This window comes from Bemisia tabaci, chromosome 1 (assembly GCF_918797505.1).
Source record: "Bemisia tabaci chromosome 1, PGI_BMITA_v3".
Taxonomy (NCBI): Eukaryota; Metazoa; Arthropoda; class Insecta; order Hemiptera; family Aleyrodidae; genus Bemisia; species Bemisia tabaci.
The window spans coordinates 90625395-90745876 of NC_092793.1; the positions used below are offsets into that span (position 1 = coordinate 90625395).

The 120482-nt window shown below is 39.2% G+C and overlaps 4 protein-coding genes and 1 long non-coding RNA gene across 6 annotated transcripts; 3 read left to right on the forward strand and 2 right to left on the reverse strand.

The window, feature by feature from the left end:
• Positions 1–1581: 1581 nt before the first annotated feature.
• On the reverse strand, positions 1582–5136 carry LOC109040447 (proteasome assembly chaperone 2). 2 transcript variants are annotated; one of them, XM_019056399.2, is made up of 2 exons: positions 5005–5136; positions 1582–3010 (listed from the first exon to the last, which is right to left on the reverse strand). In XM_019056399.2, exon 2 carries the CDS (start codon positions 2985–2987, stop codon positions 2235–2237), a length of 753 nt encoding a protein of 250 aa, XP_018911944.1. In that variant the 5' UTR covers positions 2988–3010; positions 5005–5136; the 3' UTR covers positions 1582–2234. The 2 variants fall into 2 exon arrangements, with proteins under 2 accessions (XP_018911944.1, XP_072162590.1); XM_072306489.1 differs by having other exon boundaries at positions 4872–5011.
• Positions 5137–11186: 6050 nt separating this feature from the next.
• On the forward strand, positions 11187–25997 carry LOC109040431 (uncharacterized). The gene is made up of 3 exons (XM_072306477.1): positions 11187–11729; positions 12353–13096; positions 16709–25997. Exons 2-3 carry the CDS (start codon positions 12426–12428, stop codon positions 17343–17345), a joined length of 1308 nt encoding a protein of 435 aa, XP_072162578.1. The 5' UTR covers positions 11187–11729; positions 12353–12425; the 3' UTR covers positions 17346–25997.
• A 341-nt stretch (positions 25998–26338) lies between these two features.
• On the reverse strand, positions 26339–41917 carry LOC109040433 (E3 SUMO-protein ligase ZBED1). The gene is made up of 4 exons (XM_019056377.2): positions 36980–41917; positions 31002–31098; positions 29581–29589; positions 26339–29303 (listed from the first exon to the last, which is right to left on the reverse strand). Exons 1-4 carry the CDS (start codon positions 37376–37378, stop codon positions 28147–28149), a joined length of 1662 nt encoding a protein of 553 aa, XP_018911922.2. The 5' UTR covers positions 37379–41917; the 3' UTR covers positions 26339–28146.
• Positions 41918–43296: 1379 nt separating this feature from the next.
• Positions 43297–111234, forward strand: LOC109040434 (beta-catenin-like protein 1). The gene is given in 12 exon segments (XM_019056379.2): positions 43297–43525; positions 52800–53042; positions 66539–66645; positions 79276–79447; positions 80713–80854; positions 80857–80871; positions 81382–81605; positions 95419–95567; positions 100814–100995; positions 103009–103190; positions 104295–104490; positions 110226–111234. Coding segments are annotated over 12 exon segments (1731 nt in total). The 5' UTR covers positions 43297–43495; the 3' UTR covers positions 110315–111234.
• On the forward strand, positions 61312–65528 carry LOC140226060 (uncharacterized). Its single transcript, XR_011900883.1, has 2 exons — positions 61312–63655; positions 64941–65528. It is a non-coding gene; the product is annotated as an uncharacterized lncRNA (long non-coding RNA).
• Positions 111235–120482: the final 9248 nt, after the last annotated feature.

A 120482-nucleotide genomic window follows, 5' to 3' on the forward strand; every position in this document is an offset into this window, starting at 1 on the left:
GGTGTTCAACCGGTACGGCTGTGGCTGTGTGTTCAACCAAAATTTGAGAAAAAAAATTCAAAATTATGTTTTTGCCGTTTTACTCAACTTCCTGCGTATTTCTAAAGTTCCCTTTGACAGTTTACCACGTGCGTATAGAGAGACTTAAGGAGATTCCTAAGTTTCTAGGGTTTAATCCTGAATTCTGAGTGTTAAATGAAATTTCCTCATGAAAGAAATCTTTCACAAAAATTCTTAACTCTGCGCCGGATACATCAATAGGCCTGTTGTAAACTTTTGCTAGAGCAAAAATAAGAGATGTTGCTTCAAGAAATTGGCTCAAAAACCACGGTGAGTGCATTGGCAAGGTTTGAAGTGCACTCGTAACTTCAAAATCTGTGTTTTGCTTTTCTTTTTAATGCGAATTTTTTTCTTACTAGGTATACTAGAAACCTCAAATATACCTCATTTTAATTTAGGACCAGTTTGTATTGATGAGGATAATTCAGGTTCTGTTGCCATTGGTAAACTTGGCAATTTGACAAAACATTCTATACACATTGAAATCAATTACCATTTTGTACATGGAAGTTATGCTAACGGGATAATTGATATTGTTAAAATTGATTCAGAACATAATTGCATCGGTATTCTCACAAAATCGCTGGTAATAGTGAAATTTTGTAAACTCAGACTTTTGAATATTCTTTAAATTTTGTTTGACTCACCTCCTATTGGCATTAAATTTTGTATTTTTCTTCTTTAGGGCCGGTTCTATCACCTCTGGTAAGATGCTACATACCTAACCATAGAATAAGCGTGTATTCTCTTTTCAAACGAGAACCTGTTCTATCACCTCTTATCTGTCAATTTGTCCTCTGATTAGAATTGTGCTATTGTTTTGAATAATATAGGAATGAAATGCCACCCAAATGCCACCAATAAAAGGCGCATTACCTCTATAATTTCAATTTCCTCCATGCATGCAAAAATCAGTTGTAAACTAGCTACGCCAGATGCCGCGATATGCCCTTAACAATGTTTGAGAAGAATAAAGGAAAAACAAGGAATTGCTGAAGGAACGTTTTCCGTGGAAGGCAATATTAACCAATCAGAGACCAGGATTTAAATTTATCCCTCTAAGCATTAGACAGGAGGTCCGGGTCATTGACGTATAATACAATCTGGGCCGCACATTAGGAAATTTCGGCGAGACGATAGGCACCCCGGATTGCAATGCATACCGAGACAATGGAAATGCCAGTCTTGCCTATGCCGCGTAAATCCGGCTGTATCAACTAAGCTGAAGGCGTGTCTTTACCCTAATTTACCCCCCTACCTGGCTCACCTCCCCCGACTAAAGTCGGACCTAGTGCGCAGTCTAGATTGTGTTGTAAGTCAATGGTCAGAGTACTTGTCAGATATTTTCAAATTTTTCCAATTCAGCTTTTCCAAAGCTAAAGACCAGAAGTTTGTGGTGACAAGAGGTGATGAAACGCTACTTTCGCGTTATCCTCTTGTCAAATGTAACCAGCAGTTTGACTAGAGGTGATGGAACTAGAACTTAAGGAAAGCCGGGAGCAGAAAGATAGGGTGAAAAACTTTAAAGTGTTAAGAAATTTTATTAAATTTTTGTTTCACTTTCCCTCTTCAAAAAATAAGCTAAACGTAGCACACTAACATTACCTCCGTAATTAAACTTGGCGAGTATTGCAATTTAAATTGTTTTCCGCATTTCTGTGCGTTTTATGCTTCTTTTTAGAATTTAAATAACTAAAATCTTGTATTCCTCATACATTTGTAAATTGAAAAAAAAAAAAAAACACAGAGGAATGTTGTATTGGTACTATCATTGCATATTGTGTAAGGTTAGTAGGTACCATATTTTTGTACCGTCGTTGTTCTCTGTGTATTAGATCCGCCAAGTCATGTCGCTGTCGTGAAAAGCGGGGAGCAAAGAATAAAATGGGATTTCCATTCCAATAAGTCGTTTGTCTATTTCAACGGTTATGCAATTTCAGTAATGCTTACGCTAGTGAATGAGATGCAAAGGATGAATTTTCTGAAGGAAATGATGCAGTTTTACACACATTAAATAGTCTCGAGTAGTGTCATGGATGGGGCGCAATGCGCTAAAAGGAGAATACTCTGCAGTATCAAGAATTTCTTTCTTTTCAACATTTATTACTTTAAAAAGAAAATATATTTTGACAGTTTCTTGATACTCAAGAGATTTCTCTTAGCCATGAAAATTACTAGTAAATTTCCTGTGGACCAGAATTTCCGAACAAAAATTTCCAGGAAGGTGGTGTTTTCAAATTGTCATTGTGTTCTCTTCTGGGATAGATGTGTAGCCACGAATCAAGAAAGGAAATGAGATCTAATGCATCTGGAATGTTGTCACCATCAGAGCAAAATTTGAGTAAGATCAAACAAGGCATTTCTTTACTCTGACATATTTTAAATACTTTCGAAACAAAACCAGCTCCACTGAGACAGATGGAGTTTTTTTTTTCATCATACTGCTCTAAAAGTTTCCATGTAAGCTCATCGAATTCCGATTTATAGTTTTTCGACATGACTGGACAGGCAACATAACGCACTTGACTATCAGTTAGCTGAGCATCAAGTCTATTTTGGGCATAAGAACTGGAAAGAATTATAATTTGTTTAACATTGTGATTTTTAAAGAAATCTATTGCTGAATTCAAAAATTCTGTCTCACTATTTTTAACGATAGCAGATCTGATTTGAAAAAACACTAATTTCAGGGACTCTACTGCAAAAATTTCTGCAGCCAAACCAAGTGTCGAAGAGTTTTCATCGAAAGGGTTCTGGCCAATGACTGGAAGTACTCCTCTATGCCAAAACTGATAGATCTTTGTTGCATTAAAATGATGAATTGAGCAATCTATAGCTAGCTGACCCGTATTTCCTACAGAAATTGATGGTACAATCAGGGTGAAGTCTTCCAGATTAATATTTTTTCTCAAGTCCTTGACTAGCATTCTGACTTGATTCAAAGCCTCTCCTGTGGGTGAGAGAAACAAAAATTAAATTTCTGGGAAACAAAGATGAACAATAGATCGGAAAAAGGACACAAAGCGACTTGACCCAACCTTTCAAGAGGGACAATAGACTGAGCAGTGCTGAAAGAGTGCTATATGTATAGACTTAAAATAAATCTTGGTAGTGCATCTTAGGAGTATGCAAGATACTCAAAAAAAGGTTTTGTTGAAACTTACATGGACAGCACAGAAAAAATTAATCCAATCAAGGATCTATAACTCCGCGTAAGGGTGAGCTATTTCCGGAGCTGAGTTTGGGTTTTTCCTGCCGGGTGCCAACAAATTTTACAGTCCCTCCCTTCTTAGTTATACACTTGAATAATAAAGAAATATAATGTTGAATCCAACAACAAGAAGTTGCGGGCGTATGGCGGGTCCTTTAACGGGGTGGCCGGTACCCAAGTAGAAATCCTACTCATATCACTAGAATATTCTACTCATAAGAGTAGAAAAGTTCAACTCATATGAGTTAAATTTTTTTCATTTTTCAGAAGTGATGTTTTTGACCAGGAGACACCGACATAACTTGTAAATTTGAAAAATAAGAACATTTTGATCTTCTAATTCTTTTGATGCCGTGACCAGTTTCTGAGATATCGGACACGGTAGATTCAACGCTGAACTCATGTGAGTTGTAATCTCTAGTCATATTGCTCATATGAGTTGGAATCTCTAGTCATATGAGTCGGCGAAAAGTGAACAGAGAAATTCTGCTCATATGAGTTAAATTCTATTCATATGAGTTGAAATTCTATTCATATGAATTGAAATTCTATTCATATGACTTTGATTTTCTACTCATTTGTACTCACCATTTTTAGCAGGACCTAACCTTCTACGAGCCATTGTTTTTGAACAATTGGCATTTGAAGTTGGCGATAAGGAGTCAAAGAGATCCCTCGTTTCTGCATTGAAGTACGGTTGGCTGTGTGTATCAATAAAGAAATCAGGAAAACCCCAACGCCAAGTGACTGTCATATTTTGAATTTTACACCGCACGCCTTTTGGCTTGACGATCCAAATCAGATTACTTCTCTCTCCCACTGTCTCCCTTACTTCTCACTAACTGAGGGTTTCCTTGTTTCTATCAACCACGTTCTTCAGTGCTGGAAGAAAGAGAGGTCTTCTTGACTCTTCATTGCCTCGCTGCTTCCTTGCATTGGAGAAATTATAGGAACTTCAAGTGCTGATTGTGCAAAAACGGTGGCTTATCTCTAGAGGTGGTGCAATGACTGCAATGATGGCTTTGGAGCAGCATCCATGGACGAGTTGAATGCAATATGCAATAAAAAAATGAGAAATCGATCATGGTACACTTTTCCATTAGGAGTGTGTAGGGTCCTCTGGATGACATCCTGGATCAACATCAATCTGTGACAGCTCTGCAGCCAAAAACAGGACGGACATTCTTTCAAATTGATCAAGGGCCACAATTGAGGCACTGGATGCGAAAAGGGCACTTCTTGGTTGCAGTGTTCCAGTCTCCAATAATATTTCATTCATTGTAAGAAAAGCAAATGCATCCATTTCACTGACAATTTTACTGAATATTTCTTAGGATTCTACAATTTTCTATGGAAAGAATTCTGGAAAATCACCCATTAAAGTCTTCTCCAAGGAATTAATTAGAACCAGAGATTCTGTAACACTGCAATTGAGAAGTGCTCTTTATGCATCTAGTGCCTCAATTTCTAATTACTCCAAAAATAATCGAGAAATAGTTCCTGAAATTCTGGCAGAGTTTAGGGCTGTTGCTATCATCTGGTTTGACGACCGACTGGCAGCATCCAGAGGAAGAGGAAAAGTGCTGAAGAAACATCTTACCGAAAAAGAAGTATTAACAATTGTAAACAATGGAACAATGCCCGCGTTTTGAATAATCAGCAAAAACACGCACGGAAATCACGGATAGGTTAGGAATTTCATCAAAACAATGGGCATGCATGAAATAGAGTACCTGTATAGGGAGAGTAGCGACAGATCGGTTCATGGAGGGCTTAGGGCCCAAAAGTGCAGCCACCCTTCTGAGCAACTTCTAAAGCCCTTTCCACACGTTGCAAGTTTTGCTGCAAGTGAGCCGAAAGTGGGAGTCATCACTCATCACGTGTACTATCGATTTTCGTTTTGGATTATTTTGTACTTTTCAGAATTCGGATTAATTGTGTACTTTCGCCGAATTTTGTGTACTCTGTGTACAATTTTTTTCAAAATTAGGAAATAATCTCGAGTTTTCAATTTTTTTCTCTCAAAGTTATAGATTTTTGTTCCTTGCCGTTTAGTTGGCTGCAAGCTTTCACTCAGGGCTGCCAGAACGTGTACTTTCGGTACACACGTGTACTATCGATTTTCGTTTTGGATTATTTTGTACTTTTCAGAATTCGGATTAATTGTGTACTTTCGCCGAATTTTATGGGCCGCCGTATGGGTAAAAATGCGACAACATTCAACAAGACTGAGAAAATATTTTCTCTCTGAGAATTTTTTTTTCCCCCAACGAGAAACTTTTTTTCTTGAGAATTTATTTTTTTTTGCCGCGAGAATTTTTTTTATTGAGGCAATATTTTTTGCCTTGATAATTTTTCTTCCGAGTTTAGAGAGAAATTATGCACTCAAGCCACCGTCACTACGTTGCCAGCCTGTACTAAAAAGCTGCTAAAAAGAAATAGGCGACTTTCTTGAAATGGATAGTACACCGGAAAGACATTGCATCACGTAGACCGTGCGTTCGGCTCGGTTTAGCCATGGTTTAGCACTGGCGGAGCGAGGCAAGTCTCCAGGAGCCCCATGATATGTGATTGGCTTACTTTTTGCATAATTTTACTCATTTTTGCGAAAGAACGCTCATTTATGTACATTCTTGGCCATCTTGGTTAGAATGAAATCTGTAGGCTGGCAGTGAAATTTCGTGTGTTAGAAGTTGCTCAGAAGGGTGGCTGCACTTTTGGGCCCTAAGCCTAAGCTCAGACGCTATTAGTGCAACGTCACAGGAAAGCGATATCTATCGATTTTTTCACATTGGTAGCATTGAAAGAGGTTATGCCAATGTTATTGTTTGGATCCAATTCGATATAATGGAGAATCCCTATGATGACGTCGCCACTAATAGCGTCTATACTCTCGCCTCTCGCCTCTCGCTATAAAGGTACTCTACTATGACCATTCCAAAAACGTTGCTGCCTCCTAATTGTACAGTCGGGCAACGCAGGAACGGAGGCGTGAATTTATATTCATTTTTTTTCTCTCTCCGCGACGAAAAAAATTGTCGGCGCAGAAAGTATTATCTCGTTAAAGTAAATATTCTCCCGAGGGTAGCAAAATTATTATCTCGCGAAGATAAAAAAATTCTCAAGCAAGAATATTTTCTCGTTGGGGGAAAAAAAATTCTCGGAGAGAAAATATTTTCTCGGTCTTGTTGAAATGTTGTCGCATTTTTACCCATACGGCGGCCCATAAATTTTGTGTACTCTGTGTACAATTTTTTTCAAAATTAGGAAATAATCTCGAGTTTTCAAAGAATTTTTAAAATTTCCCGCCGAATTAGTGGCGCAAATAATTTATTAGGCTAAAATTCCCGCAGAAATCCCTCTCTGTTATTCAATGGTTGATTCTACCTAATTCTACTCAATCGTGGGATCAAATTGTAGACTTCCAAGTACTTTTGGCGTGCTTTTGTGTATATTTGAAAAAAATGTGTACTATTTGTGTACTTTCTTTCTCGCGGATTATTTTGTACTTTCCCCCAAAATTTCGGATTATTTTGTACTTTGGACTCAAATTCTGTGCACTTTCTCAAGTCCCGTTTCTGGCAGCCCTGTCTGCCATCCTCTGGAGGATTGCTCTGTGTTTGGTTTTCTCCCGGTCGTGTAGTGTGGTTAGTGGAGTTTTTTTATTCGTTTTCGCATGCGTTTCGCAATTTTCAGTCATTAAAATGTCTTTCATCGATAGGAACAAGAACGTGAAGAGAACGGTCCTACTTAAAATTATGCCCAAGCCGGGTAAATCATGCAGGGAGTTGCTAGCAGGTAGAGCTGTGTGCACGATGACAAATCCACGAGGGTAGTGGTTCAGCCCAAAAAAGTTATTTCTGAACCTATGAACAATACTTCACCTACCCAAAATAATCATAATATGTTCGGTTGGAATTTCTTTCATGGTTGGAAATAACAAAAAACAATCAACACATAACCTTCAATATTCACGTGCACTTCCAGAATTTTAAAAAACCAAACAAGTTAAGTCACTGTTGTCAGGGTTGTATAAATATGTTCACTAACCCATTTGAACTCTTATGAAAAATTTGTATTGGGCCTCTGGCTCGGCAACAATGCTAGGCCCTGCCGATTTAATCGTGTAACTGCTGTTTAAAGTGACTTTGAAGGTCACCGCTCAACAACGCATCGGTGACTCCCACATTAAGCCAATATTAAGGTCCACTTTTACCGTGTATGTGGGGCTTAATAACTTTATTCGCGGAGGCATCGGTGAAGGCCTGATGGACTTTCGGAGTTTCAGATCTGTCGCTACTCTCCCTATACAGGTACTTTAGAAGGGCCGTTTGTAAAAAAACTTGCGCACAACTCTGACCGCGGAGCATCAGTGCATCGTTCGCATCGGTTTCACCGGTGCAACAATTCGGTGCCACCAGCCTTCCCCGGCTTTTGATTGGCTCGCAATTTTCCTCAATTTTCTTTAGTTTGAAAGAAAATTTCTCGTGGAAGCCTCTCTGAAGTGTTTCTCAAAGCGACTACAAAGCTATTGATATATTACACCGTTGCCTACGAGAATGGAGAGGCCGTAACTAGTCAGTTCTGTGACGTCAAGCTAGTAGATATTTACCGAAAACAACAAGCATCTCCGGGTCATCAGTGCATCGATGAGTGAGGCAGTCGCTGCGTGGACCAATCAGAGTCGCTCTCGATCGGCCGAAGTTGCGCGAGCGGCCCGTTTGAATCTGAGTGGAGTAACGATTTTCGGTATTACGCATTCATTTCCTCGATATTTAGACAATGTCACAAATGAACTAGTTAGTTTTCTAAAGTGAAATTTCATCCTCTTTCTAAACGGTTCTTATGAAATTTTGCGTCAGATCAACCCTGAAAGAGATATCGGCGAGAAATCATCGCGCGGCAAGCGTTCTCCCATAAGAACGCGTGTTAAACCGCGGCCGAGTTTCATCTACTAGTGTGACGTCACAGAATCGTAGTTACGGCCTCTCCATTCTCGTAGGCAACGATTACACCTACCATGTTTCTGTTTTTTTACTTTCAATTTGAATCAAGTCTCAAAAAAAAGCTGTACCTAACCTAACCTCAACCATGGGTGTTCATTTTCATTGCAAAGAGAAAACATTGCAAATAGCCACCAGCAGTTCTCGATCTGAAATTTGACTAACTTTCAATTTAAAATCATCTTTTGTGACCTAAAATGGTTTTTTGTCTTTCAATCAGTGTCGTCTTAATACCTTTTCACTTCAGTTTCTAAAGTTTATGGCGTTTCTTCATTGTTCCTTTTGCTCTTAATGGTTGAAGCTGAAGCCAAGTAGCTCGTCGGTTTGATCTGCTTTTTTTCCTCGAAGAGGATTTAATTGTGCCTCTCCTTCAAGTCTCAGCTTTAGCAGTGTTACTTTTTCATCATAAACAATTACTTTGGTAATAATCAAAAGTTTACATTTCAGTTCTGTATCTACTAGTGTCTGCATCAGGAATCGTTTTCCGAGAGCAGCATCTCATGACTGCAGCATACAGATGGAAATTAAGCTTGTTTCCTGGTTTTACTTAAACAACTTGTGCTCTAAATTTATCGTTAAAGTGACAAATGGTGTGTATTACTGTACCCGAAAGCCTAGCGCAGAAACTTTGAGCACCTGTCTCAGTGTGAGCGGTCCTTTGTTGCGGTCAAAGCTGCTCATTGATGACAGTTTCTCAAAGGAAAAGTCTTCAGGCCTTTATAGACGATCAAATTCGAACCAATTCCGATCAAAGTAGACATGCTGATGACTGGTGGTCACCATCTACCATCAAATTTGACGGCCGCACTTTTTGATCAAAGTGAGATCAGACAGGATGCCATCATTCATCATTTCCTGACAGGAAACGTTTCTGTCAAGTTTTCATTTTAAAATTAAGCAAATTTATGAATTTCAGACTGATGACTCCGACACTTTGATGCTACTTTGATCGGAATTGGTTCGGGAATTTGATCGTCTATAGAGGCCTTTCGATGTGTAATATATCAATAGCTTTGTAGTCGCTTTGAGAAACACTTCAGAGAGGCTTCCACGAGAAATTTTCTTTCAAACTAAAGAAAATTGAGGAAAATTGCGAGCCAATCAAAAGCCGGGGAAGGCTGGTGGCACCGATGTGTTGCACCGGTTGCACCGATGTGTTGCACCGGTGAAACCGATGCGAACGATGCACTGATGCTCCGCGGTCAGAGTTGTGCGCAAGTTTTTTTACAAACGGCCCTTCTTAGTGTTTCGTGTTTTCTTATTTTCTTCTTAATTTCATTTAGGAAAAAAATCTGAGCTCTGATTGGCTCCTGACATCAACGATCGTCGGCATCACTCAGCACTGATCAATTCGTTTGATGAATGACATTCGATCGCGAAAATTCGCTTTTTATTACAGGTACTCTAGAGCCCTTTCCACACGTTGCAAGTTTTGCTGCAAGTGAGCCGAAAGTGGGAGTCATCACTCATCGATGATCGTGAAATTTGCGTCCCGCCCGCAAATTTCACGATCATCGATGAGTGATGACTCCCACTTTCGGCTCACTTGCAGCAGAACTTGCAACGTGTGGAAAGGGCTTACTCCGGACTATGTCGCCGTTCGTTTGTTTACATTAGGAGCGAGTTTGACACCGATGACAGACTTTGGTTTTTGATGAAAATTTGGTCTGGAATATCTGGATTGGCCTAGAGTACCTGTATAGCGAGAGTATGGACAGATCGCTTCATGGAGGGCTTAGGGCCCAAAAGTGCAGCCACCCTTCTAACCAACTTCTAACGCACAAAATTTCACTGCCAGTCTGCAGGTTCCAATTCTAACCAAGATGGCCAAGAATGTACATAAATGAGCGTTCTTCCGCAAAATTGAGTAAATTTATGCAAAAACTGAGTCAAACACGTGCTTAATAAACGACGGTTCGTAACAATAGTATTAGTAAACAGAGATGGAAAATTTCATGAAATTTATTCGAGTGAAATTTCACGCGTGAAATTTCATGAAATTTCATGAAATTTCACGAAATTTCATGAAATTTATTGAAACTTTTGAGGATACATTCAAGAGGCCAAGAAACGCCTAGAAACGGTGATTCTCGATATTGAGATTTTTCAGCCCCCCTGACCTAACCTAACCTCACCACCCACTCTTCCAGCAGCTCAGTTTTTTATCACGAAGATTTCGGTGTCATGTCAGATGTCACTTATCGACGGTGAAACTACCAAACCACGTATCTCGGTTTGCGACGTCGCAGACTTCCTGTCATACTTTATTTTTTAAATGAAAATCTACTTAACATCCAGTCTCGAAAATTTCTGTGATTTTTCCTCTTCGTGAGGAGAAAATTCTGTGAAAATTTTAAGGAATGATATTGATTTGTTCTCCTTCAAAAAAATAAAATGTGAGCGTAGATTTTAAACACCGCAAACGAGATACGTGGTTTGGTAGTTTCACCGTCGTTATGTAAGTCATGGGTCCTTAATTTTCGTAAGTAATGCATCATTGACACTTGAGTGCCTCCGCTCCACCACAAGAACAATTTCCTCCACGCATCGGCATGAAAATACTAGTTTTTTTATGAGGGGGGGGGGGGACTTTTATTTGAGAAACGTTGGAGAAATTGATGCTAAAAATTGTAATGCTAAAAAACGGCACTTTTAGTGGTATATTTCTGAACCAACTTAATGTCCTACATATTTAACAATTATACTATAAAGATTATTCTCAGCAGTGCCAAACTGCCAACATATATATTTTAGAGTCAGAAATCTCAGTTTCAAAAATGGATAAGTACTAAAGTAAAACGTTTCTAAAAGGGTGTGATGTTCTTATAATCTTGTCCACGGCCACGCGATTTGCTGGGTACATGTCTGTTTACATTTGGTTTGGAGGTTAGGTTAGGGCTAACTTTCTCTAAAACCCCCTTGTGCCCCTCCTTTGGGTGTAGCATCTCATTAGTGGGCCATATTCTGCTGCATCAGCAGGAGGATCATCTGAACCGTTTCCGAGGCTTAGTAACAATATTTCTTTGAAAAATCAACAAATTTCAATTTTTTTGAAATTTATTCGGGCCTTGTGAAATTTCATGAAATTTCACGTGAAATTTCATGAAATTTCAAAACGTGAAATTTCACTTTCCATCTCTGTTAGTAAATCGTTCTGAATAATTGAAATTCATAGGTTGGCTGCATTTCTGGGCCCTAACTTTATCCGCAGAAGCATCGGTGAAGGCCTGATGGATTTTCGGAGTTTCACATATGTCCATACTCTCGCTATACAGGTACTCTAGATTGGCCAAACGCAAAAACCTCCAGTCAGTTTATTAGTTTATTTACATTTGAGAATCTTGCATTTGATTTTGATTATTTTCCTTTTTCAGTTTTTACATATCAGTATTTTCTTGTTTCCTGATTTCATTATTCTATCCATGGATTTCGCCTTCGATTTTTTCTGATATGAGGTAAGTCTTGGTATTTCTAAGTATTTATGTGAACTTGTGAATCCAAGCCATCTGCATCTCTTGTGTTATCTGTAACTAAGTAATGTATACTGTTTTCTGCAATTATTTTCAAAATTTGATTTGATTTATCCCTGTCTTACTTTAGCTCTAGTCATTAATAACTTTGAATCCGCTGAAGTCAATATGTTAGTAAGTAAATTATATGATTTCATCTTTTATGCATGTCATGACTGATAGTTCGTTAACGGACAGTAAAGAGCTGGTTGATGCTGCTCGAATTGTTGTTAATATTTTTCATATTTCTGAGCTCCCAAGGTACTAATTACTACTGAACAATAAAATATGCCCCATCTATGGTTAGAAAACAAAATGCGCTCTCATGGGTTAACGCAGTGAGCGGGTGCAAAGGCCTATCCCTCAAGGATGGTATTATTCGAATGCGGACACCACCACTAAGCTGCCACCAGGACCTTTTATTGAAGTAGAATATTGGAAGGACAAAGTACCCTCTTACAACATTGTCTGTGACTGATTGTCAATCGTAATTATCCGTGAAAAACATTGTACTCCCCAACCTAACTATCGCCTGGAAGTTGAATTAATTGACCATTCTTTTGTTTCAGGAAATCAATTGAGTATTTCAAATTGCAGGCTACTTGCACCCTTTCTTCAAGTAACTAACTGCAGATAAGAACAATGGAATTTCTGGAAAGTACATTCAGAAACTTTGTATTGGTAGGAAATTGCATTCAGCAAGGCAATGCTGATTTTCTAGCTTTGCTGGCTCCAAACCTTGCTCATTATTACTCGACATTCGTCCGTATCAAAGACTTTTTCATTGATGATGAAAATGTGAGTGAAATTCTACTTTCTGTTTTAAATCTCTTTCGCCATCAGTTGTATCGATGTGATAGTCTTCTAATGCAAGCAACTTGCACTAGCCGTGTTGAGTCAAGATTACCAGTTGTAAGAGAACAGCATGTGGGTCAACCTCGTCTAGACATTCCTGTGGACCAAGTTGTAACACTCCACCGTTGCGGCTTAACCTGGCCGAAAATTGCCAAAGCTCTGAATATTTCTCGGCAGTCTCTATGGAACTTTAGACGTCTGAACAATGTACATGATGCTAGAGCTTACAGCAACATTAGTGATGAAGAGCTGTCCAATATGATTTCCAGCATCAAACAGGAACATCCATCAATGGGTTATAGATACATATGGGCCAGTTTGAAAGCTCGGCAGATTTTTGTCACATGGGAGCGTCTCATTTCTTCTGTCCGATTGATTGATCCTATCGGAATACTCAATCGATGCCGCAGAAGGCTAAGAAGAAGACAATACTGGGTGAAAGGTGCAAACTACATGTGGTATGTATTACTTACTTTTATGGCCTGCCACCTAAGCAGTTCACCATCGAAAGTCTATTATATAGGTTATGTAATGAATCAGTTCTGGGTGGGAGAGAAAAGGACGCTTATTGACACGGGTCTATTTTTGCCTACCTCCCTCGTACTGGATTGATTTTTGGATATTTTGTGGCTTAATGCATGCAAAAGGCGAAAAGCAGCATGACTTGTCCTATTCTGTGTTGTATCAGTGGTAAAGATTTGTTGCCCAAACAACTGGCAAGCTGATTTTAATTAAAAAATTAAATGTAAAAGTGTCAAATGTTAAATGTGAAGTGTGGCAGTTGAAGAAGCGCACCCAAGAAATGCTCAAAGCGACAGAGATGGATTTCTGGCGAAGATCGGCTGGAATCTCGAGAAGAGAACGCGTCAGAAATGAACAGGTCCGAGAGATAATGGGCGTTGAGGGACGATTGTGCATGATATCATGACCAAGCAATTGGTATGGTATGGGCATGTGCAGAGAATGGCTGATACCAGGTTGCCGAAGTAGGTGTTGGAGTGGGTCCCCCCAGGTAGGCGACGGAGAGGGCGTCCAGCCAAACGGTGGGTAGAGGGCATCCGTGAAGAGATGGAGAGATGCCAGCTTCCGGAGGATCTCTACCATGACAGATTCCTGTGGCGGGTAGGCGTCGCAGAGCGCCCTAGTGCGCCGTAAAAGCGGCTCATACATACATATCCAGGCTGTAAATCAACTCATTAACTATCAAACAAGATTCCTTTTTGAACTCATTTAGCCTATAATTTGTTGATTGACAGCTTTTTTTACGAGACCAGTTGCTCCAAAGTCCTGTTAAATTTCAGAAATTTTTAAGTACGAAAAAGGAAAAGGAAAAAGAAAATTTTAGATGCCAAACTTCCGAGATTGCCACAAACCTATGCTTCTAGTTTTAAAGCTCTCTTTTTCCCTTCATTTTCCCTGAAAAAAGAATTCAAGAAACCTTATGTGATCCAGGTGTTTTATTTGCTAAGTTGGCACCACCCACAAACTGGGAGGCAAATTCTTTGGCAGTGGCGTAAATAAAGTATTCACTATGATGTTAAACCAAAACCAAAGCTAAAGTCTGAAACCATGTAACTCAATTCCGACGTCGCAAAATTTCCGCCGACAATTTATTTTCTTACAGTAAATCCGTTGTACAGATTTGCATAAACATTTTACTAAATTTTCTCAAAAGCATGAAGAAAAAGCTGGGAAATTTTCTGACAAATTCAAGCAACGATTTTCCTGTTCAAAAGTAAAATCTTAGCAAACGTTTTGTAACGTCGCAATTAAGTCACGTAGTTTCAGACTTTAACCATCGAAAAAAAATTGGCCTCCGGCCAATCTATGCGCGGCGCTTCGCGCCGGCATTTGGGGGGCTTCGCCCCCCCCCCATCCGCTTAGCGGATTGGTGCGGGGACCGCACGGGACTTTCTCGCTCGAGCCGCCGCTTCGCGCCGGCATAGACACTTTTACTGGAATATTTAGAAAAATACTGCCAATTTTACAAAATCATAAAGTTTGATTGGAATTTTGATCACAGGATAATAGTTATGAAATTTTTATTCAAACCACTGAACTTTATTGTAAATGTCTTCGCGATATGTGATGAATTCATATATTCGGACTCGACTTGTTGATTTTATGAGGCATCTTCAATTAAATATGTAATTGATTAACAAAGTCTTCTGTCAAAGATGGCGATCCGTAAAAATGTTAGCTTTTCTACGATTCATTAGGATCCATTAGATTCATTGACATCATACTTCAGATACGATTTTATATTATAATCTCTCCTTAAGCACGGTCAAAAGCCATCAAATATCTACTTGAATGGGTAGAATGACTATTCGATGTTCAAATAGTCTTAAAACTAAACGGTTTTCGCTTAGCATCTCCCAAATTTTAAATTTGGCGGGCGAATCTACCTGCTGGAAGGTTCATCACACGCCCGCCAGGAGCGCCATCTCCTTACCGCGTATCCCTGTAATTCAAAGCGAAAACAATAGAGAGCGCTGAGAGCGCCATCTCCTTGCTGCTGTCGACAAACGTCAACATACCTCGGATTCTAACAATTTATAACCTCTTTATTACATAGAGAAAAAAAAGGAGGTGTTTGCATTTCGGGCATCTTGGAATTTTTGATGACTTGATGACGTAGGTGGGTGCAGTGTGAAGGGGACGTTCCTGTAGCTGTACCCACCTACGTCATCAAGTCATCAAAATACTCCAAGATGCCCGAAATGCAAACACCTCCTTTTTTTTCTCTATGCCTTTATTAAGTAACAAGCATTTAATCAGTCACATTTGTGCCGTATTATTATATTATATTTGTGCTTAGTACCTCGTAAAAAGGAACCGCGAAAGATGGAATCTGCCGGGATTCTAAATTCATTAACAACAAACATATTAGTATTTAATAAAGATGTGTCAGTTCTTGCGTCAGCTTGATGACTCATAGTAACTATATATTGTATATTGTAAGTACCTACCTAATTAGTTGTCTAATTTTGCTTGGCGTATACCTACGGAGTAATTTTGGAAATAGTATATGATGCATTATATAATGCATTTGAATTCCTAGGTTTCACCTGACTCAAAGCGTTTGCTGCTATTATCTAGAAGCGTTCCGACTCATTTATCAGAGAATTGAGCGTTTCCTATCGGCCCCTCTGCAATTATGAGATTAGTCCAAGAATCCTTTAGGAACTTAAATTAATGACTCAGATGGTGCTTTTGAGCCAACTTTCAAAGAATTAAAGGCATTTTTTCAAAATCTACAGTCCATGAGCTCTCCGTGTGACCGAAGTGCTCTCCTCGCTATATGATGCGTAACCCTTCAATTTTTAGTTTAGTCCAAAGACCTCATAGGAACTTACATTATTGAACCAGATGGTGCTCTTATGCCAACTTTCGAAGAAATGAAAGGCATTTTTTTCAAATTTACAGTCTTTGAAAATGAGTTGTTTGTGTGATGTCGCGGAGCAAAGTGCCCTACTTTTGGGCCTCGTAATCCCTTGAATTTTGAGTTTAGTCCAAAGATCTTTTAGGAACTTAAATTAATGACCCAGGTGATGTGCTTGATGCCCACTTTTAAAGAATTAAAAGGCATTTTTCAAAATTTACGGTCCCTCAAAATGAGCTTTCCGTGTGATTTTGCTGAAAATGGACCTTTAACCCAATTTGACCCTAGCCCCCCCAAATTTTAGCGTACCCCAAAATCGTTGGACGTGCATAAGGAGACCATAAATATGGTGTTCTGTGAGAATTTTGAATGAAATCGAACAGATAGATTCTGAGATATCGCTGTAGACAGATTTGGGGGACGTCGGACGGACGGACACACATTTTTTCAAGTATGGTTATTTTGACTCCTGGGACCTTAAAACGTCTAGAAATGATGAAATTTCAACTTTTTTTTTTTTTTTTTCTTGGAGGATGACAATACTTCCTCTCTACCCTAGGGGAGCGAGAAAGTAAAAATTGTCTCTGAACTGATAAAACTTCTAATACCATACTTACCCCTTTCTCCGAAAAAAAAAAACTATTTTGTTGTGACACTGTTCTACAAGAATTTGCTTAATTTTCAGGCACTTGGATGGTAACGAGAAACTCGTCAATTGGAACCTGTACGTACATGGATGCACTAATGGGTTCAGCCGTCGAATCATTTATCTTCGGCTTGCCACAACAAAAAAAGCTGAAACAGTTTTAGATATATTTACTCAAGGAGTGGATAAAAATGGGTTGCCTATGCGAGTGCGTGGGGATTGGGGTACAGAAAATGCCGAAGTGATTAATTTCATGGAATCACGACGCAGCAACATTGATTCACCGTTTATTCAAGGTAGAAGTGTGCATAATACAAGAATAAAAAGATTGTGGGCAGAGGTTAACTTAATTGTGACCTCAAAATTTCGACAGATCTTTTATTACCTTGAAGATAACAATTTTTTACACCAGTCGTCTGTTCTAGACTTGTTGTGTTTAATTTACGTGTACTTTTTTAGGATACAGCAGAGTCTTAACAATTTGACAAATTCCTGGAATAATCATGGATTAAGAACAGAACGGTATGTAAGTCCTAATGAGTTATGGCTTACAAGTTTGCTCCAACTACATTCTGAAAGAGATTTATTTTCTCTGGAAATGCTGCCAGAATCCTTAGATTTAAATGAAACAGTAGCACCAACTAATTTTCAAATGAGAGCTTTGCTAATTTTTTAGGCGCCACTTTTGGCCGTTGCCCCTTATTTTTGATTGAATTTAACTTAGAGGGCATGGTAAAGCTGGAACACGGGACAGTGCATCTTCGAACCTGCATTGAAGATACAAATTACATGAACTTCACAATAAACCTACGATTGTACAAAAATCAGTGGATCAAGAGCGAGATCTGAAACTAACCTTTAACTGCTATCTCCCTCTCTGCTTGCCAATTTTCGGAAGAGAACTGGTCGTACGTTCCTGCTGCACTAAAAATATGAGAGTCTGCTAGCGCTTGCGTTGCTGCCAGACAATTAGTGGCTTCCATGACAGATTGTATCTCCGCTTTGACATTGGCATTATGAACATCATTTATGGTCAAAGGTGTATTCTCGTCGAATTTTTCCAGAATGAGAGAAACTAAATTTGGGGTTAAAAATACAGGATAGGGACCATTATGAAGAATGGAAAGTACCATTATTTCGCCCATGTCTTCATAAAAACCAGATTGTATCCCTGCAAACCTATATCTCAAAGATTTGTTGTAAGGGTCACCTTCCAAAAAGGTAGATTCCTGCATACCTTGAAATGCTATAGAAAACATATCTTTCAACGGTCCATTTCCCATACCGCGTTCGTTATGAAACTTCACGTGTAGAGATGAAGCAGGGCCGATTCTTTTGAGGTCCGACCGCAGCTGAGCCAGAACTGATTCTCCAGAACCACGCAGAATAGTGATCCTTGTTATTTCCGATGTCTTGATTTTAGAGGTACAGGAACGGATTACTTCTTCAATTGACGGTTTCTTCATTCCAGCAGATGTGATTGATTTTACATCAACAAGTTTATGTGTGATACCAAACTCATCAGTAAAATACCAGGTTCCATCTGGATCTGAAGGAGCCTTCATAACTTTTGGTTGACAGTGACCAGAATTAGATGAGGAAGAGGCTCTTGGTAAAAATATATCTGACTCTGATGAATCTGAACTATCTTCAAGCTTCAGGGTTTTTTTGAAATCTTGATTTGAATTTGACAGTCGAGATTTCTTGGGCGAAAATGAATCAGAATCAGAACTTTCAAGATTTATGACTTCTTTAGAAACTTTATTTGATGTTCTGGGCTTCTTAGTTAAAATTACATCCGAATTAGAGGACTCAGAATTTTCAGGATCTGGGATTTTCTTGGATCCTTGATTTGACGTTGTGCGGTTTTTACAAAGTAAGGTATCAGAGTCTGAATCTGAAGAGTTTAAATCATCTACTGACTTTTGAGAGAGAATTCGAGCATACATTACTGTCTTGGTGTACATATTTTTGAAAACGATTTCACCTGTAAGTTCTAAGCCCGGCTCAAGGTCTATCTTGACTGAATCTCCATATTCATCCTGTAGTATTTCCACTTCTTCATCTTCCTTAATATGCTGTTTAAAGACTTTCTTAATTTTGTCTTTGATTTCTATTTCACTTGATTTTTTTTTTAAAAACGATCGTGTCACAGATTCGCTTGCTCTCCCTGTATGCTTTTAATTGTTTGGCATCAGGTACTTTACAACAATGATTGTCTACTAGAATTATTTTTCTGGTGAAGTCTGGATACTGCTCCTTGCTGCAAGTTTTCCGTTTGGTGAAACGCTGTTGAGAAAATAAACTATTTGCAGAGACAGGTGGAGTTGAACTGTTTCCACCTATGGACGGCCTGAAAAGGGAACGGGAAGATATGATATTCTTCCTGTCATAAGCAGGTACAGTTGCAGCATCAATTTGAGGAGTACTATTGTTTCTAGGAGTTGTTGTTGCGCTAGTATCTCTTAAGAGGGCTTCAACTGCATCTGGGTCTTCGGATAGACGTTTGAAAAGTCCTTTTAACTGCTCGGCACTGAATGACTTTCTGAAAAAAATATTAAAAAACATTAGGTGATTCATTGAATCTGAGAATGGAAGTTTATAGAATTTCTGCATATAGTTAAAACTCAAAAAAATAAATAAATAAATAAATGAGTACATCTATTTCTGAAGAGGAGCTGTCCATTGAATGAACAAGTAAAACCTAAATTCTTAGTTCATCGCTTTTGTGCCCTCCCAACTTTTAGCGCGGTAAATTAATTCTTTGCAGTAACTGCACTAATGGGTCAGTTTCACAAGTAACAAATCCTGTTTTGGGAAAAGTAGGGTTGTAGAATAGAGAATTAAAAATAAATGAGCCGAAGCGTAAAATCATACGAGTTGTTACCGAGAAACTGCAGAAATAAGATTCTGTAAAATGACATCCATGTCCGAGAGCACGGCTGAGTGTGTTGTTGTGCCTGAGTGTGAGTGATGTCACTGTATCTATGGTATGGATGACAACATCTTGAGGAATCTAATTCCTGCAGTTTTTTGGAAACTACGTAAGGTACCATTTTGTGCGTCGGCTCATTAATCTTTAATGGCCCACACGATAACTCAACGTTTCTAAAAACAGGATTTGTCACCTGTGCAACTGACCAATGCACATAATAATTGTACACGATTTAATGAATGAAATTATAGTGATATGAAAGCACAAATTGAAAGAGTTACGCAAAGAAAATAGATAAACTTGAAACCTGCCCATAAGACCCCATGGAATGCAGATACTGATTTTGCGTTTTACTGTAAGTTAGCATTCCTGCAATTATTGCACTAAAAGTTGAAAGGGTAGTTTTACAGAGTAACAGGAATAAAATAGAAAAACCCCTTCGGCTGGCTTACAAGATAAGGCAGATTTCTTTTCTTATTTAATCAAGATGATACATTGAGTTGAGTTGATGGGCAAAAAATCGTAGCATGTCCAACCTTTAAGCAGAACCATTGGATCTGGATTAGAGCAATACAAAATTTAAAAGAAATTTCATTATTTTAAAAGAGAAACCAACCGAAGGTCTGTTTAGAGATGACGTACAGCACTTTTTCAGATTTTTTTTCCCTCTCCCCGCCCCTCATTGTGAGGAATCTCCAAATCCCTCCACTGAAAGATTCCATCAGGCTGAGCAGAAATTACATGAATCGTCAAATGAGTAAAGGTGTTAAGAAGCTCTCCATTGCCATAACTGGCTTATGATTTTTTCTTAATCTTTGAGTTTCTATTTTCCAAAACGTTCCGGCGGGTTTTTTTCTGAAAGCGGAAACAAAACTGTCCCAAAAAGTTTATCACACCTTGATCAGTAGAAGGTCAAAAAACAAGGAAAACCTTCAGCCAAAAATGGCAATGTTGAAAGCTACTTCACACCCTTATCCACTTGACCCTTCACATGTACTAGCTGCTTCAGCTCGCTACGCTCGCTTGCGCCGCTAGCCGGGGGCAAGCCCCCTGGACCCCCAGTTACTCGCTCCGCGAGTAACTGTTGGCTCGCTTCGCGAGCCAAATTTTGCTACTACCAGTGCTTAGAGGACTTCCTGGAGGCAAAATGATAAATTCAAAAACAAAGAATAGGAAACTAAAAATTACCTACTTTCAGAAAAAGAAACAACCTTGAAAAATAAATAACACTCCTGGAAAAGAAAATCAGAACACTTTTTGAAAATGTAACGGTGCGAAAGGGTGAAGATAAATCACCAATTCTCTTGGAGGAAGACATGAGCCGACCCCCGACATGAGTGAAACTGCCGTAGGACCCATGCTAGGGTAGAAGGGTGACACGTGTTGTGAGCAGGTAGGGATGGGTTTACGTGGAGAGGGAAACGGAAAATCAGAGGGTGGGAGGTCCCCCAACCATATGACTCGTCCAGCGTCAAAAACGCAAATATGTCGTTATCAAATCGAGGTAAATTTTGCAACTTCGGTCGCGCAAATCGAAAAACGAAGGGGTCTTGGCACATCTAGACTCTATGAGCTTTCATTTAAAACAAATCCGAGGAAAATCGGTCCAGTAGTTTCCGAGATCGAATTAGCACAAACTGTCCAGCGTCAAAAACGCTAATATGTCGTTATCAAATCGAGGTAAATTTTGCAACGTCGGTCGCGCAAATCGAAAAACCAAGGGATGTTGGCACGTCTACAGCCTAAGAGCTTTAATTTAAAACAAATCCGAGGAAAATCGGTCCAGTAGTTTCCGAGATCGAATTAGCACAAACTGTCCAGCGTCAAAAATGCAAATATGTCGTTATCAAATCAAGGTAAATTTTGCAACGTCGGTCGCGGAAATCGAAAAACCAAAGGATGTTGGCACGTCTACAGCGTAAGAGCTTTCATTTAAAACAAATCCGAGGAAAATCGGTCCAGTAGTTTCCGAGATCGAATTGGCACAAACTGTCCAGCGTCAAAAATGCAAATATGTCGTTATCAAATCTAGGTAAATTTTGCAACGTCGGTCGCGCAAATCGAAAAACCAAGGGATGTTGGCACGTCTACAGCGTAAGAGCTTTCATTTAAAACAAATCCGAGGAAAATCGGTCCAGTAGTTTCCAAGATCGAATTAGCACAAACTGTTGGAGGCCAAAAAAGGCCTTAGGATATTAAATATATAGATAACGCAGTCCGTTTGAGATTAGGAGAAAAAAAATTATATTTTAGTAATAAGTGATCTCTCCTCGTAGGTACCGCCCTCTTTGAAGGCAGAGTAGCAGGGTACCTTCCAAGTTGGTGCCCCTTAGAGGTCCCAAGGACAACTCAAAAAACCACAATCAAAACAGTAAGTTAGAGTCGGGGCGATCATTACATATTGACTGATTAACTCTGATAGAAATATGTAAACAGCAATGGCAGCGTATCAACCGAAAATACAGACTTTCAATTCGTAATATGAAAACTCTGAAACTACCCTTTTTCAGATACGCAGAATTCATGCATAGGGTCCACTTGATTTTAAAATGTAATTTAGTGATCGATATTAGCGTCTGAAAATCAACAGCCAAATCTTTAAAGGAAAATACATGTTACTTAAAATTCCGCCATTTCCATGAGGTTTAGGGAAGTCAAACCTGGTCAGCCAATCCAAATCGTTCAATTAAACACAAAAGTCTAAGTGCTTTTCGTAAGCTGAATATTTACATTTACACTTTTCTGACACTGCCATGGTGATTTTAGTGAAATTTTCTATGAGTATGACCTGCTGGTTTCAAACAGACTTTTTCTGGGCAACAAGCCTAATCCTTTGTAGTTTGACAAGGACTTAAGATTAAAGCTGAAATGAGAAAACATTTGTAAGGTGGCTCACTTTCGAAATTTAAATCAAAGCTTATAATAAACTGGACTTACTTTGGACTCGTGTTCTAATCCTGGATCTTGTAACCTAAATAAAAAGGAAAAGATTAGACAGACAATGAGGCAGAAATGCACCTGAAAATAAACTGCCACTATCAGAAAGGAATCAAGGCACATTCAATTTCGATGAGGAAAAGAGGTTTGAAGTTTTACATAAAAATTTGCTATTAGGAATCGTGTGAAAAGTGTCGAAACAGAAATATCACGTATAAAAAAATTGATACACTTGTCTCCCTTTACCAGTCTGTTTATTTGTTACTGTTTGTCTGCGCTGCCATGTGAAGCAAAAAGACTAAAATTACATATTTCGATGATGAATTATCATTTTTGGGTTGCCTATCTGAGCACAGACAATGGGATCGTCTCTCAAGTTAGACTCTCAATTCATGAACGCACGAACATGTAAACGCTCAGACCTTCAAATGTTTATGAATAGAGACCTCAAAAGACAAGCGGTGATACGCTAGACCACTGGTCATAGTGCTGTAACTAGTTGATACAAAGGAGCTGTCTCTGTCCTCAGTTTGAGTTTGATGCAAATTAGGGTTCGGCATAGGACTTCCCTCGGTAATGAATCATTAACATTTTAATGGCTGCAGAAACAAGTAGAGAGAAGTTCAGGATTTTATTTCGAATACTGTGCCTGCTCAAGGTAGATTTACGACAGGTATGCTTATGGTTTGACCTCGAATGAGAGCCTAAGTGTGAAGTCAGCTGGTCAGCTTCTCATTAGTGCAGACTAGCTGACATCAAATTAACATAACATAATCAGCCATTTGGAGTGATCGGTGAAGAACCAGGCATAGCTGGTATGAATCTACCTTTAGCACTTCATGTGATCTAACCGCGTCTAAGTGATGCGTAGAGAAATGTAAGAGGGTCATGGCAACTCCAGAATTTGTACCCAGTGATGTCACTAGGTACAAATGGAATCGAATAACCTGCCTACTTACTAATTATTTAACCTCAGTGTTAACCGGATTGATACAGGGTAACGTCGAAGGAATGCTATTGGCGAATGAGTGGAAATTTCAGCTGGTTGCTTGATGAAGTGCCAAAACCTATTGTTCCTTAACGGGTAAACTGTAGAGAATTGGACCGCGTTAAACAGAAAGGAACCAAGCCACATCAGCTATTGCCAAATTTAATTGGGCAATTTAATTTTTTACATGAAAACGGTTGTGTGGATTTTCGTGCAAATTTCAGTGAAAATTCTCCGTGGTGCGAAACAAATTCCTTAAAATGTTCAAAGGAATCCGAACAACCGTTCTCTCGTAAAAAATATAATTGCCCAGTTAAACTTGGCAATCGCTGATGTGGCTTGGTTCCTTTCTGTTAAACTCGGTCCAATTGTTGTTAACAGCTTTTTCCGGGCTACTTATGGGTGATTTCACGATAATAGGAATAGTCGTGTCGCCGTGGGTTATGAACGACATAGGGCAAAACGATTGAAAACCAAATTAATTAATCAATAGGAATGATGTCCCTGAACCTATCCATGCTAAAAAATATGATGAATTATTATTATATTTAATAATATGAGACTTTAAAGGCCGAAAATGTCCGGTCGGTTACGCGTCGCCAACCCCGATTTTGAAGCAAAAGAGCAATTTGCGGTAACATATCAGTACTGATCATTAACTCTTTGGCAATATTTGCTGAAAAGAGACTCTAGTGTTCAAGAAAATTGCCAGTTTGAATTGAAATGTTTATTATTGAGCGAGAAAAGTCATAAGAAAGAGGTGTCGCCACATTTGGCAACAAATTTTTGCAGTTGTATTAAGTGCAGTGTTTATCTCGCCAGATGGAGTCAGGAGTTTCAAAACTGCCATCAAATTGTTCGCTGAAGTCTTCTTGACAAAACCATTACTGATAAGTCAGTTTTTTTTACAATGAAAACTTAAATTATTATGAAAACCAGTGATTTTTACGTGTGTAGCACTAATTCCTCACTACTCAAAAACCTCAATTTAATAGTATTAAACTAAAACGAAGTCTCCAAAGTTTAGAAAACTTTTAAGGCAGCATTAATTCCACCTCATAACTCAAGAATTGCCAAGTTTCATCTTTTGTATCATCTTTAATCTCACATTTTTGAGTGTCGGTTACGCTGTGTCTGTTACGTAACCGACACAATTTGGCAGGGCCGCCATGTTTGCGTGGACCTCCAGCAGTCCCGCGGAAAGCGCTGATACCTGATTCAATGGCTTGTTTATCAATCACTTTAACTTTGCACTGAATCAAAATAGAGCGTGCCAAAGCTGGAAAAAGGAAGTTTAATACCTTTAGAATGAGGTAATGAAATCCTGTTAAAATTGGTGCACTTTTATTTCTCAGGTATTTCACATTTTAACTATTCCTGTTATCGTGAAATCACCCTTATCAAGCAGCGATGAGGGGTTCCCACTCCTTCACAATAACCTTGCTCCATTGCTCTATATCAATGCAGTTAACAACGAGAAGGTTTCTAAAGTTAGGCATAGGTGCACATGGTCAAGAAGCGCAATAGATAACAAGTGGAGGTTGAGTCTTTACTGAAACGACCGAACTTCTGGTTGCTCATCACCTATGAGAGATCCTTAATGAAATGATTTCCAAGGAGAGTTCAGAAATATGTGAAACCATTCTTACCATTGAGAAAAGAAAAATCCAGAGAACTCAAGAGAAGTCACAGAGAAGTTCACGATGGGAAGTAGGGATGTGCGATTAATCGAAAGAAACCGATTAATCGATTAATCGGACCAAAAATTAATCGATTAACGTGAACGATTATTGGTATTAGATTAATCGAATAATTCGACTATCGTTGTCGATTAATCGATTTTTGGGCCAGAACGTTCCACGTTGCCGTCAGATTTGTCACAGCTATGATTTAATGCGACTTCTAAACTCAGGTTTCTCAAAACTCGAGTAATGTCGCAGCTGACAGTTGTTTATTTTTGAGGATCATGCGCAGTCAACCGTTTTAGGTATCTGCACAAACTGGCACCGTCGTCGATCCGTCGGTCAGTCAATCCTCGATTGCTATTGGACGATGGCAACTATGTAGTTTCATTCCATCAAAAAGCGGGTAAATTGAAAAAAAAAAGAAAAACCTCATAATCAATAGTCTACCGTGATTTTTGAAGTAAAGTCTAGATTATAAAATTGATGGCTATTTTCAGTTAAGCATAAAGAGGGAAATGCACCAAATCACATTTTCAAAAAAAAAATTAGTTCAGAGTGGTATTGAGCAAAACTAACTAAACCCATGGAAAATATGTAACGGCCGAAATGTGAATTGAAAGTCAATGCAAATTGTGTTTTATGGAAAAGATAAACTTTAAACCTAATTTCCTCCAATTTTCTAGATGCGACTTGAAGCATTTCTGCTTAATGCTATCCATTTGCTGTTTCAAGATTTGCAAGAGCATTACAGTTCGCTCTAATCCCCCCCCCCCCCCCCCCAAATTGAGTGAAGAGAATCCCACCTACCTACTTATTGTTTTTTTTTTCTATCAGTGAATTTGTTTTTTTCTTGAAAGAATTTCTATCTCTCTGAATATTTGTTAAATTCGTACATCTTTCTCAGGCTTGAATAATATTAACTTGTGTCTGTGTCAGTGCAGTTACTTCAATTTTATCACTTAGTATTTTTTATTTTCTTGAATATATTTCTGAGACTCTTTGTTCCATTTTTGTAATGCCCAATAAAAATTTATAAGTTTAAAACTTACTTTATTGTCTGCAGACTGAAAGTTTTTATTTTGCTGTTTTGTTTCAAAAATATGAAAGTAAGAATTAGACATCCATAAAAATTCAACTCAAAATTTATTAAAGAAAAAAAGGAATATGAAAAAAGTTATCCAGTGACAATTAAATTACAAGAAAAAACAGATTTACCTGAGGGTTACCTGCATAAAAAATGGAAAAGAAGATTAGCGAGTTCTGCTGACGTTACATTCTCTACAGTGACAGAATACTGGAAAAAAATCTTACTTAAATTTAAGTAGGTAATGAAATTCACTTGAATGTGAAATCTTATACTATAAAAAATTTAAGAAATGAAACAATATGTGAGTATACATTAAAGGCATGCCAAAGCTTGCTAATTATGTTCATGGAACAATAAGCAAGGTGCAGAACTTATTATAAAGAAAGGCACTCTTATTGTTAATAGAATTTGTCTTGCAAAAAAATTTCTTGTACCTAAGAAATCAGTCTCTTGTAAATATGCAGCAGAGGAACTGTTCGAAAAGAAGGAATACAAAGAAAGTTATACATTGATACTTAAATTATAGGATGAAACAGAAAGAAACAAAAATGAAAAAACTTACAGAAACAAGCAGCAACGTATTACCTGAGTGTCGTCTGCATAAAAAAAGGAAAAAAAGAAGACTAGCAAGTTCTGCTAACGTTACATTTTCTACAGTAACAAAATACTGGAACAAAATATTCCTCAAATTTAAGTAATGAAATTCACTTGCATGTGAACCCTTAATATACTATAAAAAATCTAAGAGATGAAATAGTATGTGAGTATGTATGTCAAAGGCATGCCAAAGCTTACGAATTATGTTCATGGAACAATAAGCGAGATTCATCATACAAACTAATTATATAAAGAGGCACTCTTATTGTTAGTAGAATTTATTGTCTAGTAATAAAATTACTTCTACTTAAGAAATCAGTCTCTCGGAAATAGGCAGCAGAGGAACTGTTGAAAACACATTCAGCTACATACTAGAAAATACTTTAAGGTGAACGAAAACAGTAAATACTTTAATTTACTAAACAATAACATTTTGAAAGATATATCTTAACATCACTAATCTCAGAGATCAAACAGCTGTACCTACGTTTATCAAGCTCACACTTTCTAACTGAAATAATATGGCTATAAATCAAAACGTAAGAGTCTTTTAAGTAATTTAATTACCTAATCAGTAAAAAATTATTTACTACATACGATTTGGTAAGAAAATGAGGATCAAAGAAAAAACAAGTGTTGGAATGAATTTTCAAGTTGAATGGCACCACCTACTTTTATAGGTCAAATTGTAACAAATTTGAATCAAATTGCAACTTTGGTTTTTTCTTTGATTGGGATTGGTTTTGGTAACCATTAAATTGAAAGGAAGGACTAGTCAAAAAATATTTTGGTAAGTTGCTTACAATACTCTAAACTAAGCTCTTTGAATAGCACCTACATATTCCAAAGTTCGTCGCTTGCAAATTTCAAAAATAACAATTTGCTTAGCCAAGCAGGCTTCAAGCGGGTCCGATGTGGAGTAATAATATTACCTGCCGCAGAGAAGAGACGCTCTGAAGCAACCAATGTTGCTGGAAGAGGAAGAAACAGAAGGGCAATCTGGTATAACTCTGGGTATTTGAACTTCAAATTCGTTTCCCATTCCTTGAATGGATTACAAGACACATGGCAAGTAGGTTCACTTAAATATTGCCGTAATTGAAGGGGCAAACCTCCTAGTTCCTCTACAACAGTGTTTCGGCAGTTGGCTTTTCGAATTTTTTCATGAAAATCCCAGATACTATCACTTTTCTCAGGATTTTCAGGTTCAGGTTGTTGGCTTTTGGATTGCTGTTGGGATTTTTCATTTTATTTCCCTAGTAAAGATTTGATCGCAGATAAAGCACTTGCTGCTGCACCTGCCTGTTGGAAATATACCTGCTTGAATCGGGGATCTAGGATAGTGCTGATGGCATGTGGCCGATGTTTCTCTGTTGCGTAGAATCTTGACTGTATTTCACTTAACAGTTTCTGTTGGAGGGCAATAGCTGGTTCAAGCGTTACTTTTTGAGATTGCAGCATTTGAGTTATGCAGGTGACTGTTGGTATAACACTGCTAGCCGTTGCATATTTTTGTCCACCCAGGTCTACGGTTGCCTCTTTACAGGGTTGTAATAGTTTGACTACTTCCCGCAGAAGAGCAAGGTCTGATGACCCAAAAACTTCTGTCACTCTGTTAAACCGTATTAAGACTGCATTAATATGCTCTGACAGCAACAAAAACCGCTCAAGCATATCTAAAAAGGAGTTCCATCGGGTATCAACACTCTGGATAACTTTCAGAGCATCAACCTCAGGCACTCCTTTTTCTACTTGCGATTTTCTCACCATATCTGCTGCATTAACATTTTTTTTACAGAACGTCACTGCAGATTTTACTCGTTTCACAAGAATCTGGATTTCTACAATTCCTTCTAATGAGTCGCAAACCGCGAGATTTAAAGTATGGGAAAAGCAGGGTATATATCTTCTTTCGCCGAACATATCCTTTACAGCACGGGCAATATTGGCCCCATTGTCAGCTGCGCACCCACCAATTTTGGATCTAGGAATCGACCATTCTGATAAGATCTTATCTAGCACTTCGACAATGTAAGCAGCTGTATGATTGCTATCCAGAGGCTCTGCGCCAAGGACGACTGATATCATTTCTCCTGAGTTTGTGTCAATGTAATGCCCAGTCAGTGAAATGTAGCTTTTGGAGGTATATTCCTCTTGCCAGATATCTGTCGTCAGAGAAATTATTTTCAGGGTATCTATTACCTTTTGAATTTTAGTCCTTAATGTTTCATACTTTGCTTCTATTAACTTAGCAATTTTCTTCCGATCTGGCACCTTGTAATGCGGTGCGGCAACGTGCATCACCTTCCGGAAACCGACGCCTTCAACTGATCGAAAAGGGAGGTTGTCCTTCGCTACCATGTAAACAATTGCATCAGTGAGTTTACTGGATTTGGAGTTTCCATCTGAAAAATAAAGAGAAAATAACTCATTAATTACGTTCAATTCAGCTATCATTTTTAAACAATTATATGTCAGTCGGAAATATATTTTGGTAATTTTGGTTGAAGCTACTTCATACATATCTATCATGCACAGGTTGTAGCAGTTAGCCTAGATATGCTCAAGTCAGGAATTTTTTAGTATCGTGAGAGAGATGCTGAAACTTTCAAAGTTAAAATTAGAAGGACTTTAATTTCTTTTTGGAGTTGTGGAATTTTTTGTACAAAAACTTATACTAACCAGTCATCGACTTCTGTTGCGTCACCGTTACCATAGAAATGCAGTTTTTGACCATCTTTCCAGTGTGCATCAGAGTGGTAGCTTGAGTAGATTTTGATTGTCCTTGCTTCGTACATTTTCTACTTTATCATCCCTTTGAGGTCAAGATATCTTCAGTCTCTTATGTTCAGTATTTGTCATTTCAGTATCTGTCATTAAACTACGTGTGTTCTGTAAGTCAATTGTATTATTTCTTATGGTATTATTGCACTAAAGCTCATGTTCTTAGCACGAGATTGGAGGGGGAGATAACCTCATCTTTTTTGGAATAAAACATGGAGAAACATTTTGGTGCCGTGACCAGGATTATACACAACGCAGGGGTGTCTCAAATGTATTTCTGATGGAATGTTATTGAAATGATCATAGCGTGAAGGTGGATTATTGCAATTAGCTGATTAAAAGTAATCTTAAATGATTTGCAAGGATTGCTCGACAATTTGGCAATGTCGCAATGATTATTTAGTGGCCTATTTTCATTGAGATAGTAAGTCAGCTGTTTTTGATATTTATGTGGTTATTCACCGATATGAACTGAGTTCGTCGAGACTCATCGGTGAAACTTGCAACTTATCAGCTGTTGATGGAAGAAGAATAAATGTACAATGTTTATTTACATTTGGAGACACTTTAGACATATTAGTACGGCAGATGATGAGGTTGCCTTCTGTAGCTTTGTTGATTTGATTACGGTACATTACGTAGGAGTCGTCTCTTTTCATTATTAATTTGTCCTCTTCAGATTGCAGGTGCATCATTCGATGCTTAGGGTAATACCTCCCTGAAAAAAGGTGCATCATTCGATGCTATGGGTAATACCTCCCTGAAAAAGGTGCATCATTCGATGCTATGGGTAATACCTCCCTGTAAAAGGTGCACCTGTGAATGACATGACATGTTCATCCTTTGAGATGAATGTGTATTCGAGGTTGCGAATTAAATCCCATGTTTGCAGGATAATCCCACTCCTGAACACAAAAAAAAACGGGCGGTGCAAGTGAATGACATGTTCGTGCTGCGGTATGAATGTGTATCCACATGTGTGATACACATTCGTACTGTGGTATGGATGTGTATTCCATGAACGAGGACTGACTCCTGTTCGGATCGGTGGATCCAATGGTATCAGGGTTGCCCCCCTGAGCACAAAAAGGGTTGCATCAGTGAATGACATGCTCGTACTTTGTTATGAAGATGTGTTCGATGCTTAGGGTAATACCTCCCTGAAAAAGGTGCATCAATGTTCGATGCTTAGGGTAATACCTCCCTGAAAAAGGTACATCAATGTTCGATGCTTGAGAGGACGGCCAAGGAAATGGAGAGCGAGTAGTTGTCAGGGTTGCCTCTGATGACATCATTAAGGATTGGATTTTCTGAATCCAACTTCTGTTCCTCAAACAGCTCTTTGACAGTACGTTTTGGCACTTCTGAGGTTGTCACGTTTGGTGTTGCTTTTTCCTTGGATGCTGTCTTTTCTCCCTGAGAACAGGATGAACAAAAATTAGCATTGACCAATAACAAAGTTTTCATTGGTAAAGCAGTGCACTTTCAAACTAGAACTATAGAATAAACATACTTCAAATAAATTTGGGTACATCTGATTTGTACAAGTATGAACCGACAGTGTATCTAACCACAGCACCTCTCTAATTCTTAACCTTTGTAGTGTCGACCCAATTTCTCACTTTGGGACTTCTAGTTGTTTCAACTTTGAAGGAATAGGTAAGCGATTGGAAACTCACACCAGTCAATAGTATCTTATTCCAAGGGCTTCATAATCTTGTCAGTAAATGGGTTTCTAAAGGCAACCGCATAACTTGAAACTGCTATAATGTTGGAATATGAAGAAAAAGGAGACAAATTACGATCTGCTTACGAACTGGTTTATTCGTCGCCCATCGCTGGGGCGGTTATCAACGCAACTGACAAAAACGATATTGAGGATTGAAGATTCACAAACAGGAAAAGTTACATAATCATTGAGGTCGATGCACGATATAGATTTAGATAAGTCAACATGCCTCCCTGATTTTTAGGAACTGAAAAATCAGATAATTATTTCATTACAAAATATATCAAGTACATCCTACATTAATCGATAATATTTATATACTACTTATATCTACACTACCCTCCCTGGCGCCAGGTTTATACCTACACATATAATATTACAGATCTGCAACATAAATAATAATTGGGGAAGTGGATTCTGAACCATATAAAAAAAAAAAAAATTGCTCAAATCACGAATAAGTAAATAGAAAAGAGAAAATATACTTTTATTTTGACTTGCAAATTTTCCAACAAATGAGTGAGACACTGGCCAGGTGCCTCCCTGATTTGAGGAATTTAACATAATGACAACTTTTCTCTCAATTTTTCAAATTGAAATTTGCCCAGTGGTTTAGTCAAAATGTCCGCCGGGTTTTCCTTACCACTTATTTTCTTGATTTCGATTTCCTTTTTATTTACATAGTCTGTGACAAAATGAAATCGGATATCGATATGTTTTGATCGTTTCGTAAACCGTCCATTTAATGCTATGTCTTTTGCGCCCTTGTTGTCTTCCATAATTTGGACTGGGATCGGAAAAGCAATGTTTAATTCTTTTAAAAGACCCATAAGGGGTAAAACCTCTGTAACTGTTTCAGACAGGGCATAAAATTCAGCATGCGTGCTGGCTAATGAGACTACTTTTTGTTTGGTTGACTTCCATAAAATAGGCGTTTCATTAATGCATAAGAGTGAACCGGTTGTTGATTTTCGATCAATGATATCTGACCCATGGTCGGAGTCCGAAAAGGCTGAAAATACAATTCCTTTCGGATTATATTTATATGTGAGGCTTAAATGACGAGTATCATACACGTAACGTAAGACACGTAACGCATATTTGAAATGAGTCTCTGAACAACAATTTTGAAAGCGGGACAAGTAATTTACACAAAATGAGATATCTGGACGTGAGCCATTTGCAATATATAAGAGAGTTCCGATGATATTTCTGTAGTTAAAAGAAAAATTTGGTAATTCAGAAGGAATTACTTTTAGATTTTCCTCCATAGGAGTCCTGACCGGCTTACTATCTATGACATTAAATTTAATGGCAGACTTTTCAATGAAATTTCTTTGATTAATTGCAAGAGTTTTATTCCGCTTGTTCCTGAAAATTTGTAATCCTAGATAGATTTCGGGCTCTCCTAAATCAGTCATATCAAAATTATCCATCAGTAATTTCTTAACATTTTGGACACTTGTTAAATTTTCACTTAAAATTAACACGTCATCAACAAAGAACAGTACAAGCACCTTGGATTTATTTACCTTTAAATAATAAAGACAGCAGTCGTAATTTGACCTTATGAAAGCATTATTAGTCATAAAAGTGTTAACATGGTCGTACCAGTCTCGTGGCGATTCTCTGAGTCCATATAATGCCTTTTCTAGTTTTAATATTACATTTTGGTTTATTTCTGAACCCTTAGGGGGTTTAATGTATACATTTGATTTTACTTGACTATTCAGAAATGCGGATTTGAAATCTAGCTGATGAAGGTGCCAGTTAAATTGATTTGCTAAAGATAATAGTAGCTTAACAGTGCTCAATCTTGCAACTGGGGAATAAAGCTGCTCGTTATCATTGGAGCTTTGTTGAAATCCTCTCGCAACTAATCTCGCTTTGTAAGTTCCATCTGTTTTGATTCTGAATAGCCATTTCGTCTCAATAATATCAGTAATTTGAGACTGATTTTTCGCAATAGACCAAGTGTTGTTTTTCTTTAAATTTGTCAACTCCTCGTTAATTGCTACTTGCCATTTAAGTTTTTCGGGACTCGCAAGAGCTTGTTCAAAATTTTCAGGGATTATAACACTACACGTGTTAGCAAAAATGGGATCCTCAATTAATCTACGAGGAGCTGTAAGAGTCTGTCTATTTCTGAGGTTGGGAGGTTCAGGTGGATTAATTATTTGTTCCGGCGTGTGAAATTGTTCTTGCTGTAACATTTCATCATTATTGTGAATACTATCACCAACATTTATGAGAGGGTTTTCGGTATTAAAGGTTGCGTACTGGTCATTGAGTGTTAAATTTTCACTAGAGTGCTCGGTCTCTTTAATACATTTTTCAGGTTCTTCTATGAAGATTACGTTTCTAGAAACGATCACTTTGTTTGATTTAGAGATCTTTATAAAATATCCCATATCAGCATATCCTATTAATTGACCTGATTCTGCTTTATTACATAGTTTGTTCTGACGTTTTTCATCTGGAATTCTTACAAAAACTTTGGTTCCAAAGGGCTTTAAATTTGAAAAATTTGGCCTTTTATTCATAAAAATTTCGTACGGTGTTTTACACAATTTCGTATTAGCTAATGCCCTGTTATGTAAATACACTGCTGTTTTAACACAATATGGCCAAAAGTAATTTGATAAATTGGCTTCTAACAAAAGACATCTTACTTTATCCATAATAGTCCTATTAAACCTCTCTGCCACACCGTTTAATTGATGACAATACGGTGGGCAAGGTTGTAAATAAATTCCCTTACTTTTTACAAAATTCGAGAAGTTTTTATTAATATATTCTGTTCCGTTATCACAGCGAAGAACTTTGATGAATTTACCGGTTATATTTTCTACAAAATTAGTATATTCTATGAAGGTATTTATTACTTGATCTTTGCTAGGGATACAAAATGAAACAGCAAATTTTGAGAAATCATCAATAAAGCTAACAATATACTTGCCATTACTTACACCTGCTGGTAATGGTCCTATTAAGTCAGAATGCACAATTTCCAGGATATCATTGGCTCTAGATCTTGAATCTCGGTACTTGAGATTATTCATTTTAGCTTTAATGCAAGTTTCACATCTCGTGAAGGTCTTCTTGAGTTTCGGGAGTCCATCGGCTAAATTTAAATTGCTCATTAAGTATAAATCATTAAAATTAATGTGACCTAAAATTTTATGCCATTTTTCGAAGCTTGATAGATTACTTATTGTTGATTTTTTTGCTATATTTGCATGTATTTCATTCGATAATACATATCCTTGTACTGTATATAACTCGTTTTCTTTGAATGCAATCATTAAAGTTTCATTACTTACTATTTTAGCGATATTTCCCTGAAAAATGATTTTATTGTTTCTGTTCGTAACCTGCGAGGCACTCAATAAATTAACTTGCATTTCTTTGACGTAGTATACGTTGCATAACTTATTTTTAATGATTTTGCCATTGACAGTTGTGTGAAACAAAATATTGCCGATTTTATTGGTTTCCAGTGGATGTCCATCTCCAACTCTTATTTTTGTAGGTGTTTCGAGATACGTGTATTCGGAGAATAGCGTATCATCGTTAATGATATGGTGTGAACAGCCACTGTCCAATAAGAATGACACATTAATCTTATCCGAAAATTGATTCGTTTGAAATCTGGCTGTGTGATTTTGAACTATAGGAGACATACACATGTAATAGTTTTGACTGCAATTTGGTTCTACATTATCAAAATTTTGAATTAGAGGATTTGAGTGCTTGTTCCTAAAATATTGATAATTACAATCCTGGTTAACATTTTGATTTTGCTGAAAAGGAAAATCTTCATTAGTGTACTCATACCTTTGTGCGTTTGTATTGTAGACATTTGGTCCTTGATTTTGATACCAGTCTCTTCTCCCTTGATTGCCGTTGCCTCTTGTGCGAAAATTTCCTCTCCATCTACTGCCTCTTCTGTTAGGCCTGCTTCCGTTTCGTCCTCTCCAGTTTGAATTTCCTCTCCAGTTTGAATTTCCTCTCCAGTTTGAATTTCCTCTCCAGTTTGAATTTCCTCTCCAGTTTGAATTTTGCCAATTTGAATTTGCCTGGCCACTGTGTTGTTTGAAGGGTCCTGCTCTTCCCCTCTGATTGTTTCCTCGGATGTAGAAAGAATTTAGTTGATGAGTCACTTCATCAACACTTGAACATTGCTCGTTCCTCAGAAATGCAGCTTGGATTTTCGTTTTAACGTATTCAGTGTTACGATTATCCTCGTCCACTGAATCAAGAAGATCATTGATATAGAAGAGAGATTTTGGCAAAGCCAATAGTAAATACTGTAGTTTATCCTCTTCATTTATGGTTTCACCGGTATCACTTAAGTTGTTAATTAATTTTTCAAATTTATTGAAAAATTCCTCCGGTTTATCAGTTTCTTTGAGTTTAAGTTCAATTAACTTTTGTTTTGTTAATAATCTTCTAGATTGGCCTTTTGCTACAAAAGTATGTTCTAATTTCTCTAACATATCTTTGGGCTCCGTTAAATTCATAATATGCTCCAACTGATGATTATCAATGGCTGATACAATGATATTCTTAGCTTTAATTTTCATGCTGGCCCAGTTTTGATCCGTTATTCCATCCGGTTTTTCATCACGTACAATACATTGGTTGCAGTTGTTCATTTCCAGTAAAAGTGTGATGCGAAATTTCCATTTTGAAAAATTCTTCCCACTAAATACGGGCACTTTTATTTTTGTGCCGTTATTGGCCATATTACGTTAGTTAAAAAAAAGAAGTTCAAAATAAGCACATATTTCACAGTTTGTACATTTTCGCGTCACGCACTTATTTCGCGCTGTATGCATTTCCACGCTACGCACATATTACGCAGTTTTTAGATCTCCACGTGAAGCACTTCAACTTATTCAACTTTTTAAACCACGCTACGCTACCATGTTGGAATATGAAGAAAAAGGAGACAAATTACGAAACTGCTATAATTATAAATAAAGCTTCATATTGTCATGTAATATGGAAGAAGAGGGTGCATTGTGATCATCTTTCTACGATTGACAAAATATTATGAAGGCATTAGAAATTACACAAACAATGTTGGAGGTCAGATTATTGAACCCAGAACTGAGGAAATGGCTGTTGCTGGAATCACACGCTGAATTTGGCAGCTGAATATGGAAGTCAACAGTCATCACTCAAGGGCTGAATTACGCAAATTCAAGTTATTTTCATCCAAAGTATCAAATCTATTCAGATAGTTCAGAAAAATTCGACATTATCCGATGGTCACTGAATTTTGCGTGACACGCGCAAAATTCAGGCGTCCGACACATGACCTCCACATTCAAGCCACATTCAGCGTAGGATTCTGCTTGTCGCGCACTGGCAACATGTAGGTAGAGGAAGCAATCTGAAGGCTAAGGTGGCAGTACTTTGTGCCAGCACCGAACCTGATTATTGAATTTTGTCCTTCAAATTGAAAAAAGCTGACTCAGTGAGCAGATTTCTCAATATAAAGTCAAATAATGATTAGAATTTTGAGTACCTAAATGAAAGCATCAAACACTGATTCATTACCTTGAAGTAGCCATCCTTAGCTGCGGGTTTTTTTGCCTGAAAGGATTCATAGATTGTGGATGCAGGTGCAGCTCGTTTTCTCCAGCTTTGGGATTGCGCCGATTGCGGTGTCTCTGAAGTAGAAGGTGTTGGAGCACTTGGAGCGGGATTTTCAGGGGCATCTGGAGTATCTGGATCATCTTCAACACTGTCATCAATTTCACTAGGTTTGTCAGGTTCTTCAAATCGACACTGTAGATTACCGTGTTGGCTCTTCAGGTGACTGATGAGAGCTGTAGTACTTCCACAGTACGTTAAAATACTTTTGCAGATAGAACATATGACGTGCTTCTTTTTTGAGTTTCCTTTTTCCTCTTTCAATTTGAAATACTTCCAGACGAGGGATTTTTTTTTTGACATTATTTAGAATAACATAACACAAAAATAAAAATAATAAAATTAATATGTATCACAGCCACACTAGCACATGTTAGCAAATTAGCGATTTAGGCTTAGGAGGTTAGGTTATTACCAGGTTGCCGCGTGTTTGTTTGTTTTTTCCTTTTTCATAGAGTTTTGAGCGGCCATTTTTCAAGTTCAATATTTCGATTAATTAATCGATTATCAACCACCGATTAGTCGATTTGAAACGATTACCTCATTCGCGATTGATCGATTACCGATTAATCGATTAGCTCATTAATCGCCCAACCCTAATGGGAAGTGGGAACGGAGCCGGATTGCGGGAAACTTGGCGAAAACAGCGAAATTAGACAGCTTCTTCTTCATTATTTGAAAAATAAACAAAAATCGCTTCTTCTTCTTCATTTTCATCATGGCCGCGGGGATCGGGACCCGCGCGCGGGTGCGCTCTATATACTTTTACTGATATAATTCCATATCTAGCACACCCAGACGAACGTCTGGACCCTGAGCGAGCATGGTTCAAATAACCACCACTGGGAGCGCTTCCTCCGTTGATTTTGCTTGCGCGCTTCTTAAGTTTACTATTAAGTTTATTAATTTATTAAGTTTTGCTATTAAGTTTAATCTAAGTTGACCCGTTTGTTTGCCTTTTTGCGCATTTTTAACGAATAAAGTGATTTCTATTCTATTCTATTCTATTCTATTCTATTCTTTTTGAGAAACCCGGTACTCACTCACTATACAGAAACTTTACGCTTTAGCTCAGAATATAGATGTTTTAAAATAAACAAAAACAGCAAAAAAAAAAACCCATCTCAGAATATCTGTGCAAAAAGAAGCAAGAGATTGAATTAGAGTCCCTTTATACCCAGAGTTACGACAACTCGATTATCAGCTGAGTGGCAGCCGTCCTTGGCTGGCCATGGAAGCCGAAACGAGTGCACTCAAACGAACGATATTGAGGGATAGATAAGGATCAGGAATCCTGCGATGTCTGTCACATAAAAACAACAACATCAACAAAGTGATTAATTAAAAAGAAAATGAGATTGGTTTGTGAATAATTTCTTAATCTATTTTCATTTTGGACCTATGGAAATAACAATTTACTCTTGATAAACCACAATTAGGTAATATTTTCATTATTCTTGTTCACATTCGAGGTACCGCCATCTTCGTGCACTCGTTTCGGCCTCCATGAGCGAGAACCAATCAGAATTGGATTTTTTTTTAGGCCACTTTCAGCCCAATCCTGGCCCAACCAAAAGTGAGTTGTCGTAACTCTGGGTATAAAGGGACTCTAGATTGAATGTGAATTTGCATAGTCATGATAGCATTGAGAGAAATCTGTGGCAAACGTACAAAGTTTATTTTGCAGTTTAAACTAAATTGAATAGAATATTTTCTTGCTCATTACTGCTTGGATTTGACAGGACATTTCTGTCAGGTTTATTATTCTTCTTCTTAGCAGAGGAAAACTTGGTTGGTCCTCGTTGCGGATCTAATTTTCGCTTCTTAGAGGGATTTTTTTTTCTGGAAATGGTTCCAGACAGTGGGCTGATTCGTTGGCTGATTCTCGGACAGCAGCTTAAGTTGGTTGAACTGGAAGTAGTAATTTCTCTAAAGCTTCAAGTTCTGCAACAGAATTGATTATTACAACTTGTTGCTTGATGTTTTCTAGACTCATAAGAAGCTCTTCTTTCCTGGCATCTAACTCAGAATTGCGGGACATACCATTTGTGCATACCTGCTTTATTAAATTTTCCTTTTCGTTTATTTCTGATTCGTTGCCAATGCTAATAACAAGTTGCCTATCGTCCTCGTCTTCTTCGACAGTTTCACCGTTTGCCTCATGAGTAATGGGATTTCTGATTAATTTTTGACAAAGCAGGTGAATATGCTTGCACATGTTGAATTTCATAGCAGAATCAATACAAGAGCAAATATATCGATGAATGCAAGTGCGACAATCAGTGCACAATAGACGTATTTTGCTTGCCGCAACAATTGTTTCCTGCTACCGATTTTGTGTTATTTGCGTCACTTTTTCACAACCAATGAGAGCAAAGCAGCTAGAAGTGAGGTTAGAAACCTCGTAACAATTCTGCAACCTGCTCCGGAGCCAAAGACATAAAGACGGAGGGCTAGAGTCCAGAGATGGAAAGTGAAATTTCACAAGGCCCGAATAAATTTCAAAAAAATTGAAATTTGTTGATTTTTCAAAGAAATATTGTTACTAAGCCTCGGAAACGGTTCAGATGATCCTCCTGCTGATGCAGCAGAATATGGCCCACTAATGAGATGCTACACCCAAAGGAGGGGGCACAAGGGGGGTTTTAGAGAAAGTTAGCCCTAACCTAACCTCCAAACCAAATGTAAACAGACATGTACCCAGCAAATCGCGTGGCCGTGGACAAGATTATAAGAACATCACACCCTTTTAGAAACGTTTTACTTTAGTACTTTTATGTTTTCAGAGATGGGAACAACCCAAAAAAAAATGTTTTTACAAATAAAATTAAAGTTACTTACGTTTGGAATTACTTGATAAAATTCAAGATGATTGAAAACAATCCATTTTTGAAACTGAGATTTCCGACTCTAAAATATATATGTTGGCAGTTTGGCACTGCTGAGAATAATCTTTATAGTATAATTGTTAAATATGTAGGACATTAAGTTGGTTCAGAAATATACCACTAAAAGTGCCGTTTTTTAGCATTACAATTTTTAGCATCAATTTCTCCAACGTTTCTCAAATAAAAGTCCCCCCCCCCCTCATAAAAAAACTAGTATTTTCATGCCGATGCGTGGAGGAAATTGTTCTTGTGGTGGAGCGGAGGCACTCAAGTGTCAATGATGCATTACTTACGAAAATTAAGGACCCATGACTTAAGCCGGCTCCAGACTACGCGGCATTCGCCGAGTGCCGAGCCGAGTAACGAATATTCGGGGTTCGGAAAGCGACGGGCAGATTCGAGTTTTTCCACGAGTGTACAGCGCCACACTACTCGTGAAAGTCGTACTTGGCTCGTCATTTGGCAAATAACGAATGTTCGCCAAGTGAAGAAAAAATACTGGAAAACGCTGCACCCCTTCGCCCCCTTCCCACAAAACTATAGCGAACATTCGGCGAGTGAGGACGAGTAGTCTGGATAGCACCCCGATGTTGCCCTGATGTCGCGATGGACGCTCGGCTTCGTACTCGCGATCCCTTTGACTCGTGTCACAAAAACCGACTTTTAGCGGGTTGGGGCGAATACCGAGCCGAGTGACTCGCCTCGCGTCAACACGAGCCAAGTCGACGCGAATGTTCCATCCAGACTACGCGGGACTTGCCAAATATTCGGTATTCGGCGAGTGATATTCGGCGAATGCCGCGTAGTCTGGAGCCGGCTTTACATAAGTGACATCTGACATGACACCGAAATCTTCGTGATAAAAAACTGAGCTGCTGGAAGAGTGGGTGGTGAGGTTAGGTTAGGTCAGGGGGGGCTGAAAAATCTCAATATCGAGAATCACCGTTTCTAGGCGTTTCTTGGCCTCTTGAATGTATCCTCAAAAGTTTCAATAAATTTCATGAAATTTCGTGAAATTTCATGAAATTTCATGAAATTTCACGCGTGAAATTTCACTCGAATAAATTTCATGAAATTTTCCATCTCTGCTAGAGTCCCTTTACACTGAGAGTCAAGACAATTTGAATCCATTTCTGATTGGTTCCCGTATTTTAGGCCTCCACAGTGTCACAAACGGGAATAAAGATTACATTTTCACCGATTGCAAAGATTATAATCTGGAATGGACCAGGGAATTACGGGTTCGGCAAGGAACAAACGGAATGAGAGGAGGAACGGAGAAAGGCATTTGAGAATGGGCCGATCAAAGATTACGAAAAACGTTCAATTTCTGTAATCTTTATTCCCGTTTGTGACATCCATGAGCTGAATTGTCTTGACTCTCAGTATAAAGGGACTCTACGGAGGGCTAAAAGCAAAAAATGAAGCTTCTTTTCAACCACCTCTACTATTGGCTAGAGGATTGGCGGCGAAATCGGGACAAGTTTGAATTCAAATATAGGGCGGGAACTGAATAAAATAATTGCGGAAACAAAGTATTCTAGATTGATTTTTGCCCAAATTCACTTACCCACTCATATTTCTTTAACTTTAGGTTAGCTTTGGTCCGTCGTCGACCGATTAATTTCATTTGGGAGTGACGGTCATCTAGAACTGTAACGACCTGTTTGAACCTGCAGAACCACCATGAGCAGAAGAAAAACTAACTTTATCTGAGATTACTGCCTATTACCAAGCAAGAATAGGTGTAATATAATAGGACGCAGTCCCAACTTTCTTAATATATTCGTTTTAGGCATTTAAAATACGTTTCGAAGAAGAAATATGGAAAAATTAAGAGGACAAGTTCAAATCAAATTTCCGTTTGCCGCCATGGATTCCCGCGCTCATTTACACACTCACACAAGCACCCAGCGCCAAACCAGGCTTCACTTTTTCCTCGTGCTTTTAGATGATACGAGTAGAGTCCCTTTATACTGAGAGTCAAGACAATTCGGCTCATGGATGTCACAAACGGGAATAAAGATTACAGAAATTGAACGTTTTTCGTAATCTTTGATCGGCTCATTCTCAAATGCCTTTCTCCGTTCCTCCTCTCATTCCGTTTGTTCCTTGCCGAACCCGTAATTCCCTGGTCCATTCCAGATTATAATCTTTGCAATTGGTGAAAATGTAATCTTTATTCCCGTTTGTGACACTGTGGAGGCCTAAAATACGGGAACCAATCAGAAATGGATTCAAATTGTCTTGACTCTCAGTATAAAGGGACTCTAGATACGAGCAATAGTGTCTGTTTATGTCTTTGTCCGGAGCACGTTCCAAGTGTTTCGCATCAAAATGTTACGACAGCGTTGCCATGTTGTGCAAAAAAAAAATCCAATTAAATAAGCCACGCCCCCTCATTTCCGGTAACACTCAAACAAAATACGAATGTTACACACTGATGCGAAACAGTTTCGATTGTTACGCCAAACAAAATACGTCTAATAACTTGCAGTCACAACTCCGTTTAAATACTGAAACAGTGTAGATCTCTGTTCCACTGTGGTGGATGCAATTTTCTAGAGTACCTGTATAGGTACTCTACAATTTTCCAGACATCGCCTTCTACATCTTGTAAAATAATTCATTGTTATACCAGTCTTATGCCTCTTTCGGAGAATCTGAATTTTGCTCGTTAGTTTCCCTTTATGTAAAAGTATAATTCTATCTAATCTACATAAACTATTCTAACCACATCCACATTCTCTTGGTGTTGGAAAACGGAATAAACCATAGAGTGCCACGTATTCCACACCGCCATTTTGGATCGAAAATGTATGGAAAAAGCGACCCGAATCGGCGCACACCGGGCTCGGAATTCGTCGAGCAGAACATGGCGCCAGCTCTCCCATTCAAGGCGGATAAAGAATGGTGGTCGCATTTCGATTTTGGCTGCCATCTTGAAGCACTGTGACGTCAGGAGGGTACGGCTTTTGCCGTAATTCGAGGTTGAGCCGACTCCCCCGGCCTCGGCCGGCCCATGTACCCGATCCCGATGTACCCAATACCGTGTGACGTCCAGAGGGTACGAAATGCGACCACCATTCTTCATCCGCCTTGTCTCCCATTTACATTACGACTCCAACGACTCTATGTACTCAATGGAATAAACTGATAAGGGAGACCAAACAAAACAGAACATGCAGCGCCATGGACCAAGAGAATAAATATTTATATATTATTATTCTATATTACCTATTCTATTCTATATTATCTATATCTATTATTATTTCTATATTATTCTCTTGGTCCATGGCAGCGCTGCAAGTGGCGAATATTCGTACTATGCTCGCTCAGGGTCTAGACGTTCGTCACACACAGCAATGGGACTCTCTGTCTTCTTCTTCTTGAGTTTTTGCAATTCTGGCAATTCCTACTGGACTGGTGACGGGTAGACTAGACTGGTACATACTGGTATTGCTTTTTGTCATAGTTTGAACATTGAATTGAAAGCTGGCTGTTGCTGTACCAACTTTATCTTACTGTCAAAATGGATATCGGCGAACTTCTATCCTACAAGGTACATAATCGCTAACTCTCACATTTCATAATCGCCCCCTCCTCGCATTGAAAAATAACTAATAATATTACTCATGATCTAAACATCCAGGTGAGAAGTGTTGGGACCTACTCATTCGCTCAGTGAGGATCAGAGGTGGCTGTATCAGTCAGATGGATGGCTGCGATGACAATTGGCATAAAGCTGATCCAGTGACTCCAGTTTAAGGTGATTTGTCACGGTTCCTGGCGCAGTTGAACTTGCATGCAATGTATCGCACCAATTATGTCATAAAGCGTGGCAGAATCTGAATTTACTAAGGGGTACGCCCCCTGGCTGCTACGCGGCCCAACCCCCTGAAGGCGCTCCGCGCCATCAATGGGCCGCTTCGCGGTCCCATTTTTACCATCCTTTCAGTGTTAGTTTTATTTTCCCCGTAAAAAATTACAATACGAGGAACACTTTACTTTTAGAATGAAATAATTTTTGGTTTTGATGTATACAGAAAAAAAAAAAAATTTGAAGTCAATTTAAATGACGCGTTTTGGAATGACTGCTTGATGAAATATTGCAGTAGAACAACGAACAATGCTAATTAGGTATTAATGAAATAATTCAGGAGCCTGGGATCGAACCCACACCGTGATTAAGATGGACAACTCTGACGTTTTAGAAGACTCGACCACCGCTCGTCTTCAGGTATCAGGTGCGAACCTTGTGTAGATAAGGAGAGAGCTGATGCGCAGGCTACGCAGCTACTGCGCAACCTCCTCGACCACTGCGCATCCTCCCGCGCATAGCGGTAGCAGTCACGGAGCGTTCTGTAAATTCACTCACTTTTACAAGGTGATTTTAAAAAAACCTGGTTCCTATTTCCAAAATCTGATTAGAGCGGGCTCATCTAGGGCCTATTACCTGTCGATTTACGCAAAAATCATGAAAATCGGCCCTGTAGAACGCTCAAACGAACCATGACAAAAAGTATAAATTTACATTGTTTAAATGGGAGAATTCGCAACTTTACCATGTAATATAAAGAAACCTGGGTCATATTTTGAAAAACTGAATAAAATGGGCTAATCTAGAGAAAATTGCCCGTCGATAACCGCAAAAATCATGAAAATCGGCCCGGTAGAACGCCGGAACTAAGCGTCACCAGTTACGCAAAATTAGGAGGCCTGGGAGCTTATAGTATAGATAGCCCATAATAGTACTATATCTCCTGCGCATGAGCCCACAGACTCATTCGAAACCAAAAAGTTCAGAGAAATGGTAGTAGAATATTACTTATTTGGAAAAAAACCTAGCATTTGTTACAGTTATTGATTTCTGTATCGAATGCGAGGTTGTTTTCTGAACAACATTCATTGCTCTGAATTTTTCCAATTTGTTACCTTCGAATGATCATTTAGGCGCAGAGGCTATTGTTCTCTGTTTGACTAACAATTCAAAATCTGATGATGATCTCTGACATAATCGATGCAATATGTCGCATGCACATTCGACCTTGTCAGAAACCCCTATGAATCACCTTAAAGGTAACACTCTGTGTGTAAGAGAATCAAACCACAGAAGAAAGAAATGAAAACTGGTTAACACAAATGTCTTCAAAAACCGCGGTGACGGTTTGACGCTCAATAAGAACCTAGCGGGAAATTCGAATAAAGACGGCTCCTTCAATTTTATCCGTCTACGAGGACCATTTAATTTACTTTTCACCACTCTTTCTTTACTCCTAACGTAAGGTGGACTGATGATATTGTAAGGAATTGCTGTTTATTAATTCTGAATTGAATTTTAAGAATCCTTCATTTATTAAAAATGTGCCTGAGAGACTGAGTATGATCGTGCGCAGACATGGGCAATAGTAGGAATTTTCAGTTTTTTGTTATTTACTTGCCACCCTAAGGTTAACAGAAGAAATAAAATTATGTCACATCAAGAGAGAGAGAGAGAACAAAGGAAACAGAAAGAATAGAAAGAGTTAGATTATGCACTGAATAACTATTAACTAACTGTACACTTTAAGAGACTGCTGGTACCCGCCGTCAGGCACGTCATTAGCAGAGGAATTTTCTGTGGGTGGGTGGGAGGGGGGGGGGGGTTGGGCACAGGGGATATAGAACTTGCGCCAAGGGGGACTTTTTTTTAACATCAGAACGTCTCGAGAGCAATTTTTAAGCCGTACTTAATGGCAAATTAAATGGAATTAAATATTACAGATGACAGAAATTTTGCTGACTTGTTTTAAAAATATCATATCTTACTGTGGGTTTTAGTTCATTCAAAATATAACACTGTTGGGTTTTATTACAGGGTCATTCCATTTAGAGTACCTGTATAGCGAGAGTATGGACACATGTGAAACGCCGAAAATCCATCAGGCCTTCACCGACGCCTCCGCGAATAAAGTTAGGGCCCAGAAATGCAGCCAACCTATGAATTTCAATTATCCAGAGCGATTTATTAATACAATTGTTATGAACCACCGTTTATAAAGCACGTATTTGACTTAGTTTTTGCATAAATTTACTCATTTTTGTGGAAGAACGCTCATTTATGTACCTTCTTAGCCATCTTCGCTAGAATTGGAATCTACAGACTGGCAGTGAAATTTTGTGCTTTAGAAGTTGGTTTGAAGGGTGGCTGCACTTTTGGGCCCTAAGCCCTCCATGAAGCGATCTGTCCATACTCTCGCTATACAGGTACATTCCCTATGTCTTTTTCCTGAAGACTAATTAGTAGCTTGGGACCTTGACATTTTTGGAAGGAGCTGAGCAGTATTGTGGGGAGGGCTGCCCCCCTCCCTATTTCCGCCCATGTGCGCAGAAAAGATTAAACATTTACAATGAACTTGTGCGGGGGGTGGTTTGGTGGTTTTTGGGTATTGATAATACTAGGGCTACTGACACATACCGGGTGTCCGTAAAGTAACTGAAAAGTGGGTATAATTTTTGAACAAAAAAAGATAGAAGGTCGCGGTTTGTGGCATTCTTTATCATCCAAAAAGGGAAATTTTTCGATGAGGGGTTTGTCTTGGTGTATCCCCAAGGGTAAGCTCCAGGGGGGGGGGGGGGGGGGGGGGGGGGGGCAACTTCAAAAATTCAAATAGCAACCCCCATTTTTCTAGACATGGTTAAAAATAACTTTAAAAGACACGAAAAATGGCTCAAATAAAATTAAAATCGGTTCTTTCGTTCAAAAGTTACAGCCAGTCAAAATTTTAAATTGACCACTTCTCAAAAAATCGCCGTTGAGCTCCAAATTATCGAAAAAACAAAAACAAACGAGGAATGAAAAGTTTGAAAAGTGCCCTTTAGGAAAAGGAAAAACACCTGACGTTGTCACAAGTCTGGATGGCATTGTTTCTAAATAAAATTTTGGAAAATTCAACATGGCGGCAAATTTGAGGAAACGCGAAAAATGAAAATTCCAGAGACCGTTAACTTTCAAATACCTTCTAGTTTAAGGTAATCAAAGGTATCAACTTTTATTCCTTTATTTGGCCAAGTAAGAGCAATAATTTGCTGACTTTAAAGTTGTCAAGCGGGGTGCCTTCAATCGTTGGAGTATGCGACATCACAGGACTAAGTGTGCCGTCAAAAAATGAAACCGATGTGAAAAAGCGCTCCTCCTTTGGGATGCTTTTGAAATGTTCAAGGTCCTCACAATCAAATTTAACGATAAAAAAGAAGAAAAGAAAAATTGAGCAATTGTTACCCACAATGCAACTTCATTTGTCAAATGACTAGATACCAAGTTTCTTGGATTTTCAAGAATAATTGCTCCTCCTTTGGGATGCTTTTGAAATGTTCAAGGTCTTCACAATCAAATTTAACGATAAAAAAGAAGAAGAGAACAATTCAGCAATTTTTACCCACAAACTTGACGAGCCAAAAAAACATGAACTATCCTGATGGGGTAGGGGCAGTTGACATTTCTCTCTCTGAAAATTGAAAATCCACGAATAATTTTAATTCTCTAACTCCTGGCACTCCAAGTTGGCAAGGAGGATATCTGCTACGCTTTCAATTCCGAAAACACCGTTCTACTCTTGATTATTATCTGAGTTGAGATTATCTTATTGACAATCTCAACCTCACGATTTGAGGCATCAATCTCTTAGGTAACATCTGATGCACTATCTGATGGGTGACACTATTTACGAAGCTAAAATCAGTATGCTAAGTTCCCTTGAACATACTGCGTTCTGATTTAGTTTGCAATTATCAGAGTATTCTCGATTTACAGTAAAACTACTGTTTCCATTTTCTATCGGATTTTTGTTTGTTTTAAACTTGGTATCTAGTCATTTGACAAATGAAGTTGCATTGTGGGTAACAATTGCTCAATTTTTCTTTTCTTCTTTTTTATCGTTAAATTTGATTGTGAGGACCTTGAACATTTCAAAAGCATCCCAAAGGAGGAGCGCTTTTTCACATCGGTTTCATTTTTTGACGGCACACTTAGTCCTGTGATGTCGCATACTCCAACGATTGAAGGCACCCCGCTTGACAACTTTAAAGTCAGCAAATTATTGCTCTTACTTGGCCAAATAAAGGAATAAAAGTTGATACCTTTGATTACCTTAAACTAGAAGGTATTTGAAAGTTAACGGTCTCTGGAATTTTCATTTTTCGCGTTTCCTCAAATTTGCCGCCATGTTGAATTTTCCAAAATTTTATTTAGAAACAATGCCATCCAGACTTGTGACAACGTCAGGTGTTTTTCCTTTCCTAAAGGGCACTTTTCAAACTTTTCATTCCTCGTTTGTTTTTGTTTTTTCGATAATTTGGAGCTCAACGGCGATTTTTTGAGAAGTGGTCAATTTAAAATTTTGACTGGCTGTAACTTTTGAACGAAAGAACCGATTTTAATTTTATTTGAGCCATTTTTCGTGTCTTTTAAAGTTATTTTTAACCATGTCTAGAAAAATGGGGGTTGCTATTTGAATTTTTGAAGTTGCCCCCCCCCCCCCCCCCCCTGGAGCTTACCCTTGGGGATACACCAAGACAAACCCCTCATCGAAAAATTTCCCTTTTTGGATGATAAAGAATGCCACAAACCGCGACCTTCTATCTTTTTTTGTTCAAAAATTATACCCACTTTTCAGTTACTTTACGGACACCCGGTATTAGGTTTATTTCTTAGGTTTATTAGGTAATTTTCTTAATCTACCTAAGTAACCTCCCGCCGATGGGCCGTAGAGAGTATAGAATAGAGTAGATCCTTTCACAGGGTGTCCCAGGGTTAAATACGAATATTGAAGGAGTCGATTCTTTGGGTCAAAAAAAGACGTTTTGGTAACACTGCTTCGAAAATATCACGATGGCCTTAAATTGCGTTTCTATACGATCTCAGGGTAGTATTCAGCTTGTAGCCCGATGCACTATTCTGTTTAATTATGATGCACTGGACTTAGAGTCCAGAATTCTTTGATTTTAGCGCATAAAAATGAAAAATTGGCAACGCTGCACTGCCTAAACCAGGTGTCACTTCAAATTGAAACTTTGCCTGGAAGTATGCCTTACCATAAGCTTTCATTTGAGCCTTGTCCCGTTGCCCAACTCGGGTATCCAAAAAAGGGGCTAAATTTGGCGAGGCTCTTTGAGGACTTGAAAGCGCCATGTTAAACTAATTTTGAACTTACAGAGATATGTTGAGAAAAAGTTAGGGAAAATTGACTCATTTCGCGGGAAAATCGTATGACCTTTGAACTGACGTGTTTGGGGGTCTGAACCCCCCCCCCCCCTTAAAAGTAGTTTGTGGTGAGTTCTGTGATATTTACTTAAAAGAGCTTACAATTTGCTCAATTTTCCTGTTCTTTTTTTTTCTCAACGACAATTTGAGCCGGAGTTATGATTTTTTTGAAAATAGGTCTAATTTGACCTTTGACCTTTATCGGTCAAAAATTAAGATACCAATCTGCGGTTTCTGCCAAAATTCTTAGCTTGTAATGTTCTTTCCAATGATATATATGTTAAGATAGGGGTCACCATTTGAAAGGGGAAAAAATTGCGCCCCCCTCCCGCGGAGGAAGAGGCAGAAATTTGACCCACCTAGAAGATGGTCCGCTTTGAGATAGAAACATTCCGGAAGTTCCGTTTTTGTATCTCTAAACGTTCTAAAGTTACCAGGGGAGGTTTGGGACACCCTGTATAGATCCATTCGAGCTCAAATCTAGATTGGCAGACGAGTACGCTCTCCTGCGGCCGATCGAAAGGACTCGAATGTAGCACTCCGAAGCTTGAAAGCTTCAATGCCGGAGCTAAAATGTTAAACAATCTTCCCTGGGCCTTGGAAGCCTCATTGAAGTCCTGGAAATTTTTGACCACATTTTACTTCCATTATCTATTAATTATATACATCTGACCGCAAGTTTAACTTGGCAGATGAATACGAGTTCATACGGCCGATCGGTACCCCTCGTGGGTCTTGAAAGTGGCGCTGCGGAGCTGTAATTCGAAACATTGTAATTTTAAACAAATAATTTTTTTGGAAGAGGATTGGTAATTTCTGAGCTCAGCGAGACCCCCTCTCCCCCTCCTCTTAAGAAAGACACCCCCATAAATTTATGTTGCATGGTTTGAACATTCCGTCTGATTCAATATTACTCCAATCTGATTTTGGAAGCATGGGGGGGGGGGGGGGGGCGAATATCGGTTGGCGCGCAGAGAGCGGCAACTTCAGTCGTTTGTAAGTGTCGAATCGTTTGGTTTTTCAGCTTAATGGACCACTCGTTGGATGTAGATTATGACGAACAATTTAAAAAGAAGTAGTCTTCACTGTCGTAAAATTGAGATCTTGGTGAATTTTTTTTTTTTTTTTCTTTAAACAAATTTTCACTACTCCAAAACTGAAAAAATTCCCATCAGTTATTATGGCTTCGGGATTTTAACCTTGAGAATCTCGAAGTACGTAATTTTTGACGATTTTTCGTCAGAAGCGGGCTGATACTTTTTGTTCGAAAAACATCAAGGTTCAAAGGTTTTTTTATGTTCACCTCCCTAGCGCCCTCATCCCCTCCCCCCCTCCTTCCCAAGAAATAAAAATTTTGTCGACGGTCTGAAAATTTGGGTTTAGAAACGCTTCAATAGACGAAATTTGCAGAACCTCCAAGCAGAAGGGGGGGGGGGGTCCGAATCATACCGTTTTTGCACAAGGCTCTTTAATCGTGCCAGATTTGAAAACAGTTGCTTACTCAGAAAGACACTTGAGAGTTGGTGAATCACCGCAGGGAGGAATCAGACGTTCAACAGGATTTTTTCCTGTCTTATTGCGTAATTAACCGCATGGAGAATCGATAGGAGACAGACTCGCGCCTGACGAGAATGTAGATAAGCTCTTGACTCACAAATATTAGACGACTTAAGAGAAAAAAACGGCTGAGACCCCATTAAATCCTTTCTACCGTGATTTACTTACCTAATTCCGAAGGTCTCCTTTAATTTTATTCGTATCAATCATAAAAATTAAACTTAATAAATTATTTTCTTATGTGTAAGTCCTTTTGACTTCATGAGACAGCAATGGGCCTGTTGCAAACTTTTGCTAGAGCAAAAACAAGAGTAGTTCCTCATAAATAATGTCTCTAAAATCACGATGAGCGCATTGGCAAACCTTGAAATGCACTCCTAACTTCACAATGTGCGTAGGAGATTTGCGGTTTTTTTTTTTTTTTTTAAAGATTTCCGCTTCAAAAAGGATACAACTCGTATAGCACAGGTGAGCCTTTCGTTAGAGGAGTCGTTCCATTCAATCCCTATGGTCGACGCTTCTGCGCGCAAGTTGAGGGGAGCACGAGGTCATTCAAGGCGGATATCTATCAACACGAGAAAAATTTGAATGTAAACACGCCGATTGTTATCAGGTGGTCAGAATCATCGTCCTGTTACATGTATTTTGGCGGATTGGCGTCGGCTGTGTTGAATATTGCGTAATATCCTTGTGAGCAAGGGTTGGATGGAATGACTCCTCTAAGGAGATGTTAATCTATGCCGTGGTATCGTTTTTGAAGCGGGAAGCTTGAAAAAACTCAAATTTCTTACGCAAATCGTGAAGTAAGGAGTGCATTTCAGACTTTGCCGCTCATCGTGATGTTTGAGACACTTGCTTTGAGTACACATACATACATTAAGCCGCTTTTATAGCGCCGCCTCACGCTCTGCGACGCCCAATCGCCATCGCCCCCTATCCTCTCAGAGATCATCAGGCAATTGGCACCTTCTGATCTCCTCCTCCACCCCTTGTCGCGAACCTTTCACAGGACGTCCACGCCGTCGCCTTCCGGGAGGAACCCAATCGAAGACCTGCTTGGGCAACCGATCATCTGCCATCCTTCGCACATGTCCATACCAGACCAACTGCTTGGACCTGATCTCGTGCACAATGTCCTTCTCCACACCCATTATCTCGCGTACCTTCTCATTGCGGATACGCTCTCTTCTCGATATCCCAGCAGACCTTCGCCAAAAGTCCATCTCGGTTGCCCTAAGCATATCTTCAGTTCTTTTCTTGAGTTGCCAGACCTCACTCCCGTAAGTTACGATACTCTTCACGATGACGTTGTAAATTTTTCTTTTGGTCTCCTTGGAGATACTCTGGTCCCAGGGAACCCCATTTAGCATCGCGATAGCTTTCCTGCCTTGCACATTCCGATCTTTAATGGCCCGATCTAAATTTCCGTCCTTCGTTAACCATACTCCCAGATATTTATACTCTTCACAGTCCTGAATTTTCCGACCATCCTCCAGTTCAATGCTTTGCTGATCACCACCGATAATCAATTTCTCCGTCTTTACCACATTAACTTCCATCCCCCACTTACGGTATACTTCCACTAACTTGCTTTGAGTAACAACTCTTATTTTCGCCCTAGCGAAAGTTTGCAACGGGCCCATTTCCCTAAATGAACTATAAAAAATTAACACAGGGACATATAATCGTTCCAAAAATATCTGTGTAGAGTCATTGTAAGAAAGGAACAATAAACAATCCTCTGAAGTATTTTCAACAAGACAATATTCAACTTTCCCCAATATCTGTTTTAGGATTCAAGGATTCTCCGAAAGCCATCACTTCATTCCATATTCTTGTTTTGGTACACTCTTTTCATTACTTTCGTTTAAGTAACAATAATGATAACCTTTATCCTCTCAATTTTATTTATGACTCAACTATGCATCATGGTACCACATCCTGTCGTAGTTTATTACTTGTTTCCCCACTCAAAGAACTTCTACAGCTCTCAACATTTTCAACTTATGATTCATGTTTTCTCTTCTCCTTTGTTTAGCCCCCCAACACCCCTAAACGACCTTTGCCTGAAGATGAATTTTCTGCACCAGAAGAAAATGAAACAGAGTACGAAAGAATGCGAAAAATTAGAAAAAGAGAAAAACTCCGTGCCGAAGCGGAAAAGCTGGAAAGAGAAAATTTGTTGCAGTTGCAACTTAAAAAAGAGAAGGAAGAGCGCATTCAAGAAGAAAAGAAGCAAGAAATTCTAATGAAACATCTAGAGGAGAATGACATTTCAGAAGTAAGTGAGGCTCACAATTGGCCTACATTTTCCTATAAGGAGCCATAATTTCTGGTTCATGCATCAAAGCACTTGTCTGCATACGAAAACTAATGCACATACAGGGTGTTTCAGACCACCCGTACCAGGCCTTTTTCTCGGTTGGTATAGGTCGTACGAAGTCGGAGACCGCGGGGTTGAATAGGGAATTGACCCCAAGGAATCCGAATTTCGAGGTCCCGAAACCCCCCCACCCCCCCTTGTGGGGTAAAGGGGGGTCACGATGCTAAAAGTCACGGTTCCCGACCGAATTGCGGATAGAACGCATCAGAATTGAAAAGCACGGAAAATTTCACGTGGAATTGACCCCTAAAAATCCAAAATCGGACCATCCAAGGCCCAAAAATGACCCCCTAAAGAGGGGGACAGTACCCCCCTCCATAATTTCTCTTTAGTCTCAAAATTGACGTAGATTCTCCAGAAAAAGACGGTTTCCCAGGTAATCGACCTCGAGAAATCCAAATTTCACGGTCCCGAAGCTCCTCTAGCTCCCCTTGGGGGGTAAACGGGGGGGGGGGGCCAATTTTAAAAATCGGGGCTCCTTTCCGAATCGCAAATTGATTGCATCGAAATTGAGGAGCAGAACACATTTACATCTTAAGAGACTCCTAAGAGTTCTAATAGACCCCCTGAACGGCAGAAAGTAACCCCCTGAGGAGGGGGCCTCGCCCTCGCCAAAAATTTCTCAAGATTCCTCCTTGGTCGCAAAATTGACGTCGATTCTCCAGAAAAAGACGGTCTCCCATGTAATCGACCCCGAGGACTCTAAAATTCATGTTCCCTGAGCTCCTCGGGGTCGATTACATGGGAGACCGTCTTTTTCTGGAGAATCGACGTCAATTTTGCGACCAAAGAGGAATCTTGAGAAATTTTTGGCGAGGGCGAGGCCCCCTCCTCAGGGGGTTACTTTCTGCCGTTCAGGGGGTCTATTAGAACTCTTAGGAGTCTCTTAAGATGTAAATGTGTTCTGCTCCTCAATTTGGATGCAATCAATTTGCGATTCGGAAAGGAGCCCCGATTTTTAAAATTGGCCCCCCCCCCCCCGTTTACCCCCCAAGGGGAGCTAGAGGAGCTTCGGGACCGTGAAATTTGGATTTCTCGAGGTCGATTACCTGGGAAACCGTCTTTTTCTGGAGAATCTACGTCAATTTTGAGACCAAAGAGAAATTATGGAGGGGGGTACTGTCCCCCTCTTTAGGGGGTCATTTTTGGGCCTTGGATGGTCCGCTTTTGGATTTTTAGGGGTCAATTCCACGTGAAATTTTCCGTGCTTTTCAATTCTGATGCGTTCTATCCGCAATTCGGTCGGGAACCGTGACCTTTAGCATCGTGACCCCCCCCCCTTTACCCCCCAAGGGGGGGTGGGGGGGTTTCGGGACCTCGAAATTCGGATTCCTTGGGGTCAATTCCCTATTCAACCCCGCGGTCCCCGACTTCGCTCGACCTATACCAACCGAGAAAAAGGCCTGGTACGGATGGTCTGAAACACCCTGTATGTGATTTCTGAAATGAGCTAAAAATAGTAGTTCCATATCGCACGAATTATCAGTTATTTATAGTGTATAGAACATTTACATTTAATAGGGTTTTTCAAAAAAAAAATTGTTGTTCTTCAGTGTAGGTGTTCCTTAATACATTGTTGCCAAAGTATACAAAATTTCCGAACTTCTAATGCTTATTGTTAGTTTTCCAATCTGGCGACTTAAGGCCCAAAACCAATTGTACAGGCCAACTAATTCAAGCCGGGAGGGATTGTGTCCTGCCTGCTTGATTTCTTTTTTCAAGACCTTTTGATGATGGTCGCATTGTAAATGGTTCTAATGGAAAGTGTCAAGTTAACCCTGCATCCTCTCTCTAGAAAGTTGGGAGGGACAGAACTCCAACAATAAATATCATTTTTAAAACCAGGAATACCTGCCCCAGCAGCATGTCAAAAAACTAAAGCGTTTCCAAAATAATTTAATGTTTTCATTATCTTGAGACACCCTGCAATCTTGCTTACTCACTACAGTAGATACCGGTTTATACGACATTCAAGGGGTCACGGGATTTCGTCGTATTATCCGATACGTCGTTTTAACCGAACTTAGGAAAAAAATGGCTTACATTAGGAAAAAGCAGGAAACGCCAGGGAATGTTCAAAGGGCTGTACTCCGTACGATTTTTGTAATTCACTGCACTGTATATTGTAGACGTCCACTTTGTAAATATAGTATTGTGCAAATATTAAAAAATTTAAAAATATTTGATTTTAAAACTAATGTAGTTAAAACTTGAAAAAACTTCAGGTGTGCTTAAAAAAGTCAGTAATCTTGGACTGGCATGAAAATTTTTCACAAAATGCTGCTTCCAATTTGTGTTTAATGGAGCTTAAAACTCCTGCCTCCTCCTCCGTTACGTTGCAGTCGTGAACGCACAAAAACTTTTGAAGCTTGGAAGTAAAATCTAAATCTAAGTCATTTTTACCGAGTAATTTTGCAAAATCGTTTGCCTTTACTTGGAGAATGGGACCACTAATTGGAATACTGAGGCTTCTTTGTTGCTTAAACCACTTTAAAAGTGCTTCTTCAATATTTTGATGCTTGGACACTCGCGCGCGTTTTAAATCACTCGATTTGTTTTCCTCAAGCAATGTCTTTATTTTTTCTCTGTGCTTCCAAATTGTTGAAATCGTTGAATGACTCAAACCATATTCGATTGCTAGATTTCCATTTTTTTCCCCTTTTTCTAAACGCGAAACAATAGTGGCTTTTAGTTCGAAATCAAAATCATTCCGTTTTCTTTTACTCATTTTACGCACTTTCACGAAAACTACTTAAACATTCGACCCGGCACCGAGACTGCACTCATAAAGTTTCGGCCGCACAGACAAAACAATACTGACCTCACGATGTGCGACACTGATAATACCCCTAAACAGAAAAGTTGTAAACACTGCACCGCATGCCACCGTCTCCGTGTCAACTTTGATCTCGGGTAGCATTTAGCGCTTGATAATCAGTTGTCGGTCGTATTAAGCGATGCCTGAGTGTCAAATTGACGAAAAAATCCGTCGTATTAGCCGATAAGTCGTATTAACCGTTGTCGTATTAACCGATACATACTTACATGCTCTCTTATGGAATTTCGCCGGGGAAAACGAAATCCGTCGTATTAGCCGATATGTCGTATTAACCGATATCTACTGTACCATTCAACTAACTACAAAATATGAAGGGCCGTTTGTAACTTAAGATACGAATGTTGGCAATATATAATACATGATGTGATATATGAAATATTCAAGATATATGAGGACTTATCTGTAACAATAGCGGATGTCGAGTTTTCACATTGTGAGAAAATTGCGTTTGAAGTTTTAGAAGCTTTGCACTTTGTCGCCCGTAGAACCGAGAGGACTTTCATAAAGATTTTCATGAAGAACAACCCTTCCTGTAAAAAACGTACGTTTTGCGATCTATGTAAGTGTAAAATTGAAGGAGTAACAGCGATTCGAAAAAAATGTGACATCCGCTGTTTTCACTGAAAACGTTTTTTTATGCGTGGAACAAAGTCTTCAGGAACTTTAAGGCTGGTGAAACGATTGAAATGAACCCAAAGTAAGTCAATGCTGAGTCCTTTAATACAATTGAACAAAAAACTAGACCGTATGTAACTTCTAGAACAAAAATACGGAACAAATCATAAAATCAGTTAAAAATTCAACAATTCTGGTGAGACTGTCCCAATACGTATCATTTGAGTGTCAGCTATAGCCCATGGTCGGTGCGCGGGCAGTTATCGCAAGTGGATTCGAATCTCTACCACGTTCTGCCGCGCCGGCGGGGAGAACAGTGGATTCTCACATCCGCTGTTTTTAGAAATAACATGGTTTTCAGTTCATATCTCGCCGAAAAATTGTCCTAGAAATCTGAAACTTTGCACAGCCATTCTTGAGGGTTCCAGAATTCGAAAAAAGCGTTTGCCCTAAAAGTGGCGGATGTCAACGACCGCTGTTGTTACACATATGTTCTCATATAGGAAATTCTGAAATATATATACGAAACTGTCGTAACGTATAAAGAAATGTGTGAGAAACAGGGTTATCCGAAAGTCACCTCCCACCCCTGTAACTTTTTTCCTAATTGAGATAGAAGTTTGAAACTTTGGGAATGTTCCTCGGTTTAAGGTAGCAACATTTTGGTTCCCCCAAAACTTTGGGGGGCGGGGGCTAACTTTTTTTTTTCAAATCGCAACTCCCCTTTTGTGATACCTCATTCGGAAGATAATATAAAAAGTAAATTTTTGGCGCAAACCGTGGGTCAAAATGTTGATTTCTGACAAAATGGCGGCCGGTCAAAGTTCAAAATGGCGGAAATTTGGCATCTCCGTTTTTTATCGGCGGACTGGTCTGAAACTCAGAATCCTAGGGTTTTTCGGGACGAGAAAAACGATTCTGGCATTAGTTTTCCAGAAATGTCAGTCTTTTTCAAAATGGCGGCGGTTAAAATGGCGGCTTAGAGCGGGAAGTGGATATTTAGGCTGCTTATCGTCGGATTTGTATGAGACTTGGTATCCGGGGGTATTTCGGCACGAGAAGAACGAATCTTTCATTGGATTTTTGAAATTTTTAAAAACTTTTAAATGGCGGCGAAAAAATGACGCAAAATCCATATCACTGCTGTTTACCGATGGATTTGCACAAAAGTGAATACTCTGGTGGATTTTGGCTCGAAAAAAATTAATCTTTCATTAGATTTTTGAAACACTGAATATCGTCAAAATGGTGGCGGAAAAATAACGGAAAATCTGCATCTACCATCGCCATTCGCATTTTTTCTGCCATTTTAAAGTTTTTAAAAAATTCAAAAATCCAATGCAAGATTCGTTCTTCTCGTGCCGAAATACCCCCGGATTCCAAGTCTCATACAAATCCGACGATAAGCAGCCTAAATATCCACTTCCCGCTCTAAGCCACCATTTTAATCTGCCGCCATTTTGAAAAGGACTGACATCTCTGGAAAACTAATGCCAGAATCGTCTTTCTCGTCCCGAAAAACCCCAGGATACTGAGTTTCAGACCAATCCGCCGATAAAAAACGGAGATGCCAAATTTCCGCCATTTTGAACTTTGACCGGCCGCCATTTTGTCAAAAATCAACATTTTAACCTACGGTTTGCGCCAAAAATTTACTTTTTATATTATCTTTCGAATGAGGTATCACAAAATGGGGGTTGCAATTTGAAAAAAAAGTTAGCCCCCGCCCCCTAAAATTTTGGGGGGACCAAAAAGTTGCTACCTTAAACCGAGGAACATTCCCAAAGTTTCAAACTTCTATCTCAATTAGGAAAAAAGTTACAGGGGTGGTAGGTGACTTTTTGATAACCTTGTATATGGAATCGCCTTCAAAATATATGCCGAAAATCGTGTAATACATAAGCAATGTGTGAATATACAGGAAATCGACTCAAAAATATTTATGGCGAAATTCGTGCGATATACAGGGTGATCCAAAAGTTCCTTTCATCCCTTCTAAATTTTTACTTAATTGAGGCAAAGATTTGAAACGTGGGGAATGTTCCTAGGTCATAGAAAGCTACTTTCTGGTCCCCTAAAATTTTCCAGAGGACCCCTTGGGGTGGAGGGGGGACGGAAACCAATTTTTTTTTCAATTGGGAAGACCTTCTTTGTTATAATACCTCATTTGAAAGAGCATAAAAAAAGGAAAGTTTTCGGGCAAACCGGAAGTCAATGTCTCGAACCGTTTCAAAATGACGTCCGGTTCAAATTCAAGATGGCCGAAAATGGACACCGGTTGTTCGTCCATGGATTTGCGTGACAATCGGTATGTAGGGGTATTTTGATAGGAGAAAAACGAATTTGAAGTTAAATTGCATAAAAGAACAACACATTTCCCAAATGGTCGATTTTTTTTTCTTTTTTTTTTTCTAGAATCTAACTTCAACTTTGTTAATCTCATGCCTAAATACTTCAAAGTTCTGGGGGTATCCGTCCCTATACCCTAACGGTCGAAGCGGCTCCCGTCTGAAAATGGGTCTCCGCCCCCTTGGTTGAATTGGCTCCCGTCTGAAATGCGTGGCGCGAGGTGTGTGGTGAATGAGCACCTTCTATGCGCGTTGAAAGAACTTATTACGTTTTTGTCTTTTTTCCTCTAACATCCATGAATTCGGCACCTAATCTCTGAGAACTTTCATTCGAAACTCGCACACTAGTCTAAAGTTGGCTACAGGTGCTTGACACAAAGCCATTAAATAACAGGAAAAAAAAATAACATATTACTTGTTGGCGAATAATTTTTGACGGCCGTTCTGATATACAATCTGTTGAACGCCTTTTCATGGAGTTGAGAATTATCTCTGACTCTATCTTATCTGCATCATGGCCGCTGTGCTTTATTGCTCCTCCAGAAGAACCCCCTCCCCCCTTGAACTTTTTAATAAGCTTTCCATGAGCGTTTCACACATTTTTAGCATTCAACTCCCCCCCCCCCCTCCCCCGATAAATTTTTATGAAAGCTGAATTTTTAATTTCCCAAAACGAACTATTTTCCCCCCTTTTCACTAAGCATTCCATCTATGTTTGGGATGTTGTTGACATCACATACATAACTGGCCGCTACGCGGCCCAACCCCCAAGAGGGCGCTTCGCGTCCTCTTAGGTCCGCGTCGACAAAAGAACGATCAAAAAAAATGAAAAGATTTTCATAACCGACTCTCATTTATCCAGTATTTCTCTGGCCGGGAGCAATTGGACCAATCAGAATCGAATTAAAAAATCGGCATTTGTTTCAAACTTCCCGCCAAGACTGAAACGAAACGGAACGGAGCGTTTCGTCCCTTATGGATAGTCTGTTGCAAAGAAGCATACCTTCGATTCACTTACCCTTCTAACAGACCAAGATTCAAAACTTCCCGCGTATTTCAAATTTTGCCTCCCATTCTAAACTTTCTGGTCTCTTCTAATACAGGGTGTTCGAAAAGTCCCCTCCCCCCTCTAACTTTTGACCTAATTAAGGTAGAGATTTGAAACTTGGAGGGTGTTCCTAGATCAAAGGGAGCTACTTTTTGACCCCCTCAAAATTTTGGGGGGCCTCCCTTTGGGGGGGGGGGGGGGGTTACGGACCCTAACTTTTAATTTTCAAATGGGAAGACCCCCTTTGTGATACCTCGTTCGAAAGAACATAAAAAAAGAAAATTTTTCGCGCAAACCCGAAGCCATTATCTCAATCCGTTTCAAAATGGCGGCCGGTCAAAGTTCCAAATGGCCGAAAATTGGCACCCGTGCTATTTGCACATGGATTTGCTCGAAACTCGGTATGTGGGGGTATTTTGGCACGAGAAAAACGAATTTGACGTTAGATTCTCAAAAAAACCCTAATTTTTCAAAATGGCCGCCGGTTTAGGCTCAAAGTGGCCGAAAATTTGACAAACTCGATTTTTTTGCCAATGGATTCACCTGAAATTCGGTATCTGGGGGTATTTTGACCCGAGAATAACGAATTCGACGTTCGATTTTCAAACAAACCCTAATTTTTCAAAATGGCCGCCGATTAAAGTTCAAAATGGTCAACAATTGGCAACCTCGACTTTTTGCCGATAGATTCGCCTGAAACTCGGTGAAATAACGTCGAATTCGTTTGTCTCCCACCCAGATACCCTCAAACACCAAGTTTCAGGCGAATCTATCGGCAAAAAGTCGAGGTTGCCAATTGTTGACCATTTTGAACTTCAATCGGCGGCCATTTTGAGAAATTAGGGTTTGTTTAAAAATCTAACGTCGAATTCGTTATTCTCGGGTCAAAATACCCCCAGATACCGAATTTCAGGTGAATCCATTGGCAAAAAAATCGAGTTTGTCAAATTTTCGGCCACTTTGAGCCTAAACCGGCGGCCATTTTGAAAAATTAGGGTTTCCTTTGAAAATCTAACGTCAAATTCGTTTTTCTCGTGCCAAAATACCCCCAGATACCGAGTTTCGAGCAAATCCATGTGCATATAGCACGGGTGCCAATTTTCGGCCATTTGGAACTTTGACCGGCCGCCATTTTGAAACGGATTGAGATAATGGCTTCGGGTTTGCGCGAAAAATTTTCTTTTTTTATGTTCTTTCGAACGAGGTATCACAAAGGGGGTCTTCCCATTTGAAAATTAAAAGTTAGGGTCCGTAACCCCCCCCCCCCCCAGAGGGAGGCCCCCCCAAAATTTTGAGGGGGTCAAAAAGTAGCTCCCTTTGATCTAGGAACACCCTCCAAGTTTCAAATCTCTACCTCAATTAGGTCAAAAGTTAGAGGGGGGAGGAGGGGACTTTTCGAACACCCTGTATAAAAAATTCTAAGACCTATTTTCAAATTCTAATTACAGCGAGCTCTTCTAGGGATTAACACCTGTTGATAATCGCAAAAATCATGGAAATCGGCCAAGTAGAACGCTCAAACGAACTGTGACAAAAAATACAAAATTACATTGTTTAAATGGGAGAATTCGCAACTTTACCACGTAATATAAAAAAACCTGAATCATATTTTCAAAATCTAATTAAAGCGGGCTCATCTATAGACAATTGACTGTCGATAGCAGCAAAAATCATGAAAATCGGCTCGGTAAAACGCTGGAACTAAGCGTTACCAGATACGCTTTAGGACGTCTCTGAGCTTATATATATGATATCAGGCAATTCGTGGAGTCTACGAAGAATTCAGAGTTTTTGATAAGGGAACAGCAGCGGCATTAAAAGCTATGTGACGGTAACGCATTCCTCTAAGTCGAGCACGCACCTCTCGCGTAAATAATCGCACGCTCACGGGAGCGACCATTAGGATGCGGAGACAAAACGGGAGCCAATTCGACCATAGGGGGAAGGAGACTCATCTTACTCCGGGAGCCAATTCGACCATAGGGGGAAGGAGACTCATCTTGCTTACTCCGGGAGCCAATTCGACCGTTAGGGGAGGAAACCTTAACTTGTAACGGGAGCCAATTCGGGTACGTCCAAAGCCCCAAGTATCTGAATTTACTGCCGTTTCGGAAATTTGTTGTTTGGAAAATCTAACTTCAAATTCGTTTTTCTCCTATCAAAGTACTCCTAGATACCAATTTTCGCGCAAATCCATTGACAAACAACTGGTGCCAGTTTTCGGCCGTCTTGAATTTTAAATGGACGCCATTTTGAAACGTTTTGAGATATTGACTTTTGGTATGCCCGAAAAGTTTCCTTTTTTTATGCTCTTTCGAACAAGGTATAACAAAGGGGGTCTTCCCAATTTAAAAAGTTATTAGGTTCCGTCCCCCCCTGTCCCCAAGGGGTCGCCCGGAAAATTTTAGGGGAGCTAGAAAGTAGCTCCCTTTGACCTAGGAACATCCCTCAAGTTTCAAATCTTTACCTCATTGAGCTTGTTAACCTGTTTCTAATTCTTGCATTTTCAGAAACTACATTGTCTCCTGATCACTCCATAATTTTTTCAGATTTTTCCGAGCCGTTTTTCCCTCCGAAAACGACTTTTGAAGTTCGAAATGTTATAATGCCGCGTTTGCCCGCGCTTTAGCGGCAATTCAATATGGCGCCGGAATTACCCCCTGGCTTCTTGCCACACATTCGACCGGGCGCCGTCAGCGAGACCTCTACGCGTTCGAATATCGGGGCTAATCAAAACAACCAACTGGCTGTTATCAATTTCACCTTTTGACAAAGATTTCTCTAGTTTTGGGCATATTTTCTGAACTGTTATTCGTTCAACTAAAATATCGAACCCTGCTTTACAAATATCTCGACCTGCAATCTCCTTGGAACGTTGGAAAATCCGAAAATATTGACCAAATTTGTGCTAGTTTACTCAGTTATTTCAGTACACTGAGATACCGAGTTTCCATGGTAGTGAAGTGAATTTGGAAATAATTCTTCTTGAAAATGTTAAGTGCATATGTTTTTGCAATAGTATTTGGTTAAACTTCAGAAACAACAACAGATCGGCCAGTTAAATCCTGACACTGTTACTGACCATGCCGAAGCTTCATGATGTGAAGCCTTGTGCTTTGTTTCGGGAAGTAAATATTTTGAAGAAAACTTCCTACTTCTCATTTACAGCAATCTAAATAGAATCAGTAATCGAATGTCCTTCCCTTAATGGCTCTCTTTAAAGAAATATCTACAATATATTAAATGTATCACTTGTTTACTCTTAGGAAGCCACCCAAGACTAAATAGCCTTTGACAATTTTCTACTCTGGGACCTTAAACTTATTAAACTGTTCAGTGTTCCATAATTATTAACAGGTATCTTGTGAATTGCTAGTGTGTGCCATTCTTTGATAGTTTGTCTCAATGCGAGATATAACATCAGTGATTTAATCTCCATTTCTCATCCACTCATTTTCTACGTAATCACATCCTCCACAAGTCTTCGATTCACTTTGAACCTGATTTTTTTTTGGTAAATAATGGCGCACTATGCTAAGCGTTTTACCAGAAAGTCAGCTTTAAGTTCAATTCTTCGACATGGAACTACACACAAAGTTTGTGAAGATGCATACCCTGATTCTGAATAAATGGATGTTATTAAGAATCTTGAAGGTGAAAGGTGAGTAGCTAACTAATTTGTAAGTTCCCCTCTCAATTTCAATTACCTACATGGTTTCTAATGGCGGATATTAAGAGTCGTCCAGAAAGTAAGTTTACCTGTTTAATATTTCCTAAACGAAGATAGGTAGAGAAAATCTATAATAAGCTTTGAAAAGTCACTACCCTGGTTCTCTAATACGCTTAAATTTGGCTTGATAGAACTCTAGGAAAGTGGGATTTTCTGAACCCACCTCCTCTCAGCACGGGTTCAAAATTTTACGGAGCTTCATTCGCAAGTGAGCTGTCCTGTCTATCGCTCATGGCAAGAAAGTGGCTTGAAGGTGGTTGAAATACATGTAAAACATAAGTAAGGACATTTTCCAACAAGGAATTAGCAGGATTAGCCGTGTTTACTTCAAAATACGGGAAAATGTCCTTACTTATGTTTTACATGTGTTTCAACCACCCCTAAGCCACTTTTTGCCATGAGCGATAGACACAGTGGCTCATTTGCGAATGAGGCTCTGTAAAATTTTGGACCTGCGCAGAGAGGAGGTGGATTCAGAAAAACCCACTTTTCTAGAGTTCTATCAAGCCAAATTTAAAAATCTATGGCGCGTTAGAGAGCCCAGAGTGGTGGCCTTTTTAAAGTTTATTACAGATTTTCTCAAAGTACCTATCTCAGTTTAGGAGATATTGAACAGGTAAACTCATCTCTGGACAATCCTCATAGTTGTTCTTCCCTCTTTCTTGCAAATTATTTATTGAAATGAAATACATAACGCTCCTTATCATTTAAGTATCACTATGAAGAAGCAACTGAGTTTAAAGACTGAGACAAAAAAAAGATAATGGTGACAATTAAATGAGGTGAGAAAATCTACCAACTGGAGGCATCCACTTCAAAATATTGCAATTAAATGAATTTGTTGGCTGGAGTCAAGTGCATCCATCTGCATAATTGATTTTTAGGGTTTCCATGGGTGTACTGAAGGAAAATCTAGACCAATTTTTTTCGACTTATATTTTGATCAGTACCTAGACATTTCTGCTGTGAAATGGAGACCTCAGGTTTCCATGTCAATCCAGTGATTAAAGAATACCTTGGTGTGCCTTTGAATTAACACTTGCTACATTTTTTGTGATTTTCAATTACTGGATATTACATTCATTGCACACCACAAACATTTTTTATGAGAAAATCACATATGTTCCGAAGAATTCAAAACAAGTCATGTGCATGTTGGAGCAACTTTACTTCCGTTCTAGTTTGAACATTATTGGTACGTACCTTTCAATTTCAGGATTTAACGGCTTTTACCGAAGGGTCTGTTGGAGCCGGCACACATAGTTCCAGGGTAGAGTGGAGATCCATGTGGAAGAAAATTTCTTTGAACTGATTTTTTAGTAAATAAATGCTCAGATAACTGAAGCATAATTTACCACACTATCAGACTTCAAAGGGAGTTGGTCATGAGGAAGTATTCACAACAGCATAGGAAAGAATATGTGGATATACAAGTAGAAGTAATGAGCAAATATACAGATTACTGTTCAACACTCAAGAAAGGAGGAAAAATCTTAGAGTAAGTGCTTGGTATCAGATGTTCTAGCAGCATAATGCCCGTCCAATGTGAAGATTGTTTGAATACCCAAAGGTTGCAAGTGCAAGAATCTATGTATGACCGCAGAAAATGTATCATGAGAAGAACACTTATAAGTATATTTTGACTGACACGAACACTGTAAAAATCGTGTGCAATGTTAATCCCAACACCGTAAACACGGCGATTTCAACTGAGAAACAAGCCTTTAGATACTCAAGTGATAGGGACAGACACATATAACTAACACAGTTTTGAAAGCTATTTCCGGATTTCCCAACGTTTCAAGGAGATTGCAGGTCGAGATATTTGTAAAGCAGGGTTCGATATTTTAGTTGAACGAATAACAATTCAGAAAATATGCCGAAAACTAGAGAAATCGTCAAAAGGTGAAATTGCATAGAGAAAAAAAAGGAGGTGCTTGCATTTCGGGCATCTTGGAATTTTTCATAGAGTATCTATAGCTTTGATGACGTCATTGGGTACAGCGACGTTTTTATCCTGTCGATTTTCTTGGAAATGGTGTAATTTAAGGGAAAAAGTCATTCTATAAAAAGTGCTTGAAATTAAATAAAGAGTTGATTTAAGTAAAAAAATCGGACATTATGGTCCGTTTTTACAGCGTCAACATAACCCTCATCGAGCGTCTTGTTTACATTGATGACGTAGGTGGGTACAAATCCTCAAGATGCAAACACCTCCTTTTTTTCTCTATGGTGAAATTGACAACAGCCAGTTGTTTGTTTTGATTAGCCCCGATATTCGAACGCGTAGAGGTCTCGCTGACGGCGCGGCGCCCGGTCGAATGTGTGGCAAGAAGCCAGGGGGTAATTCCGGCGCCATATTGAATTGCCGCTAAAGCGCGGGCAAACGCGGCATTTTAACATTTCGAACTTCAAAAGTCGTTTTCGGAGGGAAAAACGGCTCGGAAAAATCTGAAAAAATTACGGAGTGATCAGGAGACAATGTAGTTTCTGAAAATGCAAGAATTAGAAACAGGTTAACAAGCTCATTAGAGTCTGTTGTTGTAGAGTATAGAAGTCGAGTTGTTAATTGTTAAGCAAGTATAGCAGCGAATAAAGTCCGAACATCTTTGACAACAACCTGGACATCTATTTTGAATCGTCGAATCCCTATATAGGTGGTAAGGTCTGTTCAATTAATTCGAGTCGTCAGAGCTCTAAATCTGACTGGTGGAGGCAATAAGATTGCCCCAAGGAGAGTGCTAGTTGTGTGTAGAGCGTCCTTTTGGCCCTACTCCCAGCGACCGTTATAATTTTCTTGAACTTTTTTTGCAGTCAGATGTTGTGAATGAGTCAACAATTAAAAGAATGGTCCTCCAGTTTGAAAAACGTGCTTTGAAAAATCAGGAAATGCGAATTAAATTTCCAGATGCTCCAGAAAAGTGAGTCTTTAAATAATAATGTTGCGTTACTTTTATTTGAAAATTACCTAGGAAAAAATGATCCCATCGAAAATTTACACCGGAAACATTTAGAATCTTTGATGATTCAAATACATCAAATTTTATTGGGAGCCAGCAATCCGAACTATTTCTTTTTTCATTTTACATTTAGTGTGGTGACTTGGAATTTGCACGTTTACGGTTTTCTATTTTCTATCGATATTTTATGGGTATGATAATAGTTCAGACACTATGGGATTTTATCTTGCATCAGATGGAGAATATGTTCCAGCATTTCAGCGGCCAAAGCCTCATTTCTAGGTGAATTGTGCGCATTGTATCCATTGGAGTTATAAAACTTGAATGCAACTGGCAAATAGTGGAAATTCGTTTAAAAGAACAAGCATTTTTTCTCTTCTTCTAGTAGGAGTTTCCTAATGTGAGGCAGTACTTTACCCTCTCTCCCCTTGGTGCCTTGTGTCATGTTTGGACAGTCCCTGATTTTATTTCATCAACTTGATAAAAATTGTACTTCTGGGAATTAGTAGGATTTTTCGACAAATTTTTCGAACCTATCGGAAAAAAACTATTTTAGTCAAAGTTCAAACACCTTCTAGGGCTAAACATAAATTTTCGAATGAAGAATAAGTTGTTTTTATTGATTCTAATGTATTATGAATTGAAATTGTTGAATCTGATTTAGGGCTTAGAGAGTAGGGCAAAGCGCTAGAACTGACTTCTACTGGCGCCTAGGCTCACCATGATTTTTAGTGGCTTTGTAAATGGGCTAAAAATAAGTTATACAAATTTGGGATCCTAAAACCACCCCTAGACCCTTATGCCACGGCCTTAATATAGACATAAAATGTTATGGATTAGGTTTAAAATATAAAATCTCAGCTTCGGGAGCAATAATATCATGTTGCCTTGAAGAAAATTGGCTAATTGGCAGAAAAGCATAAGGTGCTTTTGCTTCATTTTTGCAATTTTCTATGTTGCAATTTTTTTTTTTTTTTTTTTTGCACTGAAGGTTCTTTGATTGATTATAAATAGGCTGTACTAAATAGCTTCACGTTTTCTGTTTTCGAACTAGAAGTAGCAGATATCAAAATGTGCTTTATGTAGCTTTTAAGTGCTAGTAATGACCAATAAAATATGACCAGACCAAGCGCTTAGGTCAAATATTTACCAAGTTTCAGCTTCTGAAAATGACTTGTTGAGCTGACTCCTCCAAGATTTGTAGCATTTTTTTCTGGAAAAAAAAATTAAGATTCAAAGATATAAATGGTTTTATTAAATTAATTTTGTAGAATCTCACCAAGATTTTTACCATTTTCCCTTCTTCACTAGAGAGCTGGACACTAGTCTCCCTCTCAAAGTAGCTTCCTTCACTTTCCACACAGCACTGCAACGGTTCTTCCTACTTCTGCAAACAAGTTTTTTTCAGAGCTTAATTCCTGAGATTTTTCAAGAAACCTTCAATAGCTCTTTTAATTTCCTTGAAAAAGTTGAGCCTCTTGCCTTCTAATCTGTTCCTCAAAATGGGAAATAGCCATAATTTGCAAGGTGTGAGGTTCGGGTTGCAAGGGAAGTACGGATTAAAGTAAAAATAGCAATAGTAAAATATTTTTCATACCCTTATTTTATCATTTAGTCAGAAAATAACACATTTTTATCATTAACAATAACATACCAATAATATAAGCCCGACAATACCATGTTTATCGATTAACTCCTCAGTGAAGTGGGCCTTATGTCAGTAGGCGATGTCCTAGTGTAGGAGCAATGTCTCCTTCATCTCCAGCTGCTTTTTTGCAACAAGCTCACGTAGTCATCAGTACGGAGCAGTCACGTCAACTGACCTTACTCACCTATGAAATTTAGATGACGGATCATAACTCTCAAGCCCAAAAATTTCCTTTTAGTGTATGATGAGATGGTGAGAAGGAAAAAGTTCGGTTTTCCTTTCAAGGATTATTTGTAGAAAGTGCATTTAAACCAGCATACGGCCACATTTTTTGTCAGGGCAACCTCACATGGCTGTATAGACCGTGGGCCAGCAAGGGTTAACCCTCCCTCTCCCCCCCCCCCCCCCCCGTGGGAATTTTGAAGGTGGTGATTTTCTTGAAGCTCTCGACTAGTAGAATAAGATTTTTCTTGTCTACGCGAATTCTATAGTGGTAGGGGGGGAGTAAGCCTCCCCCCTTAAACCCCCCAAAATCGCTCAGAATTCCGACTTTTCCGCGAATTTTCCCATTTTTCTCGAAAAGGCTTGATTTTAGGGCAAAACTTCACGTTACCAATCTGAAAGCTCGTGAAATTTTGGTTTATAAAAGTTGTGTCTGACTTTGGCCATGACCCGCGGCAACCCCGGAATGGGGGGGGAGGGGGCTTAAAATGTCAAAATATCTCAAATTCCCGCGTAAATGATCGTTTCGCCGCGATTTCTCGCCAATAACGCGGAGAAGGTTGGTAATTTTGCAAAATTGCTTATCCCAAAAATTATAGAGCATACATGCTTCATTCTAGGTGCGGCCTAAGCCCTCGTGGGGGGGAAGGGGGGCCCCCAGCAGTACCCCACCCTATAAAAACCGTCCAGAATGGCCGCCTCCTTGAAGTAGCGTTATGCGCGAAAATGGGCGGCAAAATGAAAGCAAGTAGCGTTTGTTCTGAGAGAACATCAATGTGGATTCTTGTGAGAGGTGACAGAGGGGAGGGAAGTACACCCTCCTTCCTCCTCCTCCGCCTCCCCCCCCCCCCAAAAAATATTCACGAAAAACGTTAATTAAACGCGAAAATTCCACTTTATACGTCGATTTTCAGGGCTTGTCATTGACACGCTCACACTAACATAATTTAACGAGGGGGGCGGGGGGAGAAGGGTTCATCCTCCCCCTCCTCTTCTGACCCCTCCCCCTCCCCCAAAAAATAATCACGAAAAAATTTTAATAAACGCGAAAATTCCACTAAAAAAGGCGACTTTCTGAGCGTGTCATTGTCATGTTAACACTAATATTATTTAATGAGATGGTGGTGGAAGAGGGGGGGGGTTTAAAAGCCGTCCCTGTCCTCCCTCCCCAAAAAGTCTATTTCACTCTCGCTTCCTAAATGGTCTCTTCTCAAAAGATCTAGTCCAATTCCAATGCCTCGGTACTGAGCAATTTCCACCCAAGTTACTCTGGTGATGATATTTCAGGTGATTGGAATTTTTTCCGCTAACGTGCGTTAAAAACTCAGCATTAAGCTGAAAATTCTCACTACAGAGGGAAAAACTCCTTTGGAGTACTGGTTTCCCTCATAGAGATATGCTGTTTGGTGCAACACTAGTTACGTCCATATTCAGGAAGGCAACTGCAGACGCGTTTCGGCCTTGTTGGGCCAATCATCAGTGCAGTGCAGCCTCCTGAATTTCCTGCTACCAAGCTCGAGAGGTCGTCAAAATCAGCCCGAGACTTGGGCAAGCGGACGCTGACGGCAAGTAAACTTGCGCCCCCTCTGTAGTGAGAATTTTCAGCTTAATACTGAGTTTTTAACGCACGTTAGCGGAAAAAATTCCAACATACTAACGACCCGTGCGTCCACCGCAATCAGTTTGTGTATTTCAGGTGAATTTATGTGAGGATTGTTGCTAATTTAGCATTGGTAATTTTCCGTTTATTACATTTGGTTCACCAGTGAACTTCTACAAGGCGGTGGGAAGCTCAAATGCATGCTACTGAGGCTTATTGTCGCGCCATCTATTCTTGAGAAAAGCTTGAACCTTAGCAGTTGATTATTATTGTAATCAGGGTTTTCTTTGAAGAAGAGTTTATGCAACATACGAATTCCTCTAAAGAAGCGAACATTTAACACTGTTGTAGATACAAGCAATTTGAAACTTGGAACAATCTGTTGATTCTTCTTAATTTATGACAATAAAAATTTTTGCCATGCCGCAAGAAAGAACTGTTTGTGTCACAACTTGAAAAAAGTATGTAAATTCGGTGAGGGATGGCACATATCTGGTCCTAACTTACTTGCAACAGAGCAAACATCAATCACTCTTTGATAGTTGCCTCTTTCTGTATCAAAAAGGACAGTTTTTATAATGTCGTCGATGCATCGAAGAAGGAGCATAAATACATCTGTGTCCGGCGAACGAACTCTGATTGCGACGACTAGTTATCAAGATAGTTCAACTCGGAAAAAAGCAAAATTATTTGAGTGTCTGCTTCTTATTGGTTTGATTTTTATTGAGTTTGCAAGGTGCAGTCAACTTTCAGACCGTCAGCGGAAGTAAACTGGGTACACGCTTCTCCATGCCTTAAATATACTTTTTTCTTTGAGAATATTGAGTGTAATCCATTCAGTTAAGAATAGATCGATACGTTGGTTCTTTTTTTTACCCTTGCCTAAAATACTTTTCCAATTACGGGGTATTTTGGTTGGGGGTCCTTTCATAAAAATGTATCCCCAAATCCCCCTCATAATTACTGAATGTTCTTGATAGATACATCACTGCGGTATGTGTCTATGACCAAATGAATGATTGAATAATTTGGCAAACGGTCAAATACACTTTGAGCCTATTTTCCAAACGTTTCTAAAATGTTGACATACGCTTAAGAATGTACATTTCCTTCAATTATGAATAAACTCCCCCCAGTTTCAGTAATTTCCAAAAAATAAAATAGTACCTCTACGTTCCCTGACTACTGCATAATTACGTATCCCTTCGAATCTTACAATTCTCTTACAGCAGCTGGGTTTCCCCGTTCCTCCTATTATTAAATAAGTAATGTTTTTAAATTACCGCTCCCCCACCTTTTTTAGTGTTTGCTGGGAAGGCTAAGATACATATACATATTAGTGTTAACATGACAATGACACGCCCTGAAAGTCGCCTTTTTTAGTGGAATTTTCGCGTTTATTAAAATTTTTTCGTGATTATTTTTCGGGGGAGGGGGAGGGGTCAGAAGAGGAGGGGGGAGGATGAACCCTTCTCCCCCCCGCCCCCCTCGTTGAATTATGTTAGTGTGAGCGTGTCAATGACAAGCCCTGAAAATCGACGTATAAAGTGGAATTTTCGCGTTTAATTAACGTTTTTCGTGAATATTTTTTGGGGGGAGGGGGAGGGGGGAAAGAGGGTGTTTGGAAAGAGAACAGAAAGAGAAACGACAGAGTATGGCCATTTGTATCTTTTTACTACAGGAAAACTGTTCCGCTTTTTGATTGGTCAACGAGTTTTTAGGCTTCATGATGCTCTTAGGGCCGTAAATAAACAAACAAGATGGCGACTCTCCGTATCATTGATAAGAAGCTAAAGTTCGACAATAATTTCACTTACACGGCAGTTTTTTTTTTTTTTTTTTTTTTTTTTTTTTTTTTTTTTTTTTTTTGTGATGAGGGGAAAAATTCGCTACAGTGCCCCCATCATGAGGGTCGCCAAGACGCCCCTCATGAAAAGGGCCCACCGAATACCGGGACGGCAACGACCATCAGCTGGTGAAGAGCCGCCGAAGCGACCCCTAACCGACCCGACCGCTGTGAGATGGGAAGACCCGGTTATGTGGGGGTGAAGCACGCCGCTGTATTCCGTACCCACTAAACGACCCCTCCAGGCCACACCCCGTGCAAGTGTGGCCCATCGGACGCTCTATCCTCCCGTCGGACGTCCCTAAGGCACTCTTCGAACGGCAGTCCCCGACCCCGGCCCCGGTTTAGCCGGCGCCCCTCAGGCCCCCCCACTTAAAGGGAGGGTCCCCCCATCCCCCGGGACCGATCTGCCGAAGCCATCATTGTACCCGGAGTCAAGGGCGTAGGAGGAGAGCCTAGGCCCAGCTTGCGCCAAACCCTGTGACAACCCCACGGCAGGGCTCTGGAGCCGAGAACTGGAGGGCAGGGAGGGCAGACCAGCTACGTCTCGCTCAGCCCTCGAGGCACCCGATCTTATGCGGCCCCAGAAGGGGGCAGCCTACACATGACTCAGCTCCGCGGGTGCGTCGAACCCGATATCCCCAATTGGATAGCTTGCGGTAAACAGGGCCAGAGACCCGAGGGTTTCTGGCCCACTAGAGGCATCCGTTATCCATTGTCCATCTCATTGTCCATCTTTACTTTTGCATGACATAACACGTGTCGCGAATCGCTCAAATGCTAGCCAATTTCCTTTGCTCTCCAGTAGCACACCCATTAGCTCTTCCGGGGGCGGGATGGGACCAATAACCCCCTCAAGTTCCCGCCTTTCCGCAGTCCATCTGTCACAGTTGTACATCGTGTGTTCCGCCGAATCACGTTGGCTACATTGAGTGCATTGATCAGAATCTTTGATCTTAAAGCGATGTAGATAAGCCGCAAAAGAGCCATGGCCAGTCAGCAACTGAGTTGTCGCGAAGTTTACTTCTGCAAACTCACTCCTCATCCACAAATCAAGATCCGGGATCAGTTTTCGAGTCCATTCAGCTTTCCCCGTGTTTGAGTACCATCTATCTTTCCAGGCATCATACATCATTTCTTCAGCCATCTTCGGATCTTGCGTGTCAAATCTGGTCTTATGTTGGAGCAGAAGTAAATCCAAGGGAGGGATTTTCGCTAGCACGTCTAGCGCCTCATCTGACACAGTCCTGTAGGCCCTTGTCACTTTGATCTTGATTGGTCTGAAGGTTACACGGCAGTTAAAATTTATTTTTCATCTTTTTCTCTCGAATTTAAGTGAAAGCACATGTTCCTAATTTGCAGTACGTTTTATTTCAACAACGATGCGTGATAAGTGCCTTTAAATTTTAATGTTGCAACCCTTTCTATCAGTGGTCAAGCCTATGGTACGCAAAGATTGCTCATCAATTTTCAAGGAAATTTACTCGAACTTGAAACGTAAGAGAGCTCGTTTTGATAATATTAAGTAAGCACACTTAGGTACACTGTTAAATCGCCTTCGCTTTATCACTTGAGGATATAAGATGTGCATAACCTCAAACTTCCTTGCTGATAACTGTAACGGGGAAAAATCACTCTTCCCGCCACATGGTTAGGAGGACACAGGGTTTCACTCAACTCAAGAAAATAACTGGACTTCGGGCGCCAACCTGTGTCTCCAACACCTACGGAAGCTCAGGGTTGGCTAGGAAGGGTCTGGGAAAGCATACTACAATAACAATGCGGTAGTACAGGGATAATACAATTTATATCAAGAAAATACTACACAACAATGAGAAATACAAGCACTACAAAATCTATTGCAGCATAAACCACAAACTACATTCAGGCCTAACTGAACTTAACAAGATTCTAAATGCAAAATATGCAGACTTGAGAAATGCAAGCCATACCGAAACAAATGAAGCTAAAGCTACAAAAGATAATCAAGCATACATGGGAAATACAGTATGACAAATGCAAGCGATATAATAGTAATTGCAGTAAGAAGCTACCGGCGATAACCGGTCTCAAAGGACAAAATACAGAGTGAAAATACAAGCGATACAAAACAATTCAGCATGACACTACAAGTGAGAATCTGCAGAAAAAGAGATAATACAGAGTGAAAAATACAAGCGATACAAGACAATTCAGCATGACACTATAAGTGAAAATCTGCAGAAAAAGAGATAATACAGAATGAAAAATACAAGCGATACAAGACAATTCAGCATGACACTATAAGTGAAAATCTGCAGAAAAAGAGATAATACAGAATGAAAAATACAAGCGATACAAGACAATTCAGCATGACACTATAAGTGAAAATCTGCAGAAAAAGAGATAATACAGAATGAAAAATACAAGCGATACAAGACAAGTCAGCATGACACTATAAGTGAAAATCTGCAGAAAAAGAGGTAATACAGAATGAAAAATACAAGCGATACAAGACAATTCAGCATGACACTATAAGTGAAAATCTGCAGAAAAAGAGATAATACAGAGTGAAAAATACAAGCGATACAAGACAAGTCAGCATGACACTATAAGTGAAAATCTGCAGAAAAAGAGGTAATACAGAATGAAAAATACAAGCGATACAAGACAATTCAGCATGACACTATAAGTGAAAATCTGCAGAAAAAGAGATAATACAGAATGAAAAATACAAACGGTACAAGACAATTCAGCATGACACTACAAGTGAGAATCTGCAGAAAAAGAGATAATACTGAATGAAAAATACAAGCGATACAAGACAATTCAGCATGACACTATAAGTGAAAATCTGCAGAAAAAGAGATAATACAGAATGAAAAATACAAGCGATACAAGACAATTCAGCATGACACTACAAGTGAGAATCTGCAGAAAAAGAGATAATACAGAATGAAAAATACAAGCGATACAAGACAATTCATGAGCAAATATCATCATCAAAAGCAATATCATCAAGCAGCATACAACTACAGGTGAGAATCAACATACATAGAGGAAAATACAGAATGAAAGATACAAGCGGCACAAAAGCAAAAATCATGAGCAATATCATCATCAAGAGCAGTATCATCAAGCAACATGCAACTACAGGTGAGAATCAGTACACACAGCGGAAAGCACGGGCGGCGGTTGGAGGCGATGATAAACGGCGGTGTGTGGCAGGCTGAGCCTCAGGTGATGGCTGGTGTGCCGAGGCTTTGATGCTCCGATAGTAATGAGCGGGACGGCTATGTGGACGCAGGCGCTATTCACGTGACGTTTCACGTCCTGCGTCACCTTGGTACCTTATATTTGATGAGAGTGGGTGGGGCGATCTCGGCTGCCTTGCTTTCTTGCACCACACTCTGGGCCTCGTGGCTCAATTCACTATTCGCCTGATAACTCCTCAATTCCGCGATCGAATGTGATACCTAATCACGAAGAACACAGTGGCGCAACACAAATCGACGGCTAGCTATGACTTTTGCAAAAGAAACGCACTTCACACAACTTTTCGGTACCTAATACTTCTCTGGCTCCGCAACGATACGGGGCGGTACGGGATGGTATAAACAAGCACAAACTCTGTTTTTTTCTTCTTATTCCATTGATTCTCAAGTTCACGGTTTGAACTTTTCCGGCCAGACCGCGCGCTATCTGCTTCGTAAGCAGACGCGATCTGGCGGGAGATTCAGATCGCGTCACATAACAGCCATCTTGTTTGTTTATTTACGGCCCTATAGTAGGGCCCACGAACGATGATCCCTGAGCCGCGGGTATTTCTTGCAAACGCTGGCAGCAGCGACACCCCAACCCGGACCGAGTCTCGAGTTCGGGCGACAATGCTGAGCCTAGCAACAATCGAACCCTAATTACTCACGGGTAATTAACAATTTCACCGTCCTACTAGGATGAACCAAATTTTTTTGAAAATTGTTTAACATGTATTTAGCGAGTGTTTCCTTAATATTCGTTAAAACACGAGTAAAAAGAGGCCTCGTTTATAAAAATCGGTCCAAAAGCAGAGAAGTTACAGTTCGAGATACGATGAGAGAAATAAAAATAGGACTTCGTTACAAGAAGGAAAAATGAGGAAGAAACATAAAATTTGAAATACAATTATATATCATTTAACTCAGAATTTTATAAGCAATTCAACCATGTAATGAACGAGGAGATCTGGGCAAAATTACAAGAAATTGGTATTTTACCAAAGGATATAAGAATTTTGACCTGAAGATAGGGGTAGAATAGCAGCGGTACGCATTTAATAGCTTTCCGCATTTACAATACCCGGTCTCGTTGATGTGCGTGCTCGACCTCGCAGCGTTGTCATTTACATGGTCCAAGCATTTATTCGCCCGATTTTTCAGGGATCATCGTTCGTGGGCCCTACTATAAGAGCATCGTGTCAGCCTATTCGCTCGCGACCAATGAAAAACCGGAACAGAGATGGCCATACTCTGTCTACAAAGGTACTCTATTTCATAAGAGGCACTAACATCCACTATAATCATAAGGGCATTATGCTTTTGTAAAAAAGTTCAATTCCATCTTCTTATCAAAAGTGTATGTTATGAAATGGATTCTTGCAAAAATTTCAAAAATACAGGCTCACTCACGCCAACAATTTTTTTAAATATGCTCCAGGTTTTTCCTACACGTTTACATATTGCCTCTCACACTTTTTTGTTTAAAAAATATGGATGATCTCTCAAAGCAGTTGTTGCAATGGGGTTGCTGCATGCATTTTTTAAAATTCAGTTTCTACAAGTTGGTGGTGTGTTGATAGTCAAGATAATTTCTTATACATTTTTTGATGATTGGAACATTGAGAAAAAGCGTCGAAAGTTCAGAAACGATTTGAAACGGGGTTCCTTCCCGCGCCTCGAAATCACATGACTCAAACGTCACAACGCACGGCCACCGGGTTTTGCTATCTAAACTGCGTGCTAATACGAGTTTTTTAAAAAATCAAGAAAAATCGAGTTTTCCGACTAAACTCATTTTTTTTATCTTGATGGATACCTGAGGATAAGATGAATCAATTACAGACTAGGCTTTTGGCTCTTCACAACGATTTCTGGGTCGAAAAGAGAGTTAAAAATCGCTCCTTTCCCGTTTTCTTCACGGAGCGAGGGAGCCGTTCGCCGGTGAGCGGAGGGCGGTGCGCAGCAGCCGGCCCTGCTCGGGTTTTTCCGGCAGCGTTCGCTCATCATCGTAGCCAATCAGAGCTCGAAATGAACTGGACCTAACATAACCTCCTCCAGATAAACTCGCGGTCAAGATGTGGGTAATGGCGGCGAGGAGAGACTCCCATGCGTTGTGACGCGTAGTTTGACCAACTGTACAGCAGCCAATGAAAATCATTTATTTTCAACTTGAATTTGATGGGCTTTTTTGAAGGACTTGATTTTTGACTTTTTGGACGTTACCATCGTTTTTACCGCGAAAAGTTCTATGACTACATATTTTTTATTCTCAAATCCCTCACCCATGCAACAACCCCATTCATAGGTTCATAAAGCTGTTCGGACTAATGAATACCATGTTCAGCGAACATTGTATTACACAATGTCTAAAAGGTAGTAGCATTGAATATATTGGTGTGTGGAGTGTAGCCAATGATAACAGATTAATTTGTTATCAATTGTTACCACTGAAATCTGTTACCTTGCCTGAAATGAAATTATGGCCTTCGTGATTTATACTTTGTGACCCTGACAATGAAGCGCGTGCTTCGAAAAGCTTCGGTCAAAGTTTATTAATAAAATGTAAGTTTTTTTAAAGAAAATGTTACATTATTTCTAGCACTTGGCTACACTCCACATACCGATAAAGAATACCGGCGAAATTTATCGCAATTCCACGAAGTCGAGTTGCTGGTCACGTTTCAAAAAAAAGATTGGTGAAAGAATTTTTGGTCGTTGAAGAATGTGCACGCATTAATATTCGCAAGCGGTAATCAAATGTAGTTGGTGTCAAAACTCACGATGTCAGGGGCTTTCAATGTGGTGCTCTGCGCCAATAGTTTTGACTGCATTAAATTACGCGTAAAGGTATCTCATCCTAGTTTCAAGCAAGGTGAAATGGGTTGCTTCCATAATCATTCTTCAAATGGTCCGTTTCTGGAAAAATATTTCTGGACCAAGGCACTATTCAAATAAGCAATTGTCTATTCGAGGACTTCATTCCAAGCTCATCTGATTCAACTTTTGGGAAATCATTAATGAATAAACAATTTTATTTCCTGCTCAAACGTTTACTTATATGTTGATTTAATGCAGAACTCACTTGTGTCAAAACTGCAATGGAACGAGACAACGTCTCACCTCAATATTTCAGATTTGGAAATAAAAAGTAACATGCATTAAACTAGGTGGGAAATTACTCTTAAGGAACCATTATACACGTAGAAGTCAAAATCAGAAGATTATTTAATGATTGATTGTCTTAATTACTAATGGTAGTCGTTTGTGTAAATGGCACAGAGGCTATCCCGTAATCATGGGATTTCCGGCTCAAATTTTGCACCCTCCGAATTTTTCATGTCCATGGTGTACACATAATGAATAAAACTTTGGACTGAGGGGTTATTTCAATAGGTTTCCCTTTTCTAGAGCAGACTTCAAGCTCATCTGACGTAAGTGTTGAGAAATTACTTATTGATGATTTGTACAACTACGATTATCGAGCAATTCCGTTTTATAACGAGCTGACATATTTCACGTTTACCTTTTAAAACCTGAAGATGGTTACCTAGCCCGAAACGGAATTGATGAAAAGTAATTTACAACAAGTGAAACAAATCAATAAGAGATAAAAAAATGTATTTTGCCCTTGAGAAAATAAGATTGAAGCTTAAAGTATTCAATGCAATATTGAATCGCTTCCTCATCCAGCAGGTGTGTGCCGGAGCTGTCTGCTTGTTTTCCTTTTTCCGCGATGAATAATATTAATTTTGTAGTTTTCCGAGGGTTCCATTGTTGATGGTTCTGGGGCATCGTAGTGAAGGGTGTCCTTTTTTAACCTGCTCGATGTTCAGGGGCATGTGGACAGAATGAGCTATGGACTCGATGCATGCGTGCATTGGATCTCCAGGGCATAGGCTCCACACCCCACTTTTTTGCAGTGTGATGTAACGAGAAACTGAAATTCTGTAACTCAATATTCATCAATGAGACTTACCATGGAGAAAAAAACATTTACCTTATGAGTGTCGTTTTTGTGTAAGTTACTCTTTCTTTTTAGGTTTTTGGAGTCTGAAATGGAACTTCATGAAGCTATTCAAGAATTACATGCCATCGCAACTGTGCCAGACTTATACCCCCTCATGGTTCAGTTACAAGCTATACCTTCAATTCTTGAGTTATTGTCACACGACAACACGGACATAGCAGTTGCTGTTGTTGACCTTCTCCAGGTTTGTTATTCGTCCACTTAAAAAATAATTGCTCTATGGGTCAGAACATTAGCGGAGTATCCATAATTAATAACAAGATAAAAACACTCCGAAATTAAAGAGCACCGTGTGATTCACAATTTTACTGATGAGAGAAGACAAGAAAGGGTTCCAAGTTTGCATGACATGCGGTCATTCCAATGAACTGTTTTTAGAGTAGCGGCTGATTTTTATGTATATTCCTTCCTGACAGGATGATTGAAGCAGTTCCACAAAGGTTGTGGAAATTTTTATTGCCAAGCTTTGGTTACATTTGTTTTATAATTCATTTTAATGGAGCTTTGAAGCTGATGCTTCTCCCCTTAAAATAATTTTACTTTGAAATAAAGGACTATGAAAGACCTGAGTCCGCTAGATAAGGGTTAAACCTGTAACATGTCTCACAATGTATTTTGTATCGATGATTGAAGTATTCTCTTGATTAAACAGAAAAAAACCCTTTCTCTTGTTTTTGTCCAAAAATTTCTGCTTTTTCTTTAATTGTTCAAAAGTAAAGGAATGGTTTTACTTAAAATGTTCAGGAAATATTTTGTCCATCTAGGCGAAGAAGAATGATCTGAAACTAGAAAAAAAAAATTGAAGAAGCTAGTTCTCGTTCATTGTAATAAAAAGTGACTTTAAATTTTTGTCCTACAAATTCATGTTGTACCGTTGCTGCCATCAAATTCCTCCACGCTTTATCACTGCAAAACTAAAGGAAGGGTTTTGGTTTTTTTTTCTTCACTTCGATGATTTTTACTTTTTATCCACCTCTCTGGTGATGATAATGGTAATGATTGAATCATCATTGTTGGAATGAAGATTCAATAAGTAATAACTACGATGTGCAGCGATAAATTTACAATATTTATTTAACACAATTAGCTTGGCTAAAGCGCAGGAACAAGAATGACCTCATCCTGAGGTCATTGGTGTAGAGCAGCGATTTTCGGTAGAGGCGGGAAGAACGAATGTAGCATTCCAACAATCATGTATGCCATTCTAACCCTTATTTACCCACTCTTTTTGGCAGTTTTCCAATTGGACAACATTTTGCAATGAAAAACTGCCATATTTAGTCTATTCACAAAAACTTCTCTCAGCATAGAGAAACTGTGAGCACATGTGCTGATTCTGAAATGAGCGAAATATAGTAGCTTTTCGTTGCAAAATGCAGTCCAACTTCTGTTCATCATGTTTGTGGATTCCATAATTTGAATCAGCATAGTCGCTTTGACTTTTCATAGGAACTCACAGATGTTGATATCCTTCATGAAAGTGAGGATGGAGCTAACAGTTTGATCGAAGCGCTCCTAGCAAAACAAATTTGTGCTTTACTGGTTCAGAATTTGGAGCGTTTGAATGAATCTGTCAAAGAAGAAGCTGAAGGGTCCACAACACCTTAGGTAATTTTTTTAAATTTTTAACATGCATTTTGAAATAATATGTCATAAATTGGCTAGTCATGAAGTCTTCTTGAATTGAACTGCATGTAACAGAAAAGAACCAAGTCACTTTGAGTTGATTTTTAAAGAATCGAGATGAAAGGACAAGTGCTCCTGCTGCCAGAATCCAATTGGAACTATGGAATTTTGAATTCTCTCTAACTAATATCTTAATACAGGATTTATTTACGCCAAACAAAAGTAATGCTATTCCTTTCTGAGCACAACTTTCTTCGTGTTGCTCCCTTTCATTTGGATGGCTCATAAGTTTAAAATGTCAGCTTTCAAAAACGAGTTTCACAGAAAATTAATTTGGATTCTTTGTAATGTCTGTGCCTATTAGCTTTCTTTCAAGCTAAAATTATTAACTCTCAAGACATTTAATCAAGTGAACAAATAAGGAACATTGATGCAGTATTCCCTGAAATTTTGTTTTATTCATTGTTTGTTTTGTATTCCTGTTTTTTGCAGCAATATTTGAAAACTTAACAGAATTCCGGCCAGAGATGGTATCCGATGTCGGGAAACAAGGTCTCATGCAGTGGTTACTCCGAAGACTACGGGTCAAGCTGCCATTTGATCAAAATAAGCTCTATGCTAGTGAAATTTTGTCAATATTGCTTCAAAGCAGCAAAGAAAATCAAGACATGTTTGGAGAGCTGGATGGAATTGATGTGATTCTTCAGCAGTTGGCCGTAAGATCTATTTTCTAAATCTTCATATACAAGGTGTCTCACGAAAAACGAGCCACCTCTAATATCTGCCGAACTTGTCGGAATTTCGAAAAACGGTAAAAGACATGTTCGTTTTTATCGAGGGGGACACCTTTTGGCGTATTCGACATTTTCACAAACCGCGGGAGGGGCGCGGGGCGGGGGGTGCCCCACCCGTAAGTCGAACTTTTCAAATGGCACCCCTACTTTTTTATTCCATCCAGAAATCAATTCTACACAAAAAAACAAGCCACCCTGTCCAAACCAAATGTAAATCGGACAATTTTTCAGTGATTGACAGAGTTTGAAACATTTTTTTCATGCTCTTTTCAAAAATTTCCCAGGCCCAATGGAATTGCTGTATCAAACCAAACTCTTCGCCAAAAAAATTCTTAAACATTGCACTTTCGATAAAAAAGTAAAAAAAAAATTTGCTGCACTCGAAATCTGGAGCACGCGGAGCCCTTCTTTGCAACATTAAAATTCGTTATACCGAACATTTCCGAGGGGCGTTCATCGGGAGGGAGTAGTAAGTTTTAGACAAGAATTATTAATCTTTTTTCTGAAGCATAAGAAACCGTGTCCATCAAGAAGCAGTTAAGTAGAAAAACAAATGGATTAGCTTTTTTTTTGGGGGGGGGGGGGTCAATGACTTGAGCCGGACCTTGATACCTCTGAGGACGCTATTTTTCCGCGGTGCGTTGTTTTTCTACTTAACTGCTTCTTCATGGACACGGTTTCTTATGCTTCAGAAAGAAAAAAAAATTTAAACGGTCAAATTTAATCACCTTTAATTTTGTTTTTTTTTTTAACTTTTCCCGAAATTTGGGGAGTTGCCAAGGTAATGTTGAACTGATATTGACCTTACTGAACTAATGTGGAGGCAAATCTGGGGGAAATTTGCTTATTTCGCGGGAAAATTGAATGACCTTTGAATTGACGTATTTGGGGGTCCGAAACCCCCCTTAAAAATTAGTTTGAAGTAATTTCTGTGATTTTTACTTAAAAGTGCTTACAATTTGGTAAATTTTCCCGTTTTATTTTTTTCATTACGATAATTTGAACCGGAGTTATGATTTTTTGAAAATAGGTCAAATTTGACCTTTGACCTATCATAACTCGGTCAAAAATTAAGATATTGATCTGCGGTTTGCGCCAAAATTCTTAGTTCTTTATGTTCTTTTGAATGAGGTATCACAAGATAGGGGTTGCCATTTGAAAAAAAAAGTTGGGGTCCGCAGCCCCTCCCCACGGGGGGCCCCAAAAATTTTGGAGGGCCCCAAAAGTAGCTAACATTGATCGATGAACATCCCCAAAGTTTCGTTTCAAAATATTAATTAGGTAAAATTTTAGAGGGGGTGGAAGGGACTTTTGGGACACCCTGTATGTATATTTATTAAATTGGTCGTTAATTTTATATATCTCAAAATGTATGCACATTACATATCATGCTTTCAGCCTTGTTGTATTGTTCATTCGCCGCGTTTCAGCTGCTCATAGGAGCCATCTTCAGGCGATTTCACTTAAAACTACTCTAAAGCTACAACTACGAACTAGGATATAACGTCAAAATTGTTCCGTGCTACGGCATTTTCGAAATGGTTATGAACCGCACAAAACTGTAAAATTTCAAGCCAGCATGCGACCGGGTTATGCTGTTACTGTTATCAAAATCAACCGAACAACGAAAACAGGCACTGATTACACCGACTAATTGCAGATACACGGTTGCAGTCTAGGAAGACTGCTTAAAAGCACTGAGGCAGGCAAATGGCGAGGTTGTTATATTTTGTTGTATTTTTCCGCTTGTTGATGATATCATGTTTGAATTTGTAACTGTTCCTTGTTTTTTGCACTGATGATGGTGTCTGTCCGGGTATCGAAACGTCTGCGGTTGGATAATTCACAAAACAATCAAATCAAGTAAAAAGACCAATAGAATACAAAAGAGCCGAGGCAAGACAACAAGAAATTATATGGTTGCAAAGATGGGAAATATCTCATCAAATATACAGGGTTATTCAAAAGTTACGCACCACTGGCCATAACTTTAGTTCTAATTATGATATCGATTTGCGGTTTGTGGCGTCCTTCCTCATATCAAGGGGGAAACTTTTTGAGGTACTATTCAGTTCTTCACCCCCCCCCCCCCCCAGGGGGAGGGGGGGCAAAGAGTCCTCGAATACTCCAAGTCTGATACCGAAGTCTTCATATTGCCCCCGGGCCACCACAGCCCCCCCCCCCCCCCCCGTAGGGGGGGATGGGCCTGTTACAATGAAACATTGCATTAAAATGCGAAAAGTCACAGAAGAGCTTCAAACTTAGCATCAAATCCGAGTGGAACTTCTTGCCAATGTTGACGCAAACGCAGCCTGCGACTTTAAAGTGAGTTTTCAAAACTCTCAGCCCCTGCCCCCCCTCATTTTTGGTTGCAGAGCGGGTAAAAACCGGGAAATTCACTACAAATAATGCCCGAAAACTAATGTCCAACTTGAGGAGGACCCTTGAAACGTTGCGATCAGTCGGAGCATTGAAATACAAGGACTGCCACCCCCTTAAAGTACGGAAACATCCAAAACAACTCCGCTGCCCCCTCATTTTTCGTTGCGGAGCGGGTAAAAACCGGGAAAATCGCCAGAAATGATGCCCGAAACCATTGTAGAACTTGACGAGAACCCTTGAAACGTTGCGTTCAGTCGGAGAACTGCAACACAGGAAGTGCCGCCCACTTTAAGGACGGAAACATCTATAAAACCCCCGCTGCCCCCCTCTTTTTTCGTTGCAGAGCTGGTAAGAACCGGGGCATCATTTCTGGCGCATTTCCCGCAATGATGCCCCGGTTCTTACCAGCTCTGCGAAGAAAAAAGAGGGGGGCAGCGGGGGTTTTATGGATGTTTCCGTCCTTAAAGTGGGCGGCAGTTCCTGTGTTGCAGTTCTCCGACTGAGCGCAACGTTTCAAGGGTTCTCGTCAAGTTCTACAGTGGTTTCGGGCATCATTTCTGGCGATTTTCCCGGTTTTTACCCGCTCCGCAACGAAAAATGAGGGGGGCAGCGGGGTGTTTTGGATGTTTCCGTACTTTAAGGGGGTGGCAGTCCTTGTATTTCAATGCTCCGACTGATCGCAACGTTTCAAGGGTCCTCCTCAAGTTGGACATTAGTTTCGGGCATTATCTGTAGTAAATTTCTCGGTTTTTACCCGCTCTGCAACCAAAAATGAGGGGGGGCAGGGGGCTGAGAGTTTTGAAAACTCACTTTAAAGTCGCAGGCTGCGTTTGCGTCAACATTGGCAAGAAGTTTCACTTGGATTTGATGCTAAGTTTGAAGCTCTTCTGTGACTTTTCGCATTTTAATGCAATGTTTCATTGTAACAGGCCCATCCGCCCTACGGGGGGGGGGGGGGGGGGGGCTGTGGTGGCCCGGGGCTATATGAAGACTTCGGTATCAGACTTGGAGTATTCGAGGACTCTTTGAAAAGAGAAACGGTATGTCCAAGAGCCGCCGAAGCTACTCTAAAAAATGAAGGTACGGACCCCCTAAATAACCTTTGGACCCCCCTAACTTTTGACAGGGGGGTCAGATCGACTTCCGGTTTGCGCCAAAAATTTTCTTTTTTCATGCTCTTTCTAACGGTGTATCACATGATGGGGGTTGCCATTTGAAATTTTTGAGTTGCCCCCCGCCCCCCTCCCCCTGGGGGGGTGAAGAACTGAAAAGTACCTCAAAAAGTTTCCCCCTTGATATGAGGAAGGACGCCACAAACCGGAAATCGATATCATAATTAGAACTAAAGTTATGGCCAGTGGTGCGTAACTTTTGAATAACCCTGTATATGATTATTTCTCTGCCTAGTCATGAGAGCGCGCGAAGCAGGCGCGAAGCGAGCCCCAAACCACTAGTGTATACAGGGTGCGGCAAAAGTCCCGGGACCCCTGTTTAATTTTTTTACGGCTGCAGCTAGGAAAATGAAATTTGGGGGGTACTCCTAGGTCAATGAAAGCTACTTTTTGACCCCCCAAAATTTTGGGGAGCCCCCCTTTGGGGGGGTTACGGACCCTAACTTTTTTTTTTCAAATGGGAAGACCCCCTTTGTGATACCTCGTTCGAAAGAGCATAAAAAAAGAAAATTTTGCGGGTAAACCCGAAGTCATTATCTCAAACCGTTTCAAAATGGCGGCCGGTCAAAGTTCAAAATGGCCGAAAATTGGCACCTCTGCCATTTGCATATGGATTTGCATGAAACTCGGTATCTGGGGGTATTTTGGCACGAGAAAAACGAATCACGATTAGATTCTTAAAAAAACCCTTATTTTTCAAAATGGCCGCCGGTTTAGGCTCAAAGTAGCCGAAAATTAGACAAACTCGATTTTTTGCCGATGGATTCGCCTGAAATTCGGTTTTCAGGGGTATTTTGACCCGAGAGGAACGAATTTGACGTTTGACTTTTAAACAAACCCAAAAAATCGAATTCGTCAAATTTTCGGCCACTTTGAGCCTAAACCGGCGGCCATTTTGAAAAATTGGGGTTTTTTTAAAAATCTAACGTCAAATTCGTTTTTCTCGTGCCAAAATACCGCCAGATACAGAGTTTCAAGCAAATCCATGTGCAAATAGCAGAGGTGCCAATTTTCGGCCATTTTGAACTTTGACCGGCCGCCATTTTGAAACGGTTTGAGATAATAACTTCGGGTTTACGCGGAAAATTTTCTTTTTTTATGCTCTTTCGAACGAGGTATCACAAAGGGAGTCTTCCCATTTGAAAAAAAAAAGTTAGCGTTCGTAACCCCCCCAAAGGGGGCCCCCAAAATTTTTCGGGGGGGGGGTCAAAAAGTAGATTTCATTGACCTAGGACTACCCCCCAAATTTCATTTTCCTACCTGCAGCCGTAAAAAAATTAAACAGGGGTCCCGGGACTTTTGTCGCACCCTTTATATATATGAATCATATATGTATGTTTATGATACACATATATCTCACATATAAATATGATACACATGTATCATATATAAATATGATACACATATATTATATATAAATATGATACCCATATATCATTTATAAATATGATACACATATATCATTTATAAATGCGATACTTAAATATCATATACAGGGTTATCCAAAAGTCAGCTACCACCCCTGTAACTTTTTTCCTAATTGTGATAGAAGTTTGAAACTTTGGGAATGTTCCTAGGTTTAAGGTATCAACTTTTTGGTTCCCCCAAAATTTTGGGGGCGGGGGCTAACTTTTTTTTTCAAATGGCAACCCCCCCTTTTGTGATACCTCATTCGAAAGATAATAAAAAACGAAAATTTTTGGCGCAAACCGCAAGTCAAAATGTTGATTTTTGACAAAATGGCAGCCGGTCAAAGTTCAAAATGGCGGAAATTTGGCATCTCCGTTTTTTTTCGGCAGATTGGTCTGAAACTCAGAATCCTAGTGTTTTTCGGGACGAGAAAAATGATTCTGGCATTAGTTTTCTAGAAATGTCAGTCCTTTTCAAAATGGCGGCGGTTAAAATGGCGGCTTAGAGCGGGAAGTGTATATTTAGGCAGCGTATCGCCGGATTTGTATGAGACTTGGTAGCCGGGGGTATTCCGGCACGAGAAGAACGAATCTTTCATTGGATTTTTGGAATTTTTAAAAACTTTAAAATGGCGGCAAAAAAATGACGGAAAATCCATATCAAGGCTGTTTACCGATAGATTTGCACGAAAGTCAATACCATCGTGGTTTTTGGCTCGAAAAAAATTAATCTTCCATTAGATTTTGGGAAACACTGAATATCGTCAAAATAGTGGCGGAGAAATAACGGAAAATCCGCATCCACCATCGCCATTCAAATTCTGCCACCATTTTAAAGTTTTTAAAAATTCCAAAAATCCAATGAAAGATTCGTTCTTCTCGTGCCGAAATACCCCCGGATACCAAGTCTTATACAAATCCGGCAATAAGCAGCCTAAATATCCACTTCCCGCTCTAAGCCGCCATTTTAACCGCCGCCATTTTGAAAAGGACTGACATTTCTGGAAAACTAATGCCAGAATCGTTTTTCTCGTTCCGTAAAACCCTAGGATTCTGAGTTTCAGACCAATCCGCCGATAAAAAACGGAGATGCCAAATTTCCGCCATTTTGAACTTTGACCGGCTGCCATTTTGTCAAAAATCAACATTTTGACCTGCGGTTTACGCCAAAAATTTACTTTTTATATTATCTTTTGAATGAGGTATCACAAAAGGGGGTTGCCATTTGAAAAAAAAAGTTAGCCCCCCCCCAATCTGAGAGTTTTCGATAAGGAAAAGCATATTTGAACAATTTAGAGTTGCAGCGTTGCTAGCTTCACGATTTAAAATTCGTCAAAATGATCCGAATCGCGTTGCAACCTCAAGGTCTGGATTGTTATTTCGTTCAGAATTGGTCATTACGGTTCTTCTGTACTCTATGCATTTAGGTACCATGAAAATTATGCCATTACTTACTTGATGGGTGCAGCTAACTCAACAAGAGAGGCCGGATAAAGCGACGAGTCAGTGGAAAACGAGTGGTTCGGGTTGACAGATAGTTCTCTTTATATGACACAAAATTTACAAAACATCTTTAATTTCGTTGTCTAGTCTACTTTTTTTATGAGGGAATTTATTTCAATATAACTCAAAATTATTGTGATTTTTTGCTTTTTGATTCTTTAAGTTGTTGACGGTAATTTTCTGGATTCGAACTATCCAATGCGGTGTGAGAGACGGTCGAATTCGGGGACTTACAAACTTTTTTGAATCGTCGTTTTCCACTCATTTTATTTATGTTTTAATTTTTCATGTTTTTGGGAAAAATTTGGGGGGCAAGATTTTAGATAGAATGTTCAAAGTATTGACAGTAGCAGGGATAAGGTTTGGGGGGTTGGAGAAAGTTCTCAAATTCTACTTTCTGTGGATGGAGTAGATTTAAGAACTTCCTGTCAACCCGAACCCCTCGTTTTCCACTGACTCGTCGCTTTATCCGGCCTCTCTTGTTGAGTTAGCTGCACCCATCAAGTAAGTAATGGCATAATTTTCATGGTACCTAAATGCATAGAGTACAGAAGAACTGTAATGACCAATTCTGAACGAAATAACAATCCAGACCTTGAGGTTGCAACGCGATTCGGATCATTTTGACAAATTTTAAATCGTGAAGCTGGCAACGCTGCAACTCTAAATTGTTCAAATATGCTTTATCTTATCGAAAACTCTCAGATTGCACATTTTTCGTGAAATTTTGTAGGAAATCACACCTCGAAACCTTCATTTTATCTTCATATTCGATATTTTTGAGTCCGCAACTTGGCAACGCTGCCGCGGGGGGCAAAAAATTTTGTATGGGCATGAAAATTTCAGAAAAGTCACATCTTATACTAGGTTAATACATACTAAAAGTTCAGATCGGTCACGGCAAGGTTGAGAGAGAAGAGGTTTAATTTGCCGCCCCGTGCACAGTGTGCTATTTTACCCTTAAAAAACCGCAAAAATTCAATTATTTTTCAAAAATCTCAAACACTCTATTTCGAAATTGGCCAAAAACCCATCAGGCAGTACCCTACTACAACCTACGATTTGAATTTTTGAATATGAATGGAAATCACACTTTGAAACCTTCATTTTATCATCAAATTCGATATTTAGGAGTCCGCAACTTGGCAACGCTGCCGCGGGGGCCAAAAATTGTGTATGGGCATGAAAATTTCAGAAAAGTCACATCTTATATCAGGTGAAAACATACTAAAAATTCAGATCGGTCAGGGCAAGGATGAGGGAGAGGGGGTTTAATTTGTCGCCCCAAGGCCAATTTTGCTATTTTACCCCTAAAAAACCACAAAAATGCGATTATTTTTCGAGGAGCTCCGACAAACTAATTCGAAATTGCCCAAAAACCCATCAGGGAGTGCCCCACTACAACATCCAACTTGAATTTTTGATGTACATTCAAGTCGCGTTTAAAGTGAGTTCAAGCGCACCCTGCTGGGTTATCAATGTAAGTTCCTTAAAGATCTCAGGACTAAACTCAAAATTGAAGAGATACGGGCCATATGGCAGGGGTACTTTGCTCTGCGACATCACACAAACAGTGCATTTTGAATAACTGTAAATTTAAAAAAAAATGCTTTTAATTCTTCGAAAGTGGGCATCAAGCACACCACCTGAGTCATTAATTTCAATTTCTAAAAGATCTGTGGACTTAAGTCAAAATTGAAGGGATACGGGTAATATGGCAAAGGTTCCGCAAAATCACAGGTAGAGCTCACTTTGACGGACTGTAGATTTTGAAAAAATGCTTTTAATTCTTTGAAAGTGGGCACAAAAGCACCAGCTGGGTCATTAATTTAAGTTCCTAAGAGATCTTTTGACTAAACTCAAAATTGAAAGGTTACTGTTTTTAGTCCAAAAGTTTTATCTGTGAAACTAAATTTTTGAAGTAAGTTCATAGGCAATATTAATGATACAATTAATTTAATGAACAAAAACATGCGGTGCAAAATTGAAGATTTTAAATATTATTTGTCATTTGAATAGTTAAGAGTATACACTTGGCATTAGGATCAAGTCACTACTCATCCCAAGGAGTGGAGAAGAGGGAATTAAGAGAAATGATAGGAGCATGATCCGATCGGTTAGCAGTCGGTGCTGTGCTGATTGCCTCTATTTCATCTTGAATTCGGTTATAGTCAGGGAGAAACACGGAAAAAAAGGGCTTAACCCGGAACAAATTGCATAACAATTTATTCCTGTGTAAACGTCATCAGTAGGTCCTCCTGAACAACATACAAAATGTTTACCACGGTCCGACCCCGGAACACCCCCCAAAATGACGAAAATTCAAAATGGCGGCCATAATAAGGGCCTATGGGATTTGGGTATTTTAAAATGTTCCTATAGTGTCATGTGAGGTATCATTTCCTATGTAATTTTGGTCGCAGATTTCATTTCTGAAGTCCAAAAAGCCCCTAGGTCACAGGGGGTGACCCAAATCCAAGATGGCGGCCAAATTTGAAATGCAAGAGGGTCATTTTTCAATTTTTACGTGATTGGGCAAGTGAGGTGTCGTTTCCAATGCAATTTTGGTCGTGCATTTCATTAATGATGTCAAAACAGCTCCCCTGTCAAAGGGGGTGCTCTAAATCCAAGATGGCGGCTAAATTTGAAAGACAGGAGGGTGAATTTTTTCGATTTTTTCGTAAAAAATGAGAGTGAGGTGTATCAATTCTTAAGAAATTTTGGTTGTAAATTTCATGTCTTAAGTCAAAACAGTCCCCCTGCTTATAGGGAGTGCCCGAAATTCAAGATGGTGGCTAAATTTGAAAGGCGGAAGGGTGCATTTTTGAAAAAAAATTCACCGAACAAGGCAAGGAAGGTGACTATTCCGTGTATTTCTAGTCGACAAGTCTAAATTAAACGTAAAAGATGAATTTTACTCATAAGTGAGACGTGTCATGCTAACAGTATGAAAATAATTTCATATTTGATATATTTATTTGATAATTTTCATACTTGGATTTGGGTCACCCCCTTTGACCTAGGGGCTTTTTGGACTTCAGAAATGAAATCTGCGACCAAAATTACATAGGAAATGAAACCTCACATGACACTATAGGAACATTTTAAAATACCGAAATCCCATAGGCCCTTATTATGGCCGCCATTTTGAATTTTCGTCATTTTGGGGGGTGTTCCGGGGTCGGACCGTGGTAAACTTTTTGTATGTTGTTCAGGAGGACCTACTGATGACGTTTACACAGGAATAAATTGTTATGCAATTTGTTCCGGGTCAAACCGTATTTCTCCCTGACTATTATCAACGTGACGAAAAATGAATTTTTGCATTTTCTTTAAATGTAGGCCGGAAACTCACGTTAGGCTCAGCCCTATCCCCCCTTCCCCTCATAAAGCACCGTAAAGCTGTTAGAGACCCCCCTCCCTCTAAGAGCCTTACGTAATTTATGGACGGCCCTTAACAATGTTTTTTATCGTTAAATCTGCGCCAGGGTTGCTTCGTTTTGGTGAGCAAACAAACATTTCCTCAGCGAGTGCTAGAGAAACCGAGAACGCTATTCAAGAGCGCGAAAGGGCGAGCAAAGCGTCTGACAGGACAGGCTAAGGATGACTAATAAGTAAGGTGACTCGGTCTGCTCTCGAATTTTCCTCCGTGGACTGCGCGAGGTGTGGGCTCCGCCCAGTCACCATGGATACCGACTGGAGGAGGCCGCGCGGCCGCAGTGCATCGGGACTCGTTTCCCCTCTCACGGTCAAATCTTCTTAGAGTCTTCGAGGTTTATATAGTAGATGGCAGATGGCGAGAGAATCGCGGGCTCAGTGACAAGTGTGATTTACCAATATGGTATAAAAAGATTTCTTAGTGTAACCCCATCCCAAGTAAGTATTCCAATGCATCTGTCTGAGCTGAACACTCTCACCCTTGCACTACTCATTAGAGCTTTAAACTTTGGCCTCATATGATATCTTGAGAGATTAGCCCAGGCAATAGAGGATAGAATAGGGGTTTACCTTGCAAAATTTAGGTGAAATCAGTTTATGATTGATTCCTATGTAATTTTTTACGCTGAATCCGAATTTTTGGTTTCCCAACAAATTTTCCTTGTGCTAACTCCGGAAAAGCGGAAAAACCGCGAAAAATCTCGTTTTTCCGCGGTTTTCCCGAGATATCTCTTTTCCAGTGCGATATATCGAGAAAATAGTTATTTCCAAAAATAAAGCTGATAAAATTTCCTATAAAAATGAACTGAACGTTTTTCTCATACGTCCATTAGGGAGAGTGCTGGAGCCGTGGAAAGCTCTAAAAACTCGTAAAATCGCGATTTTCCACGGTTTGTCGCCATTTGTGTGAAATAAAGTTCTTTCGCAAAATTTCAGGATACTCTTACCTTAAAAATTAGTGCTGCTTACTTTTAAGACAAAAATGATGCCAATTTTTTCGTTATAGGTCTAGTGGGAGCGGTTTTAAAGCCGTGAAAAGCTCGAAATCGCGATTTTCCGGCATATTTTCGTAACAAATCCGTTCTTGTACAAAAAACTCATTTAAAGTGACTTCAAAATTCAATCTTATAAATTATCAACATACATACGTAGAATTTGCTCCCTTGGCGCACCCTGGTGCTCTGCGACATCCAAACGCCAGGTGTGCTTATCTACGTAAAGGTTAGTAGACAACGAACGACGTAATAAAATAGGGCAATTTTCAACATACTTAAATGATGTTGAAAGTTCCTTGTATATCTGAAGAAACACCGGATATGGATTTGTCGAAAGCGTAAATAATGCAATAAGTTGACATTTAAAGAATATACTACTACAATGTCTGGAATGATTTTCCTAGATTTCCGGCATATTTTCGTTACACATCCGTTCTTGTGCCAAAAACTCAGCTAATGGAGAATTCAAGATTTACTCTTATAAAATTGTCAACACATAATATGACGTGAAAAGCTTTCAGCATATGTCAAAAAGTGCCGCATAGAGAATTATGGGTAGCTCAAAAAATGCAAAAAATTGTGATTTTCCACTTTTAAGCCGCAAATTAATCACATTGTGTAAAAATATGGGGCTAAAAATATCCCTCAAAAATTTAAAATTCAATGTGATGATGTTTTCGGTGGATTAAATCGCACAATTATGTGTCGAAATTTTAATGGTACATGTGAAAATGCACCCGATGAGGACTTATACGTGGAACTTATTGTATATTGATCCTGATGATTTATGGAATTAACTCCTGAATCGTTCACAGAAAGAACAGCGGACGACCGAAGAGATGAAAGAAGTTCCGAGACGTTTGCAGGTATTCATTTCACTCAATTTTTTATTTTTATTTGAATTGATAGAAATGTCCAGTAATGCTAAAGGAAATGTAAGTACTCATTGACTTCATATACCGCGGAAATTCAAATCATGATTTCTTCAACTTCGGTTTTATCAGTGATGTAAATGAGGTGACTCTAGGTAATTAAGAAAACTAGAATGAGAGTAATCACGGCACGCGCCCGTGAACTACTAATAATTTTGGGAGGCTTGTACTAGATGTAGAATTTTAGCCTTACGGCAGATCACATTAATATCCTTGATTTCAGCAATCATGACACTACTCTATTAATTGCGCAAGTGTCACATTATTTCCAAATAATTTTAGCGTCATTATGAACCAACAATCAATGGATAAATACTCATTGACAACAAAAATAAGATCCTTAAATGCCAAGGAAGCAAAAAATTGCGATTGAATTTGCGAACCGTGCTTATTGAAAGCAGGTTGAATTTATCATTGTTCTCCTCTCAGATTAATACCAAAAGATTTTCTTAGGCATACGTCTCTCTTATTCTAGTATACGATGTTGCAAAAGCTCAAATGAGCAATTCAAATTCAGATAAATCCATACCAGAAGTTCCTGTTCTCCAATTTAGACGATGTCATACTGAAGTCGTAAAATACTGCAAAGATGGCAGTGATGACAACGCAGGTGAGAATTTTCCCATCAATTTTACAATAGTTTTTCCATTAGTTGATTAAGAAGAGAAAATTTACATTATAGTAGGCACAAATTAACATTCTCAGATAGCAGAAAAGAAAGAAAAAAGCACCTATAACACATATAAAAATTCAACAATTACGTTCCTCTTGCCATTTTAAACCATATGACCCAATTTTATAACATATGTTGGTTGGTTGGTATGTATGGTTATAACTTATATGTTAGGTTATGCCATTATACCCGTGCTTTTCATTATGATTTCAGATCCTCAGGACATTCAGTCAGCAGAGTGCCTGAGTGACCAGGCATCTGAATTATACTTCTTGACATTGAACATATTTACTATCATAGTTATTATAAAATTATTACAATACTATTATAGTTGTTTTCGCATAATTGAAAAATTGTATCAATACATTCTTTAAATGTCAACTTTTTGCATTATTTACGCTTTCGACAAATCCATATCCGGTGTTTCTTCAGATATACAAGGAACTTTCAACATCATTTAAGTATGTTGAAAATTGCCCTATTTTATTACGTCGTTCGTTGTCTACTAACCTTTACGTAGATAAGCACACCTGGCGTTTGGATGTCGCAGAGCACCAGGGTGCGCCAAGGGAGCAAATTCTACGTATGTATGTTGATAATTTATAAGATTGAATTTTGAAGTCACTTTAAATGAGTTTTTTGTACAAGAACGGATTTGTTACGAAAATATGCCGGAAAATCGCGATTTCGAGCTTTTCACGGCTTTTCACGGCTTTAAAACCGCTCCCACTAGACCTATAAAGAAAAAATTGGCATCATTTTTGTCTTAAAAGTAAGCAGCACTAATTTTTAAGGTAAGAGTATCCTGAAATTTTGCGAAAGAACAAATTTATTTCACACAAATGGCCACAAACCGTGGAAAATCGCGACTTTACGAGTTTTTAGAGCTTTCCACGGCTACAGCACTCTCCCTAATGGACGTATGAAAAAAACGTTCAGATCATTTTTATAGGAAATTTTATCAGCTTTATTTTTGGAAATAACTATTTTCTCGATATATCGCACTGGAAAAGAGATATCTCGGGAAAACCGCGGAAAAACGAGATTTTTCGCGGTTTTTCCGATTTTCCGGAGTTAGCACAAGGAAAATTTGTTGGGAAACCAAAAATTCGGATTCAGCGTAAAAAATTGCATAGGAATAAATCATAACCTGATTTCACCTAAATTTTGCAAGGTAAAATCCTTTATTGCCTGGACTAAGATTGTGAAAAAGTAAATCTTTATTTTCTAGTTTTACAAACGGCATGACCCAGCCTCCAGTGAAGAAACAGAGATGATGGAAAATCTATTTAATTGCCTTTGCTCGAGTCTAATGAATGCGGAAAATCGAGAAAGGTTCCTTAGGGGTGAAGGATTACAGTTGATGAATCTCATGCTCAGGTATTTGATTTGTTATCCATTATGAAGAAATGGCTTTTGTAAGTCATCTTTTCGTAGTTTCTCATCGTGCTTGACAAGGGACCTTGACGAAGACATAGTGACAGTTTAATCAGTGTAGTTGAGGTAATTTTTTCAATTTGTTTGTGCTAAAATTGCAGATACTGCAGGAGAATTGGCTTGTACACAAGGTTCAGAATTACTGTAATTATTGTTATTAAAAATTTTCTAACTTGTCTTTGTGTATAAGTATGATACCGGGCAGCGTCTAGGGTATATATCTTTTGTCCTCCATCATCTTATTGTCTTTCCTTACTTACCTTAACCTAACTACTTCCTCTACTTTTTAGTGTTTTTTTAGAAAACACACCATTGCATTCTTTGAAGAAAATACACTATTGCATTCTTCCATGACGTCAGACCCTTACCTTAGACCTTGTGAAGAGCACCAATCTCGGGTCATAGATCATGGAAATGTATGCAATTCAAATTCATGTGCATGTACACATATAATGTTATACTTTCAATGTTGGCTAAACTTCGTAAAAAAATCGGTTCTCATTGAATCATAGCAATGCCAAGCTTTTATTTGTACGTTTGTTTTAGCTTTTAAGCCGGCTAATTATAAATCATAACAATAAAAAACCCATTTGGGTAGAGCTGTTATTATTGTTATTAAATATATATGAATACAACAAATTGGTAAAATGGTGCTGGTTCCACGCCATTTTGCAAGGGAAAAAAAGCCAAGAAGTTCCAAAAATTCCAATTTAAGTCCAAACAAATTTTTGAGTACCAGTACTAGACGGGGGGGGGGGGGGGGGGATGTTCAGCTCACGCAGCTTGCATTCGAATATTAAGTTGAGGTCACGCCGAGAGATCTATAACGTTTTGGGTCTTTTTAGACCTCATCAGTAGATCACACTTGTCAGTGAACCTAACTCAGCATTCGGCAAAATCCAAGACGGCATCGAAACGCCGTCATGAATATGATGCGAGGCATCACAAAAAGTGTGATCCTTGCGTCATCTACCATCGCTGCTGAACAACTCTCATAACAAAACAAGAAAAACCTGAGAAAAATTAATATCAGGCAGGTTGGAGATGCGAATGCATCTAGACGCAACTGCCGCTACCGAGCAGGAGAAAATGTGTTGGATTACAAGTTTAATTTGCAAGGGATGCGCTCTTCAAGGAGTGGAGGGTTTTCTTGACACTGTCTTCATTGGAGAGGAGTGAACATATGTATATATGTATGTATATATGTATGTATGTATGTATGTATGTATGTATGTATGTATTTATGTGTATGTATGTATGGTTGGTTGGTAGATGTATGGTTGGTTGGTTGTTTGGTTGGTTGGTTGTTTGGTTGGTAGATAATGGTGCTTTTAACATCTGGGTCATTAACACCTTAAAGGAGAGATCATAATAGTGTAGTACAGAATTTATAAAATTAAAAAGTAGGGGTCATAAAAGGGTAGTACACAAAATTGAAAGATAGGACAAGGAAAAAATACATTAAGTTTGGAGATTAATTCGTTTGAAAAAGAGAGGGATTTCATGAAGAAACTTTGAAAGTATGTACAGGGTGTTCAAAAAGTCCCGCTCCCCTCTTTTAACTTTTGAACGGTCAGAGATAGAAAAACGAAACTTTGGGAATGTTTCTAACTCGAAGAGGACCATCCTTTAGGGGGGGGGGGGGGGCTCCAACCTCTTTTCTCAAATGGTAACCCCTATCTTGTGATACATCATTGGAAAGAACATTAAAAACTAAGAATTGTGGAGCAAACCACAGATCAATATCTTGGTTTTTGACAGAGTTATGATAGGTCTAAGGTCAAATTTGACCTATTTTCAAAAAATCATAACTCCGGTTCAAATTATTGTAAAGAAAAAATAATATGGGGAAATTTACCAAATTGTAAGCACTTTTAAGTAAAAATCGCAGAAATCACTTTAAACCAATTTTAAGGGGGGATTCAGACCTCCAAATACGTCAGTTCAAAGGTCATACGATTTTTTCGAAAAATGAGCCAATTTCCCCTGACCTAGCCTCAACATTATCTCAGTAAGTTCAAAATTAGCTCAACATTACGTATTCAAGTCCCCAAATTTCGGGACATGTTTTTTTTAAAAAAAACGAAATTTAAGGTGCTTGACCGTTTAAATTTCGTTTTTTTAACTTTTCCCACTGTATGTGTTACACTGTGTGTGTGTGTGTGTGTGTGTGTGTGTGTGTGTGTGTGTGTGAGGGTGTGTGTGTGTGAGGGTGTGTATGTGTGTGTTACAGTGTTAACATCTAGTGATAAGGTCTTAAAAGAACCAAACTCGTATATTGATGGCTCAAGTGGAACACCCGCCATCTCCATTGCAGTGTTTCAAAATCTTAGCTCCTAGTTTATTTTTTCGCAAAAAAACAAGTCAGCTTTATAGCTTGAAATCCATACAGTATATTCAACCAACAGAGTGGAAAAATCTAGGAAGTGTTCACAAAATTACGTTGATCAGTTTTCCTAGGAAAAAATATTGTATGACTGAAAGTCTACGACATTGCAAACGGAGATACAAGGTCTCGCTTTTTAACCATTATGTCTCTGGGCGTCACCTTCAGCATTCCAATACATATGCCTGAACCAAACACTCTCCTAGTCTTGCATTGCTACTCATTAGACTTCATGTTTTTGATTTTGCAAACTCCTTAAAGGGATGTGTGCCATGATAGATTTCCCATTTTTTTTTTTATCGCATGAAACTCGTCTACGCATGCTGATCAAAAGTCATCTTTGCGCCATCTTGCTACAAGTCATCATTTTCGCACATCCGCAATCAAAGTTTCAATAATTCCTAAATGAAAAAACGCAGCATGGCGACAAAGAGTCAAAAAGACCCCTCTTTCTTTGTACGGTTTCACCTACACAATGAAAATCATAAAGAAGACAATCACAGTGATGAACCCGGAAGCAGTAGCTCCGCATTCAAGCTTCGTCAATGGGACCCTGAGCCCCATTGACCCCAGCCCCAGAATGACCGCGAAGCAGGGTACCAATCACGAGCCTCGCGCGGGCGCGCAATTCAAACAGCCTCGCGCGGGCGCGCAATTCAAACTCAGTCTCGACAGCACCCCCCAAGTTCAAACGAGCATAGCGGTGCTCCCCCCAATTTCGCACCGAGCGCCACCGTTGACCAATCTCAGCCAAGCTCGCGGCAACGCCCTCTCATGCCTCCAGTATAAATATTGGTACGCTGCCCCCTTGAAATTAACTTCTGAGTGACGCGCCGTCCGATGAACATCCTGAATTCAGATCCAGCCAAGCAACGAAGCAAGTCAACCAAGGCCAAGGAGCAGCTAACAAGGAATCTCAAACCGAAGCCAAGAACCAAGTGCCTCGAGCAAGGTCAAGGAGCAAACTTAGCGAGCAAGCCGAACCACCTGTAGCAATCGGAGCGGCAAGTCTATCAAGGTCATCACGGAATCAATCTAAATTATCCACTTTTGGCAATTCTATCAAAATCATCCAGGAAAATTCAAGACACCTCTAAATTCACGTTTATGTAAGATTCTTCATCCGGAGAAGCCGATTCATTTATGAATCTGGAATGAAAGTGAGTGCAATTGCACAAAGTGGTATTCAGTATTGAAAGTCCTTCTGACTTTCCTGCGTAAAAATAGAAGCCGGCACACTACTTGCCTGGTGGCCCTTCAGGTCCCCTATCCAAGGATAGTAGCTTGCTCACTCTGAGCCAGGTAAAAATAAAACTAGCCAAGAATAAGATCCTTCTGATCACTAAAAAATCGTCTCCCTCTCCAATCTTTATCTACTCACTTCAAATTTCCAAGGCAAGACAATTTGGGCTCGCTGCGGCTTTCCAACTTGTCTCTCATTTATCCTTATCCAAATTCCTCCCTTCTCTCTTCTGTCACTCAAACCCCTCTATCTTTTCTCATCATTTTTTCTGTCATCACGCCTCACATTTTGGTCCCTAGGAAAATTGTCACCTTTTGGCTGCAACCATTTTTTGTTATTTTTAGACCCATTCAACACTACATTCTTTTTGCATTTGAGAACAGGCCGACTGTAAACAAGGGAAAACACAATGCATGTCTATGTAGTAAGGAGAAGAGTGAGAGAAAGAGAAAGAAACTGATTAGGACAGTGAAGGAAACAGATAAGCAGAATCCAAGACAATACAACTGCTGGGCGGTGGTGACTGCTGATCACAGTGAATTGAAACGCATTGGGATTTCCCTGTTTTCCCTACTCACGGTCGACCTGGCTTCAAGTGCTGAAATGAGGGATATTTTTTTACTCTTTCTTGCCACACTACCTTCATTTATTCAAGGAATTATCGAAACTTCAACCGTGGATTGTGGGAGTTTGGTTGCTTGTAGAAAGTTGGCGCATGATGACTTTTCATCAGCATCCATTGACCAGTTTAATGCAACAAAAAAATTTGAAAACGAACGTAACACAGATCTTCATAAGGAGTTTGCAGGGTCATTTGTAGAATTTTTCGGCCCCGATTTCCCGTCAGAATAGTGTAGACCCAGCATTACTCTACCATCCTTTTACTTGCTGTATTTGGGTCAAACTTTTGGTGTTTTTTGCCCGTTTATTCTTGTGCTTCTCAATTAAATTCTTCTGATATTGTAAGTATTACAGAGATAGAAATTTCTGGACCATTGTAGTATCCTCCTTATTTTCATGTGAAGGCAGTGCATTATCTCCTCTCCAGGGTCAAGCCGGTGAGGCAACATAAAATAATACGTAAATTTGGGTAAATGTTGCTCAACAAAACAAGATAAATCAAAGAAACCCAAAAAGTTTCGAAATAAATTACAATTCGTCATCAATTGGAGAAAGAAATGAGTTGTTGATTTGCTGTTATTGGTAGACCGAGACTGATCACACTGAGGCAACACTGTCTGTCTTTTCGAGAATATAGTTGCTGATAAGAACGTACTTGTGTTGTCCTTTCTTTCCTTTATAGCAACTATGTGGCATGTATAGAGTGTGACACTTGTGACAGCTTTTTGCATTTTTTGTAAGGTGTGTTTTGGGATGCCGAGCTTATCCAGCATATTATTCAGCTGCTCTATCATTAAGTTTTCGAGTGAGGGAAGAGGGAAATCATCACAACAATCAGACTACTCGGAAGTCATTCAATTTAATTTCATTTGTATCGATGGAGTATACTTGTTGCTTTGCTATGTTTTGAATTATTCCCTTCATGTTTCTAATCCACAGAGAGAAGAAACAAAGTCGCAATGGATCACTAAAAGTGCTAGACCACGCTATGTCTGGACCAAATGGTGTTGATAATTGCAACAAGTTTGTTGACATTCTAGGACTACGAACAATTTTTCCACTGTTCATGAAAACTCCCAAGAAAAATAGGAAAAGGATGCTTACGGTGGAAGAGCACGAAGGTATTTCCCATAAATTTTGCTTTGATCTTTTCAATGTCATCACCTTTAAAACTTGTTAATTTTATGATAATTTAGACGAACCTTTCCGGACGGAACTTAACTGCATTTCATGTTGCTAAATTTTCTCTAGTGTTTAATTTGACTTCATTTTGTAGTTGGGAAATTCAATTTCTGGCCCATCCGTCATAAATCTCATGTGCATAGGGAATGTAATGGTACATACGTGGTTTCCAAACTATCAATAAGCTGCAAATTGTAGTTCCTAATTTAAAAATGTAGTCCAACTTTTTTAGTAAGAAACTGAATAATTTATCTAACGCCTTTGATCCTCTGTGAAATTAACTTACTTATCAATAAGAACGTACAAACAAAATTTCAAGTTCTGCGAATTTTCTGTTTAAGGAGTTGAAAATCAGAAAAGAATCAGGAACGGTAGATGCAGTTAAGCTGATTCTGGTTAAATCTATTCATGTGGACTACATTTTGCAATTAGAAACTACAATTTCTGGCTTTGTTTAAAAACAACGATTTTTTATGAATGAGCCAGAAATTGTAGTTCCGAATTGCAAAATGAGGTCCATCATTAATCCTACTGGTGCAGGTAATACCAATTACGTACTGCATGAGCACTTGTGAATTAGTGGATCCAGTGCTGTGACGGATCCAATCGGTTTAGCAAAAGAGAGGGATACTATAAGGTTTTTTGCTGAAAATATCAATTTGTAAATACGTTTCATAGTCCTACGTTTTTGCTGACGATATTTTCAGCATGGATCCTGTTATTAGCTCTCTTTCTGGTACCAACCACCAGGATCACAAAGAATGTTTCATAAGCGAAATTTAACAGTCCTCCAAAGGGTACGCAGCATTGGCGGCAGAGAGGGAATGATTCCTGGCTGTCTATAGGAGGACAAAGTAGGGCTCTGTTAGGAGCAGTCTCTAGTGGCGTAAAATCAAAATTAATTCTATTTTGCAGCTGTACCTAAAAAAATGTTACCGTCCTAAACCTATATCGGGGCTCTTTTTTTCTGAGGAGAAAAACTGTTGTACTCCTCACCCTGAAGGATCTGGTTGCGTTTTCTCATCATCAAATGTGCTTTAATTCTCCTTTTTCTATAATGTCCTTTTTCATTTTCTGTTTTCTATTTTTTTTCCATTTCACCCTAATATTGTTAAGTTTCTTTCACATTAGACTCCCTATTAAGAGGGTTCCACGGTTACAGTAGCAAAATGAATGGCACATTGATCCTAGTATTTTCATATGAACCTCATACCAATATCTTTTTCTATCACCTAGATACCTTTAAATTTTGGTCAAGTAACCGAAAGTAGTGATATTGAACTGATAGTGTGTCATAGTAATGAAGAGCCAACATCATTGAGAATTTTAATTAAGCCGGCATGTTTGCTTTGCCAATACTGATTGGTCCTTGTAATAAAATTTCCACCCAATCCCATCAAGGTATTCATTCTGTTAAATTTGGCTTTCCGCTTTCCTCTTTTCTTTTTCGTCTTTGGCAGAGACCTGCCAAGACCATTCAATCTTTTTAAGACCAATGAAAAAATGAGGTATAACCAGCCAGGGGTGCGGAAAGTTCATTGTCTTCCCCTATTTAAAATGTGCCGTCCCCATTTGATGTTCTGCTTTAAATGCACCTTCACACGAAACAAAGCGCTTCACAGTCTCCTCCCCCAAAAGTAGCGTGCTTGAAAGACTTTTAGCTCTTAAAGCAGCCTGACATCTCATCGTATTTGTGTTTTTACGTGAGCTGTCTGCAAAACCGATCAAGATGGATTAAAAAAAGAAAACCTCTCCCAATTTTCACAGCCTTCTCCAATTCTCACGCGATCATGATTGCGTTATCAATGACATAGTACGTGTAAGTAGCAGATGGAACACTTTGTGTTGATAATTTATTTTTAAAGCTTTATTATTAGTACTGTTTATGTGACTAAATAACTCTTCTGTCTATACTCTTGCACTCAATTTTTACCACTTTCTTTCTTTCTCAGAACATGTAACCTCAATAATTGCTAGTATGCTGAAGAACTGCAAATCATCACAACGGCAAAGGCTGCTTAGTAAATTCACGGAAAACGATCATGAAAAAGTAGATAGACTCTTGGAACTTCATTTTAAATACTTAGATAAAGTTGAAGAAGCAGATAAACAAATCGAGAAACAGATGAAGCAGGTGAGTCATGTTGTTATCATGTTTTGCTCATGTAAATAAGTTACATGTATAGAAAACAGGACAGGCTTAATGTGGATCTTCAGCACTTTGAAAAACACTTTGTTAGTTGGCTAGTTAATGAACAATTTCTGGATTTTAGGACATATTGTCATAATTTCCAAGCGCCGCATAACATTGTAGGCCTGCAGATATTTGCGGACAAGATTTGTCTGATGAAACATTTAAGGAACAACTTTGAGGAGCATTTTGAATTAGCTTTAAAAGTACCTATTGAGTAAATATCGCCAGCCAGAAGGCAAAACAGTTCAAGGTGATCTCTTAAGACATACTTTCGGAGATATTTCAAAGTGTGTTTTGGTCAAATTTTGTGTACAAATACCTTGTGGACTTTTTTCTTGGTTACGCGTCAACCAAGGTGGTTTCTATAATCTGCGCGCAGACACCACAATCCTCAGAAAGATCTGCCGTAATATCATTGGGTGTCCATCTCCTTTTGGCCTTGCAGACTTGATACTTAGAGATTTTTAAGAAATGGCCCATAATCCAGAAATGATCAATTATTCTATCACTATTCAATTTCCATAGTGCTGAAAATCTTCCTTAAGGTTACAATAAATTGTTCAGTGAAAATAAGTAAGATGAGACTGTACACTTAAAAAGTGTAGTAGAAAGTGCATATTATGACCCCAGTTTATAACAGAAAGCCGCTTTTATCGTTATTTTCGCGCGGTTTCGTCTTGTCGCCCATGAGAACAATGTGAAACATTCAGGCATGAAACCCTTTTTACAGAAAATCGCTTTTAACGGCAAAAATTTTGGTCCCAAATCGAAAAAATTCCGAAATAACTGGGATTTTCCGAAAAAAATTCTGTGCGAGTTTCGGATCTCACCCAATCTATCGGCAGATGGTTATTCCAAGAACTTAATCCAATGGAAACACTATCCAGTTATTAGCAGTGGCATGGCCTGCTTTGCAGTGTATAAATTGATCTGCCTATGGAAAGGGACCTATGGAACCTTTTGACCTTTTTGACCTATGGAAAGGGATTTCCATAGGTTATTTTATAATTATTTTTATTTTATGTATTATTTTATCTTTTATAGTACTTGGGACAAGACGCTTTAACAGATGATGAAATTTACATCCGAAGGTTAGATGAGGGCCTTTTTACTCTTCAACTTGTTGACTATATCATTCTTGAAGCATGTGCAAGTGGTGCATCATCGATCAAGCAAAGAGTAATGCAAATTTTGAATCTGCGTGGTGGCTCTCTCAAAACTATCCGCCATGTAATGCGAGGTAAATTTTTATTTTTGTACTCATATCAAAACCACCATTGTCATTGATCTCGCATCACCTCTCCAGAATATTAAGATCACTTTGTGTTTTGGAATGGCGTCCGTACAAACTTCAAGCCAAAGTTACAATCCATAAATTCAACCCGTCAAAAAAAGAAGGGGTACCATTTAAAAAACCTCCATTCAATATCTTGAATTTCTGTGACATAGTGATTACTCTCATATATGTGGCAGGTTCCTCGTTTTTAAACAAGGAACCTGCCATCTCGTAACTTTTCACTCATAAACCACACAGGTAAGGGAGACAGGGCTCTTAGCTGTGGTGAAAACAGCCTGCCTAGAGGAAAGCACTCCAGAAACAGTCCAGGTCGGCGCACGGTGGATCGAGTCATAGGGCAGGCCGGACATGGCACATCACGCGATTTGGTTTGCTCATTTACGTAGTGTTTGCGCTCATAAAACAAATCAGGATACATGATTCTTATGTATTTTTCGTCGCAGATTTCATTTTTGATGACTATTTTCCTGATTATTGGGTTTAGATATGTATTTTGGCACAATTTCACATTAATTAAAGAGATATTGTTTAACAACAGATAAGTTTAAACTTTCTACACTCATTTCAATCGAAGTTTTAAGTGTTCAATGGACTTTTCTCTCCGGTAAAATGTTTAAATATCGTATATAAAACGTATATTACTCATCTCTTTTACCATTCCCCCTCCTCTCCCCCAAAAAATGAATTAATAGAAATCCGAAAATGTTGAGAGGAAAACAGAGGATCTCCTTTCCCCTTCATTCCTGGGGCACCTTTTTAGCTTTCTAAGAAAAGAAAATGACAAGGGGGAAAAATATGAGAGAAAAATACAAATCAAATACACATCAATCAACACAAATCATGTATTATCCGAGCCTTCCTAATGAAGGGCCCCGCGAGTCACCATTGTACACTGCCTTTATTTATACTTAGGTATCTAATGGAGCTTCTTCGGCTTAATGATTGCTGCTGAAGCTCAAATTACCTCAATTTTCTCTATTAACTTCTAATTTTCCGAAGAAATTAAACATAAAAAAAAAAAAAATCCGATGTCAAAAAACGCGAGTTTTTGGGAAATAGTTAGAAGATAGAAAAGAATTTAGGCCATGTTTGACTTTAGCATCAAGTAGTAGATGAAAAATGCTCCATTAGACACCAACTTGATATAATTTTCCCGTCTTTTCAGACGCAAAACAAACGGATCAGTATCATATGCGTCGATTAGGACATTTGAGAGGAAAACCCCGTTATCTGAAACAACGTGGACATTTTTTTAACCACGCAAGGCATGTTTTCTCATGTATTTTTGTCTCCTGGATTCGAAAATGACCTTGGTTTCTCTTTACCATGCACCAGTTTTCCGGAAAATCACATTTCCCGAAAAGTCCATTTTAAGTGGAAAATCTCAATTTTCCGGAAAATCGGTGGGTGTTGGAGAAAAACCAAGGTCATTTTCGGGCTCAGCACTAAAAATTACTTACAGATCATCTATCAAATGCCCGGTGTTTATTCGCCACAGACCTGTGAAATTCGAATTCTCTCGAGCCACCATTTTATGAACTTCACTTTTTCAAAATCATTTAAGCTTTATTCCCAAAAGGGCACTTTGGAGCAGCCAATTTTTCTTGATAATGAATCTTCAGGGATCAGTTAACACTGCTATACAAAGGTTTCCCTGAAATACGCTGAAATAGCTAGTTAAAAGTCTAGCTATATTATTATTTTTACGGTATTGAGGAGGGTACTTTTAAGCAAGAATACCGCTTATAAACATAGCGATATTTTAACTTGTTATTAGTGAAATATATTCTACTTAAGGAGGAGGACAAGCTACTTTAGTCAGAAATTGTCATAAATCTATTGGAGGGAAATACCAACAGGCGAACGGTTTGTCCCGAGTGAGGCAACATTTTTCGAGTGCCGCCTGAGCCACTTTAGGAGGCTGTGTGCGTTAAACTGGGGTTAAAAAATTGAAAACCAATACCTGTATCATAAAATATAACTCTTTGGGAAGACATTTACATCAATGAAATGACTATTTGTGAGAATCGCCCATGTCCGACTTTTTGCGGGTTTCGATCCACCGTGCGGCGGTTGAGTCATGTAGCTAACTCCTAGATACTCGAAAAATTCATTGTTAAGAAACCCAAATGTACTAGCCTAGGTTTCAATGGATCACAATGAAAAAATAGGTATACCAAAATTCTGGAAATGGACCCTTTTATTTGGAACTATAATGAATGAAACGATTGAGTGGAAGCGCATGCTAACTACCCTGAACAATTTCATTTGATGACAGGATTTTTCACACATAACCTTGTGAATAAATTTTCTTCAATTTTATTTTATATTAATCATGTCAAGGTCACCAATTGGTCGAGTCCAGTCAAAAAAAAAAAAAAATTATATTGATGATAATGATAAAATATTATTTAGTAACAAATAATTACATAATTAATTGCAGATTCATTGCTGGAGCACAGAGAGAATAGCTGAGTGAAAACGTAAAACTTAAGTTGCTAAATATCTGAGTGATTTTGTTTTCGTGGAAATGTAACAGGCCTTTTAAAAATGGCCTCTTAAAAGAACCCCCTAAAATGGTTTCCTGTTGTGTAGTATGGCCTACCCCTAAGAGGATCTCCTTACAAAGCCTCCTAAAAAAGTTCACTTTTGTATAGTAGGACGTACCTCTATATACAGCCTCCCTGCAAACGACGTTTCTCTCTGACGGCAGATTGGAATTTTTTAGAGGAGGCAAGAGAAAGGACGAAAACAGTGGGTAGAGAGGGAAATTAACATTTTTCGATGAACAAAAGTTTCTGACTTACGAATGAGAGAAATTAATGATTATCAAGCATCTAGTAGCTCAAGTAGCTTAGAAATATTCTCAACTCAAAATCGTTGTGAGGCCAAATCCTCGAGGACATGCAGTAGGTGAGAACCTAAGAAAAACTGCAAAATCCCTCAAGCACCCTGGGAAAGAACGAAAATCGCAGAAAAGCACAATAATATTGAAAAAAATTATTGGCGATGCGTTTTTTATTGTTTACTGACTACCTGCTCAAAATGCATTACAATCTCCTTTTGCCGTAAACTCCTCTTTTGGCAAATTTTCCTCCTTTTGCAGGAAAATGGTGGAAAAATGGTCAGACAGCATGGATGAAAGTGAACAGCCATGATCTCATGTCTTTCTTAGAAAGGAAAAATTGCATAGATTAACTGTGAATTATTTGGAAATATTTCTGGAAAAAGAAGGATAATCTAGTAAATAAGTAAAATTTCATTCCTACACTCCTATTTCTCCCCATTCCTGGCATATAATCATCGAAGAATTGAAATGTACAGCAATAAAACAGAACAATCAAAATTTTATATATATATTTTCATAATATTTATGAATAGATCATAAGACCTCTTGAGGACACTCTTGCTATTTCCTCAACAAAAGTCTTTTGAAAGGCTGGAGGAGACTGTGAGAGGGTGAAGGAGTTTTGAGTCAAGTCTTAAAATTCAGACTGAATGTCAAGGACATTCCAAATGCAATGTCAAGGAAGTCCTGAGTTGCGGTGATTTTTTGTAGAGTTTCCAGTTTTAATTCTTAGTCTTGTCCCAAAAAAATCAGTGCACAGAAAAATTCTTGCGTAGTAAAATGTACCGAGAATTATTCAAATGTAAAAACCTAAAATTCAGGAAAAACTGGAATACTATCTGAAAAAATTAACTTTCTCCCTCCCTTCAATATCCCCGTTATGAGGAATAACTCCAGAGTAAAAACATTTAAAATAATTGCAAAATTCTCAAAACAAAGTACATAATCTATACTATAAGCTCCAAGACCTCCTAATTTTGTGAAACTGGTAACGCTTAGTTCCAGCGTTCTACCGGGCCGATTTTCATGATTTTTGCGGTTATCGACGGGCAATTGTCTCTAGATAAGCCAACTCTTTTCAGATTTTCAAAATATGGCCCAGGTTTTTTTATATTACGTGGTAAAGTTGCGAATTCTCCCATTTAAACAATGTAAATTTATACTTTTTGTCATAGTTCGTTTGAGCGTTCTACCGGGCCGATTTCCATGATTTTTGCGTAAATCGACAGGTAATAGGCCCTAGATGAGCCCGCTGCAATCAGATTTTGGAAAAAGGACCCAGGTTTTTTTAAAATCACGTTATGAAAGTGAGTGAGTTTATAGAATGCTCCGGTACTGCTACCGCTATGCGCAGGAGGATGCGCAGTGGTCGAGGAGGTTGCGCAGTAGCTGTTTAGCCTGCGCATCAGCTCTACACTTATCTACACAAGATTCGCCCTAACCTCCTCAAGACGAGCGGTGGTCAAGTCGTCAAAGACGTAGGAAGCGTCCACCTAGATCAAGGTGTGGGTTCGATCCCCGTCTCCCGATAAACTTAATTATTACCTGATTAAAATTGTTCGTTGTTTTACTGCAATATTTCATCAAGCAATCATTCCGAAACGCGTCCTTTAGACTTCAAAATAAATTTTTGTTTCTTTATTCATCAAAACCAAAAATTATTTCATTCTGAAAGTAAAGTATACCTCATATCGTAATTTTTTAGGGGAAAAATAAAACTAACACCGATAGGAGAGTAAAAATAGGGCTGCGAAGCGGCCCATTGATGGCGCGGAGCGCCTTCAGGGGGTTGGGCCGCGTAGCGGCCAGGGGGCGTAGCCCCCTAGTATCAATCTATTAACTAATAAATCAAATCAACTGTGAATAGTAACATCAAAAAAAGAAAGAAAGTAATCCTAATTGGTAATTAAAAATATACCCTACACTCCAGACCTACAGAACCATACCCAAATCCTTCATATTTCAGTCAGATATATGTTTTCCATGACTCAGTCTGCTGGACCAGGAAGTTGCCTCTATGGGCCTGAAGCATGTAAAGGTGATGGTATAAACTTACCCTTCATTCAAAACCTATAAATCCCTAAGAACTACCCTATAGCCCCATAACAATGAACCACCAAGTCTCCTCTTCTCTACTAAATACTCTCTACTACTACTCCTTCGGTCTATAAATGGCTGTAGATTCCGCCAAAATTTTCAAGGAATACAAGCTGAATAAACCACTGGAAAAAAAAGTATACTGAAGTCAGTTAAATGCTCTATTTGGCTGGATACTAATTTGTTGAGTGGAAAAAGTGGACGAACATGGACTGGTACCGATGTTTTCTCATTTATGAATAGAATTTGGAAAGTTTTAATGTATCCATCGTGTTTTCCATATGATTTCAAGAAGGCAACCTGTATTGTGGTGCCTAATTTAATACCCTGACTTTTGGTCCATTGTCATTTCGTGTAATTTGGAGATTAAATACCTCTCTTTGGAATTTTTTATATTCTTTTTGTGTATTTTTTTTTTTTTTTTGGGGGGGGGACTTTGCGACTTTAAGTTTTGTTGAAATCACAAAAAAAAAAGATTGCTTCCCTGCTTATGAACCTCAAAAGAATTAAGTGGTTTGATGATTACATTAATTAGACTTTTAGGTAACACAGGTGACAAGGTTTTTTTGAGCATTAAAAAACTACGTAACAATAAATCTGCAAGGATTCTACGAAAATTAGTTGAGGTTAAAAAAATGCTATAAAACGTTTGTTTAAAGCTGGTATGCACCTACAGATAACAAAAGGGAGAAGCAGGTGAATTTCATTTTTCATTTACGCTCTTCTGTTTCAGAGTATGCTGGTAATTTGGGTGATGCTGAGGATTCTGATTGGAAATATCAAGAACAAGAACACATTCTTCAGTTGGTTGATAAGTTTTAAGTTTTGTGTCTTGTAAACTCGCCCACATTTCTGTTGCTTATCAATCTAGTCAATGTGGATTCTTTCCATCTTTGTTCAGCTTGATTTTGATGTACTGGCACCATTGGTTAGAGGAGTCTCTGAAAAACACTTTGGCTCAGGAAGAATATTGCGAAGTTGGTTTGAAGTATGTAACTTAGAAAACATAGTTTCAAGGAAAAGCTTTCCTACCAACACTGTCCCAAAATAACCGAGACTGATGATGTAGCCTTTAAATGAAGCCAGCTAGAGAGCTGATCTGGGTTGTCTTGGAAAGAGCAACTCATTTCCTATCAATTAACTCCACGTTTACTTTATTTTCACATGAATTTACAAAACTTTACTACAAAAAAATTATTCCCTTCTGATGATTTTCATTCTGGAAAAAAGCTCTTTTCTACAAAACTCTACGGTCTGAATACACTTGGCAATCTAAAATACAACCCAGCAACACTGTTCAGGCGTTGTCTGATAGCAGGCATAACCATAGCAACAAGATTTGTGTCATAGAGTGACGAGATGAGACTAACTTGTTCGTGCTCGCATTTTTTATGTGATCTATACTTTTCATCTAAATTATATTAGGTGTTTTTTTTTTGTGGAAAAAGGATGAGAATTAAAATTAAACATGGGAAGCCGAAAGTTTCAGCACCAATCTCAGATTGGGGCAGCCTTTGCAAGTTTTAATTTGCCGTGCTCAGACATTTTAAATTGCTGGATTACAATGCAACTTGACGGCAGCAACAGTTGTTTTACAGAAATACGAGAAGCCTCCAGTCAAGATAGCTTCTTCCTTTGAAGTTACCTTTTATTTTAAGAGCATATTCATACTTTTTTATTTATTGAAGATGAACTCCTAATATTGTAAAAAAGAATTATTAATAAAGTACTTTCATCTGCAATAGTGTGTTCTGGCATATCTACCATATTTTTAATTACATACTTTTAAGCCAGTCCTTTCCCAAATGGTGGCGGTCAAAATGGCGGTCCAGAGAGGGATGTGGATATAGGCTGCTTATCGTTGGATTTGCATGAAACTTGGTCGGCATGAGAAGAATGAATCTTTCATTGGATATCTGAAATTCCTGCAAATTTCAAAACGGCGGGAAATCAGTTTTACAGCTGTTTACCGATGGATTTGCATGAAATCCTATATCCTGGTGGTTTTTGGCTCGATAATAAGGATGGATTCATGACGGAGCTTAGGACTTGTGGAAACCGGTCGAAATACGGATTTTAATTCCGCCATTTTTCCGCCACCATTTTGACGAAATTCATCGTTTCAAAAATCCGATGCAAGATTCATTAAGCTCGTATCAGACGATCAAAGTAGAGACTTCCAAGAGATTCATCGATTGCCCCGACTTAAACCACTGGCCAATGAAAGGGCCAGGAAAGGCATCCATGAACCTCTTTGAAGCCTCTACTTTGATCGTCTGATACGGGTTCTACCCTCGAGCCAAAAGCCTTCTAAGTAACGAGTTTGATGCAAACCCATCGGGAAACGGCCATAATACCGATTTTTCTATCATTTTTCCGCCGCCATTTTAAAAATTATTTAGTATTTCAAGAATCTAATGAAAGATTCCTTTTTATCCAGCCAATAACCACCAGGATATCGAATCCATGCAAATTTATCGGTAAACAGCCGTAAAACTGATTACCGCCATTTTTCCGTCGCCATTTTGAAATTTGTCGGAATTTTAGATATCCAATGAAAGATTCATTCTTCTGGTGCCGAAATACCCCCGGATATCAAGTTTCATGCAAATCCAACAATAAGCAGCCTAAGTATCCACTTCCTGCTCTAGACCGCCATTTTGATCGCCGCCATTTTTAATAGGACTGACTTTTCTGGAAAAGCAATGCCAGAATCGTTTTTCTCGTCTCGGAAAACCGTAGAATTCTGAGTGTCACGCCTCTCCGTCAATAAACAACGGAGATGTCACATTTCCGCCATTTTGAACTGTGACCGGCCGCCATTTGGTCGAGAGATTTCCTCAACAATTCTAAGCATGTATTACACCGCACAACAAATTCTGGGTTTTGGTTTGTCCTCTTAAACAAACCAATGTTTTTCGATTCCTAGGGGATATCTGAAAGTCCAGAAATGCCTATAACAACTTCAGGAAAGTTGTCTGGTGCTCAGGGCGCCGCCATTTTGAATTTTTCAAAATCGAGAAAACCCTTCATCAGTTTTTTGGTAATATCTCTTCAACGGTTAATCTTACGAAAAAAAACCAGCAGAAAGAGCTTAAACTTTTCTCCCGAAATCACCCTCCTTTACGTAGGTACTCGTCCTAGCACTTTTTGGTCGTAAAATTGACGATTTCTTCAAATTAGCTTAAAAAAGGCGCATTTTTGCTGATGTTTGGAGAAACTTTGGTTCATGTCTCAAGCCAAGATTATCTGAGAAAAAAACTGTTGAACTCATCGAAAAGAGCGAAAAATTTACTTCCAAAAAGCATATGTCAAAAGTTTCAAAGCTTGGCTTAATCCTGTGGTACAGCAGTTTATTATTAGCTCCGCCCTTAAAATGTGATAATGCCAACCATTTTCCTCACAAATCAAGAAAAAAGAGAGAAAAAACCCTACAAACGTGACCCGAACTGTGTGGCAAGGTGATAAAATAGTGCTGGGTCCACACTATTTTGGGGGAAAACAAAACCAAAATGTTCAAACATTTTCAATTGGAGTAAAAAATTTTGAGTTCTAATGGGCACCAGTACGGCAGTACATAACTGAGGGGGAAGAGCATTCAGATCAGGCAATTTGCATTGGACTATTAAGTTGAAGTCACACCGAGAGATCTGTAATTTTGGGTCTTTAAAGACCTTGTCAGTAGATCACACTCGTCAGTGAGCCCTACTTAACATCCTACGAAATCCAAGACGTCATCGAAGTACAAGCTTTGTACTGAAACTGCAGAACCATGGCGTGAACTTTTGGGCACGGATGTTGTCGGCGCCCCTAACCCCCGCCCCCTTCGGCGTCCGAGAGAAGGTTGCGGGAGGCCGCTCCAGAAAATGTTGAATTTTAAGAGAGAACTAGCTGCTCCGGGCGCCCTACGGGCGCCCTCCACAGCTAGCAATGGTGGTGCAGTAGCTTATTTGGAATCGGAGCGATTAGTTGAATCTATTTAATAATGATGATGATTCTGCGGCAGAGGATCAAGGAATTTAACTGCCTCTCTGCGTTACAGGGTGAAGACTGCCATTCTACCGAAAAATGTTATAAAAAGCTCGCATTATTAGTTTTTCTTTTTTTTGTGTGTTATTTTTTATTAATTGTTTTTATTTTCATTTTTTGATAATTTTCTAATGACTAATGAGGCTTTTGGGATTTATAAAAGATCGAAGCACCTCTTTGTGCACGATGTTTTTTGTACGGTTGCCTTTGGGAAGAATTTGGACTTCAAAATTTTTGTACGATGTAGCTCGTGAGAGTGCAACATATAGTTGACCGTGGCCAAAAACTGTTTGGGGTAAATAAATGCCGACTCGCTTCAGTGTTTGACCCTTAGCTTTGATGATGGTCATGCAGAACGCAATGCGAATTGGAAATCGTCGCCTCTTAAAAGAGAAAGGGAGAGAGGAGTCTGCAGGTGAAAAATCAATTCTTGGCAGTGAAATTCTTTCACTGGCCTTCTCGCCGGAAATGACCTGCAAATCAAGACAATTTTCATAACGTTTCCAGACGATTAATCGGGTACCATTCGATAAACCTTTAGAAACGTTGAGGTTTCTTAAAAGCATGACAAAAACCCCCTCCAAAAGTGTGAGTTTATGCGGTGGTAAGCCACTAAGATTAAGACTGTCCAAGAATTCGAGGGAAAAATTGAGAGCCTCTCCCTCTTCCTCTACAATGAGCCTGTTAACTCTGAAGTACGTTTTAGAGACACCTGAAAGAACTTCAACAACCTTGTCGTTAATTTCATTGCAATGCTTATTTTTAGGGGCCAGAATTGCGCAGTTAGTGAAATCTACGTTCGAACATGAGGAAGCTATCTTTTCCATAAATTTCAGTAATAATATCAGTTTCAGTAATACTGCTTGTCGGTAAATCAATGAATTCCGGCATGGCCTTTTTTAGCAGGAAGGTAAACACCATCACCTATTTCGAGTTAAAATTTTGCAAACTCCGCTTCGTCTTGCAAAGTTCTCATATTTTGAGTAAGTTTTCTGATTTTGAAAAGGGGTCAAAGTGGTGAGAATTTGATTGCATTTTGCACCAATGTTTGGCGAGAAGCATGCGGAACAACGGGTAAAACCTGTCTAAAATCACCACCCTAGACGACAATTTTTCCTCGAAAAGGGATATCATTACCCATTCTCTAAGAAACCGGTCGATGCATCCCAGAGCATGCGTGATAGCCATGGGAGCTTCACCCCAAAAAATGATCGTTGTTTTCCGAATAGTCTCAGCCTCCCTTGAGCTAACCGTCAGACTCGACACAGAATTCTCATTCAGAACCGAAGGAATTTTGAATTTGCCATGAACCGGCCGACCGTTAGGTAGCAACGATGCGGTGATACCTGTCCAAGCAACGGAGATGACGTCTAAGTTTTCCTTTGTACAATACGCAGTAAGACATTCTTAAATGAAAGTTTTTCCCGATCCTCCTGGACCATCAATGAAAATCGCATTACACGTGTAAGATGGATTTTGGATGAGACTAATTATTTCAGAAATAATTTGATGTTGCTCTGGGTTAGCGGCAGAAATCATGGAATCATAGTTTTAGGGGGAGGAGAGTCAGGCTCCGACCCTTAAAGATTCAGGTTAATTGGAAGCGATTCCGGAAAATCAAATGATGATATTGAAAATCCATGAAGTCTTAATGTGCTTTCAATAGCAAAAAGCCGATCAACGTAAGTAGTCGACCGACCAACAAAATAAAGAGAGAGGAAGAAACGAAGTATCAAGCAAATTTGAAACAAATTTGGAAAGAGAAAAGAACAAATAAGAATGAAATGTCCATAACAATACATGTTGTGAGCAATACGTGTGCGCACCGCTGCAGTTAATAAGTCAGGGTCAGTCAAATCGCCAGGGTGCCTATCAAGAAGTGGTGAAGCGGAGTAGCCGAGAGATTGCGACGGAATGTGGGTAGTGAGTGACGAACGACAATGCGACCCAAACCTTCTTTGAGGTTGGTGGGAGGAAAGCTATACGAAAGAAAACGGAGATAGCCGAAAGAACGTGGTGGGAGGGGTGGCTGGGATCCTAGGGGGGGTATCTAGGGACGGGCAAGCAGGTAGCGGCCAGATGACCGCTCGAAACAGCTGAACTTTACTCGTCGATAAAAGTAAGAAAATTTGAGAAAATCGAAAAAACAATTACAGCCTGCAAATCTACAGATCAGAAGCTTTCATTTAAAAAAAAACCCCATGCAAATCGGTCCGGTGGTTCTCTCAAAGTTAATGTCCCAAAATGCGGACTTTAGTCTGAATAAATGGGAGAAAATTTGAGCCCAGCTAAACTTCACTCGTCGATAAAAGTAAGACAATTTGAGAAAATCGAAAAAACAATCACAGCCTGCAAATCTACAGATCACAGGCTTTCATTTAAAACAAAAATCATGCAAATCGGTCCAGTGGTTCTCTCAAAGTTAACGTCCAAAGATTCGGACCTCCGTTTTAATGCATCGAAGAAAATTTGAGAAAATTATGGGAGAAAATTTGAGAAAATCGAAAAAACTATCACAGCCTGCAAATCTACAGCTCAGGGGCTTTCATTTAAAAAAAAGATCACGCAAATCGGTCCGGTGGTTCTCTCAAAGTTAATGCCCCAAGATTCGGAACTTTGCATTTTAATATATAAGGATTTTTTTTTCTCTTTTGCGTTTTCCCCCGTTCTTTTTCCCTTTCGACTTCTCGATAGCCCCCTCTCATCAGCGCGTAGGCCTTGTTTCCACGGGCTTTTTCACGAGATTTGTCCCCGGGAAAAATCCCACTTGCGAAGTTGTCGTCAATATTTTTCCCGGTACCAAGTATGGTCCTTTTACTCCTAGGACCCACTGAGAGAGGAAGAAGTGTAAACGAATTGTGCGATATTTTGTTGAATACTCCATTTCTCATGTTTGTTTAGTCCCTTGGAGACGGTAACTGCATAAAGAAAAAAAAAGGAGGTGTTTGCATTTCGGACATCTTGGAATTTTTTTGATGACGTAGGTCGGTACGGCGACTTTTATCAGCGATTTTCTTGAAAATGGTGTAATTTATAGAAAAAAGTCATTCTATAAAAAGTGCTATTACGTGATATCGAAAAAAAAATCAGACAAAAAAAAATGAAAAAAATAAATAACACGGAAAAAAATAAATAATAGGCAAAAGAAAGAAGCCTGAGAAAAACGGCGTTGATCAAATCTATGATGAATGTTGAGCCACGCACTGACGCAATGCATGCGATAACAGCCTTAACAGGCGTGATTTCAACCCAGCTCATCATCAGCTCCCTGTAGCTCAGTGGAAGAGTGCTCCGCTATGACATTCGCGGGTCGGGTTCAAGCCCACTCAAAGGCGTCCGGTATTTTATGCTGCTAAACGTCGTAGGACATTAGGTAAGCATGGGTTCGAATTATTATAATTTCCCCGGAAAATTTAGGGGTTGAAATTTAAAGGTCGTCAATGTTGAAATTTCTTTGCAAAAAAAAATTGCAACTTTTTTACAATGAGGGGGTCAGATGTTATAAAATAATTGCAATTTTCTTGCAAGAAAGTTGAAATCATCTGGAAATTTTATTTCATTTAAATTGCAATTTTTTCGTTGCAAAATGCTACTTGGGTTAAGATGTAAATGTGTTCTGCTCCTCAATTTGGATGCAATCAATTTGCGATTCGGAAAGGAGCCCCGATTTTTAAAATTGGGCCCCCCGTTTATCCTCCAAGGGGGGATAGAGGAGCTTCGGGACCATGAAATTTGGATTTCTCGGGGTCGATTACCTGGGAAACCATCTTTTTCTGGAGAATCTACGTCAATTTTGAAACCAAAGAGGAATTATGTAGAGTACCTTTATAGCGAGAGTATGGACAGATCGCTTGATGGAGGGAGGGCCCAAAAGTGCAGCCACCCTTCTGAGCAACTTCTAACACACAAAATTTCACTGCCAGCCTACAGAGTTCAATTCTAACCAAGATGGCCAAGAATGTACATAAATGAGCGTTCTTTTGCAAAAATAAGTAAATTTATGCTAAAAGTAAGCCAAATACATGCTCTATAAACGGCGGTTCGTAACAATTGTATTTAAAAATCGCTCTGGACATTCGAAATTCATAGGTTGGCTGCATTTCTGGGCCCTAACTTCATTCACGGAGGCATCGGTGAAGGCCTGATGGATTTTCGGAGTTTCACATCTGTCCATACTCTCGCTATATAGAGTACCTATATTGAGAGAGTATGGCCACTGGGTCCCATGGAGAGGCTTAGGACCCAAAAATGGCGGTGCTTTGTTATGGTTTTTGAGGATGGGAGGGGGGTCATTGCCAACTTTTGACGGTTATCACCAACCGCACTTGCTGCCAACCTTACTACATCTAAGATCATTTTTCTCAAAAATTGCACACGATTAGCCTTAAAAATATGTAAAAAAGTCGCAATAGTGCATTTGGGTAAAGTTCTCGTTACGATAAGCAAAGACAACTACATTTTGAATCATTTTGCATTACATTAACTTTATGGCGTCCGCCATTTTTGGGTCCTAAGGGCTCCATTCAGCCTAAGATGGCTGAGCCAATCAGAGGTGGTAACTCCAGTGGCCATACTCTCTCTTAATATAGGTACTCTATCGCTATACAGGTACTCTAGAATTATGGAGGGGGCTACTGGCCCCCTCTTTTGGGGGTCATTTTTGGGCCTTGGATGGGCCGATTATGGACTTTTAGGGGTCAATTCCACGTGAAATTTTCCGTGCTTATCAATTCTGATGCGATTAATCCGCAATTCGGTCGGGAACCGTGACCTTTAGCATCGTGACCCCCCCTTTACCTCCCAAGGGGGGGGGGGGGGGGTGGGGGGGTTTCGGGACCACGAAATTCGGATTCCTTGGGGTCAATTCCCTGTTCAACCCCGCGGTCTCCGACTTCATACGACCTAAAACAACCGAGAAAAAGGCCTGGTAAGGGTGGTCTGAAACACCCTGTGTATGTAGGTCCATGCAACTTCGATAAAAGAAATAAAAAGAGAAGTTACATATATGTGATTCTATGTAACTTTGGTAAAAACCCTAAAAAAGAGATGTTACATGAAAAACATGTGAAGTACATTTCATTGAAAAAAAAGAAAATATTAGTCTTAGTAGAGATTAGATATTAGGAGAACGCTGTTTTTGCAAGCATAAATCAAATTACAGGTGAATGTAAGCCATATGTTTATCTTCATTGACCAGAATCGGTCATGTAACTATATATATGTAACTTGTATAAATGTAACTTGTCATTTTCGCCATCAAAGTAAGTTGCATGAGATCACATACATGTTATTCGGTTTAAAATCATTTCATTGAAAACCCATTTTGCATCTAATATTTCCTTTTGTCACCTAAAATAAGTATGACGTGTGCTGCAAATGCACATATTTTTTTAATTGTCATACAGCCTCTCATACCAACCTAAATCCTGCGCCGAAAATGCGTTGCCAGAGCCGACCTACGCAGCCCAAGGTTGCCGAAAATAACACGTTTTTTAACCAAATTTAGCAACACTGGAGTGGGTTCCGTCATTCTTATCCAATAGAATTCAACCTTGGGCTTTTATAGATGCTTTCAGAAACATTGTTGCGCTCGTACAGAGTTTTTAAAAAAAGAAAATACGTTAAATTACATATATGTGTACACAAGCATTAGAGGGTTATGCCTCCGTGGAACCGTTACCAAGGTAGAAAAACACGATTTTTATCGACATTTCAGCGATATTTGCCAATGTTGTTGAGTGACTTCGCAACCACACAAAATTTTGGCCTTCAATTTTCAGAGACTCTTTTCATGGTAGAATAAGATCCCGTGACACGTATTTCGTTCTGGTCCTTAATTGTACCTCCTCAGAGGCAAGAAAGAGATGACTCTTGACTCTTCATTCATTACTTTAAAAACCTTAAATATTTTAATTCTTTTGTGTGCGTATTTGAGCTTTTATTGATAATCAAACGTTTATTCATTCAAGGAATACTTTATCATTGATCAATTTAATTCATAACAGGTAAAATAACAAATTAAATCTTCAACAAATTAAATATTTAAATAAAATAATTAAATAATAATTTACAGTATTTAATAATTAATTAATTAGCTCATTGAAATTTAACAATTAGTATTTTTGTAAATGCTCAAATACGCCAACAAAGAAGTTAAAATATTTAAGGTTATTAAAGTGATGAATGAAGAATCAAGAGTCATCTCTTTCCTTGCCTCTGAGGAGGTATATACAATTAAAGACTAAAACGAAATATGTGTTATGGGATCTTATTCTGCCATGAAAAGAGTCTCTGAAAATTGAGAGCCAAAATTTTGCCTGGTTGCCAAGTCACTCAAAAATATTGGCAAAAAGCGCTGAGACGTTGATTAAAGTAGAGTACCTGTATAGGGAGAGTATGGACAGATCTGAAACTCCGAAAGTCCATCAGGCCTTCACCGGTGCCTCCCCGAATAAAGTTAGGGCCCAAAAGGGCAGCCAACCTATGAATTTCGAATGTCCAGAGCGATTCACAAATACAATTGTTACGAACCGTCGTTTAGAAAGCATGTATTTCGCTTACTTTTTGCATAAATTTACTTATTTTGGAGAAAGAACGCTCATTAATGTACATTCTTGGCCATCTTGGTTAGAATTGAAATCTGTAGGCTGGCAGTGAAATTTTGTGTGTTAGAAGTTGCTCAGAAGGGTGGCTGCACTTTTGGGCCCTAAGCCCTCCATGAACCGATCTGTCCATACTCTCCCTACACAGGTACTCTAGATAAAAATCGTGTTTTTCTACCTTGGTAACGGCTCCACGGAAGCATGAAAACATTCTTTGGCAAAATAATTATTACATCAGGGTGTCTATTAAAAAAGTCTGGCCAAAAATCAGTACTTTTACAGTACTTTTTCAATACATTCCCAAGAAATTCAGTACTTCCAATTGAAGAAATTCATAATATTTCAAAAATTTGAGTTTC

What these genes read in the sequence shown, in the direction of transcription:
- LOC109040447 (XM_019056399.2), bottom strand. Translation starts at nt 2,987, where the DNA reads ATGCTAGTCAAGGACTTGAGAAAAAATATTAATCTGGAAGACTTCACC.
- LOC109040431 (XM_072306477.1), top strand. Translation starts at nt 12,426, where the DNA reads ATGGAATTTCTGGAAAGTACATTCAGAAACTTTGTATTGGTAGGAAAT. An exon ending in AAAGGTGCAAACTACATGTG is followed by an intron (nt 13,097 to 16,708) that starts GTATGTATTACT and finishes CTTAATTTTCAG; the next exon opens with GCACTTGGATGGTAACGAGA.
- LOC109040433 (XM_019056377.2), bottom strand. Translation starts at nt 37,378, where the DNA reads ATGTCAAAAAAAAAATCCCTCGTCTGGAAGTATTTCAAATTGAAAGAG. An exon ending in CTAAGGATGGCTACTTCAAG is followed by an intron (nt 31,099 to 36,979) that starts GTAATGAATCAG and finishes TCCTGTTCTCAG; the next exon opens with GGAGAAAAGACAGCATCCAA.